The sequence below is a fragment of the Hippocampus bargibanti genome, linkage group LG14 (assembly GCF_051943395.1).
Source record: "Hippocampus bargibanti isolate YZ-2025 linkage group LG14, ASM5194339v1, whole genome shotgun sequence".
Lineage (NCBI taxonomy): Eukaryota > Metazoa > Chordata > Actinopteri > Syngnathiformes > Syngnathidae > Hippocampus > Hippocampus bargibanti.
The window spans coordinates 4,212,087-4,329,992 of record NC_142747.1 but is presented as its reverse complement, the minus strand read 5'-3'; the positions used below and the strand labels follow the sequence as shown (position 1 = coordinate 4,329,992).

The 117,906-nt window shown below is 43.9% G+C and overlaps 3 protein-coding genes and 1 pseudogene across 8 annotated transcripts in view; 2 read left to right on the top strand and 2 right to left on the bottom strand.

Annotated features, from left to right (window-relative positions):
- The first annotated feature begins 694 nt into the window (after nt 1-694).
- LOC148888044 (spartin-like) lies at nt 695-21,288 on the top strand. 5 transcript variants are annotated; one of them, XM_089013957.1, is made up of 9 exons: nt 6,796-6,996; nt 7,359-8,057; nt 8,658-8,855; nt 9,668-9,815; nt 9,933-10,127; nt 10,214-10,372; nt 13,299-13,389; nt 17,878-18,002; nt 18,076-20,275. In XM_089013957.1, the coding sequence occupies exons 2-9, from the start codon at nt 7,362-7,364 to the stop codon at nt 18,096-18,098; spliced, it is 1,635 nt and encodes a 544-aa protein (XP_088870083.1). In that variant the 5' UTR covers nt 6,796-6,996; nt 7,359-7,361; the 3' UTR covers nt 18,099-20,275. The 5 variants fall into 5 exon arrangements, with proteins under 5 accessions (XP_088870081.1, XP_088870083.1, XP_088870082.1 ...); XM_089013955.1 differs by lacking the exons at nt 6,796-6,996; nt 17,878-18,002; nt 18,076-20,275 and adding exons at nt 695-977; nt 20,326-21,288; XM_089013956.1 differs by having other exon boundaries at nt 17,878-20,276.
- Nucleotides 21,289-32,993: 11,705 nt separating this feature from the next.
- Nucleotides 32,994-39,155, bottom strand: LOC148888043 (uncharacterized; annotated as a pseudogene). Its single transcript, XR_016117213.1, has 8 exons — nt 39,032-39,155; nt 38,196-38,677; nt 37,410-37,627; nt 37,248-37,258; nt 36,869-37,192; nt 35,712-36,387; nt 35,033-35,177; nt 32,994-33,474 (listed from the first exon to the last, which is right to left on the bottom strand). The product of XR_016117213.1 is annotated as an uncharacterized LOC148888043 (transcript).
- A 264-nt stretch (nt 39,156-39,419) lies between these two features.
- Nucleotides 39,420-61,542, top strand: LOC148888042 (serine/threonine-protein kinase DCLK1-like). Its single transcript, XM_089014211.1, has 16 exons — nt 39,420-39,780; nt 45,359-45,752; nt 45,852-46,201; nt 48,855-48,954; nt 49,396-49,512; nt 49,578-49,672; nt 50,266-50,344; nt 50,432-50,598; nt 52,029-52,148; nt 52,248-52,394; nt 53,053-53,186; nt 59,366-59,443; nt 59,701-59,797; nt 59,867-59,947; nt 60,016-60,129; nt 60,214-61,542. Exons 2-16 carry the CDS (start codon nt 45,392-45,394, stop codon nt 60,442-60,444), a joined length of 2,271 nt encoding a protein of 756 aa, XP_088870337.1. The 5' UTR covers nt 39,420-39,780; nt 45,359-45,391; the 3' UTR covers nt 60,445-61,542.
- Nucleotides 61,543-97,499: 35,957 nt separating this feature from the next.
- The window catches only part of LOC148888041 (neurobeachin-like), a 59,770-nt gene continuing 39,363 nt past the window's right edge, over nt 97,500-117,906 (bottom strand). The window contains 6 exon segments of the mRNA XM_089014309.1: nt 97,500-97,553; nt 97,556-97,680; nt 102,717-102,866; nt 102,958-103,029; nt 104,961-105,174; nt 107,320-107,411. Of these exon segments, the coding sequence (XP_088870435.1) occupies nt 97,500-97,553; nt 97,556-97,680; nt 102,717-102,866; nt 102,958-103,029; nt 104,961-105,174; nt 107,320-107,411 (707 nt within the window).

Genomic DNA, 117,906 nt, shown 5'->3' with positions numbered 1-117,906 from the left:
TTGATGTTCCGATAAGTGATGATGTGGGGTGGCTTGGGGAGAGAGAGTGTGATGGGAACGTTAAATGAGACAAGGAAATGGTCCGTTACAGGTAGTTCATTTGCTGTGCAGTTGGCGGGGGTAAAACCACAGCAGCATATCAAGTCCAGGGTATGCCCTTATATATGCGTGGGAAATCAGAGAATTGATGCAAGCCAAAACTCTCCAGTGAAGAAATGAAATCTGTGGTGAGGGGATGGGTGGAATTGTCAATGTGTATGTTGAAGTCCCCCAGGATAATAATATTTGGTGACAGAGTGGAGAGGTGTGTGAGGACAGAGGAGAAGTCTTTTAAAAAGTCACGATGTGGTTTCAGGGGGACGATATACAGTGGCTATAACTGTGGGAGATGGTCCAGAAATTTGACACGCAAGGCATTCAAATGAGAAAGTTTCCGGGACTGGCACTTGAATGACTTTCCAGTTCTCGCGGTAGGGGTTTTGAAAGGTAAACAAACCCTGGTGGCGTCGTGTCGTTCAACTCAGAAAAGTCCCCCGCCGTTTGCCAGGTCTCATTCAAGAAGAAGAAATCCAACTTACAGTCACTAAGGCTGTCCTGGATAAGACAACCCTTTCCCGTAAGCGAGCGGATGTTCAGGAGGCCGAAGTTGACGCTGGTGGTGTCGTCATTTCCACGGAGCGGCTGTACCCTCTGCGTGGCCGGCGGAAAGATGACCACAGGGAGGTGATATCCTTGGAGTTGTCGAGGTGAAAGTCTCGACGTGATCCGCGGTGGATATACCTCCGGGAAGGGCAACGAGCGATTTCCGGGAATTGGAAAATCGCCTGCGGCACGCTCGTCCATCGGGAGCGGAGTTTGAGCAGCTCTGCCGCCGAATACTGCAGCCGTCCAACGGGTCGATAGAGGAGCGACATGATATCAACCAGTAACGTCCAGAGACAGTCAGCGTCCAGGTTAGCCCTCAACAGCAGGCACAGGTGGGTGGAGATGGTACGTGTTCTCGTCTGTGATCCGGATAAACGACCGTAATCACGAGACGATCCGACAGCCAAAATGGATTGGAATTCCACCATAAGTTCCTCTGGTGGCTGTCGATTACTTCCATTGGTTACAGGAATTGTAAAAACTAAAAAGAAGCCAAAATGTTTGCGGGCGAATAGCGGCAGCCAAAAGTGCGCCAGCGTACACTCGACCCGGAAGTGAAGTGAACTGAAATGTCAAACCTACTTCATAAATTTGCGCGCATGACCGGGGTCATTTTTTTTTTACTTTCCACATGGATGAGTGTGATATTTACAGCATTCTTGTGTGACACGTGTGTTCTTGAATGTGAAAATCGCAGCCTTGAGCTAAAAACATGCGAGGACGGATTGTTTCCGCTCGGCGGGCGGCACCTTGCCCTTGGGATTTATGTCGGAAATCAATAGTGACAAATGGCTTTGCTTTCCTATATCCCAATATTGGCAGGTTGTCTGGCTCAAGTCCTGAAAGGCATTGTCATATGAACATGTGTATGATGGGGCCTGCCATTTTCCCGTCTTTTAAGGCATATTTCCGCTGTCAAATTGCTCCTGGCTCATAAACTGACTTTATTTGCCCTGACGCTTCACCGTTTTTTTGATGAATTGATAAATATACAGAACATGTGCTGCCAATTGAACATTTCACCTGGTGTTTATTGTTCCCACCTGTGTTTTTATCCTTATTTTGGGCGATTTTGAACTAGATAAATTGTTCTACCGAAAAACAGTTCCGCTAAGGCTGCCATCCGCCCCATAAAATACGTAATCCACTTAAAATCTGGAATTAAATGTTGCAAGACGAGCCGGGGTTTCCAGCGTAGTTTTCTAATTGTCCACTTGACAATACTGGATGGCAATGGCGGGCTGTCAAGGCCTGCAAGACCTTCTGTGCTGGCCTAAAAATATCTGAACACAGACTAATGTGAATTATATTTTGGCCATGAATTCTTGTTAAATAATTGAAATTGTATTTCAGTTTAATTTCATTGAATTCACCCTGTTGTGCTCCTTCCAGATGTGTGTTTTCATATGTAAGCATTTAGCCAATCACGTTTCAGCCATAATTTGTTACCAGGTCAGAAATCGACCTGGATGCCTCCACAATCAGCTCTGCGGGCCCTCTCGCATTAAATCTGATGTCAATGACTCTGCTCCTTTAACCAATCAAATTTTGAGTTGGTGACGCGCAAGGCTTGCATGCAGGCCTGGGTCACATCTGAGTTTTTGCAAACTATGATTGGTTCGTCACCAGTCAATAATAGTGTATCTACCCAGGTCAAGGATGACGCTTCTTACTGATTTCACAATGTTTATTGTGAAAGACTTGGAACACCGTGAAAACTATAAAGGACATTGAAACGACAACATTACAATAAGTTCCACAAAACAATCAGTCAATAAGGAAATTAATAATGTACCGTGTGCACCTTATTAACCGAAAGTAGATAAACGTTGACGTAGACTTTAGACCAGGGGTCGGGAACCTTTTTGACTAAAAGAGCCACAAAAGTAAAATATTTAGAAACGTTTTTCAGCGAGAGCCACACGCACGCGCGCGCACACACGCGCACGTGCGGCCACTTTTCAACAAAATATCAGAATGTATTATTTAAAATAACTTTGTGATAGTACTCACCGTTAACATGGATGGTTTTCCGTTCCTCGTGTTTGGTAAAAATCCAGGAAAACGATCGGAATGAAATTCAATTTGCCGGTCCAGAGGCGAAGTTACTGCTAGCTAGCCTGTACACGGCTCATAAGCTTCCACACTTGCTATCTGCAATCTACTTCTCGCAGAAGTATGTCGATGGTAACGTTAACATGGGGCTTGTTAAAATGTCACTGACATTCGATTGTTTCATTGCAAATTAGAATCAGAAGATTTTCTCTCCTCTAATGCTCCAGTGCATTCAGGATTAAGTGCACAAGGCTTATTTAAAGGAGCGTTTACCTGTTTCAACATGACGGCCACTATCATCCAATCAACATGGCGCTTTCGGCCATTCTAGGTCAGTGTCATCCAATCAAAATTGCGCTTTCTGCCAACTGCAGCCCCAACGGGAAATGAACGACGAAAAAAAACAACAATATGTATTATAATATGTAATATTTATCGGCGAGCCATATGCAATCATCAAAAGAGCCATATATGGCTCGCGAGCCATAGGTTCCCGACCCCTGCTTTAGACTGTCGCTCTCTATCTAGCAGTTGCTCTGCTTCTGTCTCTCTCTAGCATCAGTCTCGTTCTGTCTGTCTCGCCTTACTCGCCTTTATCGAAACACATGACACAGGAGCGGAAGTGATAATGACAAAACATAAAGTATCGAAGAAAAACACACATAAAGGTTCGCATAGAAACGTTAAACACTTTTACAGAACAACAGGTCCAAATAAATTATATTTTTGTTGTCATGGCAACCAATGACAATATACCCGCCAGGTACAGATAGTATGACCAGTCACTAGTGACAATGGCATACAGTACTGGCCAGAGCTCACTCACTGTATCTGTAACGAGTTGCATAAGCAAACACATTGTTGTGTCGATTTATGTGTGGTTTTGTCAAACTACGATGGCTAAAGAAGGAGAAGAAATGGATTTGGTTGCAGATACACCGTTGACGCCATTTTCAAGACGGACTTTTCAAGAAAAAATGGACCATATTGAGAAAGGTCGGACAGCTCTGAATATGTCAGAAAATAGCAAATACTACCGTATTGAAATTTTATGATAATATGACTGCTGCTTCGCCATCCCTTTGTTCAATTATCTCTGCGCGGTGAAAGAGTGACTTATGACCCCATATCATGAATCCACACGTTCATGGTAAAAACTCAAACAGTTTAATGATAGTACAGTGATACCTCAGCTTATAAACTCAATTGGTTCCCAGAAAGTGTGTGTAAGGAGAAATGTTTGTCTTCCGTAGATTTATTTCCCATAAGAAAGCATTGAAATGAGAATAATCCGCTCCCAGGTCCCCATAAAACATAATTTTCCATGAAATAAGCCTCAAAACTACACCAAATATACCTTATTTTACGAATAATAAATGTGCTATTGTATTGCAATTAAAGAAATCAACTGTACTGTAGAATAAAGTTGGTTTATTTACCTTTGTGATGGTTGTTGTCAATGGATGACGAACTTCCAGGTTGCCTCTTGGTGATATCCGAGTGAAGTTGCTGTGAAACACTGTGACACGCAAAAATGGCCACAACTTCTGAGTAAGCCGCAGTGATACTTGCTGCTGTTCACAGAGGATAAAACATGTATGACTGTGACCATTGTTACATTATTGGTCTTTATGTCAGTTCCTCAAGAGTTGGAAGAGCATCAGGCCATTGCTATTTGTTAGTTCATTTACAGCATTTCTTTTTTACCTAAGCCTTGAAAGATAACGCCCCCTCACCTCTCTCCAAAACAAAAAGGACTGAGAGTTTAGAGGTGATCAACAAAGCTAGTGCAAAAACAAAGTTGCGCCAGGGCATATATTACTTTACAACAGACATCAGTTTTGTGCGGCCGACCTGTGTTCGCGCGCAAAGTCGTGCTGGCGTATGCGACTATGTATGCGACTATGAAGAACCAGTCTGTGACTGGTCCTTCATAGTCGCCCTTTATTTCGTGTAGTTAGCATAGCTGCGCGCAAGCATCGCAACAAGCATGGGGACAAAGTGTTTTTCCAGACTGGAAAGCCTTGTTTTATCTGGGGAAGCAGCTGTGGCTCCGCTCATAAATCACACGAGAGAAAGAAAGACAGCTTTACTGACCGGACGCTGATCATAAAAATCTCTGTTGACCGTTTATTTTACCCGAATTTCATTGTCATCATCCAGGAGAACATCGCAATGAGCTTGCACGTATGTTCATTTTAGTTTCTTTTTGTCTCGGTGATTCATTACAGGTTGATGTATCCAGTGACGGAGGAATTCAAGGTGGAGGTGGGACTCTACCAGGGGTCAGTTCTGAGCACCTTCTTATTCGCTATGGTGATGGACAGGCTGACAGACAATGTTAGAAAAGAATCTCCTTGGACCATGATGTTTGCAGAAGACATTGTGATCTGTAGCGAGAACATGGAACAGGTGGGGGAGATACTAGAGATGTGGAGGTATGCCCTGGAAAGGAGAGGAATGAAGATCAGTCGCAGCAAGACGGAATATATGTGTGTGAATGAAAGGGATCTAAGTACAAGAGTAATGCTATAGGGAGAAGATATAAAGAAGGTAGATGATTTAAAGTACTTGGGTGAACTGTCCAGAGCAATGGAGAGTGTGGAAAAGAGGCGAAGAAGCGTGTCCAGGCAGGCTGGAACGGCTGGAGAAAAAAGTCACGTGTGATGTGTGACAGAAGAGTTTCTGCTATACGATGAAAGGAAAGTTGTATACAACTGTGGTGAGACCAGCCATGATGTTTGGAATTGAGACAATGCCACTGAAGTAAAGACAGGAAGCAGAGCTGTAGGTAGCAGAGCTGAAGATGTTGAGGTTTTCTTTGGGAGTGACCAGGTTGGATAGGATCAGGAATGAATAAAGGTATATCAGAGGGGAAACACATATTAGAGGCTTTGGAGAGATAGTCAGAGAGGCCAGACTGACATGGTTTGGACATGTCCAGAGGAGAGAGAGTGATTATATCAGGAGAAGGATGCTGAGCCTAGAACTGCCAGGCAGGAGACCGAGAGGAAGGCCAAAAGGAGGTTTATGGATGTTGTCAAAGAGGACATGAAGGTAGCAGGCGTGAGAGCAGAGGATGCCAAAATCGGCTAGTTGGAGGCTACTGATTCGCTGTGGCGACCCCTGAAGGGAAAAGCATAAAGGAAAAGAAGTGGGAACGAAACTAGAACGGCATGTCTCAATGTGCAATTTGTTTTGATATACTAAGCCCCCCACAGAAAGTTGATATAGTCAAACTTTGGTTGTCGTTAACTTTTACTCATGTCAAGTTTTAAAGCAGATATGGACACATAGGAAAGTGCCCTAATAAGGGCTCCATTCACGTGGAAATTGGAGTCTCTGGAATGATAAGACAAAACCATGCTACATATTTTTTTCTGAGCTGATTGTTAAAAAACAAGCCATGGAATAAGTAAAGTGTGAGGACAAACTTGGACCCGACAAAGGAAAATTCTGCCTGTGCTTCCAAGAGCACCGTTAAAGCACGTGACATTGTTGCGCAAGAGACACCAGTGGGTCAGAGTATTTACCTCTGCGCTCGCTCGGTCTCTCTCTCTCTCTCTCTCTCTCTCTCTCTCTCTCTCTCTCTCTCTCTCTCTCTCTCTCTCTCTCTCTCTCTTCTCTCTCTCTCTCTCTCTCTCTCTCTCTCTCTCTCTCTCTCTCTCTCTCTCTCTCTCTCCCTCTCTCTCTCTCTTTCTCCCCCCCTCTCTCTCTCTCTCTCTCTCTCTCTCTCTCTCTCTCTCTCTCTCTCTCTCTCTCTCTCTCTCTCTCTCTCTCTCTCTCCCGTTTTCAATCAGGAGCGTTCCTTCGTTACCATCTTGTGGTGAAAGCTCGAAAACGGCATTGATTTTTGAATACTGTGGTCAGAAAACCGAAGGTTTCACTAAAAGTCCGTGGGCTTCCTTTGAGTAAATTTCAAATAAAAAGCTACGCTCGTTTTTCCCCTTGACCTTACTACACATTGCCAATAATATTCTACGTCACGTCTTGATATAAGAGATATGAAATTACAAGACTACGCGGAATTTAAAAGCAATCATAAAGACTTTAATTTCAGAGACACGGCGATACCGCTTCCGGTATGAAAGTAAAACTTCAAAATAATGGATACATTCAGAAGGGACGGGTTCGCGACTCACTCCATAGTTGTATCACAACAGGTCTTTGTTTAGTCGTTCTTGTCAGAGTCCAAATTTATGCAAGCGGGCATCTCAAGGAGTGTCATTTGCTGAGCGTACAATTACACGTTGGAACGTTAGCCACAGAGTTCGCTGACCGGCCGCGACCTCGGAGGTAAGTTAACTCCGTTACGTCCTAACGGGAAGCTAACGCTAACTGGCCAATAACCAAAGACAGCTGTCAGCTACTACCACGCATTTAAGTCCACAAATCGCGCATAGGAAGAATGATTGTGTTAGATTTTAAGTTTAGACGTGCTCCCGTGTAAATATAAGCAAATTCAAGACGAATAATTTGAAAGGTTTGGTGTGGATACTTCATTCAATAAAATGTCAGACTGTCAATTGAATAGCTCTTGTTTTATACTTTGTTTGCATGAATGAAAAAGAAAAACAAATGAACCAAAGCTCCACTGTTAAATATTTCTTGTGTCATCGCTATTTTCCATTAAAAAATCGCTCACTGTGTCCTGACAGGTCATGGAGAATGGGAAAGAGGATTCATTCGACTACGCCAGGCTTGATGTGATCAAAGATGGCTCCAACAAGGCCTTTGAGTGTATCAACAAAGCACTGACGGCCGACGAAGCCGGAGACAACCGTCAGGCCCTGGAGCTTTACAGGAAGGGGCAGAAGCACCTCCTCAGGGGCATCAGTGTGCCCTTGGAATTGGGTGAATGTGTGGGAAACTCTTGGGACTCGGCCCGGGAGATGCAGAGGAAGATGCAGAAAACCCTGGACAACATCACCACGCGCCTCGCCGCGCTGGAGACTGCTGCCGGCGATGAACGAGCTGTCTCCCCGCAACTTCCAGCCCAAGATGAGCAAGTTAAAACCCCGCTCGGCGGTGCTGCCGCATGTGGCGCCATGGCTCTCGGGGACCAGCCGCCGGCGTACTCCCCGCAAGCGGCCGATGGCCATGTGTCCATCTCGTACGGTACGGAATCGGGCGAGCTGTCGCTGGTCTGCAACGACTTCTACAGTCCGGCATCCAGTCCTGCAGTATCACCGCAGAACATGGGTGAGGATGCGGAGGAGCTGCTGTGTATCCCGCAAGGGGTGCAGATATTCTATGTGACCCCAGAAGGGGGTGTGAGTGCACCCTCGTACCCAGGCTACCTGCGGCTGGTCAAGTTTGTTAATGACTGTCCCGGGAGGCCACCAGCGTTTCTCCAGGTAATTTTGATGTTGAGGAGCCTTAAATGTAGATAAACCAGACATTTACGGAACACATCGTGTTAGTTACCAATGCCATTTTCACACTAACAAATGGATTTTAGTCATTATGTGTGCATTGGCTTGTGTTTTTAAGTCATGTGAGCTCCCTCTCTCAATGATATAATGAAGTAACTTAATCATTAAGACTGTGGACTTTGAAGAAACAGACATTGCAAAACCACAAAAACAGTCGTTTGCAGCCATGAGGCGCATAATTGACTCTTCAAGGGGGAATTTCCCAGGTACCCTTTGGCGGAAGATGACATCACAGTGGCGAGGCACATGAGTGAAACTAGTCGTTAGCAATTAGCAAGCGCGTCGTGATGTCCACATAATCCTGTTAGACATGCGGCAGTCCAAAGGGAGGAGGGATGTGTCTGTCCTCCAAGTAAACCCAATCGAACTTTGGTTGTCATGGCCGCTAGACCTCACTCAATTTGCCCCCACCCCCTACTTCCTCCTTACAGTGTGCCCTAAAAAGTTCTCTGTGAAAAAAATGTGCTTAAGTGGACATTAGTTCTTCACACAACTACAATTGATAGATTCTCCTCCTGGCAGGTGTGTGACTGGCTGTACCCACTCATGGCGTCAAATTCGCCGGCCCTCCTGTGCAACACCGGTGTGTTCATGTTTCCTGACATGATGGCGTCGGCGCCGGGTCATTTTGTGGGTGTGGTCCTATCATCTCAGCTGCCCGTCGCCGATCGGGAGCTGTTTCGGGATCTGCTAGCTCAAATGACGGAACTCAGAGTGCAGGTAGTCTATTGCGGTGTGTTTTTTTTTTTCAAAGTGGGACACATGGGGCAATACGTGGAGGATTCTCTTTTAAAAGCAACTTTTATTTGTTAGGTTAAATCCACAACACAATGTTAAAAAAATTATGTGGAAAAAATCGACAAAAGATTAAATTTTGTAGTAGGAGATACAGGTTGGATTGGATTTACCTTTATTTGTCTCGCAGTGGAGAAATTTACAATGATGTCTGATGTCATTTAGCATACACATTCATGAGCACGGCATGCATGCAGGCACACTCACGCGACAGAATCCTACTATTACTGTATACAATGCAAATAGTTTTGTAATTTGCCAAATGAAAAATAAATAAATAATAATATTCATACATTTTATTTTATAGTCACTGTTGTTGAAAATATATAATCACAAAAAGCTTGTTTCCTCCTTTTATTGTAAAAATCTCCCCAAATTTGTGACTCAGCAGACTTTTTGAGAGTTTCTTTTGGGTTGTGAGGCAGCCTTGCTCGCTTTTGCCTCAGCATGGTCGGGATTTGAGTATTAACACCGCACTAATGGTCTTATCAGCTGTTATCGGAGCCTTGGGCCGCCACGCAAGGTCATTTAAGATGCAACAGGTTCTTGCAGATGGAACTTCCTGCGTTACCAACGAGGCAAAGACAAAGACACAAAGAGAAGCTTTTTTTTGTGATAAACAATAGGAGTTTTGTGAGCATGTCATGAAAGGGAGCTATTATTAGGTCAGCGTTAGAAGCAGACGAGCCTCGGACCATCTTGGGTTTTTTAGGTGCGCCATGTATTTGTTCCATCAGGCTGCAGATGAGGCCATCGAGCATGTGAATCTTGGCAACAAAGTGTCCATCTCGACTCACGAGATCGAGCCACAGAGCGAGGAGGCAGTGGCAGATGACAAGAATTTGCCCGAGTGGAGCGAGAAGTTGGCCAACGGCATTCTGACAGGTGAGGTGTCCACAAAACGATGGATGCTTTCAATGTCACATAAAAGACAACAATAACGAGTCATTCAAGTCACTTCCAAGTGCACTCGGCTTATATTTGTGACAACTTCTCACATAGGCGCGTCTTGGCTGAGCTGGGGTCTGGTTAAAGGGGCCGAATTAACAGGCAAGGCGATTCACATGGGGGCCTCAAAACTGCGAGAGCACATCACGCCGGAGGACAAGCCGGCGCACGTTAGCCCCACCGTCAGCAAAGGCCTCCACGTTGCCAAGCAGGCCACGGGAGGTGCCGTCAAAGTCAGCCAGTTCCTGGGTGAGCGCATCCGCATCAACGCCGTGCTTCCCCGTCATCTTTTTTGGAGGCAGCGGGGCGATTGACCGACTGGCGTGTCACTGCAGTGGACGGCGTGTGCGTTGTGGCTGGCTGCGTGGGTCGAGAGCTGGCGCCGCATGTAAAGAAGCACGGGGGAAAACTCATTCCAGAGTCCATGCGCAAAGACAAAGACGGACGCTCCAACATTGATGGCGCCATGGTGGTGGCGGCGAGCGGAGTGCAAGGTAGTGCCGCACCCACGCGTCGTCATTTGAAAGTTGTCACGCACATTATGACATGTCATTTCAGCAACTCAAAATTACTGTTAAAGGACAATCGATGAGAAGGTTTCTTCAGCCGTCATTTGTACAAATTTGAAGGTTTCGGACGTTTCACCTCCTATCCAAGAGGCTTCGTCAGCGAACGAAAGTCTGACTGGTCGTATCGGCCCTATTTATATATCCCTAATGTCCAGCCATGGCGGCGCCGTACACAGCTATGATAGGTCCCTACTCTCAGGTTGGGGGGAGCAGAGGACCCCTCCCTGTGGCCCCACTGATTGTTCCTACATTCCTGACTAACGACTGGCCCATTCCCCCCACTCCCACCGGTATCCCCTTATCAGCATTACGAATGTTGCCTAACCTGTTTTGCCTAAGCAGGCTATTGTATGAACGATCCAAATTGAACCTCACCCCACCAGACCGGTTTAATGAAGGATTTTGTTGTTTTATAAGAATCGCTTCTTTTACCCCCTTTCAAACCATCTATGTTCTTTCGCTAAGATTTTAACCTCATTGTCGTCAAATGAGTGGTTGCTAGCTTTTAGGTGCAAATGTACTGCCGATTGAGGCCCACTTGTATTATCCCTGCGATGTTGATAGTCTTTTTTTGAGAATTTGTTGAGACTCTAAAAATTCTCAAAAAAGACTATAAACAAGAATTTGTTAGTTAGTATGTTAAAGGACAACTGACACCATTTTTCTTTGTTTCCTAACTGACATCAGAAAAACATTTTATAGCATCTAAAATACCCCAAAAAAAGCAGGCTGATATTTTTAGTCAAACGCAAAACACCAATAAAAAAGACTTTTTTTTCCCAAAACTACCACTGATGAGCTCAAAACTGAAGAGATTCAGAAAGTTCCGCCCCCAGTTTGTGACGTCTCGTCGGCATACTCCTTCACAAACTGCCTTGCTCCAGAATCAAAACAATGGCTTCAGAGAGTTCAAATTCCGCAAAAGATCCGTTCTTGTTACTCATCCAGTTATGAATATCATTCAAATAGTTCTGAAGAGGAAAGCAGAAGTGTTTGCCATCGATTAAAGAAGTCCTTCCGTATCAATTCGAGCCATGTGAGCAAAGCGACGAAACTGCTGAAGGACACGACATATGAAGCATCTATGAAACTCTGTGAATAAGCAATATAGCATCAACTTGGGTGATATGTGGCATTTAAGGACATGAATAACAAATAAGCAACAAAATGTCAACATCAATGCAGATTGTTTAATGGTTGTGCATGTAAAAAGTTGTTTAAACTTTACAAACTTTACGAATGAATGACAGCGGTTATCCATCGCTAACTCCGGTTCGCTAGCTCCTCGTTCCAGCAGCTGGATGTTTGTCCGATCGGTTTGCTCCACTATTATGACGATTGCTCTGTTTCACCACTGGAAGCCACGTACTACCCATTGTCAGGCTGAGGGGATGACAGCGGTTATCCAAGCACGGATTTGCGCACTACGGGGAGCTCCTCGTTCGCCTCCAGCTGGCGTACTGCTCTGCTGCGTTGGAAAAGGCTGGTTTGTCCGCTGGGAATTTGTGTAAACTTACACCTTCTTTGTGCATGTTACCGCAATTGGCTGCAATACAATGATTCACCATCATGTTATTTATGTAGTATTCCTTCTAATTTTGCGATCAACACGGTGTTTTCAGATGAAACAAAGTACCCAAAATGGACTGTACTTTCTCGGTCAGGGGCGTTCCCTCAGCGACGTCACTTCTGGCGTCGGCATCAACTCGAAAACAAGACTTCACGAATATTCAGCGCCAGTTTTAAAACGTAAAATATAGCAGTAGAATTTTTATAAAATCATTTGAAGTGATTTTACAAATTATGGACGCAACTTGTCCGCAGATGTCGGTTGTCCTTTAAAGGACAACCAACACCATTTTTTTGTTTCCTAACTGACATCAGAAAAAAAAGTTTTATAACATCTAAAATAACCAAAACATGCAGGCTGATATTTTTAGTCAAATGCAAAACACCAATAAAAATGAGTTAAGGTGTCCCAAAACTCTTTCAAAATGACCCCAAAAACGGCGTGTTTCAGAAGGTCCCGCCCCCTTGTTCGTGACGTAACGCTAGGACGTCTTGCCTTGCACGAGAATCAAAACAATGGCTTCAGATTCTGAGAAGATGCTTTCTTATATGAATATGATTCGAATAGTTCTGAAGAGGAAAAGCATAAATGTTTGCAATCGATTAAAGAAATCCTTCCGTCTCATTTTGAGGCGTCTGGATTCCAATGTAGCGCCCAGAAAATGCACAAGATGGCGCCCAAGCTCCGTTGGAAATGGACTGATTTGTCTGCTGGGAATTTGTGTCAACTAGTATCAAATAGTAGTCTTGGTGCAACACACTACGATTCACCGTCGCGTTATGTTTTTTCCTTCTAATTTTGCCATCAACATGAAGTTTTCAAACCAAAGTACCCAAAATGCATTGTGTCGCTTTCTCGGTCAGGGGCGTTCCAGACGTGACGTCACGTCAAGCATCGTCGTCAACTCGAAAACAAGACTTCCTGAATATTCAGCGCGAGTCTTAAAACGTAAAATATAGCTGTATGCAGTGGAATCTTTGTAAAATACGCTCAGTAGAAGTCATTTGAAGTGATTTTACAAATTATGGATGCAACTTGTCTGTAGGTGTCGCTTGTCCTTTAAAATTAAATACGTAACTACAAATTTGTAAAATTATAGCTGATATAGCTGGGATCTGAATTTGAATAAATTTCAGAAAAAGATACAAATTGAACAATTTGAGACGGGCTAAAATGACGATGCCATCTTCAAAGAAATTTGGGCCAACTCACAACAGCAGGAAATATTTTGAAAGATTGCAGTGACTGAAACTCAATTTTGCTTTTTCATTTGTTGACCAGGATTCACCACCATGTGGACAGGTTTGGAAGTGGCAGCCAAGAACATCACGACAAGCGTAGCCTCCGAGACGGTCACCACAGTCAAACACAAGTATGTCACTTTCCCTTTTTTTTTTTTTTTTTTTTTTTTTTTTTTGTTATGGTGTCCCAGCATGCTTGCTATGACATGACCATGAGTGTGTGCGGCATGTGCGTTTTGTGCTGCGCTCAACCCCCCTTCCTATTTCCTCCCCTCTCCAATTTGCTTTACAGATTTAGGGGTCTTCAAAACCTCTTTGACTCCACCTAGCAGCAACATGTGATCACCGCCCCCATGCAATTAAAGCTTTGACTAATGACGAGCATAACGCCTCAATTTCAAATCAATTGTCCTAATTAAATGTTCTTCTCACAGCATTGGCAAAAAAATCCCCTTTCCACTTTTTTTATATATTTCGTTTGACATAATGGTGGTCAAGATTAGTTAATACATTTGTGAACATAAAGGGCTATTTTTTTCCTTTGGAATGTTTAATATCTTATTCGGGCACCAAAGAGTTGTGAGCTTTTTCCTGAATCTATTCCTGTTCTGGTGCTTGATTTTTCACATTTTTGACTAAATACGACCAACCCTAAACAAGGTAATTTACCGTATTTTCCGGTGTATAAGGCGCACCCCCAATGAAGGGTGTATTTTCAAACTTTTTCCATATACAAGGCGCACCAGACTATAGGGCGCACATTCAATGAATGAAAAAAGATTTCCAAATATAATATGTAAATAGATAAAAGTTTTACAAATATAAGGCACACCATTCACACTCATTCACTGCCGGGCGATGTGCAAAAATGTGCCCACCCCAGTGCCAGCGCTTTTGTCATTTTCACTCTAATTGCAGGACCCACAGAATATTGAGTTTCAGCACTACAAAACCATTCAATACACCGTTAGAAACCTGATACTCTATTCTTTCATCAGAAAAAGTGTTAATTCCTAAATTATATGGGTCTGGAGATACAGTAAAGTCTCGTTATATCGATATCGGATATATCGATAGTCCCGGTTATATCGATACTATTTCTATGCACGCACGGAGAAAATTACATGCAAACAGGGTCGGATATATCGATAGTCCCGGTTATATCGATATTTTTTCGGACTCCCTTGAATATCGATATAACGAGACTTTACTGTATTTGAGTTTGAATTGGTGGTGGCTGGACAAAATACAATGCAATATATACATATGCCCAGTGTGCCCGTTTCTCAGTGTACGACTGTACGCCAATGGTAGGGTGGTGAAGTTGACCCTGGGATTTGATGTCTTTTTTTTTTTAATCAGAGGCAGGACGACGTCTTTGTGCAGTTCTAAAACTGCTGGGTTCCAAATAACCCATTCTGGCAAAAATATCATCACCATAAACACAATACAATCCATATTATTATTATTATTATTATTATTTGAGCAGATGTAGGCTAACCATCAAAACCATCAGCTATGCGTCTTCAGTTGACCTCATTCAAGACATCTGAAAATCTAGCTTGCATCTTATCTTGCTGGCTAGCTAGCTGTCTATTAGCTATCTATTCGCTAGGTATTAGTTATCTATTTGCTAGCTATTAGCTATGTATTTGCTAGCTATTAGCTATCTATTTGCTAGCTATCTAGCTTGCTATCTATTTGAGTTACTTCCGGGTTGAGTGAACGCTGGCGCGTGTGGCTGCCGCTGCTCACCCACAGAAAAACTTATCCTCGACTCTCAAGTAACCTTGAGAGTTTTGAAAGCCGCTTAGAAATCAAATGTATTATTATTATTATTACAGTAAAGTCTCGTTATATCGATATTCTCGGTCGGAAAAAATATCGATATAACCGGACTATCGATATATCCGATCCTAAGGCATGTAAATTTTCTCCTTGCTTTCATAGAAATAGTATCGTAATAAGCAGTACTATCGATATGTCTGTGTAAGCTCTCAGTCGTACAGGAGGGGTCCTCTGCCCCCCCAACCTGAGAATAGGGACCTATCATAGCTGTGTCCGGCGCCACCATGTCTGGACATTAGGGATATATAAATGGGGCCGACACGACCAGTCAGACTTTAGTTCGCTGACGAAGCCTCTTGGATAGGAGGCGAAACGTCCGAAACCTTCACATTTGTACAGATGACGGCTGAAGTAACCTTCTCATCGACAGTACTATCGATATAACCGATATCGATATAACGAGACTTTACTGTATTATTATTATTATTATAATATCGATTTATACAGCTCTTTAACAGCAGCTGTAACAAAGCGCTAACATGACAAAAGGCAAGTGCTGCCACCTCCGTGCAAGGGAACAAGCAATGCCAGAGGCCTGACTAGTGCTTAATCGGCACCCCCGCAAGAAAAAACTAAACCCGAACAAATTCGGGAATGCCACTCCACATCACACTTGTCAATGAGTGAAAAGGCATTACAGTAGACTACTGAGTAGAGGCTGGGGTCACGCAGTACAGTGGGACCTTGGCTTACGAACTTAATTGGTTCCCAGACAGAGTGTGTAAGGCAAAGTGTGTATCCCAAAAATTAATTTCCCATAGGAAACCATTAAAATGAGAATAATCCGTTCCCAGGTCCCCATAAAACAGGGGTCGGGAACCTATGGCTCGCGAGCCATATATTTTGATGATTGCATATGGCTCGCCGATAAAATAAAATACATATTCTCACTTTTTCGCCGTTCATTTCCTCTTGGGGCTGCAGTTGGCGGAAAGCGCAATTTTGATTGGATGACACTGACCTAGGTTGGTGGAAAGCACAATTTTTATTGGATGATACTGGCCGTCATGTTGAAACAGGTAAACACCCTTTTAAATGAGCCCAACGAGTAAAAAAAATGGTGAGTACACTCCAGCTTGAATGCACCGGAGGAGTCACAATTCTAATTTGCAATTAAACAATAAAGTCGATGAAACAGTCGAATGTCAGTAATATTTTAACAAGCCCCATGTTAACGTTAGCATCAATATACTTCTGCGAGAAGTATATTGCAGATAGCAAGTGTGGAAGCTAATGAGCCGTGTGCACTGCACAGTCACTGCGCAGGCTAGCTAGCAGTAACTTCGCCTGTGGACCCGGCAAATTGACTTTCTTTCCTATCGTTTGGCTGGATTTTTACCAATCATGAGGAAAACCATTCATGTTAAAAATATGTTAACGGTGAGTACTGTCACACTTATTTTAAATCAGAATCAGAATCAGAATACCTTTATTCGTCCCGCAATGGGGAAATTTGCAGTCCACAGCAGCAATTGAAGAGGGATGGGGTTGGGGTGGGAGTGAAAGGATAGAAAACAAGATATTCTAAGCATAACAAAATAAAAATGTCAACTGTATACTGTGCAAATGTAGATGTGCAAAAACCGTTCTATAAACAAGACTGTACATAGTGCAGAATCAAGAAATGCATTTAGATATATTGCAACAACCCATATTTACAAGTGTCCAGTTTTTTTTGTTTTTTTTTCACATGTGATCATTGGGAATTGTGAAGCCTGACAGCAGTCGGTATAATACATTCTGTCATTTTGTTGAACAGTGGCCACGCGTGCGTGCGTGTTCTCGTGTGTGCGCGTGTCGTGTGTGTGTGCGCACGCACGTTTGCGTGTGTGTGTGTGTGTGTGTGTGTGTGTGTGTGTGTGTGTGTGTGTGTGGCTCTCACTGAAAAACATTTCTAAATATTTTACTTTTATGGCTCTCTTAGTCAAAAAGGTTCCTGACCCCTGCCATAAAACATAATTTTCTACTTTCTAATTTTCTAAGTCTTAAAACTACACAAAATATACCTTATTTAATGTATAACAAATGTGCTAGAGTATTATGATTAAAGAAATAAACTGTACTGTACAATAAAGCCATTTTATTTACCTTTGTGATGGTCGTTTATGGCTTGATGGAATGGAGTTGCCGGTTTCATTAGCATTAAACACTTGATGAGGAACGTAGCCTTCTTCTTTCACCAACTTGAGGAATGATCCCTTGTAGGTGCTTTCTCTGTGATAATTGTAGTTAATCAATTGTGATCTGTCTAGCTGGGTTAATAGCTTTTTGCATCAAGTGACTTGTACGGGTTATTTGTGAAGCCTGATTGATGGGATATTTAACCTTCCAGTCTACACTCTGCTTTTGAACTATCAAAGTTGAAATGGGTCCAAATTTCACTGTTTTCTATCCATTTTCTCACCATTTTACTTGTTTATTCCCCTTTTCTTTTATTTTTTGTTTCAAGCTCTGTCCTCTCCCTTTCGTGTGTGTGTGTTTTCTCTCTCTCTCTCTCTGCCTGTCTCTTTAAAGGACAACCGACGTCTTCGGACAAATTGTGTCCATAATTTGTAAAATGGCTTCAAATGACTTCTACTGAGCGTATTTGAATAAGATTCCACCGCATATAGCTATATTCTACGTTTTAAGACTTGCGCTGAATATTCAGGAAGTCTTGTTTTTGATGATGAGTCCGTACGTGACGTCACGAAAGGAACGCCACTGCCCGAAAAAAGACGCATTGTAGCGGTCCTTCCATCACGTCAATGTATTTTGCTGTACTTGTTTAGTCTTTGGACCTCGTGTTGCACCCAAATGCCACCAGAAGAGGGTGTCCAAGCTCCATATAAGGAATTTATCAGCCTGTGGAAGTGGAGGTGGCCACAGGCGGTCGCCATTTTGTGCCTCTTTTTCGGTGAGACAATGTTGCTTCATAATGGCACAGAATAAATTATTTAATCGATTGCTATGTATGCTTTCCTCTTCAGAACTATTTGAATCATATTCATAACTGGATGTGTAACAAGAAAGCATATTCTCCAAATCTGAAGCCATTGTGTTGATTCTCCAGCAATGCAAGACATCTTGGCGTGACGTCACGAACTGGGGGCGGGACTTTCTGAAAATGCCCAATTCGCAGCTCAATTTTTTTGCAGATTTTGGACACTTTAAGTCATTTTTATTATTATTTTATTATTAGTTTTGCATTTGAATAAAAATATCATACTGCTTGTTTTGGGTATTTTAAATGCTATAAAACGTTTTTCTGATGTCAGTTAAGAAACAAAAAAGTGACGTCGGTTGTCCTTTAAGTAATTTTTATTGGTGTTTTGCATTTGAATAAAAATATCATACTGCGTGTTTTGGGTAAACGTTCTGATGTCAATTAAGAAACGTTTTCTGAATTTATTGTATCTCTTCCTGGTTCTGGTTCGACGAAGCTTTACGATAAAATACCAGCGGGGACCATAAATGGTGAACAGAAAAAAACAACTTTATTCTTGTAAACAATAGGAGAACATGTCTAATCGGAGCGGGGAGCCAAGAGAGAGAGGCCCGCCCCTTTCACCTCGTTTTATCACACAGCAGCGATGACCTCGTCCTATCAGCAACAGGAAGGGGGTTGGGAGAACATTCGACTGGAAATGAATACTTGTTGCATCTTACTGATGCAACAAGTTATCTAATAAGCTACATACATCCATATAGGCTAAACTAAACATGAAATAACATAGGATGTTTACGGATGTGTATAAAAACACTATCACTGGGGGCGGGACTTTCTGAAAATGCCCAATTCGCAGCTCATTTTTTTGCAGATTTTGGACACTTTAAGTCATTTTTATTGGTGTTTTGCATTTGAATAAAAATATCATACTGCGTGTTTTGGGTAAACGTTCTGATGTCAATTAAGAAACAACGTTTTCTGAATTTATTGTATCTCTTCCTGGTTCTGGTTCGACGAAGCTTTACGATAAAATACCAGCGGGGACCATAAATGGTGAACAGAAAAAAACAACTTTATTCTTGTAAACAATAGGAGAACATGTCTAATCGGAGCGGGGAGCCAAGAGAGAGAGGCCCGCCCCTTTCACCTAGTTTTATCACACAGGAGCGATGACATCGTCCTATCAGCAACAGGAAGGGGGTTGGGAGAACATTCGACTGGAAATGAATACTTGTTGCATCTTACTGATGCAACAAGTTATCTAATAAGCTACATACATCCATATAGGCTAAACTAAACATGAAATAACATAGGATGTTTACGGATGTGTATAAAAACACTATCACTGGGGGCGGGACTTTCTGAAAATGCCCAATTCGCAGCTCATTTTTTTGCAGATTTTGGACACTTTAAGTCATTTTTATTGGTGTTTTGCATTTGAATAAAAATATCATACTGTGTGTTTTGGGTATTTTAGATGCTATAAAACGTTTTTCTGATGTCAGTTAAGAAACAAAAAAGTGACGTCGGTTGTCCTTTAATGTTCAACCCCGCCCCCCCCTCCCATGCTGCTGGGTTCTTGAGCAATCACGTGGCTTTAACCGAAGATGCCATTTTGTTTTTTGGAGACCGGCCTCACTCTCTCTATGTCTGTAACCCCATCCTCCACTGCTGCGTTCTTGACCAATCACGTGGCTTTAAACGACGACGGGGCGGGGAATAGAGGACAATAGAGGTCTGCTGCCATTTCATTGTTTGGAGAACGGGCTCATTCACGAACGACACATCACTTGTGGCAGCTCCGTGTGTATCCCGAAAAATAGTTTGTATGCCAAGGTAAAATTTTCATAAATATAATGTTCGTGAACCGAAAAGTTCGTAAGCCAAGGAGTTCGTAAAACCGAGGTCCCGCTGTACTTCTACAGTGGAAAATGGAGTCGGTAGCTGCAGACAAGAGTTACGAAACCTGTTATGGCTCAATATTTTTTCACATATAAGGCACATCTGCGAAAAAGTTGCTGGGTCATCTTTTGAAGAAAATGGAGGCTTTTGGGTGCACCTTATGCACCTGAAAATACCGTCTCTCGAGCCATTGCCAAACGCGGTTTTCATTACAGAAATGTAATGACAAAAAGGGGCAGAGGTCAAGGCCCACAACGTGCGCCAACTGACAGAATTCAAAAGTCAGCAAGTGCTAATCAAGTTCCCCAATCACTCTCAGCATGGCAACTTTGCATAATCATTCCTCTCTGTTTCCGTCACCCCCCCCCCCCCCCCCCCCAATCAAAAGGTACGGCGCGGCAGCCGGGCAGGCCACAAACAACGCGGTCAACTCAGCCATTAACGTGGGTGTGGCCGCCTTCAATATTGACAACCTCGGGGTCAAAGCAGTGGCGAAGCGGACCGGCAAGCAAACAGCGCAGGCCATCCTGGAGGACTACAAGCTCCAGGACCAAACGGGCGCGCCAAACCAAGTGGAGAAATCCAGCAAATAGCCCTGGCCCCCCCTAACCCTTGTTGTTGTCCGCTCCCTTGCCTTATAATTCTCGATGAATTAATATTTGTGCTTTGACAGTACGCGGTATATATTTACAAGACTTGCTTTCCAAACTAAACCGACTTTATGTAGAGATTTAATTCTGTGAAATTAATATATGCGTAATATAAATTGTACAGTACACGTTTTCTATAATCCAACGAAAAGACAGATTTGACATTGCTTTTCATTGCACCACATTCATCCTTACAGTCTCTCACAGGATGATTTGGGTTTTTTTTTTCTTTTCCGAATGTGGGTTTCTACACTTTGACTGCATTTCTTTTGTGGAGTTACACCACTGATGAATGCCTATAATTATTGTTTTGAAGCAATCTAAAATTAATTTAAGACAATGATGAAAGCATGTTCATCTTCTCTCAATATTCATGTTCAATTGCATTATGGGTAATTTCAAATTTAAATAACTGTGTATGGTGTCTTAACGTTGAATACGTTTGTGTAACTCTATAACTGCAGTTATAGAGTTTGGACAGTCGTAGAGACATGTCTCTACGACTATCCAAAAGAAATGCAGAATACCTCAGTTGTTCATTGGCTTGGTCCCTCCGGCAATGTATGTATTTATTTTTTAATGCAACAAGAATACACTTTTCCCTGAGGCACAATCCATCTTTCCCTGTGGGGGAAAGATGGATTGTGCCTTTCCCAACTAACTCGCAATGTGCAATGAAATAAAAATAATAGCTGCCATGTGACAAAGATGCTGGTAAAACATTTTAATGACTAAAACTACATTTTATTATATATATATATATATATATATATATATATATATATATATATATATATATATATATATATATATATATATATATATATATATTGAACATGCACCTTTCTCTTTTTCTTTTAATCCAAAACACATCAGTAGTAAATAAATAATTATAAATATAACAAAATTTATTGGCTGGTAAGATCACGTTTACCCAGGAAGAAAAAAAAAATCCCAGAACAGTGCCAAGGTCAATGTTAAATTGACACAATCTTACCAGATATTTTAAAAATACATCTTAGTTATCCTGCAACCACAATAGGTTGCCATCTGTTATCTACGGAGCCCCTAAGCGCTCCGTAGATAGGGGCTCCGTAGCCTTAGGGCCTAAATGTTAATAGTTATTATGTTATATATATGTAGTTATGTGTGTTGTGCAATATTGGCTTATTCAGTTATGCAGGTACATCAACATACATTGTACATACAAAGAATCCTTAAAACATTTGAAAATAATTATCTCATCTCTCATCTCATTTTCCGTACCGCTTATTCCTCATTAGGGTCGCGGGGGTTGCTGGAGCCTATCTCAGCTGTCTTTGGGCACGAGGCGGGGGACACTCTGAATTGGTTGCCAGCCAATCGCAGGGCACACAATGACATACAACAGTCACTCTCACACTCACACCTAGGGACAATTTGGAGTGGTCAATCTGCCTGCCATGCATGTTTTTGGAGTGTGGGAGGAAACCGGAGGACCCGGAGAAAACCCACGCGGGTCCGGGGAAAACATGCAAACTCCACACAGGGAGGCCGGACCGGGACGCGAACCGGCGACCTCTGCACTGTGAAGCCGGTGTGCTAACGCCTCGACTACCGGGCCGCCCCTGAAAATAATTATGTTTTGCATTTTTGTTGTGGGTAGATCATTTTGACTCGGTTGTTTTTATAAGTAGCTCGTATGCTGAAAAAGTATGAGATGACTTTGCGAGATCTTGCAAAGAATACGAGATCTCGCAATCTTTAAAAAAAAGTATGTGTACATGTACTTCCGGTTCATAGTCAGTGTAACCGAAAACAACAAATATGGAGCCTTTTCACCCGTTCGTTCCTTTAATCCAGTTTTACTTTAAAATCGGCTTGAAATACAAAATACAAAAAATGCGTTCTTGAGATTAAAACGGTTTACTAATAAGTGAAAGATGTTGCGCTCTCCGCTATGGTAAGGGAGATACTGTGTTGTGGGATTATTGTCACTAAACACAGTGAAGAATGGTGCATAGTACAAATAATCACGAAACTTGTCTGTGATCGCCCACTTAAGCGCCAAAAATTCCAACTTGCCCAAGTGTAAGTTATAATTCTTCTCAGCTGCAGTTAAAGTCCGAGCCATAGGCTATCACGCGAAGTTTTCCATTTTTTCTTTGGTACAACACAGCACCTAAACCCCGGTTGGAGGCATCTGTATGCAAAATGAAAGGATGCGCGAAGTCAGGAAAACCTAAGACTGGTGGTTGAACTAAACAGTCTATTAGCTTCTCTAACACTGACTGATGCTCATCACTCCACTCAATACGTGTGTTGGAAGACACACTGTTATGTCTCACTTTCCATTTTTCCCTTTGGTGCTGCTGAGTCTCAACATTCAGAGGGGCTTTAAGCAAATCATACAAGGGACTAGCAATACTAGAGAAAACTTTGATGTATTGCCTATAATAGCGTAATAGTCCCAAAATGGCTCGAAGCTCACCGACAGTGCCTGGCTGCTTGTTTTTCAGGGCACACACTGCTGCTGTATCTGCCGGAGACAATCCTGCCGAGGTACCTCACTTCCGGCTTGAAGAGGTCACACTTTCGGGATTTGAGTTTTATTCCATTTTCCCTGAGACGTCGCAACACTCGCCTGACGTCCTCAACGTGGTTGTCAAATGTCCCGCTGAAAACAAGAATGTCATCAAGATAGGGGACACATATTTCGTCCCGTAACCCCTCCAGACATTGTTCCATACACCGCTGGAACGCTGCTGGTGCATTCATGAGACCAAAAGGGATTCGAATCCATTCATAAAGGCCCCAAGGGGTCACGAAGGCGGTCAGGTGTTGGCTCCCTTTGGACATGAACCCCTGGTGGCATGCTTTGCCTTGGGCCAACAGCGAGAAGATGGTGTTACCCCCCAAGGCTGTCCACCACGTCCTGTACCCGTGGGATGGGGTGCCGGTCCCACTGCTCACTGAGAGGGATGGTGGTATCCTGGACATGGACCTCATTCACAACCGCTGAAGGAAGGTCTCTTTTAAATATGTTAGATGGGTAGACAGACCCTACTGACTGCACTGTACCAATAATAGTCTTTACTGGAAACCTAATGTCATGGTTAGTAGGGTTCTGGACACTAACAACTATCCTAGGGATAGAACCTGCCTTTACTGAGACCAAGTTCGTTTGTTTCCATAACTCATCTACAGCACACACCTGGGACCCGTCCCAGAGTGCTTCAACCCTTTTGTTACCCAAAAAGCACAGAATAAGACATTTCTTTCCCACTAACTCCCTGACCGAAGGTAATTTGCCACACTGTTTCTTATCTGTACGCTCGACAAATGACTGCTTATGTCTCTTCTGAACGGGGCCACATGTGTGGGGCTTACATTCCATTTTCATAGCACCACTGTAACACTGGCACCTATCTGTCTCTGTGGTCACACCATGTCCCACTGGGGTAACCCTTACTAGTTTAAAGCATGGTTCCTGGCTGAGTTCTGTGCTTTGCAGCCTGCTCTGAAATGTTCACTACTTCCACATTTAAAACAGTGCTGACAATATTCTTTACCTGTCTGAATACAAGAATAACACCTGGGCTGAGGGTGACGGGGCATGTAGTACTGTTGAGGGGCGAACCACTGCTGGAACTGTGCTGCCCCCCTCATCGGCCTGGGACCTGGTGCTGGGTGGTACTGATATGGTGAAGGTGGAGTGGAGACGATCTGTTCAGGGTAGTGGTCAGGTAGGCGTTCAGGTCCTCCGCTGGTGGGCTGAGAAGTGGCTGTTGGTTTCTGAATAGTCTCTTTGATCTGGGACACTTCTGCCCGCAGCTCCTTTAAAAGCATCATCTCTGACCTCATCTCTTTGATCTCTGAAAGGAGTTCATTCGGCACAGTAACATTATTCTGCTTTAAGACTGTCTTCTTCCCAATCGGGGCCGGTGTGTCATCGAACTGGACAGTGTTCACCGTTGTCACCCGTGCAGCAGCATTTTTCTTTTTTTCTTGTCGTTCCTTTTCATTTGCACATGCTATGTTTAATTTTTCTAGCAGTACCTCATCTGATGTGGTGGTTAGCAGGAGGAAAGGTTGCATGTCACTCTGTAACCCTGTCAGAACTGTGTGGAGGAATAAACTCTGGACCAATGTAGGGTCATACTTCAAACCTGATTCGGCCTCTTGAGATGCAAAAAGAATCCTTTGACGGAGATCCATTGCACGGAGTAGAAAGTTCTGCGGGGTCTCTTTATTAGTCTGCACTTCCGATAGTGAGATCGGTGAATCCTTCGTAAAGAAGGTAGGGTGAGGTTTTCTTTCCCTTCGACGTAGCTTCTCAACTGCAGACCTGGTGTTATTGCACGAACCACTGCAGCAATGATCTCATCGCCCTGGTAGCCTTTACTGAGCCCATTTTCTATCTGTCTGATCAAATTAGGAAATGTGAGTTTATCTTTTTGTCCGAACTCACCTATTTGTTCAGATATCTTGAAGTCTTTGCACCAGGGGGCAGTGTCTGGGGGCACTATGCTTCTCTTTCGCACTGCATTTCACCTTTTTCACTTGGTTTGGCTATTCCTAGTTCAATTTTTTATACTTTCAATCAAGTCCTTTACATGTAGCAAATCTGACATTCCTCCATCTTCTAGCTCTAATTCAGCTCTTTCAATGTAGTTTGACACAATATTAATTAGTTGGCCTCGAGTCTTTCCTGTAAGCTGCTCTCTTTTCAGTCCAGATATTTGGATTTCAGCACATAACTCTGACAACTGTTGAAAATTCAGTCCAAATAACTTGCCTTTGATGTCCAACTGTAATTCCTCTAACTCCATTTTCGAGAGGGTACACGCAGTTCAACTGGCCGGATTCACTTCATGGTCTTCCAGTGCCCTCTAGTGGTGGATGTATGCACAGAGATGCAACGAGAGCACATGTAGAGAAAAAAAACAGCAAACTGCGACGCCACCCCGACTGGGTTGATTGGGGATATTCGGCGCGAGCTTCTACCCACGGCGAGTAGACAACACTCGAACGCAAATATCCCAGCGGTTCCTCCAAAATGTTGCGCTCTCCACTATGGTAAGGGAGATACGGTGTTGTGGGATCCAGAAAAAAAACACAAGACAAACAGTGCGATACGTCTCGACTCAACAGTGGTTTACTTCGAATGCCCAGATGTAATGCAAACGTATGCGCACAACAATTTCCTGTCCAACGATCTAAATCGGTCCGACACGAAACACTAACCGAAGCAGACGTTCCTTGTTTAAATAAACATTTTCGATATATATCATTTGTAAACCAATAGAACTACGCGAATGTAACCAAAATATGAAATAAGATACTTTACAACCTGTCACAAAAGACATTTGAAGCGAGTGGTGAACAAAAGTGGACTATTTCGTTGAAAAACGTTCGATTACTTGGGCGTCTTGGTTGACTTTATTCACAACCAGGTGCAGCATTCCGGACAACTACACGGTTACAGGTGGATGTACAGTAAGTGCAGAGAACATGGGCTTCTTGTCAGGAAAGAGGATGTTCGTCTGGTTCTGAAAGAGTTGGATCCGTGATGAGTGTCTTTAAGTCAAGCAAGACGTCTGAGACGACGAAACTACTTCTTGAAAGGGACGGATTTTATTTGGCATATGGATTCATATGACAAACTGAAACCGTTTGGAATTTGCATCAATGGAGCTATTGATGGTTTTTCAAGGAAAATGATGTGGCTCAATGCCTACGTCTGTGTAAGCTCTCAGTCGTACAGGAAGGTTTCTTCAGCCGTCATCTGTACAAATTTGAAGATGTCGGACGTTTCGCCTCATATCCAAGAGGCTTCGTCAGCGAACTAAAGTCTGACTGGTCGTATCGGCTCTATTTATATATCCCTAATGTCCAGACATGGCGGCGCCGGACACAGCTATGATAGGTCCCTACTCTCAGGTTGGGGGGAGCAGAGGACCACTCCCTGTGGCCCCACTGATTGTTCCTACATTCCTGACTAACGACTGGCCCATTTCGAGCACTCCCACCGGTATCACATCATCAGCATTACGAATGTTGCCTAACCTGTTTTGTCTCAGCAGGCTATTGTATGAACGATCCAAATTGAACCTCACCCCACCAGACCGGTTTAATGAAGGATTTTGTTGTTTTATAAGACTCGCTTCTTTTACCCCCCTTTCAAACCATCTATGTTCTTTCGCTAAGATTTTAACCTCATTGTCGTCAAATGAGTGGTTGCTAGCTTTTAGGTGCAAATGTACTGCCGATTGAGGCCCACTTGTATTATCCCTGCGATGTTGATAAAGTCTTTTTTTGAGAATTTGTTGAGTTTCCCCAATGTACTGCTCTTTACAATTTTCATTCTTACAATGTATGGAATAAACTACATTACTTTGTTTTTCATTTGGTAGCCTATCTTTTGGATGCACTAATTTTTGCCTTAACGTGTTTATCGGTTTGAAATAAGGAGGAATTTTGTGTTGCCAAAGGACTCTTTGTAATTTTTCAGAAACTCCTGCAATGTAAGGTACTGCTACTCCTCTCCTTTTTGTATCTTGAGAATTATTGGTTACATTACCTATTCTTTCTTTCTGACATTTGTTGAATGACCACTACCTACACAACAAGTAGTGACCCGAAGTTAATTGGAGGCTACTACATTGAAGTTGTGCACCGTTTGGGAGGTTGTCCTCGAATCGTTCGAGCTGATTTGGGGACTGAAAATGGTCATGTTAAAGGCTTCCAGTGTTTCCTTAAAGGCTTCCAGTGTTTCGTGGTGCCCATACCGCCAGGCAGCACCCTTGACAGTTACTTGGATGGAGCCAGCACCGCCAATCAAAGAATTGAATATTGGTGGGGGTTTCTTAGCAGCCAATGCATGGAATTCTGGTTATCACTCTTCAAAGACCTCAGAGACAATGGCTTCTTTGATGGTGGATTTCTGGACAAAAGCATCCTGCAATTTTGTTGCATGGGACTTATTCAGGTGAATTCATATATTCTGTAGCTCCATTTATGAAATCTGTATTTTTGTATTTGAGAGGGTGTTGATGGGACACAAAAGAAGGTAAATAATCGGATCGTGGAAAGAATCAGAATCAGAATCAGAATCATCTTTATTGCCAAGTATGTAGGACACACAAGGAATTTGTTTCCGGTAGAACACGCTGCACTAGTATCGTTGTCAAAAAAACTGCTAAGTGGCACTATACAGTTCCATTTTGGCTACTGTTGAAAGAGTTCAAAGAGTTAATGGCTTGGGGGAAGAAGCTGTTTAAATGTCTGCTGGATTTGGTGCGCATGGATCGGTAGCGCCTGCCTGAGGGGAGTAGCTGGAAAAGGTGGTGGGCAGGGTGCGGAGGGTCCAGTAGGATTTTCCGCGCCCTAGTTTGGATTCTTGCAGTGTGCAAGTCCTCGAGAGTGGGTAGGGCGGTGCCAATGATTTTTTCCGCCGTCCTAACTGTCCGTTGAAGTCGGATTTTGTCCATTTTTGTGGCGGCCCCGAACCAAACGGTGATGATGGTGGTCTGTGTGTGTGGGGACATAGGATGAAGGTGAAATGATCAAGGTAAACAAAGATGAAGTGCAGCGTGTTCGACCGGAAACAAATTCCTTGTGTGTTCTACATACTTGGCAATAAAGATTATTCTAATTCTAATGAAGGAAAAGTGGGGATGTGCAGAGTGGTGAACATGAGAGTGACGAGTGTAAGGCAGAAAGGAGGGAGCAGGGAGAGAAAAGGAGTCTCATTCTATAATTTCTTGCTAATAAGAGCTGCTATGACTGTGCAACTCTTCCTAAATCTGTCTGTATATGTATGCGTACCAAATCCAGCAGACATTTAAACAGCTTCTTCCCTCAAGCCATTAACTCTCTAAAAAGTAACCCAAATAGAACTGTATAGTGCCTCCATTTTTCTCCATTTTTTGATGAGACTAGTGCAGCGTGTTCTACAGGAGACAAATTCCTTGTGTGTTCTACATACTTGGCAAAAAATATGATTCTGATATTACTCCCAACAGGATGAGTTGGATGATACTGCCCGTGTTTGGAACAGCCATCTCATCAGGCCCTCAAAGAACATAAATGTCCCCAGTGGTCAGCCCAACGTGATGTATTCTTTACCTGAACTTTATGGCACAAGGGACTTCCTCTCCACAGCTGACAATGAACAAGTTCAACATGCAAAAGCCAGTGTGTCTTCCGTTTAACTATGCCTTGTGATCCGGATGTATTTGCATTGTGTGCTTCCTTAATGGCCCAGTCTGGTCTGATGCAACCAAAAGTGCCGTATCAGGCTGTGAACTTGTACTTGCACCTCAGAGAGGCCTTTACTGCAACTCTAAATTAGAAGCATGATGTTTTCAGGGGTCAGAGACATTAACCTTTGGTGAAAGCATTTTTGTTTCCATATACCAGTCATACTGGAATTATATTACATTAAAATTTAAACATGAATTACTCACAGCAATAACCATATATTTTTGGGTGTGCGTTTGGGTGAAACCATTATATGGCTCCTCAACTGGTTCGAAGTAACATTTATTGAAGGCTGAATCTGGCGACCATTGCCATTTTTCAACCCTTTGTTCATCATTTCTCTTATCACTTCACTTTAAATGGATAATTGGGATACATTTGAGGACTAATAATACATAGCAATCACAATTTAAATCATTTTTGTCTGCAGTTTTTCTTACTGTATAAGGAAAGCATATTTGATCAATATGAAATGTTCATTTGTCAAATCATTCTTGGTGTCAATAAATATACTGTCTTGGTTGCTGATTTTAACCACAAATACTTAACCAATGTGGATCCTGAATAGTATTCCTGCATCCCAGTACACAATCACCTGCCTGTAAATGATAACATAATTGTCACTCTTCAATTTCGTCAGCAGGTGGTGTCTTGTGTTTAAAAAAAACATGAATTATTTGGAACAAATTTTATTAACATTGACATTCGTATGAAGAGCAAACGCAAACATATAAATGGAATACAATATCAAGTACAAAAATAACTGCTTTTGTTTGAACAGTGCAAATATTTGCAACATTACATGACATATCAACTTCAAACCTTTGGGTCAAACTGAAAATGGCACCATACCCGAAAACATTAGGAGAATAAGTGATATTGAAAATGGAATGAATGGATAATAACCATGAAATCAATTGTAGACACAAATGGGAAATACAACTGTAGACTGCCCTACGCAAGGTTGACCATGACAGATGTTTTACATCTCAAACTACAAATAATGAAATGCTCCTAAACTTATGTGTGTGCATGTGTGTGTAGACATAAGAGAGTTAAGAAGCATTTCTAGTCTTTTTATGTATAATTAGTACCGTTTAGTACGATACCCGGTTATTACGATAATCCGGTTATTTCGGTGCTCCTTTTCATCCCCCGTCGGCCATTTTTGTTGTTTATATCGATATATCTGTCGCGCCATTGGTCGACTTGGTCACGTGAGCCGCCATCGGTCGCGCTATTGGTTGACTTGGCCATGTGACTTTGTCACGTGACACGCCATCGGTCGCGCCATTGGTCGACTTGGTCACATGTCTTGGTCACGTGACCAGCTCTTGCTAGCAGACGCCATTTTCAGACAGCAGCTCGTGTGTATCAGACGGCAGCTTGTGTGTCTTCAACATATACGGACAACATATACAACGCTGACGAAACTGGTTTGTTTTACAAGCTGCAGCCAGAGAAATCCTACGTCTACAAGGATGAGGATTACCGCGGGGGTAAACGTTCAAAAGAAAGACTTACAATCATGCCGTGCGCTAACATGACGGGTACCGATAAATTACAATTTACATATTGTTATCGGGAAATCAAAAAAACCAAGGTGCCGACATTGCATCGTATGTTGCAGTCGACAAAGACATTGCGACATTCCCAAGCTCATCAGATGCGGATATCGCAGCAGAGGTCAAAGCGATTCCCGTGATGATGACGATGAAGAAGTAAAGAGTTTGATGGTTCTCTTTATTTGTAAGTAGGTTCGTTGTCAGATCTCCCAGGCAGGTGACGGGCAGAGCTTGATCGTGGCGTGGAGTCGAGCAAGTCGTGCCGTGATGTCCGTCCGACGCCCGGCGTTAGCCGGGCGTGAGTCCGAGATGAGTCTGCCCCGTGGTTCGCCCAATCTCTCTGTCCCGCGAAAGCTCCTTTTATACAATTTTCAAGTGTGTGCTATGCGTCAGGGTGAGACGCACATCAAGGAGATCAAGGAATTGAAAGACATGAAAGGGTTGAAAAGCGCACTTCAAAATCATACACACGTGTGACGCAACAGGGCTCCCCTCCTGGATCCGAAGTCGGTGAAAGCGATGAAGGGCGCAGAGCTTGATCGTGGCGTGGAGTCGAGCAAGTCGAGCCGCGATGTCCGTCTGACGCCCGGCGCGAGCCGGGCGCCTGAGCGGGTCTGTGCAAGTCTCTTTGGGTCTGTGAGTCCGAGATGATTCTGCCCCGTGGTTCGCCCAATCTCTCTGTCCCGCGACCGCTCCTTTTATACAATTTGCAAGCGTGTGCTATGCGTCAGGGTGATACGCACATCAAGGAGATCAAGGAATTGAAAGACATGAAAGTGTTGAAAGGCGCACTTCAAAATCATACACTCGTGTGACGCAACAGGGCTCGTGTCGGCCATGAAGCGTCTTCCCGAAGTCCGATCGTGGACATAAGCGATGTCCGACGATGTGCGATCGTGGACATATACGATGCGGGTAGTTGCAGAGTCGCCAGGCGAATTGGACGATGTCGGCCATCAGGGTGCGGCAGGTTTCACGGTGGGGTCGGGGCGCCCACGGGTGGTGGCGGCCCATCGGGAGCTCGGCTTGAGGGGTCTTGCTGTGAAGATGCCGGATTCACGGGCGGCTGGGAAATCTGGTTCTTTCCATTTGGAGAGTTGATTGGGCTGAGGAGGAGGGGAAAAATGCTCCTGGCTGGCTCGCCAATAAAGAGTTTGATGGTTCTCTTTATTTGTAAGTAGGTTCGTTGTCAGATCTCCCAGGCAGGTGACGGGCAGAGCTTGATCGTGGCGTGGAGTCGAGCAAGTCGTGCCGTGATGTCCGTCCGACGCCCGGCGTGAGCCGGGCGTGAGTCCGAGATGAGTCTGCCCCGTGGTTCGCCCAATCTCTCTGTCCCGCGAAAGCTCCTTTTATACAATTTTCAAGCGTGTGCTATGCGTCAGGGTGAGACGCACATCAAGGAGATCAAGGAATTGAAAGACACGAAAGGGTTGAAAAGCGCACTTCAAAATCATGCACACGTGTGACGCAACAGAAGAACCGACTGAATGCACGCCTTTTGCAACATCGACAAAAGTGTTGTTTATATTAAAATATAAAAATGGGAAGCAGAAGATTGATGACTTTTTTAAATAGCATACATACATACTAATTGCAGTGTTATGTACATGTACTGTTATATGAATGCAAGCGTTTTTTGCAACAATGTTTGTTGTTTTGTCTGCTGAAGCGTGATGATTTTGAAAATGACTCTACATTCCATACTGTGCATTAAAGGTTAACCAACATCACTTTTTGTGTTTCTTAACTGACAGAAAAAGGTTTTATAGCATCTACAATACCCAAAACACGCAGTATAATAAAACATGACTTCATGTCACGCCAAGACGTCAGACGTCTTGCATTGCTGGAGAATTCAAATAATGGCTTCAGATTCGGAGAATATGCTTTCTTGTTACACATCCATTCATGGATATGATTCAAATACAGAAGAGAAATAGTAAAGCATACATGTTTGCAATCGATTAAAGATTTACTGTATACTGTATCCTATGGAGCCTGGGGGCCCTCTACTGGCGGCTTCAGGATGCAACACGGTTCTCAGACAAAAAGCTGTTGTTACGTCACAGCTGCGCGCCGGCATTCTATTCAGGCACTCTCGAACTGTCACGTAAGTTATGTAAACGTTTTGGTTTTTCATCCATGTACAGTATTTAATTGTGTTGCATCCAGTTATCTTTATTGCTTGCAACAATCACTGTTTTTCATATGATTGTACATGCTGGCTTTCGTGGCTTCGTGTGAATAGAACTTGACGATTTAGCATTGGTTGGTTGCATTTTTGAAAGGAAATAGTCATGAAAAAGTGTCAAGACGTTTTTATTTTATGCACAACTTTATTTTTCACTTCACTACTGTACAAAAAAACATGTAAGATACGCAATCCATGAACCCAATGATGAAATTACATGCCATAACAAAGATTCTCCATTTACGCATCCCCCCCAGGATCGGTTATAACGATATCTTTTTCCGACTCCCGAGAATATCGATATAACGAGACTTTACTATATATATATATATATATATATATATATATATATATATATATATATATATATATATATATATTTTTTACACACACCTGTATTTTTATTTTATTTTTTAATAAGGGAGTAATATAACCTGAGCCCTGCTCAGGAGAGTTTTTAGGTTTAAAGGATGTCCATTTCTAAGTAATTACTGTACAAGATATTGTCAAACTCTGTGCGGAATTCAGGGTAAGAGCTATATGTGCATGGTACTTCGAGTGTAACTCCACAGGTATGAGCAACAGGCCTTCTTTTGAGTCCACTTTCACTATTGAAGCTCACTAGAATTTTGTCAACACAGATCACAGAGGAACCAGTCAAGAAACGCAGGATTTTTTCAGCTTTTGTTTGATCAGCATTTTTCACATAACGCTAGTTATAAGATAGTTATAGGTTGCTTGCTCCGCCTGAGAAAATCCCATCTTTGTTGTTTCAATCAATTGCAACACTCTTTTGCCTGTTGCCTTCTTTGAATCATATAGGGACAACACACTTTCTTTATCCGGTAATGTGTGGCGTCACACGTGTGTATGATTTTGAAGTGCGCCTTTCAACCCTTTCATGTCTTTCAATTCCTTGATCTCCTTGATGTGCGTCTCACCCTGACGCATAGCACACGCTTGAAAATGGTATAAAAGGAGCTGTCGCGGGACAGAGAGATTGGGCGAACCACGGGGCAGAATCATCTCAGACTCATCTCAGACTCATCTCGGACTCACAGACTCAAAGAGACTTGCAAAGATCCGCTCAGGCGCCCGGCGTTAGCGGACGGACATAACGGCACGACTTGCTCGACTCCACGCCGCGATCAAGCTCTGCGCGTCACCTGCCTGGGAGATCTGACAACGAACCTACTTACAAATAAAGATAACCATCAAACTCTTTATTGGCGAGCCAGCCAGGAGGATTTTTTCCCTCCTCCTCAGCCCAATCAACTCACCAAATGGAAATAACCAGATTTCCCAGCCGCCTGTGAACCCGGCATCTTCACAGCAAGACCCCTCGAGCCGAGCTCCCGATGGGCCGCCACCACCCATGGGCGCCCCGACCCCACCGTGAAACCTGCCGCACCCTGATGGCCAACATCGTCCAATTCGCCTGGCGACTCTGCAACTAGCTGCATCGTATGTCCACGATCGGACATCGCTTATGTCCACGATCGGACCTCGTATATGTCCACGATCAGACATCGTTGGACATCGCTTATGTCCACGATCGGACTTCGGGAAGACGCTTCATGGCCGACTCGGCCGCCGACGTCAGCGTTCTTCCTCAGCGTCCTGCAGAGCGCCATGGCAGCGCGATCATCGTCACCGTCGCCGATGACCGGCCTGTCCGTGCCCGGCAGCATGGCCAACCCCACGCACCTTCGTCCTCACAATCCCTCATCGATTCTCCGACTTGACCGATCCCAGCCAAACAACTCACGGTGAGAAGACCTTCCGGCATCGACGCGACGGCCGCAAGGAAAGTTTCCATCGATCGACTCAAATTGGCAGTCGTAGAGCACTCTTTGCCGTGCTCCCGTACAACAACTTCAGGCACCACGAAACCTCCTCGGCAACCTCCCCACCGACGCCTGCCACGCCCGGTGCCCGTCATCTTGCCTGGCCTCACCATGTCGCAGAATGACTTTTGTTTTTATTTCTTTTTCCTTCATCGCTTTCACCGACTTCGGATCCAGGAGGGGAGCCCTGTGGCGTCACACGTGTGTATGATTTTGAAGTGCGCCTTTCAACCCTTTCATGTCTTTCAATTCCTTGATCTCCTTGATGTGCGTCTCACCCTGACGCATAGCACACGCTTGAAAATGGTATAAAAGGAGCTGTCGCGGGACAGAGAGATTGGGCGAACCACGAGGCAGAATCATCTCAGAATCATCTCAGACTCATCTCAGACTCATCTCGGACTCACAGACTCAAAGAGACTTGCAAAGACCCGCTCAGGCGCCCGGCTAACGCCGGGCGTCGGACGGACATAACGGCACGACTTGCTCGACTCCACGCCGCGATCAAGCTCTGCGCCTCACCTGCCTGGGAGATCTGACAACGAACCTACTTACAAATAAAGAGAACCATCAAACTCTTTAAATGTGTATAGCAAACCTCCCAATATTGCTGCAAAACAATCTAGTACGTATTTTGGCTCTTGGAGAAGGGCTTTATGAGCCATTGTTTCAATGGAAGGCTGTAAGATGTTCTTTGGCGGGAGGTGATGGGAACCCATCCTTGTAAAAACATCAAGTAAGTCCTGTTCATCGTTGTACTAAATTCATCCTGTTTACTTGATAACTAATGTTAAGCAGATTCCTTACTTACAGACAGTGTATTGTAGGTGTTCAAATACCTGACATGTTTCGGCGACTACTTCCGCCTTCGTCAGAGTGTCACGGATGTTGCTGTGACGCGCCATTTTCAGCTAGCACAAAAGAGAAAACCACATCATGGACTGGGAGAAGGCCAGAGTCATCCGCACCGAAGACAACAAACATCAGCGCTGGATCAGGGAGGCCATTGAAATCCGAAAGCGAGGACCAAGGACCATCAACAGGGATGAGGGAGCTTACATGCTCTCTACTACCTGGAGCAGCATCCTGGAGGGACGAGCGGGGGGCGTGGCTTGCCTGTCAGTTCTGACAGGTAGGTCACGCCCTCATAGCAACACCAGCTGAAAATGGCGCGTCACAGCAACATCCGTGACACTCTGACGAAGGCGGAAGTAGTCGCCGAAACATGTCAGGTATTTGAACACCTACAATACACTGTCTGTAAGTAAGGAATCTGCTTAACATTAGTCCTCTTCATCGCTTTCCTCCATTGTGCCCTGGAGGCCCTTCTCAACTGCCGACCTCTCAATAGGGGGAAGGTAGTTAAGGGATGACGAAATTAGGATATCGGTGTCAACTGCGTCTATGCCATGGATGCAGGCTAATATGAAAGCCTTTGACAGCCTCACTGGCATGACTCCATGGTCTGACAATCCTTTCATCCAGATTCGCCCAACCGCTTGCCATTCAGCCTCACTAAAATCTGGCCTCAGCCTTGGAACCCGCTCCATTTCCCCTTCACATTGTTCAAGAAACTGCTCCCAAAATGCAGTATAACCCTCCATTAAGACACCAGCGTCATCAATAGCATTTTCATTGACAAACTTTAGCTTTAAATTAAATTCCATTATAATGCTGTCCATAAACACAGACAAAAGATCATCAACAACTTTTACCCAACGAATGGAGGTATGCCACGTTGTCCTCTGAGCTCCTTAATTGCTTGGTGAGGTTGAAGGGGATTGCTGACGTGAAATTGAGAGAAAGTCTTCCGGTAAACAACATGCTCCGTTTTCCTGTGAATATTCAAAAAATATTAAAAAGGTGGCAGAGCTGAAATATGAAATGAACTCCACCATATTTGTGCGAAGAGCAGAATGATACCGCATCTTTTTAACATTCCCGCATTCAAGACTCAGAGAATGTACACTAAACGTGCATAATAATAATAATAATAATAATAATAATAATAATAATAATAATAATAATAATAATAATAATACATTTCATTTCCAAGCGTCTTTCAAAACTCTCAAGGACACTTTACAGTCACAACATATTTTTTCTGCGGGGGAGCAGCGGCAGCCACACGCGCCAGCGTTCACTCAACCTGGAAGTAACATAAAGTCATGACAAAAGACTCTTCCTATATAACTTAACACTTGTGTAAAATCATGAAGTAGTTGAGAGAAATCAGTTACTTCACAATGAGACCTTCCCTCTAAAATCTGAGCTCCCTCCTCTTGTAGGGATTGTACAAGAGGAGAGAAATGTCAAAACGGAAACAACCAACAATATTTCAGAAACAGACAAGTACAACTATATACTGATATTAATTAGCTGAATATTTCACTCTTTCAAATATGTATCTCAACACCAGAGTTATTATTTTTACCTTACCCAAATGATTACTGCAGACTCATCCTGATCTCTTCTAAGGCTGTCATCTGGACACCATACAACGGTATCTTCTTCTTCACAGACCGCATGAGAGATGCACCCCAGCTCCGTTTGAGGCTGGGCATCAGGAACTGGTCTGTCCAGGTCAATGATTTCTAAGCAACCATCAGAGAAATCTGTGGAATTTGGGAGGTCAATCCAAATGCCATCCTGTTCATTTGTGTTGGTGTCCTGCCCTTTGCCAATGTCAATGTCATTATTTGCTGTTGGAGTTGAATGAGACGGTTGGGCTTCTCCTGCCCCTTCTGCAGTCATTCGTCTTTGTCATGTAATGGTAAACATTATGTATTGATTTGGTGTTGTACAAACAATACATTTTAGGATTCTACTTCAGAAACACTATTAGATTGTTGTGAATTATCCCTCAAATGCATATTCATAGCTAGGACACAGGTTTTCAGTTTTTTAAAGGGCAAAACTACTTCACTGCTGTTTTACTTTAATCCAATATAAAAATATCACCAAGTGGTACAAACCTGTTCTCCCGTGTCACTTTCAGACGAGTGTCCATCATTTGCCTCATGATGAGATCCACCTTCAATCAGTTGCACACTTTCTCCCACCATGTTGGTGACAGATGAATGAGCTTCACTGCATTCATCCAAATGAGATGTTGAAGTATTTTCTTTTGTGCCAATGTAAAATCTTAACAGTTTCAATTTGTTTTTTTCATAGAGTCTGCCAATTGTTTCATCTAAAGCAATGTGAGAAGGTTTCTTCAGCCGTCATCTGTACTTTTCGAAGGTGTCGGACGTTTCGCCTCCTATCCAGGAGGCTTCGTCAGCGAACTAAAGTCCACTCCCTGTGGCCCCACTGATTGTTCCTACATTCCTGACTAACGACTGGCCTATTGGCCGTTCTGGTGGGGTGAGGTTCAATTTGGATCGTTCATACAATAGCCTGCTTAGGCAAAACAGGTTAGGCAACATTCGTAATGCTGATGAGGTGATAGCGGTGAGAGTGGGGCAAATAGGCCAGTCGTTAGTCAGGAATGTAGGAACAATCAGTGGGGCCACAGGGAGTGGTCCTCTGCTCCCCCCAATCTGAGAGTAGGGACCTATCGTAGCTGTGTCCGGCGCCGCCATGTCTGGACATTAGGGATATATAAATAGGGCCGATACGACCAGTTAGACTTTAGTTCGCTGATGAAGCCTCTTGGATAGGAGGCGAAACGTCCGACACCTTCCAAAAAGTACAGATGACGGTTGAAGAAACCTTCTCATCGATGGACTACTCCTGTACGACTGAGAGCTTACACAGACCTAAAGCAATGTGGTTTCTTTTGAAATCACAGACCTCAAAAGTAAAGTCTTCAACAGGTCCTGGTTGAGCTTCCACCTGGGAAAAATAGCCCTTTTCCCAGCTTCAAAATCTGAGCGACAGTTGCTGTTTTTTCCATGATGGTATGCCTTGTTCCCCCACCTTTGCTTGTCCTCACTTGATGGTAATCGTTGCCATAAAAATGGAGCCACCCAATTTCTATCTTCCTTTGAGTCTTTTATGCAGAAACATTGTTATGTCTTGCCATCCCATCAACATGGTTTTGGAGTACTCCCAAAGTCTCACCCAGTACACCTTTTTTCCTTGATCTTATTTTGCCTCTTAATTTTTGGAGGAGCAGTTCATTATCACCACTGGACATTTTCTGATGACAAAAGCAAAGGACAGCTATTCGATCACCATAAGAAGTGATATATTTACCCATTTGCTCTTCGGTCATCATATCAATTACTGCCATATCAACCTGCAAAGATAAATTGAGAATAAATACTTGACATTTTTATTTAATTATCTATAACTTTTAATAAATTTAACATATTCACATGAGTGATGGGAAACTACAGTCATCATTTGTATTCAATATTACACGAGAATAGTACATTAGGTAGCGCTAGTACATTTAGTAACTGTAATATCGATTTTAAATTGTGTTAATAACCTCATTATTAAAATACAATTAACATTACAGGTAGAGTAGATAGAAATGTTGGCTTCACTTTCACTTTATTGACCTTCTACTACCAATACTATTTCGAAAAAAATGTCCATGTTTCTCTTGTTTTGCTTATTATATCAGACTGTGTAGCTGTATGCCCACCTTGTCGCTTTTCATACGTGTAATGTCCATGTGAGGGACATTTCTTGACTGCAAGAAGTGTTCCAAGTCTTCCTCCATGATGCGCCGAGTTGTTGCCTTCTCTCAATAAGCAGCGCACGCGAGCGACTACCTGAGGCAAGCTGACCCGGAAGTACATGAAATGTAATATTTATTCTACACATTTTTACAGCATTGGAAAACGTTAAGAATGTTTGTGTCATGTTTGTCCTCCTACAGAAACCATATTAATACAAAAATATATTTCCATCCCCCATCTTTTTCCATTTTCAAACATTTTTAAAAAAGCTCCAGGAAGCCACTAGGGAGCGCTAAAGAGCTGCATGCGGCTCGAGAGAACGGGTTGCCGACCCGCGCCTTAGGCTTAGGGGCTCCGGAGTCATCTCTTGGCATGATATTGCGCATGCGCGCTTCGTCCTGGACGGTCGCCGATCGCCACCGCAGTGCAAATACCGAAGAGGAGGAAGAAAAATGATGACGAGCAGTTGGTAGCAGGTGGAAGAGGGGGGAGCTCAGCGGGGTGGAGGACACCGGCTTTAGCCCCGCAGCCTCCTCCTCCTCCTCCTCCTCTTCCTCCTCCACGCGCGTGCTTGCGAGCAAGCACAGGGCAGGCGGGCGTGCACACGCAGCAACAAAGGGTACCTCGCCACGTCTGTGACATCAAACGAATGCATCGAAAGGCAACGTTCAAGCTGTTCTTTTTTTGACACGCTTCTTCTCACACCTCAAAGGTAGGACGGAACCTAACCTTGATTTTTTTCCCTACCTTACAAGACATGTCGTTGTCCCTGCAGCTTTTATAACATTTGAATATTCTGCATTCTTTGTGTGTTATCTATTTTTAAAATGATTAAATGTCCTGATTGTGGAAAGGTGTCACAACAAGCAGTATGGGATGGGTGTGACCTACTCCTTATATGTCTGAGCAGCGCCAGGGTTCGAGGGGGTGCGGTGGGGGGGTCTTCTGACGTTCCAACACGAGTGGATTTTTGCAGATTTTACCTCAATATACAATTTAAAACAAGTTCCCAAATGTCTTCAGAACATGCCCAGTGTGTTTTTAGCTGGGCATGGACTACTGGAAAGTTCGAAATCTTTTATGCATCATACCATGTTTTATCTGGATGCCCTGGAAAAAGGGGGCAAGCCACGTGGTTTCATGCACTCTCACTCAGTTATTGAATGCTACAAGCAGCTTATCATACAATTAGAAAAAACGAAATCACAAAATAATAATAAACAAAATACAGTGAGACCTCAACTTACAAACACCTTAATTTACAAACTTTTCGTCTTACAAACGTCAAATTTATGAAAATTAAACCTTATAATAAGCACTATTTTCATAATACACACCCACCACGGCTGGCGGAGTGATTTTCGGTGGAAGCACACGACCGAACAGCACCAGAGGTTAAGTTACCAACAGTCCTTATGTCTGTGTAAGCTCTCAGTCGTACAGGAGTGGTCCATCGATGAGAAGGTTTCTTCAGCCGTCATCTGTACAAAAGTGAAGGTTTTGGACGTTTCGCCTCCTATCCAAGAGGCTTCGTCAGCGAACTAAAGTCTGACTGGTCGTATCGGCCCCATTTATATATCCCTAATGTCCAGACATGGTGGCGCCGAACACAGCTATGATAGGTCCCTACTCTCAGGTTGGGGGGGGGGGGGGGCAGGGGACCCCTCCCTGTGGCCCCACTGATTGTTCCTACATTCCTGACTAACGACTGGCCTATTACCCCCACTCCCCCCGGTATCACCTCATCAGCATAACGACCCTCATCAGCATTGCGAAAGTTGCCTAACCTGTTTTGCCTAAGCAGGCTATTGTATGAACGATCCAAATTGAACCTCACCCCACCAGACCGGTTTAATGATGGATTTTGTTGTTTTATAAGAATCGCTTCTTTTTAAAGAGCAGTACATTGGGGAGACTCAACAAATTCTCAAAAAAAGACTTTATCAACATCGCAGGGATAATACTAGTGGGCCTCAATCGGCAGTACATTTGCACCTAAAAGCTAGCAACCACTCATTTGACGACAATGAGGTTAAAATCTTAGCGAAAGAACATAGATGGTTTGAAAGGGGGGTAAAAGAAGCAATTCTTATAAAACAACAAAATCCTTCATTAAACCGGTCTGGTGGGGTGAGGTTCAATTTGGATCGTTCATACAATAGCCTGCTTAGGCAAAACAGGTTAGGCAACTTTCGCAATGCTGATGAGGGTCGTTATGCTGATGAGGTGATACCGGGGGCAGTGGGGGTAATAGGCCAATCGTTAGTCAGGAATGTAGGAACAATCAGTGGGGCCACAGGGAGGGGTCCCCCGCCCCTCCCAACCTGAGAGTAGGGACCTATCATAGCTGTGTCCGGCGCCACCATGTCTGGACATTAGGGATATATAAATGGGGCCGATACGACCAGTCAGACTTTAGTTCGCTGACGAAGCCTCTTGGATAGGAGGCGAAACGTCCGAAACCTTCACTTTTGTACAGATGACGGCTGAAGAAACCTTCTCATCAACAGTCCTTATGGAAGGTGACTCTCCTTCCATAAGCCATCAACGACCATCAAAAGGTAAATAAAGCATTATTTTACAGCACAGTTTATTTCTTTAATTACAGTCCTCATGTAATGCGCCTCTCTTTCCAAACAGCAATTCCCTTTACATTCGACCTCCAACGCCATTCCATCAAGCCATAAATGACCATCACAAATGTAAATAAAGTGACTTTATGATACAATTCAGTGTATTTCTTTCATTACAATACAGTAGCACATTTAGTATACATAGAATAAGGTATGCTGTGTGTAGTTTTGAGGCTTATTTAGTTGAAAAGTATATTTGATGGAAACCCGGGAACGGATTATTCCCATTTTAATGGTTTCCTATGGGATTTTTTTTTGAGATACACACTTTTCGCCTTACACACTCTGTCTGGGAACCAATTAAGTTCGTAAGTTGAGGTCTCACTGTATATGGTTGATGCAAAGGAGGCTGCAGTCAGGGTTGCTAACATCATCCTCATTAGGCTCCACCCCCTTTGTCGGCAGTACGCTACGTGTGTTTGTGTGTGTGCGTGTATGTGTTTGTGTGTGTTCGTGTGTGTGTGCGCGTGTGTGTGTGTGTGTGTGTGTGTGTGTGTGTGTGTGTGTGTGTGTTCGTGTGTGTGTCTGCGTGTGATTACGGTACACGGGTTAATACATACATATGTACAGCAGTGGTGGGCCATTGTGCTGATTCCAGATGTGTATTTTTAACATTTAACCAATCACATTTCAGCCATCATTTGTTCCCAGGGTCCGAAATCTACCTGTATACCTTCGCAATAAGTCCTGCAGGCCCTGAAGCATAAAAATCAATGTTGATAAAACTGTTGCTTTAACCAATCAAAGTTCGGGTTGGCAACCCAAGGCCTGCTAGAAGGTGCTCGAAACGCCAGAGTTTTCGCAAACTATGATTGGCCAGTCATATGATTGGCGAGTCACGAGCCAATCATAGTGTCACGAGCCGGTTTTGTCAACCCACAATAGCTGAAGGAGGATAATAAATGGATTTTGTTGCAGATATACTGTTAAAGCCATTTTCAAGAAAGATTGTTCAAGAATAGATGGACATCATTTAGGTTAGACAGCTTCGAAGCTAGCAAAAATAGCAAATAATATTGCAATTTTATGAGGTTATCATGAATCCACAGAGTAAAAATGTGATGTCTAATGACAGTATTTCTCGAGTTTCTTTAAGTCACAAGTTATTTCCTGGCCAATGACATCCTCTAGTAGACGTGTAGTAATATCATACCTGTCACGTTTTGCAAGGTGGTGATGGCGGGTGCGGATCCCAAAAAGCAGGCAGGAGGGAGCAGGAGGTTGTTTGACAAATTGTATTAAAATAAAGGTCAGCAGGAATAAAATGTAAAACATTAAAATCATCTGAACAGAAAAAATACAAAGTATCAAAAGAAGACCAAAAGTAAAAGTCCGCCAAGGTTAGACAAACACATGCACAGCATACACAATGCATGCAACAAACATGCAGCAAACAATGAACCGACACCGGATGGTCGTGCCGGGTGTCCTTTTATGTGTCAGTGATTAAAACGACCAGCACCTGCGAGGCTGCAGGCAGGGCTGACGTCGCTACCCGTTGGTCGCCAATCTTATCGGGACGACCAGCACCTGTGCAGGTGCAGGCGGGGCTGACAGCGCCCCCAGTTAGTCGCCAACCAGATCATGACAGTACCCCCCCTTCAAGGGGTTGCCTCCAGAAGTCCCAACAGTCTCCCAAAAGGTTCACTCGCCAGGGAACAATGGTGGAGACAGCAACCGCTGCCTCTCCAGCATACGATGGGCGGCGGCCTGATGGGAACGGGACTCGGCCTGGGGTGCACAAAGATGCGGCACGGATCGTCGTGGGCGTGAGTGCGATCCCTCTTGCACGTTCACGCGACGGTGCATGGCTCAACGTGGACGTCGAACTGCCAGGCGCAGAATGGCACCCCGTACGGCCGTATGGGACCAGGTCTCGGCCGGACGCCGACGTGGGCGTGAACTGCCCGGCACCGGGGAAACGAGACCAGTCTTGAGCCGCTCCGGGATTCAGCGGTGAGTGGGGTCTCGGACTGACGTTGACGCGGACGTTGCACGGCTCGTCGTGGATGAGACTCAATTCGTCATGCACGACGACAGCGTGGCTGGACGTGGGCGTGCACTGCCAGACACACAGTGTTACCCTGGACGGCCACCCGGAAGGAGGTCTCGGCCGGACGTTTACGTGGACGTTACGGCTCGTAGAGTGACGCAATTCAAACTCGACGAGGCTTGGGCTAACGTGGACGTAGCATTGCCAGGCACAGGGTGGAAATGAGACGGGTCCGATGTACCTGTGGGATCCGCACCCGCCATCACCACCTTGCAAACCGTGACAATACCACACTCACAGCTGATTGATTCAGACGTAAAGGGCTAGGAGTGACAGGCACAGCCCGCCTTTGATGTATAGTACAGTGATACCTCGACTTACAAATGCCTTGGCTAATGAACTTTTCGGCTTAAGAACATTAAATTGACAAGAATTTAATCTTGGCATACAAACTGGTTTTCGGGATAGACACGGAGCGCCATAATGAGTGATGTGTTGTTTGTGAACGAACCCGTTCTCCTAACAAGGAAATGCCAGATGACTTTTTTTGTCCTCTATTCCCCATCCCCAGTCTTCGGTTAAAGCCACAAGTGATTGGTCAGGAATGCAGCAGTGGGGTGCGGGGTTACAGAAACACAGAGCTGCAAATAAAAATAGATGCAGCTGACTTTTTTCGTTCTCTATTCCCCGCCCTCAGTCTTCGGTTAAAGCCACACGTGATTGGTCAAGAACACAGCAGTGAGGGGGAGAGGGGTTACATAAACACAGGGCTGCAAATAAAAATAGATAGGCAGGCGACAGAGAGAGAGGGAGAAAATGGATAGAAAACAGTGAAATTTGGACTCGTTTCAACTTTATTGATAGTTCAAAGGCAGAGTGTAGACTGCAAGGTTAAAATATCCCATCAATCAGGCTCCACAAATAACCCACACAAGCCATCTGTACACTTGATGCAAAAAGCTATCAACCAAGCTAAATAGAACACAATTGATGAGGAACCAGGTAAAATCTTCGCAGAGAAAGCACAGCACCTTCATCGTCGTCAAGAGGCAACCTGGAAGTTTGTCATCCATTGATGATTTCAAGGCTAGCCACAGATAGTTCAAGAACGTTAAATGTCATACAGGGATTCATAGTGTCATTCGACATGGTGAGGCAGCCAGTTCTGACGATAAAGCTGCCAAAGCTTACAAGGAATCATTCCTCAAGATGGTGGAAGAAGAAGGCTATGTTCCTCAATTGTTTAATGCTGATGAAACCATCCACTCCATTCCATCAAGCCATCAACGACCATCACAAAGGTAAATAAAACGACTTTATTATAAAGTACAGTTTATTTATTTAATTACAATACCATAGCACATCTCTTATACATAAAATAAGGTATATTTTGTGTAATTTTAAGGCTTAGAAAATTAGAAAGTAGAAAATTGTGTTTTTTGTTGACCTGGGAATGGATTATTCTCATTGTAATGGTTTCCTATGGGAAATTAATGTTTGGGATACACACTTTTCGCCTTACACACTCTGTTGGGAACCAATTAAGGTCGTAAGCCAAGGTATCCCTGTATATGTGGCAATCCTCACCTATGCTATTTGCAATGGAAATAATGAATTTCACAAGTCAAATTGCCGCCATAGGATCCCTTTTTCTTTTTGTTTAGTTTTTTTTGGAGGGCGTAAAAGCAGCGGAAAACATGGAGTTGGAGCACTTTGATGAGCGGGACAAGGCACAGCGCTACGCCCGCAGAGGCTCCAGGGGCAATGGGCTCCCCAGCCCTACCCGCAGTGCCCACTGCAGTCTGTACCGAACCCGGACGCTGCAGGCGCTGAGCTCGGAAAAGAAGGCCAAGAAGGTTCGCTTCTACCGCAACGGGGACCGTTACTTCCAAGGGATCGTCTACGCTATTTCTCAGGAGAGGTTCCGCTCACTGGACGCGCTCCTGGCCGATCTCACGCGAGCGCTCTCGGACAACGTCAATCTGCCGCAGGGGGTTCGCACCATATACTCGGTGGATGGCACGACGAGGATCACAAACATGGAGCAGCTGGTCGAAGGTGCGCTGTTGTCTCAAATTTCTTTTGGGCTCGCATTATCTTCATACTTTCCTCACACGCGGGCAAAATAATCCAACGCATGTCCACATGCTTTGATAGGCGAAAACTACGTGTGCGCCTCCTTCGAGCCGTACAAAAAGGTGGACTACATCAAGAACATCAATCCCAACTGGTCTGCTGCCGCCAGGACGGATGTGACGTCCTCCCGCGACCCCCCGTCCCTCGGGAGCGGCCGAGCCGGCTCACCAGAGACCCGTCAGAGCAAGGACTTCATCAGGCCCAAGCTGGTCACCATCGTGCGCAGTGGCGTCAAGCCACGCAAGGCTGTGCGCGTTCTGCTCAACAAGAAGACGGCGCACTCCTTCGAGCAGGTCATGACGGACATCACCGACGCCATCAAGCTGGACAGCGGCGCTGTCAAAAGGCTCTTCACAGTGGACGGAAAGCCCGTATGTACCCTCTAGTTCTTTTCGTCTCGTTTTTAAATGAACTCTGACCCATCGAGATTGATATTTTCCGGCAGATGCCATTTCCAATGTTTGGTAGTGGGAAAAAAAATGATAAGCGATCAACCAATAAATATTTTTAAAAAAATATCATGAATGAAGTAAAATATATATTGGTCGCGGACAACAATACAGATATGAATTGTAGGTAAAACATTTGGCTGCAAAGTTGATATTGGAAATCCAGTGGGAATGGGAAATTCGATTTCCGGCCTCTGTTTAATGTACTTCTATGGAAGGGGAGTTAGACGGATGCACTCGATAACACAACAGCAAATGAACAAACAAACACACAGCTCGCAAGCTCGTGATCTCGCTCGATGGATTGAGACACTGAAAAAAAAAGGACATTGAATGTACTCTGTTTTATCGTGTCAAGTGGCTGCATGAAAAGAAACATATAGATTTAGATGCATTTTGACTTAGGAAAATGTTTCTGCTGCCAACTAATTTTTATTTCGTGCAACCATTTGACAAAATAAGATGTATGTTCTTTTAATGTAGACCAGAGACAGGATATTATTTTTTGCAAGAACATATTTTTAACATTTTTTTTTGTATGCCAGTAATCACGTAACACAGGTGTCAAAGTCAAGGGGGACAAATCTGGCTCGCCACATCATTTTGTTTTTATTGTTAAGTGGCTGTACAAAGTAGAATAAATTGGATTTAGATACTTTTTTTATTTTATTTCACAGAACCACTTGACAAATTAAATTTATGTTTTTTTTCTCAACGTAGAAAGGCAGGAGAAAGACCGCTCAGCTCTCGAACTAAGATTGTTCCTGATGTCCCTGTTCTCGAACATATTACAAATATCTGATGACTTTCATCGCCTCTCCCGTCCTGTCCAATGGTGTGTATGGTTTCCATGGCGATGTGATTTCCCCGAGCTGGTTGCTAAGGAACTGCTGCAGAACGGTTCATCGGGCGCCAATGTCAGTGGAGGAGCCTGCTAGAGAGGCTTGTGGGATCCGATGGCACATGGCACCTCGTCCCACAACCGTGTAACTAAAAAGATGTAATTATCCATGATTGACTTTGGTCTGGAAAGGAGGGTGGAGGCTTAAAACGTACCTGGGAATTTTTTTTGGGAGACATCTGGCAATTTGGATCAGAAGAGTGAAAAAGTACCCCACCCCCCGGCCTCTTTGTCGATTAAGTAGTGTAACCAGGGCAGAGGTGATTGTGCTGCTTTTGATTGATTTCGTGCGCCTGCTGGCTCGGTGACACAGCAGCTGCATCAGGCCTCCCCGACCCCACCCCTACCTCGATTCCCCCATCCCTCTCTTATCTTACACTCTCATTGTTGTTGTTCCGGAGCGGCCTGTATTGATCAAGTAACTGGCTTTCAATCAGCCGGTCGGCAGAATAATGGCCGATGGATAGTGTTTGCGTTTCCGAGAAGGACATCGTCAATTTGTCGGGATGACTGAACAGCCGGCGCATTTTTCGAGAACTGTTTTTCTTTGATCACGGTCAGCCGGCACGATCGAGATGACTGTTTGCTCTATGGCAACACTTTTTACATTTGTTCTCACACAAATTGCAGTCCTTATCCAACAGCGTCTATATTTAGTTCCTCAAACAAACAAAAAAAATATTTTCGAGCACTGCCACGATTTTTTTATCTACAATACAATTTCTGGACTCTTTAGAAAGGATAAAAGCACATTGCTTGCTTGAAACAGTATGACATTGCAACTAATATTCCGCCTTGTTAGTCTGTCTGTGGCGTTGCAGACTAAGACAGGGTTTAAAAGTAGGGTTAGTGTTTCAGAGCAGGGTTTCAGTATCGAATTTGGATTAGAGTCTCAAAGCAAGATGAGAAACTTAAGAGAAACGGTCAGAGGAGGTTTTGCTTTTTAGCACTTTGCTCTCTGGCCTGAAGAGCCGCTGTGACCTTCTTATCACCTTTCCCCCAATAACCCCCCATGCACCATTCCATCCCCATCTCCTTGGCAACCTCCCTCCTTGCAGCTCTCCTCCCACTGGGACTTGGCACGCGTTTTGGAGGAGTGGCGGACCCAAACAGGCTCCATCAGAGTGGGTGGGCATGTCTGCTGAGACCAATTGGGCCCGGTGCTCATTGTTTGACCATTTTGCCTGGATCAAGATGCAAAAAAAAAAAAAAAAAAAACACATCAGACGTAACACTTTGAATACTATTTTCCAGTCAGTAAGATATCAAGCAGGAACGGTTTGAGTTAAGCTGGCAGCGTTGAGGCTCCTCCCAGTAAACGGAAATGGGCTTCAGTTAAGTGTATCAATAGGGAGAAGGCCATGAGCGTCTTTTGATTTATTTATGACCGCTGAGTTGGCGTCATTCTGATGAGAGCACCGACTGCATCTACTAAGACATTTGTTTACCTATTTGCAAGCTGTTATGATTTTGGTAAGGGATGCTCCTCGTGTAACCGCCATTTGTACGCAGGCTCTGTCTTGTGCCCCACAAAAGGATTGTTGCTTCATGCAATTTGCTTGTCCAAAGTATTTATATCCGAGACTTTGGCATTGCATTGTTTTTTTTTTCAAACCTAACCACTGATATGGGTTTGGTTGTAAAAAATATAAACAAGGTGTTCATGTTTTGCAGGTCATGTGCCTTCAGGACTTCTTTGGCGATGATGACATCTTCTTTGCATGCGGGCCTGAAAAATATCGCTACCAGGATGACTTCAGTTTGGATGAAAGTGGTAAGCAAAAAAGAAAACAAAATTCTGGCCAGGTAGCACCAGAATTTGAGCAGATTGGGTGAACCAAAATTGCAATAATTTTTCCCAGCAGACTGGACTGAAGATCCAAAGCTGGCTGGTCTAAAACCTGTGACATTTCAGCAGACCCTGACAAGGGGGAAATCACTTCAATGTCTCACAAAATGTGTTTAATAAAATTTGTTTGAACCACAGCAGATTCACTGACGGTGTCGTAGTGCACTCGCCAGCATGTAAATGGTTCTTTGTGCTTTGTGACTCACTGGCGACCAATTCAGGGTGTCCTCTGTCATCGTTTTTGGATGCCGTCAACAATAAATGGACCCGTCACGGTTGATATTTGCCTGAACTTGTTTCCAACCGCTCCGCTGGTTTAGTTTTCCACACTTGGTTCTCACCTCGACTTGTTTGTCTCCTCTCCAGAATGCAGAGTGGCCAAGTCGTCCTCGTATGGTCGCCTTCCGTCGGTGCACGGTCGCTGCTCTCCAAAAAGTGGCGGAATGTCTCGCAGAAGCAAGTCGCCCTCATCGACTGGCTCAGGTGAGGCCTCGCAAAGGCGCTGTCGCTCACGGAACGAGTGACAGCTCTCGGGTCCTTTCTGCTAGCCAATGGGACTGCGGGGAGTCAGCTGTCCACGCCTCAATCGAGGAAATCTTCTTGCCCCTCTCCCACCAGTTCGGGCAGCCTCAGGAGACACCAGGTAGGGGAAAACAAAGCAACTTTTTTATCTCTCAAACAACAAATCAATCAACAAAATTTTTCTCACAGAGCAGGTGGAGTTGTGGTTGCACAATTTTCATTTGAGGTCTGGCCGGCAGCCACGGTGGCACTGTTCGACAGTGTGGTTTGGTGTTCATCCGCTGAAAATTAGTCCGCCAGCCACCGTGGCCCTGTGTGGTTTGGTTCGTTTGCCAAAAACTAGTTCGTATGCCAAGATTATATTCTCGCGAATTCAATGTTCATAAGGCGAAAAGTTCGTAAAATAAAGTTTAAAATATGAGACAACCCTCCAAAATCTGAGACGCAAAATATCTGAAACATGCACTTGTGCAAAAACATAAATATCAATCTGAGTTGGCTAACCGTTTCGGTGGTTGCAGCCTTCACCAGAGCTGTCAATGCTTCATGGTGATGTGTATCATTCTTTTTCTTCAAAACTGATGAAAAACATACACACGTTCCTGCAAAACATGACAAAAATAACATAAAAGTGTGACTGAAAATGGCAAAATAATGTCGATAAAATGTTAAAATGATGACGATTGTGCTTTTTTCCCCCCTCTGGGATCCCAGCACAGCGGCTCATCTATGTCGTTGGCCTCCACCAAGATCTGCAGCTCAATGGACGAAGGCGACGCCCCCACCAGCGAAGGTGAGATCGACCGCAAACCCCTCTTGGAGGAACGAGCAAGATCATTTTATTCTGGCATCCCCCCGCCCCCTTACAAAATCTCCGCAGCCGAGCCCATGGACGAGTCCACCATCCCCGCCTCCATCGCCGACCGCTATAAAGTGGGCCGAACTTTAGGCAGCGGCAATTTTGCTGTGGTGCGAGAGTGTATAGAAAGATCTACGGGGAGAGAGTACGCCCTGAAAATCATGAGCAAGGACAAATGCAGAGGAAAGGTGCTTTTTGTTGTTGTTTTGGTGTTTTTATTAGATTAGATTAGATTAGATTAGCCTTTATTAGTCTCACACTGGAGAAATTTTCATTTCACAGCATGAAAGTGATGAAAAGGAGGAGGGAAGGAGAAGAAGAAGTCGACAAACAAAATACAGGAGCTGCTGGAAATGCAGCCGCGCAAACACACAAACACACAAAGAGAAAGACAGTCATTCAATCCTAAACACTTTCTGCACCCTCTTTGTCATATAAAGCAGTTCTAGCTGTAAAAGCAGAGGATCAAAGTGTCCATTTCACCAGTGAATCAGGGACGTCATGGAGAAATATGCATGTCTGCTGCAAGCTAAGTTTTCAAAGCAAATACGAAGCTGTAGCATCCATTGATGAAAAGAGATTGTCTCACATTTCTGTCCCACGTAAATCCGCTTCAATTCCAAGCCGCGACAGTTCCACATACTTATCGGAGCTCTGCGCTGACGCTCCTTTCTTCTCATTGCGGGATCCAACAGTGCCAGCCTTTCCGCTGAACAAAGCGGGGCTGTGAAAATGCTGCCCATTACAGGTGCAAAAAAGCACAAGCACAACAGCAAAAAAAATGCTAGGCTTGTGAGAGCAGGAGCAGACAACTACCTATTTGGGGGCCATCTTGGACTTCTTATATTAATAATGACCATAATACATTTCATTTCTAAGCGCCTTTCAGAACTTTCAAGGTCACTTTACAGTCACAGGATAATTTTTTTCTCTGGGTGAGCAGCGGCAGCCACATGCGTTCACTCAACCCCTAAGTAACTCAAATGCATAGAAAGCTAGCTAGCTAAGATATAGCTAAGAGATAAATAATAATAATAACAATAATCATCATCATCATCATAGCCTTAATCATAGCCATAATCATAATAATCATAATACATTTCATTTACAAGCGTTCTTCAAAACTCTCTTTACATCAAAGTGATGAAATGATCGCAAAATGATCATCATGATTTAAGAAAAGTATATTTCAATTTTTTTTCAAGTTTCTGATATTATCTACCCTTTAGCAGACCCGTTGTCATTCAGGTGGTGTTTTTTTGGGGAGGAATGGAGGGGTCTTGCATACTGGTCAATCTGCTTCTGCCAGTTTATATATTCACTGGTTTTCCCCCCTTATATTTTTAAATACGATGGGAGGTAGTCGATGGTAGGTAGTCCCGTTGCCATCTGGTGGCAGCTGTGGGCATTTACAAACGTTGGTGTGCCAATGAATTATTCGCAACACTCAGCTAATTTGAAATAATTACATATAATTACATATAATGATGACCTATCTCTAAAAATAAATATGGAACTTTGCTGCTGTGAAATGTAAATTTCTCCACTGCAAGACTAATAAAGGCAAATCCAATCCAATCCAATACTTAGCTGTGTACCTCCTTGCTGTGGCGTTCAGGAGCATATGATCCAGAGCGAAGTGTCCATCCTTCGACGGGTCAAACATCCCAACATCGTGCTGCTGATTGAAGAGATGGACACCGGCAATGAGATTTATCTTGTCATGGAGTTAGTCAAGGTACGTTAAGCATTCAGGAAAGCCATCTCCAGCACTGCTTCTGTTTTGAAATTTATTGTGGAATCCCACGAGTCTGCTTATCGCGTGCAATTAACCAAGGGGGGCGACCTGTTTGACGCCATCACCTCGTCCAACAAGTACATGGAGCGAGATGCCGGCTGCATGCTCTTCAACTTGGCCAGCGCCGTCAAGTATCTGCACAGCCTCAACATCGTCCACAGAGACATCAAACCTGAAAATCTACTGGTATGGAAATAATTCTCAAGATCAGATATTATTTATTTCCTTCATATTTTGCTATCTTATGTAAACACACAAACACAAAAATGATACGAAAGTTAAACCTTCAAATTCCTATTCTTCAATTAGGAGGGGTGGGACAAATCCCGACAATTTTTGGGGGAAAAATTCACTATTGGCTGATTAAAAAAAAAAAACTATTGGCACTACAGTAATCACTTGCTACTTCGCGGTTCGATTATTGCAGCCCTTCATGCATCGTGGATTTTTTTTCCAACCGAAAAAAAATAAAATAAATACAAAATAAGGGCCGCAGCGAACGTCAGTACAGTGCTGTGAAACAATCACGGATCACAGAGAGCAGCATACAGCATTCATTAGATTTACTGTTGTTATTTTCTAATTTATTCATGTATTTTGAGGCATTACTGTGCTGTAAATGCACAAAACCGGACATTAGTTCAGTAACCAAAAACATTGGTTTCATTTGGCCACACCTGACAATGAGTAGATGATTAATGTAAACAAAATTTTCATCACTTGGCTTACTGTACATTAATACTCTTGACTTTTCCTGTTGTATTTGTTTAAGCCACATGTTAAAATGTGCCTCATGAAATGTTGTTCCTAATAATAAATTATGTGTGGTGTGTATGTTACGCAGGTTTATCAGCACCACGACGGCAGCAAGTCCCTAAAGCTTGGCGACTTTGGCCTGGCCACGGTCGTCAACGGTTACCTATACACGGTGTGCGGCACGCCCACCTATGTGGCACCAGAGATCGTCTCCGAGAAGGGGTGCGTCTGGCCGTTTCTCTTTCTCCAGGAGCAACTTGGGTGGAAGTTCCTAGAAATTTCTGTATAGGAGCAGATCGTGACGACATTGTAATAATAATAATAATAACAATAATAATAATAATGATAATAATGATAATAATAATATTTCATTTATAAGAACCTTTCAAAACTCTCAAGGTCACTTTACAGTCAGTTTTCTCTGTGGGTGAGCAGCGGCAGCCACATGCGTCAGCGTTCACTCAACCCGGAGGTCACTCAAATACTGGAGATAGAAAGCTAGCTAGCTATCTAATAGATAGCTACATAGCTAATAGCTAGCTAGCTAATTAATAATAATAATAATAATAATAATACATTTAATTTATAAGCGCTCTCAAGGTGTTCACTCAAATCGGAATAACTCAAATAGATAGAAAGTTAGCAAGCTAGTTAATATATATCTAATAGCTCGATGCTACTACTACTGCTACTACTACTACTACTAATAATAATAATCAGAATAATAATAATAAGAAGAAGAAGAAAGAATTGTTGCGCTAGTCATTCTGGCAGCAGTCTTAGCGTTTTAACAATAACCACAATTGTAACTTTTCGTAGCGATTGAAAGTACTTACGAGAGAAATGATGCACAGCAGTGACAATCATTGGTCTGGGAACTCTTCAAACATTTTATTCTGTGCATGCGCTGAAAAAGGCTTCACAATTTCCGGGTATCACATGATCAGCTCATTTCGCAGGTGATATCAATCATGAAATTTCCTCAATCGTGTCTTTGCCTCACACACACATTGACGCACGCACGCTCAACACTCCCACTTAAAGACATGTTCACAAATTCATGCAGCAAACAAAAAGAAAAACACGAAAAACATCGGAACAAGGAATACATTGCTGTAAAAATAAAAATATCCTACATATTTGCAACACTCCGCAAGCTTAAAAATATTCACATTTCTCCAAACAAATATCTCTTGAATCTTTCAAGTTTCACTTGTTACCGTCTTAGTAAAAACATCTGCAACCATGTTTTCTCTCAGACAATATTTTATAGATATTTTCCCCTCTGTGCGCAGATCGTACAAAGTGATATTTAATATCTACGTGTTTACTTATTTGCCTACACACTGGGTTTTTGGACAAGGCTATTGCTCCCTGATTGTCCTCATATATTTTTACTGGTATGTGGCGGTTACTGCTGTCTATCCCTTTTAATAATTGGACAAGGTACATGATTTCTTGAGTGTACTCGTGCCCAGTTGTACTAACTACAGAGGAATAAAGGTGATGAGCCATACAATGAAACTCTGGGAAAGAGTAGTTGAAGCAAGACTAAGAGCAGTAGTGAGCATTTATGATCAGCTTCATGCCAAAAAAAAGAGTACGACGGATGCAGTGTTTGCTTTAAGAATGCTGATAGAGAAGTACAGAGAAGGTCAGAAGGAATTGCATTATGTCTTTGTAGATCTGGAGAAAGCGTACGACAGGGTGCCCACAGAAGAGCTGTGGTATTGCATGAGAAAGTCTGGAGTAACAGAAACGTATGTCAGAGCGGTGCATGACATGTATCATGAATGTAAGACAGTTGTGAGGTGTGCTGTCGGTGTGACGGAGGAATTCAAGGTGGAGGTGGGACTCCACCAGGGGTCAGCTCTAAGCCCCTTCTTATTTGCTATGGTGATGGACAGGCTGACAGACGATGTTAGGCAAGAATCTCCTTGGACCATGATGTTTGCGGATGACATTGTGATCTGTAGCGAGAACGGGGAACAGGTGGCGGGGAAACTAGAGATGTGGAGATATGCCCTGGAAAGGAGAGGAATGAAGATCAGTCGCAGCAAGACGGAATACATGTGTGTGAATGAGAGGGATCCAAGTGCAAGAGTGATGCTACAAGGAGAAAAATGTCAGGTGTGATGTGTGATGTGTGATGTGTGATGTGTGATGTGTGATGTGTGATAGGAGGGTTTCCGCTAGGATTAAAGGGAAAGTGTATAAAACAGTGGTGAGACCAGCCATGATGTTTGGACTGGAGTGCCACTGAAGAAAAGACAGGAAGCAGAGCTGGAGGTAGCAGAGCTGAAGATGTTGAGGTTTTCTTTGGGCGTGACCAGGTTGGATAGGATCAGGAATAGAGGATAGAGAATAGATAGATAATAGGATAGAGGCTTTGGAGAGAAAGTCAGAGAGGCCAGACTGAGATGGTTTGGACATGTCCAGAGGAGAGAGAGTGACTATATCGGGAGAAGGATGCTGAGGCTTGAACTGCCAGGCAGGAGACCGAGAGGAAGACCGAAGAGGAGGGTTATGGATGTGGTCAAAGAGGACATGAAGGTAGCTGGTGTGAGAGAAGAGGATGCACAAAGCCGGGATAGATGGAGGACATTGATTTGCTGTGGCGACCCCTGAGGGGAAAAGCTGAGAGGAAAACAAGAAGACATGCTTTCTTGAGTCGTGACCGCCAGTGCCATATACTCAGCTTCACAGGTTGATAATGCCACAGTTGGCTGTTTTCTACTTTTCCATGACATAGCTTGACCTTCCTTAGATAGGCTAAAACAATATCCGGTTGTGCTCCTCCTGTCATGTATATCGGCAGCCCAATCAGCGTCACTATATCCTTCTAGTCTTAACTTCCCTTCAAATTTTCGGAAATTAAGCTCTTGATCTGTAGTACTTTTTAAATATTTTAGTAAATGTTTAACTGCAGTACAATGCTGCTGTTTTGGTTCAGCTAGGTGTTGTGAGAGTTTAACAACCCATCTTAAATCAGGTCTGGTACATGTCATTATGTATATTGGGCTGCCCACTATCTCTCTGTACCCTGATGAGTTGACAATTTCACCCTCACTGTTAAAGTCCAATTTCTGTTCACCAGGGGTGCTTCTTACTTTGCAGTCAGCCATTCCAAATTTTCTCAACATTCTCTCAATGTGTTTCTTTTGAGTTATTTTGATCTCTCCTTTACTTTGTTTAAAATCAATACATAGGAAGTGTCTAAGTGGACCCATATATTTCATTTTAAACCTTCTTTTTAGCATTTCTTTTACTTCACTGAGTCGGGTATCGTTATTCGCCGTGATGATTAAGTTATCCACCCATACTAACAAAATGACCTTTTCATTTTCGGATTCTCTGCAGTAAACACAATGATCAGCATCATTTTGTATAAAACCATTCTTGATGAGGTGATTGTTTAGTAACATGTTCCAGTTACGCCCTGACTGCTTTAAGCCATACAGTGATTTGTTGAGCTTACATACCAAACGTTCTCGTGTTTGTGACGTGATCTCAAAACCTTCAGGTTGCTCCACATATAATTCACAGTCCATTGGGGCATGGAGATATGCAGTCTTCACGTCCATTTGGTGTAGGGTGAGATCTTCTTGCACAGCCACCTGCATCAGTGCTCGAATGGAAGTCATGTTAGCTGTTGGCGAAAATGTCTCTCTGTAGTCTATTCCTTTCACTTGACCAAATCCTTTTGCCACAAATCTGGCTTTACAAGTCTCAGATCCATCTGGGTTTTCTTTCACCGTATATAGCCAGCGACGTCCCACTGCTTGTTTGCCCTTTGGTAGTGGTGTCAGAGTGAAAGTCTTATTTTCTTTTAGGGATTCCATCTCTTCTTCCATTACAGTAGCCCACATTTTTGACTTTTCAGATTGCATAGCCTCTTTAAAAGTCCTAGGTACACTATATGTTACTTTGTAGAAATAGTCAATATTTTCGGCTTTGTCATCATCACACTTAGTTTTACATATGTACTCCTTAAGGACAACTGACGTCCCCGGACAAGTTGTGTCCATAATTTGTAAAATGGCTTCAAGTGACTTCTACTGAGCGTATTTTAATAAGATTCCACCGCATATAGCTATATTTTACGTTTTAAGACTCGCGCTGAATGTTCAGGAAGTCTTGTTTTTGAGTTGGTGATGAGTCCATATGTGACGTCACTAAAGGAACGCCCCTGAGCGAAAAAAAGACACATTGTAGCAGTCCTTCCATCACGTCAATGTATTTTGCTGTACTTGTTTGGCCTGAAAACCTCGGGTTGCACCCAAAAGCCACCAGAAGAGGGCGTCCAAACTCCATATAAGTATAAGTATAAGTATAAGTATAAGTATAAGTAAGTATAAGTATATATAGTATAGTATATAGTGTTTTGTTTCGTCATATTGTCTTTGTGCTGTCATATTATTTATTTATTTATTTTTTGTTCTATTGAATTCAAGACGGCGCCGCGAGAGTGGCTGCCTTTCCAGCAGCTCATGTATTTTGTTTTTCTACTTTCATTCCTTTCATCACTTTGCTGCTGTGAAATGTAAATTTCTCCACTGTGAGACTAATAAAGGCAAATCCAATCCAAATCCAATCGAATACGGAATTTATCAGCCTGTGGAAACAGAGGTGGCCACAGGAGGTCGCCATTTTGTGCTTCTCGGACGCTACATTGCAGTCCAGATGCCTCAAAATGACACGGAATAAAATCTTTAATCGATTGCAAACATGTATGCTTTCCTCTTCAGAACTATTTGAATCATATTCATAACTGGGTGTGTAACAAGAAAGCATATTCTCCGAATCTGAAGCCATTGTTTTGATTCTCCAGCAATGCAAGACATCGGCTATGAATTTTTCTGTAGCCTTTGTCGTGTCAGCCTTTGCCTTAATAAAATATGGAAAAATCATCCCACCGTGGTCATCAGTGAATGCTATTGAGCACCTGTAGCCATTTTTATCTGTCGGTTCTATAGGACCGCACAGGTCTGTGTGCGCTAGCTGTAGCACAGTTGCAGCTTTAGCATCTGCATGTCTGTTCCTGCTCTGTGTCAGCTTGCCCTATGTGCATATTTCACAGTTTTGATTATTCTCATGTTTGCCTCTAATAGACATCCCTTTAACCACTTTTTCTAATTTAGCAACATCTTCGAAGTTACAATGACCCAGTATTTTGTGCCAAGTTTGGATATCATAACAACTATATGCTTCCGTCTGTGTAAGCTCTCAGTCGTACAGGAGTGGTCCATCGACGAAAAAGTTTCTTCAGCCTTCATCAGTACTTCTTGGAAGGTGTCGGACGTTTCGCTTCTTATCCAAGAAACTTCGTCAGCAAACTATATGCTTCATCGACATTTTTTATTGTGTTTAAGTAATACATTCTACCAAACACCTCCATTTTGAATTGTGTCCCATCCCTGTGGACTAACCAGTCATCACCGTCTTTGAAGCGGACCTCTGCTCCACTTGTCGGATGGTCATTTAGATTGAAGAAGAATGTGTGCTTTGACTCGATCTCGTCAGTAGCTCCCTTCAGGACGTCACGGCCCCGTCCTCGACCGCGTGGTCACCTTTTCCACTGTGGTCACCTTTTCCATACTTTTTGGTATTCTCAAAACTTCTTGGTTTAGTTTTGAATTTGCCGAAAGTCATTTTGTCATTAGATTGGGTGACGTACACAACGAACGTTTGTAAGAGTCAGGAAGCCCTTTTAGCACCATGGCTATCTGAAGCCCGTCTCTAATGTGCTCTTCTGCTCTTCTTAATGAGGTGAATATAACCTGTTGCGCTGGTCATTCTGGCAGCAGTCTTAGCGTTTTAACAGTAACCAAAATGGTAACTTTTCATAGCGATTGAAAGTACTAGAAGTAATAATAATAATAATAATAATAATAATAATTCATTTATAAGCGCCTTTCAAAACTCTCAAGGCAGCCACACGCACCAGCATTCACTCAACCCTGAAATATTGTCCACAGAAAGCTAGCTCGCTAATAGATAGCTACATAGCTAATAGCTAGCTATCTAATTAATAATAATAATAATAACAATAATAATACATTTCATTTATAAGCGCCTTTCAAAACTCTCAAGGCAGCCACACGCACCAGCATTCACTCAACCCTGAAATATTGTCCACAGAAAGCTAGCTCGCTAATAGATAGCTACATAGCTAATAGCTAGCTATCTAATTAATAATAATAATAACAACAATAATAATACATTTCATTTATAAGCGCCTTTCAAAACTCTCAAGGCATTCACTCAACCCGGAATAACTCAAATAGATAGAAAGTTAGCTATCTAGCTAATATATAGCGCATAGATAGCTAGCTAACTGACATTGTGTCCCTAATATTGTGTTTTTTTTAACATTACGCTACCTTTCTGTCCAATTCCAGGTATGGCCTCAAAGTGGACATTTGGGCTGCGGGGGTCATCACTTACATCTTGCTCTGCGGCTTCCCGCCCTTTAATTGGTGCGTGCTGCCTGTCATAATTCTTGCTTTCATCGACCGTAACTGTCGAAATCAGGGACGGGCTCACTACATCTAGTCTGTATTTTGGAAAGTTTCGTTTTTTTCCCAGATTTTCCCACCATTTACGACCCATGAAATACAGAGCTTGTGACCATGGTTTCCCAATCCCCAAATAGCCTCCTATTTTATGAATCAAAGAAACGACTTGTCCTATTTCACTTCTGAATTTTGGCAAATGTGTTGGTGTGTTTGCACAGCGACGGCAAGAACCAAGACGTCCTGTTCCAAGAGATCCTGAAGGCCCGACTGGAGTTCCCGTCTCCGCACTGGGACAGCGTGTCGGACTCGGCCAAGGTGGGGGCCGCGCTGGTAAACGGAGCGCCATCGCGGCCGCCTGCTCTTAACATATGCTTTTCTCCTCAGGCTCTCATCGGTGGCATGCTGCAGGTGGACGTGGACCAAAGGCTGTCAGCCGGGCAGGTGCTGGAGCATCCCTGGGTCAACGTAAGAAGACGGCGACTGTGTCACTGCTTCCCGTGTGCTGAGAACGTCACAAATATTTGATTTGGCAGGACGACGGCGCAGCCGAGAACCAACATCAGTTGCCCGTGGTTGTCAAGATTAAGAAAAACTTCAACACAGGAGACAAAGAGAGCAGCGCGACGGCCGGCGTCATGGTCATCACGGTAGCGGGGGGGGGGGGGGGGGGGTGAGGGAGGAGTGACCTCCAAAAATGGTTGCCGATTTTCATTGTTTCTTCCCTCTGTCAGAACACGCCGATGGACAAGGAGAAGCACGTTTTCCGTCAAAGACAACAGAACCCTGACACTACGCCGGCGGCCAACTTTCCGCATGGCGCGCGCTCTTCTATCTGCTCCGCGTCCGCCCGAGGAGCCTACAACCCGGCGCTCGCGTCGCCCGCCGACTTCACATCGGGGTCAGATGACTACTCTCCGTCTGGTTCAGCCGACACAGTCCGCTCACCTGTGTCTCCGTTCTAAGCGTGTATAAGGATGCCTGCCGCCTGCTCATGACTCGAGTCATCAATACTTCACAAGCCACGATTGTATTTGAGCTTTCAGCCTCATCGTTAGCCTCAGCGCATATTCATATTTTCGGGGAGAAAAATTGCAGATTCACTGGGGGGCAAATTTTGCTTTCAGGATAGCTGTGTGATTTGGCACTAAATTCTTCCTGTTCGACTTCTCCATTTGTCCACGGGGTCAAAGCATTCCAACATGTTCATTTCATTCGTAAAATGTGGGTAATTTCTTCCAAAAATTTTCAGTTCAGTCAGCTCTTCAGTATTGTTCGACTTCTCCATTTGTCCACGGGCTCAAAGCATTCATTTCATTCGTAAAATTTGGGGAATTTCTTCCAAAAATTTGCAGTTCAGTCAGCTCTTCAGTATGCACAGGCGATTTGTACAGAAACGACTTGCTGTTTACGGTTTATAGGTTCCCCAATCAAGCCACTCAACTTTGCTCCCACAGTTGGCAGCGCTCTGCCGCCCGCTGGTGATCAAGATTGTTTACTTCAGCAAGGACAGCCTGCTTCAAGGAAATTTGAAGAGCGTGATCATCGCGGCATAGTCTCGCGTGACTTTCAGCAAACTATCGCTGCACTATCGAAGGTACTGGTGCAACATGTATGAAGCGAAGCCTTCCTTGAAATGAAGCCAATAAGTTGCTGCTATCATGATACGACATGTGTTATCTGTGCTATGCTATTTTTTTACATTTAATAATGCGAATAATTGCGTGGTTGCTGATGGTTCGAAAAAGTGACAACGTAAGAGTCCATGACTGAAAGTGCAATTAGAGGCACCAAAAAGCACAGTGTTAAATGTGATTGAATGAAGAGACAAACGAATGAAACGAATCTTCAGAAATTAAACGGAAACTACATGATGTACTGGATGTAGCACGGTGCTTCCATTCTAATGACATTTTATCTATGTATTATTATTTATTATTTATTCAAATGCCTTTTTTTAGGGAAGGGGTGTAATGTGCATGTGCTTCACTTATTTTTCCCAAGGGCTGCGACAATGTTTGACTGATCGACACAGAAACAAATACAGTTGTACAAAACTGCAAGACTCTCTTTTTGGGGGGCGGGGGAGGGGGTATTACCTTGTAGTTTCGCTCGTATAAAATTATACTCAAATGACAGAAAACGGCAGTATAGCATTACAACATGCATTCGCGTATTATCGAGCGCCAATAGAGCTTCATCAGGATATTAATGCGAAAATTAATTAGCTTCTTTCAAATGAGGAATATGGACTTTCCACTTTTTAATAGCTTGTATACAATTTGTGTGGTCTCTGGAGTGCCTGCTCGCCCATCAAGTGTACAATTAAACAACCGAATCAATCGTTGGTTAGTGGTCAACACCGTGCTTTAGACTCTACAGCAGGGGTGGCCAACCAGTCAGAGACTAAGAGCCACATTTTTTACCATGTTACTGCAAAGAGCCACATCAAGATGGCGGTGCGTGAACACACAGACCTCTGCTCAGACAGATTTATTATAAGTATCACCTTTTAAATACAAAATTGACTCCGAGAGTACTAAAACCACAGGCAACAAAGAACACTGTCTTTCCACACACAAACTCAGTAAAACCAAGTCCACAAACAAAAATGTAATAATTGACAATAGTTTGCATGTTGCTTAGTGGGACTTTTGGCATTCTTTGTATTGAACAATCCTCATTAAATCTGGCTTGCATTCTGTTGTTGCCACTCGAAGCAATTCTTTTAAGTGAGTGTCAGTCAGAACCGATCGATGCTTTGATTTCACATGTTTCAGGGTAGAAAACACAGACTCGCAGGCGTATGTTGACCCAAACATTGACAGTATCTTCAGCGCAGCCGGTTTGACATTGGGGTATTTTTTCCGTTTCCAGAACTCAATGGTCCCTTCCCTTAAGCAGGTTTCAATTGATCTTCCTCACAAAGATTGAACTCAGCCGCAGCTTCATCTGTGACTAGCGGGGCTTTCAAACAGTCCGTCTCCGCATTAAACGGGTCGACAAGGAACGTAATCTGCGGCCTTTTCAGTTGTAGATCACGGAATCGGGTCACAAAGTTTTCGTGCAAGTTTTCAACCAGTGTTGCATATCTGGCTCTTTTCTTATCCAGGGCATCGGTGGTGACTTGCCCGCTGGCTTTTAGCAGAGTGGAAAAATGTGTTAAATCTCCCTTTTGAATATGTGCCCTGAACAGCTTCAGTTTGTTGACAAACGCAAACACACTTTGCAAGTCAGGCAGAATTTTTGACTTACCCTGCAGGGTAAGGTTCAGTCTGTCCAAGTGACACAGCATGTCGACCAAAAAAGCCAGATCCATAATCCACTCGTTTTAAAATATTATCTGCTTTTCAGTCTGAGTTTTTAAAGTTACCAACTTGTGCTTGCGAAGTTCAGTCCCTTTGGGGATTTCTTGGTCGATGTTCGCGTGGAGTGAGCTGAAGTGGCACTGAAGATTTGACACTTTGAAATGCGCCAATGACGCCTGACATATAAGGCAGAATGGCTTGCCCTTACGCTCAACAAAAAAATATAAACTCTCCCACTCTGTTAAAAACGTCCTGTGTTCGTCTTCATATTTTCGTTTTGCTGTGCATTTTTTCCCTGCAATTTTGAGAGTGAACTTGACGCAAATGAATTGTTTACGTCGTAAACAATTTGTGTCGAGTCTCTGATTGGTTGGCCACCCGTGGTTTACGACATAAATGATTGATTTTCATCACACGCACATGCGTGTTAACGTCACATGGTCAGCTTGATACCGTAATTTCACGACTATCAGGTGCACTTAAAAGTCTTCACGACTCTCAGGTGCCCTTAAAAGTCTTAAATTTTCTCCAAGATGTGCAGCGCGCGCTATGGTCACGAAATTACGGTACATAGAGGATGAATGGCCGCGCCAGCGCGAAACTTTTTTTACGCTTGTCATGTGGACGCCCCTTACGAGTCGGCCCCTTTAGGCTAAAGTCGGCATGAAATCAGCCAAAGAGTCGCATGCGGCTTGGGAGCCGCGGGTTGGCCGGGCCTGCTCTCCAGCATAGTGATACCTCGGCTTATGACACTTTAGCCAACAAACGTTTTGCCTTACGAACATTAAATTCGCGAAAATATAATCTTGGCATACGAACTAGTTTTCGGCGGACGCACCAAACCACACAGCGGACTAGTTTTCGGCGGAAGAACACAAAAACAGGAAATGAACAGCGAAAAAGCGAGAATATGTATTTAGTTTTATGTCCGAGCCAGATGCAATCATCAAAAGAGCCATATATGGCTCGGGAGCCATAGGTTCCCGACCCCTGATACACGCGCTTCATATTTGAGACCCAGTTGACTGTTTTGCTGGCGAGATGAGCCAAGCAAGCCGCCGTATGGCAAACGCAGGCAGGAACGGCAACGTTTCCATGGCGAGATGCAAGCTCGACTGTTACAAATGCACCAGTTGGTGTGATCCAGCATACACTTGCTGGCAAGATGACCACCGTGTGCCGGCCACATGACATGGATGACTAGATGCAGAAAATAATAGTTGGAAGGCCTGCCCTCTCACGCCCACTGTTGAGCATCCGCCAAGTGAGAGCCAGCTGGATGTCACGCATCCATTTGCCTGCGAAATGAGATTGCAAAGGAAAAAAGTCTTGACAAGGTTTTTTTTTTCCAAAAGTTTTTTTTATTCTTGTTTTATCTCATTAAAATGCCAAAAACTGAGGTGTGGACTTAAAATTGATTAACAAAATAAGCAGATAATGGTCGACAGGTACACCCTCCCACTTGAAGACCAAGTTAACAGATGCCATAATTTTGACCTCAACGCATCATTGGGAGGGGACAAGACAGAAAAAAAATCATCCCCCATAAATGTCACCTTAACCACGGTTGTGACTCATATTCCCCCAACAGCATCCTCCACCGCTCCACCAGGATGGAAACTCTTCATGGTTATGTACCGCACAATTCTCTGGATATGTATTTAATAAAAGTCTGTTATTTGGATAAAAGTCTAGTCTTTGAAGTTGCATTTGACATAAGTTCCAAAAAAGGCACCCACTCAATTGAGGTCTTTCATGACGATTGTACCTAATTAGGCATATTATAGAATTTTCTATATTATTGGAAAATAATAAAAAATGAAGCTACTAGTATGTTATTATATCCATCAATGACCGTAAAAAACTGAACAGTATAAAATAATTCAGGCAATAAAGGGTTAAAATTGGCATACATTAACATATTCCTGCTGTAAAGTAAGTTGACTGGCTACGGGCCACGCACCTCCGATGTTAAAGACACCTCCGCACAAGTTGCATCTATAATTTGAAACATCACTTCAAATGACTTCTACTGAGCGCATTTTACAAAGATTCCATTGATTATAGCTATATTTTACATTTTAAAACTCGCGTTGAATATTCATGAAGTCTTGTTTTTGAGTTGAGACCGATGCCAGAAGTGATGTCGCTGAGGGAACGCCCCTGACCGAGAAAGCAACACAGTGCATTTTGGGTACTTTGTTTCATCTGAAAACACCGTGTTGATTGCGAATTTAGAAGGAAAACCACATAAATAACGCGAAGGGGAATCGTTGTGTGGCAGCCAATTGCGGTAACGCGCATAAAGAAGGAGTAAGTTTACACAAATTCCCAGTGGACAAACCAACCATTTCCAACGGACCAGAGCAGTATAGCGCCAGCCGAGGAGATTTCTGGAGTGCGCAAATCCCCGCTTGGATAACCGCTGTCATCCTCTCAGCCTGACAATGGGTAGAAAGTTGCTTCCAGTGGTGAAAGAGAGCAATCGTCATAATTGTGGAGCAAACCGATAGGACAAACATTCAGTTGCTGGAGCGAGGAGCTAACCGGCGTTAGCGATGGATAACCGCTGTCATTAATACGTAAATTCGCAACTCTTCATCTTGAAAGTTTAAGTAACATTTTGCATGCAAAACCGATAAACAATCTGCATTGATGTTAACATCTAAAAGTGTATAAAACAGTGGTCAGACCAGCCATGATGTTTGGACTGGAGACAGTGCCACTGAAGAAAAGACAGGAAGCAGAGCTGGAGGTAGCAGAGTTGAAGATGTGTAGGTTTTCTTTGGAAGTGACCAGGTTGGATAGGATCGGGAATGAGTACATTAGAGGGACAACTCATATTAGAGGTGTTGGAGAGAAAGTCAGAGAGGTCAGACTGAGATGGTTTGGACATGTCGTGAGGAGAGAGAGCGACGATATCGGGAAAAGGATGCTGAGCCTTGAACTGCCAGGCAGGAGACCGAGAGGAAGACCGAAGAGGAGGTTTATGGATGTGGTCAAAGAGGACATGAAGGTAGCTGGTGTGAGGGAAGAGGATGCACAAAACCGGGATAGATGGAGGACATTGATTCGCTGTGGCGACCCCTGAGGGGAAAAGCCGAAAGGAAAAGAAGAACATTGATGTTAACATCTTGTAGCTTGTTATTTGTTATTTATGTCCATATATGCCACATATCACCCAAGTTGATGCTATATTGCTTATTCACGGAGCTTCATATATGCTTCATATGTCGTGTGCTTCCCAGTTTCATCGCTTTGCTTACACGGCTCGAATTGATACGGAAGGACTTCTTTAATCGATCACAAACACTTCTGCTTTCCTCTTCGGAACTATTTGAATCATATTTATAACTGGATGAGTAACAAGAAATGATCTTTTTTTCCAAATCTTAACTCTCTGAAGCCATTGTTTTGATTCTGGAACAAGGCAGTTTGTGAAGGAGTATCCTGACACGACGTCACGAATCGGGGGCGGGACTTTCTGAATCTCTCCAGTTTTGAGGTCATTAGTGGCAGTTTTGGGCAAGTTTAAGTCATTTTTATTGGTGTTTGGCGTTTGACTGAAAATATCAGCCTGCGTTTTGGGTATTTTAGATCCTATAAAACGTTTTTCTGATGTCAGCAAACCAAAAAATGGTGTTGGTTGTCCTTTAAGGGCGCTTGTGTGCTGGGTCGAAGTCAAACTGACAAGTGTGACACAAACATGCACCATGTGGCTTTTTCCTCAGGCTGCGTGTTATTTAGAAGTCAACAAGATTATTTATTGCAACATTACATCTTTACCCGTGTCGTCCACCCACATTGTTCGAAATGCAACGTCCTTTGGGGATTAACATAAAGACATAAAAATGACAAGGTGGCATCGTTTGGCATCGTTTGGCATCATGCGTTCTGACCTTTGATCATGTGATAGGTCCATGGCTCTGATGGTGGCGTAGCAGGCCGGGTACACGTAAAGCGGCTTGAGGTGCAAACCTACCACACTTGGACCACGCCGTTGTCACCACCCGTGGCCAGATTGTGCCCATCGTTGCGCAGCACCATGGCCTGCTCCGGGGGTGGGTGGGGGCAAAAGCTCAAGCTCACTTTTTGATTGCAACAGTTTGCACAGTTTCAATTGTGGATTCTTGACTCATTTATGTAGAAGAAAAAGTAGAACAGAAAAGAACATTGAGTTAAAAAAAACAATCTTAATAAGTGCATTAACTCATTCACTGCCAGACATGCAAAATGTGTCCACTCCAGTGCCAGGGTTTTTGTCATTTTCACTCAAATTCCAGTATCCACAGAATACAGTGATACCTCAGTTTACGAACACTTAAGATGAACATGAAATTCGCGAGAATATAATCTTGGCATACAAACTAGTTTTCGGGAAACGCACAGAGCACCACAATGGACTCGTATTTTCGGCGGAAGAACACCAAATCACACGGCCGAACATCGCCACCGTGGCTTTTCCACACCCAATTTATTTGAGTGCACTCGGTGGAGACGTGGATTGTTATGGAGTGGATACTTTCGCTTTTTTGGGACCGGAAAAGACCCCACCACAGGCGTGTTAAGCCAAAGAGGACACAAAAAAATTACGGTCGAGCAGAAGAAGGAGATTATCAAAAAACATGAATGAGGTGTGCGTTTGTGTGACTTAGTTTCCCAGTACCAGTATGCTAAGTCGACCATTGCTACGTGTGGCTAAAGGTGTTTCTGTGTTGTCTAAGCAACGGTCTCAGGCAATAGAAGAGGTTGAAAAACGTATGTTGATTTGGATTAACAAAAAGTACCTAGCAGGGGACAGTGTGATGGAGGGTATTATCGCCGAAAAAGCAAGGCGACTTCACTTGGATATCATCAAGAGGTAACTACATCAATGACCATCACAAAGGTAAATAAAACGACTTTATTAGATAGTACAATTTATTTCTTTAATAACAATACAATAGCACATTTATTATACATAAAATAAGGTATATTGTGTAGTTTTAGGACTTATTTAGAAAATTATGTTTTATAGGGACCTGGAAACAGATTATTCTAATTTTTAATGGATTCTTATGGGAAATTAAGATTTGCAAGACACACTTTTCGCCTTACACACACTTTCTGGTAACCAATTAAGTTCGTAAGCTGAGGTATCACTGTATTGAGTTTTAGGATTTCAGAAACATTCAATACAGCGTAAGAAACCTTAGACTCTTCTTTCATCAGAAAAAAAAGAGTTAATTCCGTTATATCCGTCTGCAGTAATATGAGGTGCAAGTGGGGGCGACTATACAACAGGCAATAGCTGCCCCCTTGTGTAATGGAAAAACATTGACCAGCTTTACTGGCAAACCCCTGCAAGTAAAGGCAAAACCCGAACAAATTCGAGAATGGTACTCCATGTCATATTTTCGAGAAAAAAGTTTAAGGAAAAAGTTGAAGGAAAAAAAAAGAACATTAAAACCACTTGGATAGTAAATGCATGAAATCAATTAAAGGGGGAAAAAATGAAAACAAAAAGACTGTGAACACCACAAAAACATAAAAAAAAAAAAAAAAATTAACGAGGAAACCTGAATTGGTTGCCAGCCACTCGCAGGGCATACAGGGACAAACAAACATCTGCGCTCACACATACACCTAGTGACAATTTGGATACGCTGATGCATATGTGGAACTGTCGCGGCTTGGAATTGAAGCGGATTTACGTGGGACAGGAGATGTGAGACAATCTCTTTTCGTCAATGGATCCTACTGTTGCGTGTTTGCTTTCAACATTTAGCTTGTAGTAGATGTGTACATTCCACCATGACGTCCATGATCAACTGCTGAAAAGGACACTTTGATCCTCTCCCCGTTCATCTAGAACTGCTTCATGTCACAAAGAGGGTACAGCAAGTGCTGAAGAATGAATGAGTCTCTGTGGCTTTGTGTTGTCATATTATTTTTTATTTAGTTTTTTTGTGTTCTTTTGACTTCTAGATGGCGCCGTGAGTGTGGCTGCCTTTACAGCAGCTCCTGTATTTTGTTTTTCTACTTCTTTCTTTCCTTTCATAACTTTGATGCTGTGCAATGTACATTTCTCCACTGTTAGACAGATAAAGGTACATCCAATGCAATCAGCCTGCCATGCATATTTTTGAAATGTTGGAGGAAACCGAAGGACCCCGAGAAAACCCACGTGGCCCCGGGAAGAACATGCAACTCCACACAGGGAGGCCGGACGGGGTCTTGAACTCACGACCAAAATAATAAATTGAAAAGAAAAATAAAAATAATACTAAAAAAACTACAATAAATGAACTTGTTCAATTAAAAAAAAGACTACATAGCTAAAAATAATATATGACAAATAAAAAAAAAAAAAGTTCCTGGGAGTGCACATATCCGAAGACCTGTCCTGGAGCCACAACACGGCATCAATGGCCAAGAGATCCCACCAGCGCCTGTACTTCCTCCGCAAGCTCAAAAGAGTTGGAGCCCCGACCCCCATCACGACCTCCTTCTACCGCGGTACCATAGAGAGCATCCTGACCAGCTGTATCACCGTGTGGTACGGCGCCTGCACCGTGTCCTGCCGTAAGACTCTGCAGCGCATCGTGAGGACAGCTGAGAAGATCATCGGTGTCTCTCTCCCCCCCCTTCAGGACATCTACAACACCCGCCTCACCCGCAGAGCCATCCGGATCGCTGGCGATCCCACCCACCCCTCCCACAGCCTCTTCAGCCTGCTGCCATCGGGTCGGAGACTGCGGAGTCTCCGAGCCAAGACCAGCAGGCTCAAGGACAGTTTCTGCCACCAGGCAGTCCGGAGACTCAACTCCCTCCCAGCCCTGCCCAGCCTGCCCCTTCCCACTGCCACACTCACCGAACTCTGAGTACACGCTACATGCTGTACGATCATCCTGAACTCTATTTTTTGTTATTTCTCACCTCACTTCAACCCTTTCTAGTTGTTTGTTTTTGCAATTACGACATTACGTCACTTTATGTACGTCACTTCCTCACTTTACATATGTCACTACCTCACTTTACATACGTCACTACCTCACTTTCCATACGACACTACCTCACTTTACATACAGAAATTACATGTATTGTCTGTTGTCAATTGTATGTCTTTTTTAGCCACGTTATAAGTGCCTTGCATGTCTTGCACGCTGGGTCCGAGAGGACATTAATTTCATCTGTGCTGTATGTCATGCATATTAGCATATTTGACAATAAAGCTGACTTTGACTTTGACTTTGACTTTGACTTGAAATATGACAAACTGCAAAAGGCACCTGGAAAAAAGACAACATTCAATAAAAGTATGTGAAAATAAAACGTGTCAAGAAGGGCATTTGGCATCATTGAATAATAGCAAAGCAGATTTTTCCCATTTTGCAGCCCTTTTTATACAAGGCCTCCTGACCCTGGTGCTGTCACAGAGCTCCATGTGGGCAAGCAGCTTGCCATTGATGCTGAAATTGCAAAAGCACCCGCGCTTGTAGGACACGATGCAGTGGCCTTTGTTGGACACAGAGATGAGCCGCGGTCGCCGGCAGCTCTCGGGACTCTCCAGCGCCCGCAGAAGGTCTCCGGTGATGGTGTGCACCAGGCATGGGCCATCTATGAGCCAACATACACACACACATTTTCCACTTTGAACACTGAGATCTTCGCTCATCTGTACGGCGCTAATATCGGACGCTCTTTGCACAGGAAAAATCATATATTTTGGTGTTAAATTGTGGACTTGGTGCCACTGGACTGTTTGGGTTGAATACGCGGCTTAAAGGGTGTCATTACCATTACGTTGTAACGTAAAGTTAGCACTCAGCGAGTGGATTGAGTGAAATGATATGCTGTACGGCTGTTTTAAAAACAAAATATTTAATATTTGCTGAATGATGCTTAGTTTTATGGTCAACTCCAGATGGCAGAAGTGATACAAATCTTAAAGGACAACCGACACCATTTTTTTGTTTCCTAACTGGCATCAGAAAAATGTTTTATTGCATCTAATATACCCAAAAGACGCAGGCTGATATTTTTAGTCAAATGCAAAACACCAATAAAAATGACTTAAAGTGTCCCAAAACTCCTTCAAAATTACCCCGAAATTGGCGCGTTTCAGAAGGTCCCGCCCCCTTGTTTGTGACGTAATGCTAGGATGTCTTGGCTTGCTCTAAAATCAAAACAATGGCTTCAGATTCGGAGAAGATGCTTTCTTGTTACTCATCCAGTTATGAATATGATTCAAATAGTTCAGAAGAGGAAAGCATAAATGTTTGCAATCGATTAAAGAAGTGCTTCATATCAATTCGAGCCGTCTGGACTCCAATGTAGCGCCCAGAAATTACACACGATGGCGCACAGGCTCTGTTGGAAATGGGCTGATTTGTCCGCTGGGAATTTTTGTAAACTTACATCTTCTCTATGCGTGATACCGCAATTGGCTGCGACACACAACGATTCACCATCGTGTTATTTAACTCATTCCTCCCGGCAAACAACTACAGTCGTGTTTTTACTTCCGCGTATCCCGAGTCACGCCTCCAGTCGGGCTGAAGCGATAGCAAATAATGCCGGATTCCGACTACGGGCGGGCTGTGAATAGATGTTAACCCTTTACGGACGATTGTGCTTCTAGGTGGAGAAAATGAAAGGTAGCAGTTCAAGTGCCGATTGAAACTGATGCGGCACAAGTTACATGTCCCTTGAAAACAGATTATATGCAGCTTTGCCCTTAAGAGCGTCAGTGACATCATCTCCTTCATGCAACACAACTTGCTCTCCTCCTTCTATTTTTCGTCATGGATGAAATACCACGTAAGTATATGTTGTAACTATTTTATGAGCTATTCATCAGAGGTTTACCTTGATACTGAAATGCTAACGCTAACTTGTTTATTTACGGAGAAATATTAAAAATAAGGAGTGTCCCGAATTCGGAACATTCTAACGCTAACGCTATTTTCATGATGATATTGTTGATCCTGACTTGGTAGCGATGCGAATAATTGTAAGTGAATGGTGCGTTTTCCACTAATAGCAGTACCTCATAGCTTTGCATTCTCAATATGATTATTGAAATGGAGGTCCATGTTATTTTTCTAAAATACACATGTGCTGTATATCTTTCCAGATCCTGATGAGAATGAAATAGATGACCATGTTCTTCTTCTTCTTTTCCTTTCGGCTTTTCCCTTCAAGGGGTCGCCACAGCAAATCAGTGTCCTCCATCTTGAGAGGTTTGATCCGCATGTTTGTTTTGGCCAAGCTTTTACGTCGGATGCCCTTCCTGACTCAAGCCTCTGTATTTATCCCGGCTTGGGACCGGCACAAGAAGACATATGTCCCTTTGTGGCTACAGAACAAGCAACTCGCTTAGTAAAAGGCTCCCAAACACAAAATGGTAATCAGCACAGCAACATTCAAAAAAGCATGTTGATGAACACATTTTGGCACCTGACACAGTCGTGACTGTTGCACTGATGAACTTCTATCACCATTCAAATACTTTCAGGCTGATCAACTACGTGATTCATACGCTATCTCCAGGAAATCACTCAAATGGTGGAAATACCTGTTCTGGTTTCTAGTGTATATTTGTATTTGCAATGGATTTATACTGATGAAACTCTCTCCAAACCATCAAGTGAAAATAAGAACAGGTCGCCTCCCAAAAAGGACTCTGTTAGAATTCAGGACAAACTTAGCTCATCAGTTGTTTGGCAATTACAGAAGGAAAAGAAAAAGAGAATGCATGAAGGAGAATGACACTGTTGCCCTCTTTCATTGGCCAGTAGAATTGGATAAAAAGAGAACATGTAAAGAGTGTGCAAAAAAGTTTTTTTTTTTTTTGTCGCGAGCCAAGAACAGGTTGTGAGCAATGCAAGGTGAACCTATGCATTCCATGTTTTAAACCATACCACAAATAAAACATCCTGAATTATTTTAAATGTATTCTAGGTTTATTTCATGCATATGTGACTTGTTGTGAATGCATTTTGTTGTAATTTGCAGGTTTTGGGAAAACATTGCAATAATTTTCTAAAACTTCAATCAATTTCACAAAAAAACTTTGTTATCTTATTCTATTATATGTTATGAAAGACTGTGTAAGCTCTCAGTCCTACAGGAGTGGTCCATCAATGAGAAGGTTTCTTCAGCCGTCATCTGTACTTTTTGAAGGTGTCGGATGTTTCGCTTCTTATCCAAGATGCTTCTTCAGCGAACTAAACCTCCTCTTCGGTCTTCCTCTCGGTCTCCTGCCTGGCAGTTCAAGACTCAGCATCCTTCTCCCGATATAGTCACTCTCCCTCCTCTGGACATGTCCAAACCGTCTCAGTCTGGCCTCTCTGACTTTCTCTCCAAAGCCTCTAATATGAGTTGTCCCTCTAATGTACTCATTCCTGATCCTATCCCACCTGGTCACTCCCAAAGAAAACCTTAACATCTTCAGCTCTGCTACCTCCAGCTCTGCTTCCTGTCTTTTCTTCAGTGGCACTGTCTCCAGTCCAAACATCATGGCATGTCTCACCACGGTTTTATACACTTTTCCTTTCATCCTAGCTGAAACCCTTCTATCACACATCACACCTGACATTTTTCTCCAGCCGCTCCAGCCTGCCTGGACACGCTTCTTCACCTCTTTTCCACACTGTCCATTGCTCTGGACAGTTGACCCCAAGTACTTAAAATCCTCCACCTTCTTTATCTCTTCTCCCTGTAGCATCACTCTTGCACTTGGATCCCTCTTATTCACACACATTTTTCCGTCTTGCTGCGACTGATCTTCATTCCTCTCCTTTCCAGGGCATATCTCCACAGCTCTAGTTTCTCCGCCACCTGTTCCCTGTTCTCGCTACAGATCACAATGTCATCTGCAAACATCATGGTCCAAGGAGATTCTTGTCTAATATCGTCTGTCAGCCTGTCCATCACCATAGCAAACAAGAAGGGGCTCAGAGCTGACCCCTGGTGGAGTCCCACCTCCACCTTGAATTCCTCAGTCATACCGACAGCGCACCTCACAACTGTCTTACAGTCATGATACATGTCTTGCACCGCTCTGACATACTTTTCCGTCACTCCAGACTTCCTCATACAATGCCACAGCTCTTCTCTGGGCACCCTGTCATACGCTTTCTCCAGATCTAGAAAGACACATTGCAATTCCTTCTGACCTTCTCTGTACTTCTCTATCAGCATTCTTAAAGCAAACATTGCATCTGTTGTACTCTTTTTTGGCATGAAGCCATACTGCTGCTCACAAATGTTCATTTCTGCTCTTAGTCTCACTTCAACTACTCTGTACCAGAGTTTCATTGTATGGCTCATCAACTTTATTCGTCTGTAATTAGTACAACTCTGCACGTCTCCTTTGTTCTTAAAAATGGGCAGGAGGACACTTCGTCTCCATTCTTCAGGCATCTGTTCACCATCTAAGATCTTGTTGAATAACCCAGTCAGGAACACCACCGCCACCTCTCCAAGACACTTCCATACCTCGATTAGTAAATCATCTCGGGCCTGATGATTTACCAATGCCTTCACCCTCCTCACTTCATCCTTGCTAATGCTTGCTACGTCTTGGTCCACAACAGTCACATCTTCTACTCCTCCTTCTACTTCCTTCTCATTTTCCTCATTCATCAATTCTTCAAAGTACTCTTTCCATCTTGCCATCACACTACTGGCACCTGTTAATACATTGCCATCTCTATCCTTAATCACTCCTTACCATCTTTGTATCTCTGTCTCGCCAGCCTGTAAAGATCAGTCTCACCTTCCTTGCTGTCCAGCCGAGCATACAAGTCATCGTAGGCCTCTTGTTTGGCCTTTGCCACCTTTACTTTAACCGTGCGCTGCATCTCCTTGTACTGCTGTCTACTCTCGTCCGTCCTCTCAGTGTCCCACTTCTCGGCCCTATATATATCCCTAATGTCCAGACATGGCGGCGCCGGACACAGCTATGATAGGTCCCTATTCTCAGGTTGGGGGGAGCAGAGGACCACTCCCTGCGGCCCCACCGAATGTTCCTACATTCCTGACTAACAACTGACCTGTTTGCCCCACTCCCTCGGGTATCACATCCTCAGCATTACCAATGTTGCCTAACCTGTTCAAGCAGGCTATTGTATGAACGATCCAAATTGAACCTCACCCCACCAGACCGGTTTAATGAAGGATTTTGTTGTTTCATAAGAATCGCTTCTTTTACCCCCCTTTCAAACCATCTATGTTCTTTCGCTAAGATTTTAACCTCATTGTCGACAAATGAGTGGTTGCTAGCTTTTAGGTGCAAATGTACTGCCGATTGAGGCCCACTTGTATTATCCCTGCGATGTTGATAAAGTCTTTTTTTGAGAATTTGTTGAGTTTCCCCAATGTACTGCTCTTTACAATTTTCATTCTTACAATGTATGGAATAAACTACATTACTTTGTTTTTCATTTGGTAGCCTATCTTTTGGATGCACTAATTTTTGCCTTAACGTGTTTATCGGTTTGAAATAAGGAGGAATTTTGTGTTGCCAAAGGACTCTTTGTAATTTTTCAGAAACTCCTGCAATGTAAGGTACTGCTACTCCTCTCCTTTTTGTATCTTGAGAATTATTGGTTTCATTACCTATTCTTTCTTTCTGACATTTGTTGAATGACCACTGCCTACACAACAAGTAGTGACCCGAAGTTAATTGGAGGCTACTACATTGAAGTTGTGCACCGTTTGGGAGGTTGTCCTCGAATCGTTCGAGCTGATTTGGGGACTGAAAATGGTCATGTTAAAGGCTTCCAGTGTTTCCTGGTGCCCATACCGCCAGGCAGCACCCTTGACAGTTACTTGGATGGAGCCAGCACCGCCAATCAAAGAATTGAATATTGGTGGGGGTTTCTTCGCAGCCAATGCATGGAATTCTGGTTATCACTCTTCAAAGACCTCAGAGACAATGGCTTCTTTGATGGTGGATTTCTGGACAAAAGCATCCTGCAATTTTGTTGCATGAGACTTATTCAGGTGAGTTCATATAACAATATTAGGGAGCACACGACAAAGCTAGGCTGCAGGCTCTGTAGGCTGTGGCAAAATGCCTGCTCGGGAGGAAAGAGTTAATGTAGTTTTCCTTCTAATTCGCGATCAACACAGTGTTTTCAGACAAAAAAATGTACCCAAAATGCATTGTGTGTCGCTTTCTCGGTCACGGGCGTTCCCTCCGTGACATCACTTAGGGGATCGGCATCAACTCAAAAACAAGACTTCCGGAATATTCAGCGTGAGTCTTAAAACGTAAAATATAGCTATATGCCGTGGAATCTTTGTAAAATACGCTCAGTAGAAGTCATTTGAAGTGATTTCGCAAATTATGGACACAACTTGTGCAGTGGCGTCGGTTGTCCTTTAAGGCAGTGTTTTTCAACCTTTTTCAAGCCAAGGCACATTTCTTCTGTTGAAATTATCTCGGGGCACACCCCTAGCTGAAAATTTGGGCAAAAAAGTATTAACTGTTAATGTATGCTTTTTTTCACATTTTTTTATTTTATTATTAATAATTAACAATATACCAGACACAGCATACACAAAACACATAATGTGCAACACAATATGACAGGTCATAAAATATTGTTAATAACAATTAAATTAAAAAAAAATATATAACAATATGTTATATTGGTAATATAAGCTTTTTTTAAACATTGAAGAATGATGTTATATTATAACATAACTAAACACAAAGAAAAAAGTATTTTATAATCTTTACTCAGTGTGAAACCTGGGCCTGTTTGGACGAACAGAGAGCTGATATCTTGGATGGATGAAAGACACACACGAAGCTCTTCCTCCACAGCTCTCAGTCTTTCTCTGTCTTTTGTTTTTACTGCAGTCAGGCTTGAAAAGCTCACCTCACACAGATATGTTGTGGAAAATGGGAGCAATGTCAAAATAGCTTTGTTAGCCAGCATGGAGAACTCCTTGGCAGCTGCCAACCAAAAACTGTCCAAAGGTAGATTAGCAAAGGTTAGCTTGAGGCCACGATCTTGTCTCAGTTCAGTTAGAAGCATTATTGACTCAGTAGTTTCATTATTAACTCACACAGTGCAGTAGTATTGACATCTTGCCGTTTATTGGTGAGTGGGAACATTTTAAGATTGCCCCTTTCCACATGTTGCTGCCAGAGGTGCACCTTTGAACGAAAACCATTTATTTTATCTGAACTTGTAAGCAGATTTTCATTTCGACCTTGCATTCGTGTGTTCAGTTCATTGAGATGATGAAAAATATCTGCCAGGTATGCCAGCCTTTCACACCACTCATCACTTGCAAGCAGCTTTGCGTAATCGGACCCCTCCATCATCACAAACACTTTAAGTTCCTGTAGGGGGTTAGAAACGACCTCTGTTATTGTATGTTAGTCGATTAGACTACCAAGTCAGGAGAGGGCGCTATGCGCCTGTGAATATAACAGAGGAAGGCGATGTAGGCTCAGCTCACGCATGTGCAGTTGTCATAAATGCCGTTGTGTGAAGCTGATTAACACGGTTCTCTCGTGTCGTCTTTCCTCGTCGTTCACAGGTATTCAAAATAATAAGTGTTAGACATTCTCAAGATGTTAAAGTAATTGGGGACTTATATATATGAAACCTTGTTTTGTGGCTTTGATGAATATTTTGTGGCTTTGATGAATTTGGATTTTTGGATGTCAATTGTAGTTCCCAGTACAACACACACGAGCGGGCAGACGTGCATGTGCGAATGTGGAGCATATATACATTGTATAGATGTTGAATGTATAGATCTACACATGAATGTATTCTGATATTGAAATTGCTGAATTGATGTTTTGATGAGTAAATGGTCATAAATGCCGTTGTGTGAAGCTGATTAACACGGTTGTCTCGTGTCGTCTTTCCTCGTCGTTCACAGTGCTACCTGCCTGTGTCACCGGAAGAAAATCCTCACCATCAGAGATGAGTTCACAACACCGCTGCACGCCAAAGGAAAGTCACCAAGTTAGGCCAGCTTCCCTCTGGTAACCCTGTTCAGTGGGGCCCCGAACACAGTGCTGTGGTCTCCCGCCTGGTAGTGTATTGACTGGTCCACCTATTTTAGCCTACCCAGACTTTAATCTGCCCTTTGTGTTAAATACGGACGCATCCAATGAAGGTCTGGGGGCTGTGCTTTATCAGCAGCAGGGAGATAAACTTCGCGTTGTTGCTTATGGATCCAGAACACTCTCACCTTCAGAGAAAAATTATCATCTCCATTCTGGAAAGCTTGAGTTTCTGGCGTTGAAGTGGGCAATCTGCGACAAATTTCGAGATTATCTCTACTATGCACCCACATTCACTGTGTACACGGACAATAACCCTCTCGCGTACGTCCTAAGCACGGCCAAACTCAATGCTGCCGGACATCGCTGGGTGGGTGAATTGGCGGATTTCCACTTCACAATAAAGTACAGGCCAGGCAAGGCGAATGCTGATGCCGACACACTGTCGCGTTATCCAGTTAAGCTGGAGGGACACACAGAGGAGTACACTGAAACTTTGCCCCCAGACGTGGTTTCCACCATATGGCAGGGGGACAAGGCTGTGGCTGAGGAGGATGTGCCATGGATGGCGGTGTTGCAACTCACCTCTGATGGTGAGGATTTTCTTCCGGTGACAGTCCCCGTTATCACTCCAGATGATATCAGAGCTGCTCAGGAAGAGGATGCGTCAATCTCTGAGGTAATGACACTGAAGAGGAGGGGATGGAACCCCAATGACAAAGATAAAAGACAAATGGGACCAGAGGCAAGGAGACTAGTACACAAATGGAATAGACTGAAACTGGACAAGGGGATTTTATACAGACAGGCGGGGAAATGGAAACAGCTCGTTCTCCCTAGTAAGCTGAAGTCGACGGTGCTTAAACACCTGCATGATGACATGGGTCATGTTGGAGCTGACAAGGTGATCAACCTTGCAAGGCAGAGGTTCTATTGGCCATTCATGCGGCACGAAATAGAAAACTACGTCATTCGCCAGTGTTCCTGCATTAAACAGAAACGACCCACCATTCCGGAAAAAGCACCCATGGGCAACATCACTACTAGTACCCCATTTGAGCTCATTTCTATTGATTATCTCCATCTGGAGCCAAGTAAAGGAGGCTATGAGTATACTCTAGTCCTGGTAGACCACTTTACTCGTTTTGCACAAGCCTACCCGACTAAGAATAAGTCAGGCAAGGTTGCTGCTGAGAAAATCTTGAGTGATTTTATTCCACGGTTCGTTTATCCAGAGAGACTACATCATGATCAAGGTCGGGAGTTTGAAAACAGTCTATTCCAGCGGCTTCAACAGTTGTCTGGCATTGCGCATTCCCGAACCACCCCATACCATCCGCAGAGCAACCTTGTAGAACGTCTGAATAGAACATTGTTACAGATGCTACGCACTCTCCAAGAAGAAAGGAAAGCTGAGTGGAAAGACTATTTGCCTCATGTAGTTCATGCGTACAACTGTACAAGACATGAGTCCACTGGCTATTCACCGTTCTTCCTCCTCTATGGAAGGTCTCCCCGGTTGCCCATCGATTTAGTTTTTGGTCTGACAGCGGATGAAGAAGTAAAAAGCCGACAGGAATATGCACGTAAGTGGGCCTGTCGAATGCAAGATGCTTACAGAATTGCCTCCGAGAACAGTCAAAAGAGCTCTGAAAAAAGGAAGAAATACTATGACCGTGGTGTTAAAGGCATTGCACTCCGGCCAGGGGATCGTGTACTTGTCATGAACCTATCTGAGAGGGGTGGACCTGGCAATCTCCGGGCTTACTGGGAGGAAAAAGTCCACAGGGTCACTGAAAGAATGGGAGATGGACCAGTGTACAAGGTTCAGGCAGAAAACGGAGACAAAACTACCCGTTTGTTGCACCATAATCTCCTAATGTCTGTCAATGATTTGCCAGTTGAACAGCCAAATAAACAGAAAAAAACAGCTAGACAGACAGGCAAATAAGCAGAAAAAACAGCTAGACAAACAGGCTTATAGCAGGGAAGCAGTTGGGCAGGAGTCTGGATATTCAGATGAAGAGGAGGGATGTTTATACAATCTCCGACGGTTACCTGTGTATACAAGGAAGACAGGCAGTCATCAGGTGTCTCAACCTGAACCGCACAATTCAAGAGCTGTGGCATCAGAATTCCACCCCCAGGCACAAACTACGGAACCAGAGGATGGGCAGCAGCTAGAGGAAGCGTTTCCATTGGTCGTACCAGCATCATTACCAAAACCAACACCAGCTGACAGCTTGCCTGCTGAGGAAAGCCCGGAACAACTTGTAATGGATGATAATGAGGGTGATGCAGGAGCGCCGGCGGAGTTGGTGGATTCGGACACCGCGTCACAAAGTGGAATGGAATCGCTGCCACGAAGGTCTACTCGTACTCTAAGACCCAGAGGGATATTCACATATGAACACTTGGGTCATCCATCCTACCAGGCCTGGAGACCTGGGGCAAATGTGTTTTATACTTGCATACCCGACGGTATGGACTTGAATGTAGTTGCATTTGAATGTGATTGACACCACCCGACGGAGACCAGACAGATGACTGTGCTTCTACTGGTACTGGACTACTTGTTGGTATAGTCAAGATGTCGGGGGACATCTTTTGAAACAGGGGAGAGTGTGGGGGGTTAGAAACGACCTCTGTTATTGTATGTTAGTCGATTAGACTACCAAGTCAGGAGAGGGCGCTACGCGCCTGTGAATGGAACAGAGGAAGGCGATGTAGACTCAGCTCACGCATGCGCAGTTGTCATAAATGCCGTTGTGTGAAGCTGATTAACACGGTTGTCTCGTGTCGTCTTTCCTCGTCGTTCACAGGTATTCAAAATAATAAGTGTTAGACATTCTCAAGATGTTAAAGTAATTGGGGACTTATTGGGCGATGCTATATATGAAACCTTGTTTTGTGGCTTTGATGAATATTTTGTGGCTTTGATGAATTTGGATTTTTGGATGTCAATTGTAGTTCCCAGTACAACACACACGAGCGGGCAGACGTGCATAAGCATGTGCGAATGTGGAGGATATATACAATGTATAGATGTTGAATGTATAGATCTACACATGAATGTATTCTGATATTGAAATTGCTGAAATTTCTGAATTGATGTTTTGATGAGTAAATGGTAATAAATGCCGTTGTGTGAAGCTGATTAACACGGTTGTCTCGTGTCGTCTTTCCTCGTCGTTCACAGTGCTACCTGCCTGTGACGCGTTTGGACCGACCCAGGTATCCCCTAGGCCTGAGGCCGGTTACATTCCTCTCGCAGCTCATACACACGGGCCAGCACCTTGCCTGTTTCCCTGTTTGTTCACGCAGGCGAACAAAGTATTCCACATTGTTATTTTGGACTGAGGGGTGTTTCGTTTGGAGATGGCGTTTAAGCTTACTTGGGACCGTAGCGCTTTTGGAGAGCTTTTCACCACAGACCAAGCACAATGGAGTCGGTGCCGCTGCATCTCCGGTAAAAGTAAATCCAAATGAGACATAGCTTTCGTTGCATTGCCTGAAACTTTGCTCAACGTCATTGTCTTTGCTTTTTTTTAACCTCCATCCATACTAGGGCTTTCATTTGGGTCCGGGTTTTTTCCAGGGTCCACTTCTGAGTCAGCATTTTTCCTCTTCAAAAACCTCTCCATCGCTTTCACCGTCGTCCCGCGAGCCACAATCTGCACTTGCCGCGCTATCTCTGCGTCACTCATTCGCTTGTCTCAAAGCGAATGAGTGACGCGCAACTACCCGCTGTTGCCACCTGCTGGTATGGAAGAGTACTACATGATTACTCTGCCAGGCGCTAGACTGCAGAGGCACACAAATCGGATAATTTCCCGCGGCACACCTGACAATATCTCGTGGCACAGTGGTGTCCCGCGGCACACTGGTTGAAAAACACTGCTTTAAGGTACCATTGTACTGGAAACTGTATTATTTTTGTTTTTTTGTTTGACATATAAATTGGCTGACCTTTGCCCCCACTGATGACCAGCCCCAGCTCTGCACAGACAGCCACGCACGCCACTTTCTGGTTGTGGCCTGTCAGGACAGCTCGCGGCGCTGGGTAGTCACCTGCAACGGGCCACATAGCACTTAAAGGACAACCGACGTCCCCGGACAAGTTGTGTCCATAATTTGTAAAATCACTTCAAACGACTTCTCCTGAGCGTATTTTAATAAGATTCCACCGCATATAGCTATATTTTACGTTTTAAGACTCGCGCTGAACATTCAGGAAGTCTTGTTTTTGAGTTGGTGACGAGTCCTCACGTGATGTCAGAAAAGGACCGCCTGCTGACCATGAAAAGGACGCATTGTCGCATTGTCGGCGTTCGGATGACGGCGGATTCCTGTTCCCCCACGTGTTCCTTCGCCAGCTACCGGCCTCTGTGCGCGCCGTGCTAGCCAACTCGACGTGCCTAGCCACCGGCGACTACCGAGGTTTGGCTGAAGAAGCGGACCGGGTGCTTCTGGTGACACGGAGGTTCGCCGTGCAAGGCGTGACGGCCGAACCCCTCGGCGGAGCGGCAGCGAACATCGACCCGACCCTAGTGGTCGGAGTGGTCACGCGGAAGCGACACGAGAAAGCCCTCTGTTTTTTCCACCAGCGGTTTGGCGCCAAGGCCCAACGCTGCACACCACCCTGCACCTACGAGGCTCCGGGAAACGCCAGCGCCGGCACCCAATAGCGGCCGTGGGTGCCGGCAACGAAAGCGAGCTGCTTTTTATCACAGACTCCTCGTCAGGTAGACGTTTTCTGATGGACAGCGGGGCACAAGTAAGCCTGCTGACGCCCACGGCCTCAGACAAGACGGCAGGTGGATGTGGGCCTCCCCTGCGCACAGCTAACGGCCAGCTTTGGCACCAGGTCGGTAACTGTGTTTCCACGAACGAAAATTCGAGTGGGACTTTATTGTGGCCTCGATTACAGTTCCGATAATCGGCGCGGATTTTTTATGCGCTCATGGACTGCTTGTGGACATTGCTAACCGTCGTTTGATCGACGCCATCTCTTTCGCCACTTTCCCATGTGAGGCTGGAGGGCTTGGAGCGTTGACGCACGCAAATTATTTAACGTCAGGTAACGTTTATGAACGCCTGCTTACCGATTATCCGTCGTTAACCACACCAGCCTTTTCCAATGCCGATACAAAACACGGGGTACAACATTTCATTCCCACGGTTGGTCCGCCAGTTTTTGCCCGCGCTCGTCGCCTCGACGCGGCAAAATTGGCAATGGCGAAAGGGGAGTTCGCGACAATGGAGCGTTTGGGCATCGTGAGGCGTTCCAACAGCCCGTGGGCCTCACCATTACACATGGTGCCCAAAAGTGACGGTTCTTGGCGGCCGTACGGTGATTTTCGTCGGCTTAATAATGTAACCACACACGACCGTTACCCAATTCCGCACATCCAGGACTTTTCCGCACATTTGGCCGGAGCCGTGATCTTTTCCAAAGTTGATCTCGTTCGCGGTTATCACCAGGTTCTGGTACGGGCAGAAGATGTGCCAAAAACTGCAGTAATAACCCCTTTTGGCCTCTGTGAATTCCTCCGTATGCCTTTTGGCCTGAAGGGGGCGGCACAGACCTTTCAGAGACTGATGGACTCTTGCGACGAACACAAAATCTAGGCCTCTTGCGAGGCCTAGATTTTGTGTTCGTCTACCTCGACGACATTCTTGTGGCCAGCCCTTCACCAGAGGAACACCTGTCGCACTTAAGGATGGTTTTCAAGCGTCTTGATGCGCATGGCCTTATCGTCAACCCTGTGAAGTGCCAATTTGGTTTGCCCAAGATCGATTTCTTGGGGCACCGCATTTCTCCACAGAGTGCCATCCCCTTACCCGCCAAAGTGCAGGCTGTGGTGAATTTCCCCCGCCCAGCCACAGTTAAAGCTTTGCAGGAGTTTTTGGGCATGATACATTTTTACAACCGTTTTCTTCCTCACGCAGCCGACCTCCTACAACCCCTCTACGGCGCCTTGAGAAAAAAGAAGGTTAATGAACCCGTCGAGTGGGCCCTGCAACGAGTGCAGTCCTTTGAATGAGCCAAGGAAGCTCTTGCGGGTGCAACTCTTCTGGTCCACCCGATCTCAACCGCACAGGTGGCCTTGACTACCGACGCGTCTGATGTTGCCGTAGGGGCGGTGGTTGAGCAGCTTGTGGAGAACGAATGGCAGCCCCTTGCATTTTTCAGTCGGAAGCTGCAAGATAACGAACGCAAGTATAGTGTTTTCGACAGAGAGTTGTTAGCACTCTATCTTGCAACGCGCCATTTTCGTTTCCTCCTCGATGGGCGCCGGTTCACCGCCTACGTAGATCATAAACCCCTTACATTCGCCATGTCCAAGGTGACCGAACCGTGGTCGGCCCGACAGCAACGGCATCTAGCGGCTATTTCCGAATTCACAACAGACATTCGGCATGTGGCCGGCAAATGTAACCCTGTGGCCGATTGCCTGTCACGCACGATCGTGTGTCCAGTCCAGCTCGGGGTGGATTTTTCAGATATGGCCACGGCCCAATCTGAGGAGCCGGACATCCACGAACTCAAGGCAGCAGGCACGGCCCTGAAACTGGAGGAGGTGGCAGTGTGTGAAGGGGGTCCCGCTCTCCTCTGCGATGTGTCTACGGGTCGCACTCGTCCCGTGGTTCCGCAGGAGTGGCGTCGGCGAATTTTTGATTCAATTCATTCCCTTTCACACCCTGGCATCTGGGCGTCAGTCAAACTATTTGGGGCCAAGTTTGTCTGGCCTGGGTTAAGAAAGGACGTCAGGAAGTGGGCAGCTGCATGCGTGGCATGTCAGCGCGCCAAAGTCCACAGGCACACCCGGGCGAACCTAGAAACTTTTCCGATTCCGGCCAGGAGATTTGACCACGTCCATGTGGACCTGGTCGGGCCCCTCCCTCCTTCGCAGGGTTGCACACATCTCCTCACTATGGTCGATCGGACCACTAGGTGGCCGGAAGCTGTCCCCCTGTCCTCCACAACCTCGACAGACATTGCCCGTGCATTTCTGTCATCCTGGGTCGTACGTTTCGGCACGCTGTCCGATATCACTTCGGACAGAGGCCCCCAGTTTGTGTCCGAGCTCTGGTCGGCCATGGCGCAGTCCTTGGGTGTGCAGGTACACCGCACTATGGCCTACCACCCACAGGCTAACGGGATGTGTGAACGTTTCCACCGGTCACTTAAAGCCGCGCAACGGGCCGCACTATCGGACGGTAACTGGGTTGACCGGCTTCCGTGGGTCCTGCTCGGGTTACGTTCAGCTCCTAAAGAAGACCTTAACGCCGCTCCGGCAGAGTTAGTACTCGGTCAGCCACTCCGCATCCCTGGTGAATTTCTGCCTGAAGCTTCGGGTGCACCCTCTTTCCCCCTTTTGCCAGGGGAGCCCCTGGCTCCAGCACCATTTCACCACGGCGTCCCCAAAATATTCGTTCCGTCTGCTCTTAGGTCAGCCCGTTTCGTCTTCGTGAGTCATGATGCTCACCGCTCTCCCCTCCGGCCGCCGTATGATGGCCCGTTTAGAGTGCTCGAACACGGGGAAAAGAGTTTTGTGCTCGATATGGGTGGGAGAAGGGAGGGCATTTCAATAGACAGACTCAAGCCGGCTCACATAATTGCAGGCGAGGACGTTTCGCCGGCCCAGGTCCCACGTCGCGGACGCCCTCCAAAACCTCCAGCCTCTCCGCGGCATGCCAGGGTTGAGTGTCGTTCCCCCACTCTGTTCTCACCCGGATCACCTGCCCGAGCAATTTCACCTTCACCACCGAACGACGGACTGCATAGTCGTTGTGGCAGGCTGGTCAAGCCCCCTGCAAGATTTTCGCCTTGACTGTCCTTCTGGGTGTTCGGGGGGGGGGGGGGGGGGGGGGGGGCTGTGTGGCGGGCACTAGGACCAGACATCTCACCCAGAAGGTGTACTGGAGGGAGCGGGTTTATATCACATATATTTCACTGCAGTTTCCGTTTTGTCTCTCTTTCTACTTGTTAGCAGTTGGAATAAAGACGTACTCCAATCGACCGTGTGTTCTCATTCCTCAACTGCTACAACGTCCATGTATTTTGCTGTAGTTGTTTGGTCTGGGGACCTCGTGTTGCACCCAATAGCCGCCAGAGGGCGTCCAAGCGCCATTTTAGAATTTATCAGCCTGTGGAAACGGAGGTGGCCACAGGATGTCGCCATTTTGTGCCTCTTTTTTTTGTGAGAGATTTTCCCCCAATGTTGCCTCAAAATGGCCCAAATACAATCTTTAATCATGTATGCTTTTCTCTTCAGAGCTATTTGAATCATATTCATAACTGGATGTGTAACAAGAAAGCATATTCTCCGAATCTGAAGCCATTGTTTTGATTCACAAGCAATGCAAGACGTCTTGCCGTGATGTCACAAAATGGGGGCGGGACTTTCTGAAAATGCCCGATTCGCAGCTCATTTTTTTTGCAGATTTTGGACACTTTAAGTCATTTTTATTGTTCTTTTGCCTTTGACTAAAAATATCATACTGCATGTTTTGGGTATTTTAGATGCTATAAAACGTTTTTCTGGTGTCAGTTAAAAAACAAAAAAGTGACGTCGGTTGTCCTTTAAATTCATGTGACTGTAAAGTGACCTTGAAGTGCTTTGAAAGGTGCTTATAAATTAAATGTATTATTATTATTATTATTATTATTATTATTATTATTATTATTATTATTATTATTATTATTACGTATTTCTTTCATCACTTTGCTGCTGTGAAATGTAAATTTCTCTACTGCAAGACTAATAAAGGCAAATCCAATCCTATGCATCCAATTATTATTATTGTATCTATTAGCTAGCTAGCTAGCTTTCTATCTATTTGAGTTACTTCTGGGTTGAGTGAACGCTGGCGCGTGTGGCTGCCGTTGATCACCCAGAGAAAAACTTATTGTGTGACTGTAAAGTGACCTTGAGAGTTTTGAAAGGTGCTTGTAAATGAAATACATTATTATTATTTAATTAAGACTCGGTACAAGAAAGGAAGCCGTGATTCCGTCAGCCTCAATCAGTCATTACGGTGGACAAGGAGCAAGTTTTCCACTAGTGGCGTACTGTGGTACAATGCGGTGTTTCATCAATAGTTATCAAGCATAGGCCCATCTGACATGAGAAGAACAAGTGAGGGAGGCCATGCTTGTGTAGCTACAGGAGTCAATTTTCTATAAACCTTCAAACGATGAAAACGTTTCTTCAGCAGTCATCTGGACTTCTTTGAAGGTAGAGGACATTTTGCTTCTTATCCAAGAGGCTACGTCACCGAACAAAAAATTGCTGGTAGCTCTGGCCCTATATATGTATATATCCCTACTGTTCAGGGATGGCAGTGCCAGACCTCTGCTAGGATAGGTCCCTCCACTAAGGTTGGGGGGAGCAGAGGACAATTCCCTGGGGCTACACTGATTACTTCTATTGTCCTGACTGATTATAGTCTACTAATGGCCTGATTGCCCCATTTGCAATGGTATCACCTCATCAGCATGACTAAGCCTATGTGGTAACGGTCTCAGAAGTCTGTTGTAAACACGATCGAAATTAAACCTCATACCACCATGGCGATTTAGTGAAGGGTTTTGCTGTTTCATCAAAATAGCTTCTTTTACTCCCCTTTCAAACCATCTGTTTTATTTCGCTAAGATTTTAACCTCACTGTCATGAAATAAATGTTTCCTAGCTTTTAGGTATCTATGAGAAGGTTTCTTCAGCCGTCATCTGTACTTTTTGAAGGTGTCGGACGTTTCGCCTCCTATCCAAGAGCGAACTAAAGTCTGACTGGTCGTATCGGCCCTATTTATATATCCCTAATGTCCGGACACAGCTATGATAGGTCCCTACTCTCAGGTTGGGGGAGCAGAGGACCACTCCGTGTGGCCCCACTGATTGTTCCTACATTCCTAACTAACGACTGGCCCATTTCCCCCACTCCCACCAGTATCACCTCATCAGCATTACGAATGTTGCCTAACCTGTTTTGCCTAAGCAGGCTATTGTATGAACGATCCAAATTGAACCGCACCCCACCAGACCGGTTTAATGAAGGATTTTGTTGTTTTATAAGAATCGCTTCTTTTACCCCCCTTTCAAACCATCTATGTTCTTTCGCTAAGATTTTAAACTCATTGTCGTCAAAGGAGTGGTTGCTAGCTTTTAGGTGCAAATGTACTGCCGATTGAGGCCCACTAGTATTATCCCTGTGATGTTAAAGTGATGATAAAGTCTTTTTTTGAGAATTTATTGAATCTCCCCAATGTACTGCTCTTTACAATTTTCATTTTTACAATGTATTGAATAAACTACATTACTTGGTTTTTCATTTGGTAGCCTATCTTTTGGATGCACTCATTTTTGCCTTAACGTGTTTATCGGTTTGAAATAAGTCAGAATAACAAATGTCAGAAAGAAAGAATAGGGGATGAAACCAAAAATTCTGAAGATACAAAAAGGACAGGAGTAGCAGTACCTTACATTGCAGGGGTTTCTGAAAAACTACAAAGAGTACTTTGGCAACACAAAATTCCTACTTATTTCCAACCGATAAACACTTTATGGCAAAAATTAGTGCATCCAAAAGATAGGCTGCCAAATGAAAAACAAAGTAATGTATTTATCAGAATCATCTTTATTGCCAAGTATGTAGAACACACAAGGAATTTGTTTCCGGTAGTACACGCTGCACTAGTATCGTTGTCAAAAAAAAAACTGCTAATTTTGGCTACTGTTGAAAGAGTTCAAAGAGTTAATGGCTTGGGGGAAGAAGCTGTTTAAATGTCTGCTGGATTTGGTGCGCATGGATCGGTAGCGCCTGCCAAAGGGGAGTAGCTGGAAAAGGTGGTGGGCAGGGTGCGGAGGGTCCAGTAGGATTTTCCGCGCCCTAGTTTAGATTCTTGCAGTGTGCAAGTCCTCGAGAGTGGGTAGGGCGGTGTCAATGATTTTTTCCGCCGTCCTAACTGTCCGTTGAAGTCGGATTTTGTCCATTTTTGTGGCGGCCCCGAACCAAACGGTGATGGAAGAACACAGGATGGATTCGATGACAGCCGTGTAGAAATGTTGCAGCACCTCCTGTGGCAGGCCATGCTTCTTTAGCAGCCTCAGGAAGTACATTCTCTGTTGGGCCTTTTTCAGGATAGAGTTGGTGTTGACCTCCCACTTCATGTCCTGGGAGACTGTGATTCCCAGGAACTTGAAGGTCTCAACGGTTGACACCAGGCAGTTGGATAGTGTGAGGGGTAGCTGTGGTGATGGATGTTTCCTGAAGTCCACGATCATCTCAACTGTCTTGAGCGTGTTCAGCTCCAGGTTGTGACGGCTGCACCAGAGCTCCAGCTGCTCCACTTGTTGTCGGTACGCAGACTCGTCGCCGTCTTTGATGAGACCGATGACCGTGGTGTCGTCTGCGAACTTTATGAATTTGACAGTTGGGTGCGTTGAGGTGCAGTCGTTCGTGTAGAGAGAGAAGAGCAATGGAGAGAGGACGCATCCCTGCGGGGCTCCAGTGCTCGTGGTTCGTGTTGTGGATGATATATTTCCCAGTCTGACCTGTTGTGTCCGTCCTGTCAGGAAGCTGAGGGTCCACTGGCAGATCGTGGGGGACACACCAAGCTGGAGAAGTTTGGGGATGAGGAGTTCTGGGATGATGGTATTGAACGCAGAGCTGTAGTCCACAAACAGGATCCTTGCGTAGGTTCCTGTGTTGTCAAGGTGGTCGAGGATGTGATGCAGTCCAATGTTGACTGCATCCTCCACAGACCTGTTTGCCCGGTAGGCAAACTGAAGAGGATCTAGTAGAGGTCCGGTGATGTTCTTTAGGTGGTTCAGCACGAGGCGTTCAAAGGACTTCATGACCACAGACGTCAGAGCGACAGGTCTATAGTCGTTCAATCCCGAGGGTGCTGGTTTCTTTGGAACTGGGACGATAGTAGACTGTTTGAAGCAGGATGGGACTTCACACTGCTCCAGGGATCTGTGGAAGATTTGTGTGAAGACCGGAGCCAGCTGGTCAGCGCAGACTCTCAGGCAGGAGGGGGACACTCTGTCAGGTCCTGCAGCTTTCTTGATCTTCTGCTGCTTGAAGAGCCGTCTAACGTCCAGTTCGTGGATCTGTAGGGCAGAAGGCGGAGATACGGTAGTTTCTGGTAATGGTGGGCAGACCGGGGAAATGGGGGTGTCCTTTTCAAATCGGCAAAAGTATGTATTTAACTCATCAGCCATACCATTGTTGTACACTGCTTGGGGGGAAGGTAAACGATAATTTGTTATTGCTTTCAGGCCATTCCACACCGATGCAGAGTCGTTAGCGGAGAACTAATTGTTAAGCCTCTCCGCATAACGTTTCTTTGCGATGTTAATTTCCTTCGTCAGCCTGTTTCGGGCGAGTTTGTAAACTGCTCATTCAATACATTGTACGAATGAAAATTGTAAAGAGGAACACATTGGGGAGACTAAACAAATTCTAAAAAAAAAGACTTTATCAACATCAGAATCAGAATCATCTTTATTGCCAAGTATGTAGTACACACAAGGAATTTGTTTCCGGTAGAACACGCTGCACTAGTATCGTCGTCAAAAAAAAAAAAAAAAAAAAAAACTGCTAAGTGGCACTATACAGTTCCATTTTGGCTACTGTTGAAAGAGTTCAAAGAGTTAATGGCTTGGGGGAAGAAGCTGTTTAAATGTCTGCTGGATTTGGTGCGCATGGATCGGTAGCGCCTGCCTGAGGGGAGTAGCTGGAAAAGGTGGTGGGCAGGGTGCGGAGGGTCCAGTAGGAGTGTGCAAGTCCTTGAGAGTGGGTAGGGCGGTGCCAATGATTTTTTCCGCCGTCCTAACCGTCCGTTGAAGTTGGATTTTTGTGGCGGCCCCGAACCAAACGGTGATGGAAGAACACAGGATGGATTCGATGACAGCCGTGTAGAAATGTTGCAGCACCTCCATATGCACCTAAAAGCTAGCAACCAGTCATTTGATGACAATGAGGTTAAAGTCTTAGCAAAATAACATACATGGTTTGAAAGGGGAATAAAATAAGCAATGTTCATAAAAAAAGCTAAATCCTTCATTAAACCGATATGGTGGGGTGAGGTTCAATTTGGATCGTTCGTACAATAACCTGCTTAGGCAACATAGGTTAGGCAACATTAGTAATGCTGATGAGGTATCACCTCATCAGCATGGAGGGAGTGGGGCAATCAGGCCAGTCGTTAGTCAGGAATGTAGGAACAATCGGTGGGGCTGCAGGGAGTGGTCCTCTGCTCCCCCTAACCTGAGAGTAGGGACCTATCATAGCAATGTCCGGCGCCACCATGTCTAGACATTAGGGATATATATATATATATATATATATATAGTGATGTCACGAGAGGCTGTGTCCTGGAGGGCAAATACATCACTAACAAGACCCCCCACCTGTCCAGTGACGGTGAATCAACAGGATGTTGAAGCCCTGCTGGACTCCGGAAGCCTGGTCACCTTGGTGCGCCAAACGCTGGTGGATCCAACCAGTTTGTCTCCAGAGAAAACCCTTCCAGTCTCCTGCGTCCACGGAGACACCAGAGAGTACCACACTACTGAACTCACCATGACCACATCCAAGGGAATCATCCGCACGTTAGCCGGTGTGGTTGACTCTCTCCCTGTCCCCCTCCTGATTGGACGCGACTGCCCGGCCTTTCACCCACTGTGGAGAGAAACACAGGAAAGACTGGCCCGACTACCTCGGAAGGCGAGAGGTAAGACGCGTGCAGTGAATACCCAAGCCTACCCCTCTGATTCACTCTCCCCAGCCTTTGCCCTCCAGGACACAGGCTCTCGTGACATCACACAATATATATATATATATATATATATATATATATATATATATACGAGGGTTCGAATCCCACTTGTGGCAGAGAAAATGAGCACAATGACATCATCCAGTGTGGGTCCTTGGGCAAGACCCTTCACGCTAATGCCTACCTCATACAATGATGAGAGACAATAAATGGAATGACATGCCGGCTCAGACGTCGCCCGGCCAAACAAGGTCTGCGTCAGGTGCTGGGGAACCAGAGCACCCTGATGAAAAATGGGCTACTGGAACAAAGCGGAGATGGACGAGATGCGATAACATGGCTCTGTTGGAATGCTACTACTCAAGCAACCCTAGTCAGAGGGGTTACATGCGGAGAATGGGGGCTGAATGGTTACTTCAAAACCCACAGTCACGGTTGACCACGAAACAACTAGTAGCTCAGTGTTCCAATATCCACAAACGGCAATTGCTATCACAACTTGAGATTGATGAGGTACAACACAAATTCCGAGGTGAAGGGCCCCAGGCTGCCACATCACAGGAAGAGGTTCAACCAGAGATTGGGAGGCAAGCCCCAATGAATAATGAGATTGGGAAGCCAGCCCCAATAAATGAAATGCTGAGCGAGGCAGCAAATGACCTGAGAGATAAGATCATGGCAAGAATGAAAACTGGGCAACGAAGGCACCGATTACAACGGCTATGTGAAGTACCACCTGAAAGTCTCATGGAAACTGTGAATGCAGCACTGAGAACGATCCCGACCGGAACGATCACGGAAACCAATGAGCTGATATACACCTCAGCATCAGTGATCCTAGACATGCTTGGCTACAAGAGCAACCATGAGAGCCACGAGATTCATTACCCACCATGGAAAAGACGGTTGGAGGCCAAGATCAAGGCGGCTCGGAAAGATGTGAGTCAATTGACGGAGACCCAGAGAGGATTTTTTTTAATATATATATATATATATATATATAAAATCCTCGTCTCACCCACCATGGGTGGTGTCTGTCCCCATTTCAGCTCGGGTCCTCTACCAGAGGCCAGGAAGCTTGAGGGTTCTGCGCAGTGTCCGTGCTGTTCCCAGCACTGCGCTTTTCTGGACCGAGATATCCGATGTTGTTCCCGGGATCTGTTGCAACCACTCGTCGAGTTTGGGGGTCACTGCCCCAAGTGCTCCGACCACCACAGGCACGACTGTCACCTTTACCTTCCAGGCTCTCTCCAGCTCCTCTCTGAGCCCTTGGTATTTCTCGATTTTCTCATGTTCCTTCTTTCTGATGTTCCCATCACTCGGGACCGCTACATCCACGACAACGGCTTTCCTTTCCCCTTTATCTATGACCACGATATCTGGTTGGTTGGCCATTACATATATATATATATATATATATATATATATATATATATATATATATATATATATATATATATAGCCTCTCATGATATCATATATATATATATATATATATATATATATATATATATATATATATATATATATATATATATATATATATATATATGTGATATCATGAGAGGCTAGCTCTCATCTGGACAGGACAAGAAGTGCAATGGACGACAGGTTTGGATACAAACAAAAGGTTTTAATCAAGGGTTCCAGGGGGAATTCACAAGCAACAAAGGTTTGAATAGTGTCTCTTCCAATACTTATCAAAATAAAGTCTCTTCTGATACTTAAATCCAAATAAAGTCTCTTCTGAGGTAAAACTGAAGACGGAGTTCTTTTCCAAGAGTCTCTAGGCCTCACCCCTCTTGACGTCCTCCTCATGTAGCCTAGCCACCTTAGATAGGTTCAAATCCAGTGTCCAGTCGTGTGGTCCCAACTGGCAATGAGTTCCACGCAGCAATCAACTTCTTCACAGAGCACAGCAATCGAGCTTGTCTTTCCCCAAGCTCCACACTCAGAGGCTCTCTGCCTTAAGAGCCTTGCTTGCCAATCAAGCCCTGATCAGCTGCAGGTGTGTGGTTTTAATTGCTGCCTTCCACCAGATGGGGGCAAGACTCTCTCTGGGTGGAGCCATCTTAGGGGGATGTATTTGCCCTCCAGGACACAGCCTATATATATATATATATATATATATATATATATAGGGCCGATACTACCAGTAAGACTTTAGTTCGCCGAAGAAGCATCTTGGATAAGAAGCGAAACGTCCGACACCTTCAAAAAAGTACAGATGACGGCTGAAGAAACCTTTTCATCGATGGACCACTCCTGTACGACTGAGAGCTTACACAGACGTTTTGAAGTAAATATGAATTTTGTGTTTCCAAAGGACCCTTTGTACAAAAGGGTCCTTTGGCAACACAAAAATTAGTGCGTCCAAAAGATAGACTGCCAAATGAAAAACAAAGTAATGTAGTCTATTCGATACATTGTAAAAATGAAGATTGCAAAGAGCAATATATTGGGGAGACTAAACATAATATACAGACATAAACCTTCAATGATTAGCTGAATGATCAAAAATGGCTGCCGCCGGTTCTCACGAGAAGAGAAAAATGGCGGCTTTTAAATGAGTTACGCTAAACAAAGCTGTAATAAAAAAAAACGATGATAAATTAAAATAGTGTCGCTCGTTGTCAATGAATTTGATAGACTGTTAGTTGTACATTCATATTCGACACCTCAACTCATCCTGCTACACAGGCACGCTAGGCTCAGCCCGCATGGACCAGTTTTACAAAATTCGCCAATTAAAACCATGTCCCTAAAGACCACAAAATTGGGCATATTGAGTGACAGCTGGGATTTCTTTGTGTCACGGTTTGCAAGGTGGTGATGGCAGTTGTGGATCCCAAAAAGCAGGCAGGAGGGAGCAGCAGGTTGTATTTGAGAAATTGTGTTAAAATAAAGTGACATAGATTAGAGAATAAGAAGTTATCATATTTAAAAATTTCATGCGTCAATTCTTATGACGCAATACACAAGTGTGGCATGGGCAACCTGGGGTCAATCGGCTCAACGGACACATCAATGTAAACGGCCTGCCTCACAGGAGTCATTTACGACCTGGGAAAGTCTTTTATCACAGGGGTAATTTAGGACTTCAAATTCCTTTTCACACAGGGAGGTCTTTAGCCAGGATACAAACTTATCAGTTCATGGGAAACACAATGTGTAATTGCTTACATCTGTTGTTGCTCAGACGCCCAGAGGCGTGGTATGCTAATCAACAAAACTATGTTTTACTAATGTATCACTTTAATTTGCATGTATTCTTAATAAATAGCTTGGTAGAGGGGCGCAGAATTCAGACGTATGTCATTGATGACTGCGTTTCCTGCCGGCATTTCTGGTTCCGCGTTTCTGTCCAGGGTGTCTGACTGTCATATCTCTGACATTTAGTCAACAGGAACAAATCTAAAACATCAAAGTCATTCAAACAGAAAAATACAAAGCATACAATTGCATACAATGCATACAAAGCATACAATGCATACAAAGCATACAATGACCCGACACCGAATGGTCGTGCCGGGAGTCCTTTTAACTGTCACTAATTGGGAACAACCAGCACCTGGGAGGCAGCAGGCAGGGCTGACAGCGCTACCTGTTGGTCGCCAATCCGAACGTGGCAGTCCGCCACTGATCGGGACGACCAGCACCTGTGCAGGAGCAGGCGGGGCTCACAGCGCCACCCATTGGTCGCCAACCTGATCATAACACTTTTCAGATTTTTCTCAAAATCAATTCATGGGTTATCTGATAAAGCACATAAAGACAAGCTAATGCTACAATTTGGAGCTAATCCCTTCAGTCAGGCATCTGAGTGACAATGGCGACCGTCGTGGACTCCCAACAAACGCCTGCCTCCCCCCGCAATGCTGGACCCGTACTGTGATGGATGTGGTCCCGCAGAGACCACACGGGACACTGAGCCGCGCAGTCAGTGCCAGCAGCTGCTCTGAGAATGATGTGGGGGCTACTTGTCAGGGGTGGGGTGCTTGCTTTGAAGGAGGACAAGTGTCACAGCAAGCCTCTGGGGAGGTAACAAGGGAGCTGGAGCCGCTCACCTGTCCGACAAAAGATTGAATCTCAGTCGACTTCACCGTGGGGGACGGGCGCAATCGGAGCATCCGCCCGCTTGGTGCTGGCGTCGAGTGGAGGGATAGATTGAGCCAGTCCGAGTATTTTAATTATTTGTCACACACAGACATCCTTTTGACTGACATGGCAACAGCTCAGCAAGCCACAAATGATGACCACGATTCGAAACATGTAAAGCTGAAAGAAACACGCAAATCAACACCTGAGCAAAATGTCTTGTAATTCCCCATATAAACCACAAGATGGCGGCAAACTCTGTTTTCAGCTATTTGCTTTACTAAAACCTCCCGCCAGATGACGGTAAAGCTTACCAACTACATCAGACATGACTGACAAACTTGTGAAAGCCGAAACACAATTATGCCGCAAATATTTTGAACTGAAACTAAAACAAACAAATTGGGGAATAAAAAATCAAACTACTTTAAGGTAACTATTTATACTGTACATTTCATACACAAGACAACTCACTGTGCTTCACATAATTAAAAATGACAAAATGGGAAAGCTGTTTCCTTGCCATAAGTGTCTTTTGTGCAAGACAAGGTACGAATCAAAAGGGTTTTTTTCAATGAATTACACGTAACCAGGTGAAATTACATTTTCATGTGGGATCTCTTATTTGATAGCAGCTTCACGATGCTTGTATCTAATATTTACATATCCTCTGCTTAAATGTATTTGTAAAATAATATCTTGAGGCATAATTTGGAGCATGATGTAAATTTATCATGTAAAGTCTAAATCAATGCCGCTGTGCCAGTGACTATTTTGTGTTTGGGAGCCTTTTTCTGAGCATCTTTATTAAGTTGATAGAGTTGCTTGTTCTGTAGCCACAAGGGGACATAAGCCAGTGTCTTATTGTGCCGGTCCCAAGCCCGGATAAATACTGAGGATTGTGTCAGGAAGGGCATCCGACTTAAAAGCCTGGCCAAAACAAACATGCGAATCAAACCTCTGAGATGCAGGACACTGATTCGCTGTGGTGACCCCTTGAAGGGAAAAGCCGAAATGAAAAGAAGAAGAAGAAGAAGAAGAAGAAAGCTATTTAAAAGCACCAAATAAAAAGTATTTTACCAAGGGAACAAAATGTGTTATTAAAACTGCTTTGCGAAACCAAAAACAGACACGGTTTAAAGATGAAATGATTTGCATACCTGTTAACCTTGGCTATCAGCTGCACTTATAAATGATTACAATTCCCGTATAAAAGTTGTGGTATGCCATACATTATTTGAAATAATAAATAAATGCTAACACAAACGGAAATACAGACAGTTTACAGATTGCGCACGTTATGCTCTTATCAATCCCACCATACGCAGCGATTAAAAAAAAGGAAATACGATTGAGGATAACTTTTGCTGGTTTGCTGTGACAATAGTAGCGATCGGCGGCAGCATTGTCGTTGGCTACCAGCAGTTAAGATGAACTGGATTTGAGCAAAAATGGTCTTTGTAATATTTGTTCACATTTTTTTTACGTATAAAAGTTGTAGTACGCTGTACATTATTTGAAATGATAACAGGTATGGATTTGGAAAATGGACCCCCGTAGTACATTTTTACATTTCATTATTGAACAAGATATTCGTACGATTGTTGAAAATGCATCAGGGGAATTCCGTTTCCCCGATGGGACCAACAAAAAAAATGTCTCCCCAGCTAATTGGACTCAGCCAAGCTGAAATTGTTAATTAACCGTCACCGCTTTTGTCAACTTCATCAAATGAGACACAAAGGGAAAAGAACAAAACAAAACAAAACAAGCCTCCTCCCTCCCCCCCCAAAAAAGTCACTTACTGTTGGCCAGGTTCTCGCCAATGATGTGGTGCTTGCCACTCCAGTATACCACAGAAGAAGAGTAGCATCTCGGGAGCCCGACACGATATAGCAGTCGCCCCCAATGTACGACTCGGAGCGCGCCAAGCACGTCACCACATCCCAGTGGCCGAACACAACCTGGGTCAGCTTTCCTGCTCGACACACAAAGTAATGGGCGGGTTAAGAACCCCCCAGAAGGGTGATTGAGAGCCCCGCAAAAATGAACATGGTCATAATCGGCTTTTATTTTGTTGTTTTGATTACATTTCGGAGGGCGGCCCGGTAGTCGAGTGGTTAGCACACCGGCTTCGCAGTGCAGAGGTCGCCGGTTCGCGTCCCGGTCCGGCCTCCCTGTGTGGAGTTTGCAGGTTCTCCCCGGACCCGCGTGGGTTTTCTCCGGGTCCTCCGGTTTCCTCCCACACTCCAAAAACGTGCATGGCAGGCAGATTGACCACTCCAAATTGTCCCTAGGTGTGAGTGTGAGATTGACTGTTGTATGTCTTTGTGTGCCCTGCGATTGGCTGGCAACCAATTCAGGGTGTCCCCCGCCTCGTGCCCGAAGACAGCTGCGATAGGCTCCAGCAACCCCCGCAACCCTAATGAGGAATAAGCGGTACGGAAAATGAGATGAGATGAGATTACATTTCGGATCATTTTGTGTCTTTTGCATGTTTTGCTCGTTAGGTTTTTTGTGACTGGAAATCTTGTGATGCACTTTGTCGTGAGTCTGCTGATTGAAATGTAGCGGCCATTTTTTCTTCAATAGTCACGAATGGTCTGTGTAACCTCTCGATCATACAGGAGTGGTCCATCGATGAAAAGGTTTCTTCAGCCGTCATCTGTACTTCTTTGAAAGTGTTGGACGTTTCGCTTCCAAGAGGCTTTGTCAGCAAACTGAAATTTGTAGTTAGCTTTGGCCCTATATATATATATATATATATATATATATATATATATATATATATATATATATATATATATATATATATATATATATATATATATATATATATATATATATATTGGATTGGATTGGATTTGCCTTTATTAGTCTCGCAGTGGAGAAATTTACATTTCACAGCAGCAAAGTTATGAAAGAAATGAAAGTAGAAAAGCAAAACATAGGAGCTGCTGGAAAGGCAGCCACTCTCGCGGCGCCGTCTTGAAGTCAAAAGAACAAAAAAAACTAAATAACAAATAACATGACAACACAAAGACACAGAGAGACATTCATTCTTAAGCACTTTCTGTGCCCTCTTTGTTACATAAAGCACTTCCAGATGAAAGAGGAGAGGATCAAAGCGTCTCTTCACCAGTGGATCAGGGACATCATGGTGGAACGTGCACGTCGACTACAAGCTAAATGTTGAAAGCAAACACGCAGCTGTAGCATCCATTGACGAAAAGAGATCGTCTCACATCTCCTGTCCCCCATAAATCAGCTTCAATTCCATCCCGCGACAGTTGCATGTACGCATCGGCGCTCTGCGCTGACACTCCTTCCTTCTTATCGCGGGCTCCTCAAGCCATGTATCCATCCAGCCGCAGACTGTTCAACAGCACCGACCTTCCACTGAACAAAGCGGGGCTGTAAAGATGCTGCCCATTACTGGCGCAAAAAAACACAATGGCCCCAGAGCTGTCCAGCGATGACAGTCGAATGGCACCGACATTCCTCCCTTTCAAAAACAGTACTGGCATATCCATGCTGCCGAACAGGCGCAACTGTTCAGCACAGTCTCCTCCTTGATGAATGTCGTGGTCAAAAATGCTGAAAAACAATCCGTATCCGTTCCACACGACGCACAACAACACAAAGTGACAAAAGAAAACACAAAAACAAGACAAAAACAACAAAAAAGCAAGGCTCATCAGAGCACTTGCTGACGGCTGCCTACTCGGGCGCCATCTTGGACTCCTTATATATATATATATATATATATATATATATATATATATATATATATATATATATATATATATATATATATATATATATATATATATATATATATATTATATCAGAATCATCTTTATTGCCAAGTATGTAGGACACACACAAGGAATTTGTTTCCGGTAGAACATGCTGCACTAGTATCGTCGTCAAAAAAACTAAGTGGCACTATACAGTTCCATTTTGGCTACTGTTGAAAGAGTTCAAAGAGTTAATGGCTTGGGGGAAGAAGCTGTTTAAATGTCTGCTGGATTTGGTGCGCATGGATCGGTAGCGCCTGCCTGAGGGGAGTAGCTGGAAAAGGTGGTGGGCAGGGTGCGGAGGGTCCAGTAGGATTTTCCGCGCCCTAGTTTGGATTCTTGCAGTGTGCAAGTCCTCGAGAGTGGGTAGGGCGGTGCCAATGATTTTTTTTCTGCCATCCTAACTGTCCGTTGAAGTCGGATTTTGTCCATTTTTGTGGCGGCCTCGAACCAAATGGTGATGGAAGAACACAGGATCTGTTGGGCCTTTTTCAGGATAGAGTTGGCGTTGACCTCCCACTTCATGTCCTGGAAGACTGTGATTCCCAGGAACTTGAAGGTCTCAACGGTTGACACAAGGCAGTTGGATAGTGTGAGGGGTAGCTGTGGTGATGGATGTTTCCTGAAGTCCACGATCATCTCAACTGTCTTGAGCGTGTTCAGCTCCAGGTTGTGACGGCTGCACCAGAGCTGTAGTCCACAAACAGGATCCTTGCGTAGGTTCCTGTGTTGTCAAGGTGGTCGAGGATGTGGTGTAGTCCGATGTTGACTGCATCCTCCACAGACCTGTTTGCCCGGTCGGCAAACTGAAGAGGATCTAGCAGAGGTCCGGTGATGTTCTTTAGGTGGTTCAGCACGAGGCGTTCAAAGGACTTCATGACCAGACGTCAGAGCAACAGGTCTATAGTCGTTCAATCCCGAGGGTGATGGTTTCTTTGGAACTGGGACGATAGTAGACTGTTTGAAGCAGGATGGGACTTCACACTGCTCCAGGGATCTGTGGAAGATTTGTGTGAAGACCGGAGCCAGCTGGTCAGCGCAGACTTTCAGGCAGGAGGGGGACACTCTGTCAGGTCCCACAGCTTTCTTGATCTTCTGCTGCTTGAAGAGCCGTCTAACGTCCAGTTCGTGGATCTGTAGGGCAGAGGGCGGAGATACGGTAGTTTCTGGTAATGGTGGGCAGACCAGGGAAATGGGGGTGTCCTTTTCAAATCGGCAAAAGTATGTATTTAACTGATCAGCCATACCATTGTTGTACACTGCTTGGGGGGAATGGTAAACAATAATTTGTTATTGCTTTCAGGTAATTCCACACTGATGCAGTGTCGTTAGCGGAGAACTGTTTGTTAAACCTATCCGCATAACTTTTCTTTGCGATGTTAATTTCCTTCGTCAGCCTGTTTCGGGCGAGTTTGAAACTGCTCGATCGCCGCTTTTAAATGCGGACTCTTTCTCTTTCCTAAGCTGCCTGAGTTTGGGAGTGAACCATGGCTTGTTGTTGTTGAATGAGCGGAAGGACTTTGTTGGTACACACATGTCCTCACAGAAACTGATGTATGATATTACAGTGTCTGTGTATTCATCCAATGTGCCCGTTGAAGTTTCAAAGACGCTCCAATCAGTGCAGTCTAAGCATTCTTGTAGCGATAACTTTGCTTCATCTGTCCATTTTTTAACTGTCTTGACTACCGGTTTTAGACATTTGAGTATCCGTTTGTATGGGAATTAAGTGGATTAAATAGTGGTCAGAAAGACCCAATGCTGCATGCGCAACAGACCGGTATGCGCCTTTGAGTGCTGTGTAACAATGATCTAGAATGTTTTCTCCTCTGGTGAAACAGTCAATATGCTGCTTATATTTGGGAAGTTCACGGTTTAAACGTGTTTGATTGATCGCCCGAACTCACGTAATTTATATATATACAGTAAAGTCTCGTTATATCGATATCGGATATATCGATAGTCCCGGTTATATAGATACTATTTCTATGCACGCACGGAGAAAATTACATGCAAACAGGGTCGGATATATCGATAGTCTCGGTTATATCGATATTTTTCCGGACTCCCTTGAATATCGATATAACGAGACTTTACTGTATATATATATATATATATAATCCTCATCTCACCCACCACGGGTGGTGTCTGTCCCCCATTTCAGCTCGGGTCCTCTACCAGAGGCCAGGAAGCTTGAGGGTTCTGCGCAGTATCCGTGCTGTTCCCAGCACTGCGCTTTTCTGGACCGAGATATCCGATGTTGTTCCCGGGATCTGTTGCAACCACTCGTCGAGTTTGGGGGTCACTGCCCCGAGTGCTCCGACCACCACAGGCACAACTGTCACCTTTACCTTCCAGGCTCTCTCCAGCTCCTCTCTGAGCCCTTGGTATTTCTCCATTTTCTCATGTTCCTTCTTTCTGATGTTTCCATCAATAGCAGAGGACTATTCCCTGAGGCTACACTGATTACTTCTATTATCCTAACTGATTACTTCTATTGTCCTGCCTGATTATGGGTTCTGTGACTGGCCTGATTGCGCCATTTGCCCATCAAAGTCAAAGTCAAAAGTCAAAGTCAGCTTTATTGTCAAATATGCTAATATGCATGACATATTCACCTCATCAGCATAACTAAGTCTATGTGGTCAAAGAAGTCTGTTGTAAGACCGATCCAAATTAAACCTCACCCCACCACGGCGATTTAGTGAAGGGTTTTGCTGTTTTATAAAAATAGCTTATTTTACTCCTCTTTCAAATCATCTATTTTCTTTCGATAAGATTTTAACCTCACTGTCGTCAAATGTGTGGTTGCTAGCTTTTAGGTGCATATGTACTGCAGATTGAGGTCTACTAGTATTATCCCTGCAATGTTGATAAAGTTTTTTTTGAGAATATGTTTAGTCTCCCCAATCTATTGCTCTTTACAATTTTCATTTTTACAAAGTATCGAATAAACTACATTACTTTCTTTTTCATTTGGCAGCCTATCTTTTGGATGCATCCAGTAAATGTTAGTTTGCTGACGAAGCCTCTTGGATAAGAAGCGTAACATCCGACACCTTCAAAGAAGTACAGATGATTGCTGAAGAAACCTTTTCGTCAATAGTCACGATTGGTTTACCTTTTGGCAAAAAAAGGGCATTGAGTAGAGAACGGGACACCCGTGTATGGACGTCGTCATCCACGCCTCAGCGCGTCCACCTTTTGTGCCCACCTGTCTCAGAGGAGTACAAGCTCTTGTCCCAGAAGCCACACACCAGGATGTAGCGGTTGTCAGCTGTCACCACGAAGCACTGCGTGCTGATCTGGATGCTCTGGTCCACTAAGTCTGTGATGTGACGCTTGTTACTTGCAGCGCCGTTAGCTGTGGCGACAAAAGAGGACACGCGTCGACACGAGACATTACAAACATTTGAGAAGCTGCGGGCACGGGCGGAGTCATGGGGAAAACGTACCAATCAGAGGGTCCATCTCGATTGGGAGATGATGAGCCTGCTCCAGCGAGTATCCGGGTGCTCCACGGAGGCCTGAGGGGAAAAAAAGACACAATTGGTCCACTTTTTGTGCCAGAAGTAAACAAAATACAGTGATACCTTGGCTTATGAACTTAAGTGGTTCCCAGAAAGTGTATGTAAGGCAAAAAGTGTGTATTCCAAACATTTATTTCCCATAAGAAACCATTAAAAATGAGAATAATCTGTTTCCAGGTCCCCATAAAACATAATTTTCTCCCAAATAAGACCTAAAATTACACACAATATGCCTTATTTTATGTATAATCAATGTGCTAGGGTATTATAATTAAAGAAATACACTGTACTGTAAAATAAAGTTGTTTTATTTACCTTTGTCATGGTCGTTGATGGCTTGATGGAATGCATAGCTTTTCGCATTAAGTGTCTCAAGGAGCTCTGCCGCCTGTTACCTGCTGCATGTGTCCACGGATCTTGACCAATCACGTGTAGCTTTAACCGAAGACTGGGGGTGGGGAATAGAGGGGAAAAAAAGCAGGCTGCCATTTTCAGCGCCTTGTTAGGAGCTCCAAGAATCGGCTCGTTCGCAAACGACACATCACTCATTGTGGCGTTCCATGTGTTTCCGGGAAAATAGTTTGTATGCCAAGATTATATTCTCGTCTACGTTTGTAAGGCGAAATTTTCATTAGCTAAAGCGTTCGTAACTCGAGGTATCACTGTACATTGTTCCTGTACTCCAGTTTCTGGGCATTCAAACGATTATTTTGCTTTGACATGAGAGCAAACATTTGAGATGAGAGCGCTTCATGACTCAACTGGCTCACAACAAGCAGCGGTTCTACAGATGTTTGGGAATGCAGCAAAATAAAAAACGAAGCTTACTCTCAGTTTCATTTCTAACGCAACACAATGCGAATGATAACATACAACACAATTACCCTCAGACAAGCCGATTCACTGAATCAGTGATGTGGTGTTTATAACCCTTTCACAGCACATGTACTCACATACTGTCACAATTGTCAATGGCACATGTTCTTTATCCACGCAAAAAATAACTTGCTTGACAATGGCCAGCTGAGTATGTTTCGAGTGCTTGGCTCTTTACATTTTACTCTGTGTCTTTGTGTTGTCATATTATTTGTTATTTATTCTTTTTTAGTTTTTTATTTTCATTTTATTTTATTTTTATTCAAGATGGCGCCGCTAGAATGGCTGCCTTTTCCAGCAGCTCCTGTATTTTTTTTCTACTTCTTTCCCTCCTTTCCTCTTCCTTTCATAACTTTGCTGCTGTGTTACTTTCGGGTAGAGTGAACCCTGGCACGAATGGCTGGCGCTGCTCACCCGCACAAAAAAAAAGTTCTTATCCCATGACTGTAAAGTGCCCTTGAGAGTTTTGAAAGGCGCTTATAATTTAAATGTGTTATTATTATTTTACATATCTGTTCATTTCAATGTGTACGAATTAAGCTGAAAGCGCCTTTTTTTACTTTTGCAAATAGCTGAACTTGATTCGCTCTCGAAATAATTTTGAAATTGTTTGAGTCATGTATACATAAAACAAATGCTGATCAAATATAAAGACCATCAGAGATCTGCAGATGAGTTTTACCTGCAGGAGGGAGGTATGGAAGAACACATTATGGATGAAAGGCCACTGTATCGGATATTCGGGCGGCAGCAAAATCAATGGGTGTTGTCGTCAGAGCCAAACCGGATTTCATCTCAGTTCCAAACTGGCCACCTGCGGTCTGCAACTGCCCTCATTAGATTCCCTCCCAATGTGTTTTCCACTCTGACAGCTGGGAATTGTGAGGCGAATGGGCGTGCGATGTTCCGGAGCGGCTTTGGCCCCCTGACCCGGAGGTGACGGCCGCGTTCTCAGCTTGAGGGGTTAACGCGGTTCACACGCCGGCGAAAAGCAACATGCGGAGGTACCGGCCAGCCCAGGTGAGGCTTTTCTGGGCGCACCCGCCACTCACCGAAAGTGTTGTGCCATCGATTGACGGCGAAGAGGCGGCTGCATGTGACGGTGACCACGGCGGGCACAGCGTGGTGTGGCAGCGTGTTGGTCGCCACGTGTGTCGCCGGCGAGTTAGACGGGAACTTCAGCACCATGATGAGATCCTGCTGCAGCTGGTCCTTGAACATCAAAGTGCAGAAGACAAAATGCAGGAAGACGGGGGGAACGTGCCACTTTTTTTGGGGAAACTATTTCAAACAGATCCATTGGCATAGCAACATCGCTATGACAACCAGGGCACCGTGAGAGCATTCAGGTGAGACAAGTGCTCCAATTTTACTCATTGAGGATTTTTCAACTTTTGCAACCAATCTGGTGATTATTAACTCATTCACTGCCAGACGATGTGCAAAAATGTACCCATTCCAGTGCCAGGGTTTTTGTCATTTTCACTAAAAGTGAGGGACCTATGAAATATTAAGTCTTAGGACTACATTGGATTGGATTGGACTGGATGTACCTTTATTTGTCTCGCAGTGGGGACATTTACATTTGACAGCAGCAAAGTTATGAAAGGAAGAGGAAAGGAAAGAAAGAAGTAGAAAACAAAATACAGTTGTATTTAATTGTATAAAATACATGAACATTCAATTCAGAGTAAGAAGCCTTAGACTCTCTTCTTTCATCAGAAGAAAAATAGTTATATGGGTCTGAAGCTATCTGAGCTTGAAATGGGGACAGATGTACAAAATACAATACAATTCATACGTATTAATGTGTATAGTGCTTTAACAACAGCTGAAGCTGTAACAAAGTACCAACATGGACAAAAGGCAAATGCTGCCCCGTTGTGGTAGGGAAAAAACATTGCCAGAGGTCAGACCAGCGCTTTGTCGGCACCCCCCACAAAAAAAAAAAAAAAACAAAAGCCGAACACATTCAGGAATGGCGCTCCATGTCACACTTTTCAATTCCCGATTAATGGCAGCGAATGAGTTAAAAAATGAGGGGTGTAATGATCCGTCATTACAATCAACATATCCGCTGTATGAAATGATATCGCCCAAATAGAGCAATATATCTTTGGTCAAAAAATTGGTCTGATATGAATAATGTCGATCAGAAAGTGTAGAATGGGCCCTTCCTGGTCTTTTTAAATTATGTTGCTCACTTACTTGAGCTATCTAGCTGGCTATCGAGCTAGTGATCTAGCTAGGTACCTGGCTAGCTATCTATTTGCTATCTATTAGCTAGCTAGCTGGCTAACTAGCTAGCTATATATTTGCTATCTATAATCTATAGGCTAGCTATCTATATAGGCTAGCTAGCTAGTTAGCTATCTATTAGTTATCTATTAGCTAGCTATTTTTCTATCTACTGTTTTGAGAGGCACTTATAAATGAATTTTATTATTATTATTATTATTATTATTATTATTATTATTACAAATTAAAAAGGTACAGACAAAAAATCTGGCAACTTCTCTGGTCTGATAAAGGTGCGTCACAACATCAGTGATACTCTGATGCTGGTGGAAGTACATGCTGAAACATGTCAGGAAATTAAACAACCTACAACACTGTTAGGGTAATTCGCCATACAAACATCTCTAAACATCGCTCTGTAATCTTTGTTTACATTTTGAACTTCCTCGTATGTCATATCCTGCCTTCCTTTACACGATGTCGCACTTTTATTACGTCACATCCTGTCGCGTCATTGCTATGCACCGCATAAATACTCCTGCAGCCCGTTCGTCTCTCTCTCTCTCGCCATGCGCTCCCTCCTCCGCGACACTACAATGCCCGTGCTCTCCAAATTAAATCAACTTTCTGTTCAAGTCCTGGCTCCCTGATGATTTAACCATCGATCTCCATCAACACCCGTCGAAGCAATGAACCAAGGGCGAACGATAAAAAATAACCCAACAAACACTACTGTCTGTAATAAAAAAAATCTGTTCAAAGTAAAAAAAAACATCTCTGGGCCTTATTGGAGAAGGCTGGAGACGTCCACAATAGCCTTTGTGCATTGATGTTTTCTCGTTGCATATTTACACTCCGTGCACACGTGAACGATATCTGTACATGTGGGTTCCGTGCAGGACACAATTGGCCATTATGAGTATTGTTGTACCTCAAATTTAACATCGAAACTGAGCAATGTTTTATTTGCCAGGTGGTCATTTTTTTTTACTTTGCTGATGGGAAGTGCATATCATTCTTCATCCGTGGGGGCTGGGGGGTGACAAAAGTGTGTCACAGACGTTATTCAATTATTTAAATGGTGATTATCTATCGGTGACTTAATCAAAACAATTCTTTGAAATTGTTCACCAATGTTTTTCCCCTCCCTCCCAGCATGCTCGCTGCTTTCACCAGGTGCATGGTGGAGCTGCGTGGAGGATGTGGCTCGATGAGCAAGTGAGATGGCGTCTGTCCAACAGTCTGGATCTGCACCTTCGTGGCCTGCGGGTGGGAAAGCAAGAGGAATGGAGAGAGAGAGAGAGAGAGAGAGAGAGAGAGAGAGAGAGAGAGAGGGGGGGCTGTCACAGTGGATATGCGTCAAAGTGATGGGTCAATGCGCTACTTGACAATGTGCGCAAATCCCAACTCAGCCAAGTCTCATGAGGCTGTGGGGGGAGGTGAGGTAGCAGTGTGGTCGGCAGCGGGCATGCGGCTGCACTCCCGGGACCGCCTCTTCCCTTCCTCATCCTCATCCGCCTCACCCTGCAGAGTCATCCAAGTGTTAGCATGGAAGAGACAGGCCTTTTCCTATTAACATGCTTGGCTTAACCATTCCCATTTGCAGGCGCGAGGGCCCCCCCGCTTGCGCAAACGCTAACCTGGAGTGACATCGCAGCCGGCCCGCGCCAGGCAGCTACCCTGTTTCATGCGATTGTGGGGGGATGACAAAGGCGAAGGCGCGCACGCGCGCAGACAAACAGCACTTGAACACAAATTCAGGAAAAAGGACTCGAGGCGCTTTCCAAATGAGGTTGCTTCACACGCAATGAAATATTTGTCTGCTTTCAAGAATGCGTGCACACGGACATACACACGCACACACAGACAACCTGAACGGCAATCATGAAATCTTCAAGACTGATTGACACTAAAGTAAGCACCTAAAAAGTTAAGCGCTCCCTTCATCTTGAAGCTAAAAACATCAAGGGCAAAAAAACCAGAGCCTGGATTTTTATTTTTGGGGAAGCTCCGGTTTTTACGTTGATATAACATGAAACCAAGGAGCTGCCTTGTGACAGTGAGTAAACCCTGTAAATATTCATCATATAAAATCAAAGAGCTGCAGTGTTCCAACAATGAGAAGCCATTAAGCTATGCTATCACTTTTTCAGACCCTGACAGTGGACGTCTTATTTCACAATTAATAAATTGACATATTCTTTCTTTGGAAACTTGTCTCAGCGAGTTACTTTAAACTTTCTCATTCACAAAATCCCTGTGTTATTTTCACATCTTTCTTAATCTTTCTTAAATGCCACAAGATGGCGAAAAAACATTGGCTTGTGGCGGGCACTAGGACCAGGCATCTCACCTAGCAGGTGCAGGGGAGGGGGCAGTTCATGTTGCATGTATTGCACTGCTTTTGCTGTTCAGTTCAGATCCACTTGTTAGCCGTTGGAATAAACACGTCTCCACATATTCATCGTGTGTGCTCATTCCTCAACGGCTACACTGGTGACCCCGACAATGGAAATGTTCATGGCAACGGACGAAGATGTTTCTTCTACGGCCATGTCGCCACGACCGGCGCCCAAACTCGCAGCTGCCGCCTACACCGCGAAGTTGCCCGAGTTCTGGCACAGCGACCCGGCTTCGTGGTTCCAGCATGTGGAAGCACTTTTCCACCTACAAGGCGTCACGACAGATGACCTAAAATATTACATGGTCGTGGCGTCCCTCGACCAACCGACAACGCATCGCATGATGCAACTTCTGCGCGCGCCTCCACGATGCAGGAAGTACGACTCGCTCAAACAATGGCTGCTCCGACGGTTCACGCTGTCGGCCTCCGAGAGAGCAGACAGACTTCTTTCGCTTCCCGGACTCAGCGACGGAACAGCAGTGGATCTAATGGACAAAATGCTGTCGCTGTTAAATGCGGGTGATGGCGGATTCCTTTTCCCCCACTGAGGTATCGCCCGAATCACCTACACCACCTAATGACGGACTGCGTAGTCGTTGGGGCAGGCTGGTTAAGCCCCCTGCAAAATTTTCACCTTGACCTTCCTTCTGGGTGTTCTGGGGGGGGCTGTGTGGCGGGCACTAGGACCAGGCATCTCACCCAGCAGGTGCAGGGGAGGGGGCAGTTCATGTTGCATGTATTGCACTGCTTTTGCTGTTCAGTTCAGATCCACTTGTTCGCCGTTGGAATAAACACGTCTCCACATATTCATCGTGTGTGCTCATTCCTCAACGGCTACAGGCTTACCATTGTAAAAGTTGTCAAGGAAATCGTGAACAGCACCACGTTTTCATGGCCAGACATTCACAAATTCACCAAGTCACAGATTATTATTATTTTGGTGAGGGGGCTGAGAAGAGGCTGAAAACTCACTTAACTAATTCACTGCCAGAGATGTGCAAAAATGTGTCCACTCCAGTGCCAGGGTTTTTGTCATTGTCACTTGAATTCCAGGACCCACAGAATATTGTGTGTTAGGACTACATAAACATTCTATGCTGCATTAGAAACCTAAGCCTCTCTTCACTGTAAACCCGAACAGTACTACTGACTCAAAGTCATTGAGGTCAGTCAACTCAAAAGCCGATTTTTTGTTTCAAAAACTCAAACGTTTTGAGTTTTTGAATGAGTCCTGCGTTTTTAATTTGCAGTAGATCAATACTTTTGAGTTCATGGCAATCGTTTACTGAAACATTTTGAGTTCATGGCAGGAAGCTGCGTGATGACGTCACTGCGTGCTCTCATTGGACGCCATTTGAATTCTCAACGGCTGAATCTGGCAGAGACCGACGGATTATTTATTTTAAATTAGGGTGGAAAGACAAACAATTGTATTTAATATACTATATATGTATATTACAAGGACCCAGTGTGTCAATGCTGTAGTCGCTCCACAGGAAAGGAATATTTTGAAAAGTCCGTTTGGGGCTCTTGCCGCCTTTGTTGCGAGCAAAGATGCTAGTTTGTGGTGCTTGCGACTGACGACATCATCCACCGCTCGAGCCAAGGACTTCTCCTAATGTTACGAGCTCTTCTATGGTAAGTAGTAATTTTTCTTAAACGTCTCTTGTTTGTAGAAAGACACAGCAGTATTATTAAGAGAATTGTACCGCGCAGGTTTGTTTGGGCAGTGGTGGAGTAACAACTATCACGAGGTGATAAAAAGTTACGTTTGTGTCGGCGAAGGTCTGAAAATAATCATCAAATGGGTGTTAAATTAAGTTTTATATGAACTTCAAAAGTTATAAGGGTCATCCGAAATCCGCCACACAGATGCTCCAACGCCAGCAGGTTGGTGCTTTGAGTTAACGTTGCATAAGCATAAGTCATGCTAATTCAACGTGCAACAGTTGTGCTGCCAACAGTTGTGCTGTCGTTTTAGTAAAGTAAATATAATGCTAGCTGCACTCGATAAGTAATTTCATAGTTTTACTGTGCTTTGTATACCTAATCATTGATGTACTGTTTGTGACTGATTTTCTATTCATAATTTGATGTGTAAACCTGGATTTCACCAAAATGTCTTTTTTCATTTCATGAATACTGTTTGTTTTTAGTAAGTTTTACTTTGATTTGCACCTTATAACGAGTACATTGAAATGTATTCTCTTGTATTTATTCAAGTATATGCTTGTCAGAGAATTTATTTTTTAGCAGAACAGCAGAGTATAATTTGTTGTTTTTTCTGTTTTGTTTTGTTGTGTTCATTTCACATCTTTATCACGATGTTGTGTTAATTACTAAAGCGCTAACATGGGGAAAAAAAAGGAAATGCTGCCCCATTGTGGAAGGGAAAAACATTGCCAGAGGTCTGGTCAGTGCTTTATCGGTACCCAAGTAAGAAAAACAAAACAAAACCAAAACTAACTCGGGAATGACACTCTGTCTCTGTCTCACTCTGTTTTCAATTCCTGAATACATTCGTGAATGGGAATGAATGAGTTAAGTAGGTTTTGATTGAGCTCCAAGACATCCGACCATAGCCGTGTCTAAAAGACAAAGAGGCTCTATCACAATGTTTTCGTTTGTTTTTCGAGCTCACTTAACAAACGAGCTATAAAAACAAAGTAAAAGCATTAAAAACAAATCTAACCAAAAATAAATTGTTTCATCTTGTTATGTTTGGTTGATACTTGGTTGTTGTTTTAGATTTTGTTTCTTCCTGACTTTATTTAATAAAATCTGTCAATTACACTCTGCCCTGCCTTGCCATGCCTGGTTTTTGGGAATCCACAACCATCCACCACCTCACGAACCGTGACAGTGTGACCCGACCTCCCAACGGATCCCTCAGGTACAACGGAGTGATCTCATTTTCACCCTGATCCTGGCAGTGCCACGTCCACGTCGAACCATGCTCGTCCACTCCCATGTCAGGTGGAGATCTGTTCCCATGTGGCCGTCCAGAGTACCACTCGGTGCCTGGCAGTGCACGTCCACATCCAGCCACGCTTTGTCGTGTGTTTTTTGAATCGAGTCACATTCACATCAATGACGAGCTGTGCCACGTCCACGTCAGGCTCAGACCCGACTCACTGCTAGATCCCGCAGGTGCAAAGGACTGGTCTCCTGCCTTCTTTTTTTGGGATCCACAACTGTCCACCACCTTGCAAACTGTGACACTATTCTGAGGTTTAAGTTGACTTTAAAGTTTCTATTTCTGTAGGCGAAATAAAACATTCTTGACGGAGGGAACGTGCAACAAGGCAAATCAACGATTCGCATGTTTGTCGTTGTCATTGACGGGCATCACTGGCGCCGGTTCCTCCATCACAAAAACGTGCGTCAACGTCAGTCACGGGGCGCCAAGCACTATTTTAGGACAGGGGGCTGTACATACCGCTTAAAATCACACACGGCCAATGGGCAGCACATGCCAGGACTGCCCACTGCACGGGACGTTCCGAGGTGATTCTAGATGAGGACAGGCCACCTGCAAGCCCCCCACCCCACCCCCCCACACACACACCTCCCACCACCACGACTACTGCCTTGTACTCTTCACCACCCACCAAAACCACGATTTCTCGCCCCACAGTCACTTCCAATCCGGCACGACACTGCTGTCAAAGCTTGCAGATTGTTGACATTTGTCTACAGTTAGCCAATCAGGATGGATTGTTAAAAAAAAAAATCCCACCCATACAAAAATGGAATTCACATTTTCAGAAAATGTTTTACAACATCAGTGTTAAGTGTTTATTTTTTCACATTTTATTCAAATCCTGACATCATTAAGTCATTCACTGCCAGACATATGCAAAAATATGTCCACTTCAGTGCCAGGGTTTTTGTCATTTCCATTCAAATTGCAGGACCCACAGAAAATTGAATTTTAGGACTACATAAACATTCAATGCAGCTTAAGAGACCTTACACTCTCTTCTTTCATCAGAAAAAGTTTTTTTCTAGCTTATTTGATTCTGGAGTATTATGAGGTGCAAATGGCGGCGGCTGTACAAAAGGCAAATGCTACCCCCAGGTGGAAAGGGAAAAAACATTGTCAGAAGTCTAACCAGCACTTTATCGACACCTCCAGCAAGAAAAACCAAAGCCGAACAAATTCGGGAATGGCACTGATTGTCATAGTTTCAATTCCCGAATAAATTTGGAAATGGCAGTGAATGAGTTAAAAGGAATTCATTTTTTCAAACAGATTTAATCAGGGCACACCTGCGCCACTCAGCATAAAAAATGAGTCGAAAAAGAGCCATTTGTACACTTCAGGAGTGGCCGCGGACGGGCGCCTCGGAGAGCGCCCTTGCATGCAATGCCGTAACACAACAACATCAAGTGTGTCAGACAGGAGGACGCACCCTCTTCTTGACCCGCTAAGCAGCGTGGGATCGCCATGCGTCATGACACCCGAAGCCAACAACACGCCAGCAAGAATGATGGCGAAGACACAGACGCGCTCACACCCACCCACAAATACTGTTGAAGCCGAGTACTCTCCTGAGTTTTAGCACCAATAACAGTAAACATCTGTCATTGTGAAAACGTATTTTCGGTCGAACTGAACACATTTTAGCACAAAAAGAAATGTGTAAACTTGTACACAAGAGACCTTTACAGACTCGCATAGCGGTAGCCAGCTGGTATAAATGCACACGGATGAAATGAAACCTCCATCAAAATAAAAGCCTTTTGGACTATATACGGTGAAGATAAAGCACTTTCTGAGTGACATCAATTTACTATTTCAATCATGAATAAGAACAACAACAATAATAATAATAATAATAATAATAATAATAATAATAATAATAATAATAATAATAATAATAATAATAATAATAATAATAATAATAAGTAGTACAGTGGTTAGCACACCGGCTTCACAGTGCAGAGGTCGCCGGTTCGCGTCCCGGTCCGGCCTCCCTGTGTGGAGTCTGCATGTTCTCCCCGGACCCGCGTGGGTTTTCTCCGGGTCCTCCGGTTTCCTCCCACACTCCAAAAACATGCATGGCAGGCAGATTGACCACTCCAAATTGTCCCTAGGTGTGAGTGTGAGAGTGACTGTTGTATGTCTTTGTGTGCCCTGCGATTGGCTGGCAACCAATTCAGGGTGTCCCCCGCCTCGTGCCCGAAGACAGCTGATATAGGCTCCAGCAACCCCCGCGACCCTAATGAAGAATAAGCGGTACGGAAAATGAGATGAGAGAGATGAGAGATAATAATGATAATAATAATAATAATAATAATAATAATAATAATAATAATAATAATAATAATAATAATAATACATTTCATTTATAAGCACCTTTCCAAACTTTACATTGGACAAGGACACTTTACATTCACAGGATAAGCTTTTTTTCTGTGAGTGAGCAGCGGCAGCCAAACACACCAGCGTTCACTCAACCTGAAAGTAACTCAAATAGATAGCAAGCTAGCTAGCTAGCGAATAGAAAGCCAATAGCTAGTGAATAGATAGCTAATAGCTAGCAAATAGATAGCTAATAGCTAGCAGATAGATAGGTAATAGCTAGCTATATAGCTAATAGATACAGTAGCTAGCTAAATAGCTAGATAGCCAGCGAGATAACAAGATAGCCAGCTAATAAATTTTCAAGTCTTCTTGAATGAGGTCAACTGAAGACGCATAGCTGATGGATTGCCTACATCTGCTCAATTAATATTAATAATAAAAATAATAATACATTTTATTTTCAAGCACCTTTCAAAGCTCTCAAGGACACTTTACAGTCACAGACAAGCATCGAAAAAAACAGATACGATAATAAATAAAATACAATTATAAATAGAAACAAGAGATAAAGCTACACAGAAAATGCGATTTTAAATAGGTTGTCCCCCCCCAAAATGCAAGCAGCTTTTGTTGTATTATTAAAGCGGGTATTCTGTGCGGGTCCGAGCTCTGATTTTAGGAGTTTTAGGTAGTAAAGCTTGGCCTATGATTACTTTGTCTGCCCCGTCCAGAGTGATGTCATGTGGTCAGAAAGCAAAGGGGAGAGGTCATCATTTTTTTGTCATAGGGGGTAGCTGTCAGGACCAGTCATGCCCCAACCAGGGGTGTCCCGCCTGACATTGTGGGCTGCAGTTAAATCAATCAGGCCTTTGAAGACATCGCGGCAGGTCCTCACGCATCGTTTTGGGGGGCTCGATTCAACGCATTGCATAACTCCTGAAATTTACTGGAAAACTGTTTTGTGCATCGGGTCAAATGCATCTGGGAAAACAAGGGGGCCAAATTCTAAAATTGATGGCCCGGTTTAACTAGATTGCCGAAGTATACAAAACTGATGAAAATAAACCAAAATAAATTCATTGGTGCATGAATTTTTTTAATTGCAAATGAAAGATCATTATTTGAGTAAAATGTTTCTAATATATCAACAATTTTACTTCAGGTCAAAAAATTATTTATACATAAAATAAACAAACATTTTCAATTTTCTTTTGTTACCACACTGTTAAGGCAATTTGCTATACGAACATTTTTAAACATACAGTAAAGTCTCGTTATATCGATATCGGATATATCGATAGTCCCGGTTATATCGATATTTTTTCGGATTCCCTTGAATATCGATATAACGAGACTTTACTGTATTTTCTATTTCCTTTTGCATCATTTTGTTTTTCTTGGACTTCCTGACATGTCACATCCTGCCCACCTTTACATGACGTCTCATCCTACATCCTATCCGTCTTTATAAAAGCTCACCCAACACGGCCTATCTCTCTCTCTCTCTCTCTCTCTCTGTGGCCCTCCTCAACCGATCTCACAATATCTCTGCCACCTAAATTAAAATAATATTTGTTGCTGTTCAACACCTTGGTTCCTTCTGATTTTACTACCATCTTCTAACACCGTGAAGAGCCATGAACCAGAGGGAAATTCATTTTTAACCCATCACACACAATCAATCCTGTGCTATTTTGATATCCTACGGTATTACAGAGAAGACAAAGAGAAGAGACTTAGCACAATATTCCTTTGTAGTGTGTACTTAACTCATTCCTCCCGGCAAACGACGACAGTCATTTTGTTTTTACTTCCGTGTATCCCGAGTCACGCTTCCAGTCGGGCTGAAGCGATAGCAAATAATGCCGGATGCCGACTATAGGCGGGCCGTGAATAGATGTTAACCTATTCAGAAGTGGTTTACCTTGATACTGAAATGCATAAACGCTAACTTGTTTATTTACCGAGAAATATTAAAAATAAGGAGTGTCCCGAATTCGGAACATTCTAACGCTAACGCTATTTTCATGATGATATTGTTGATCCTGACTTGGTACCAGATGCAAATAATTGTAAGTGAATGGTGCGTTTTCCACTAATAGCTGTACCTCATAGCTTTGCATTCTCAATATGATTATTGAAACGGAGATCCATATGTTTTTTTTTCTGAAATATCTGTCTACTGTATCTTTCCAGATCCTGATGAGAATGAAATAGATGACCATGTTGATGAAGACATTTTTGCATCCGACACAGTCATGACTTTTGCATTGATGAACTTCTATCACCATTCAAATACTTTTGGGCTGATCAACTACGTGCTTCATACGCTATCTCCAGGAAATCACTCAAATGGTGGAAATACCTGTTCTGGTTTCTAGTGGATATTTGTATTTGCAATGGATTTATACTGATGAAACTCTCTCCAAACCATCAATTGAAAACCAGAACAGGTCGCCTCCCAAAAAGGACTCTGTTAGAATTCAGGACAAACTTAGCTCATCAGTTGTTTGGCAATTACAGAAGGAAAAGAAAAGGAGAATGCATGAAGGAGAATGACACCGTTGCCCTCTTTCATTGGTCAGTAGAATTGGATTAAAAAGAGAATATGTAAAGAGTGTGCAAAGAAGAAAATTTGTCGCGAGCCAAGAACAGGTTGTGAGCAATGCAAGGTGAACCTACTGTCACATCCTCGTCTGCTCCAGGAGCGTGCCCCTCCCCTCCTGTCTCATCCTCCTCTGTGTCTGGAGCGGGCCACTCCCCTCCCTACTCTCCAGACTCACTCACCTGTTTCTCATTCCGTTAATTGTGCCGTCTGGCTATAAAAGCCACCCATACCGTTCGGTCTGTGCCGGTGTATTTCCTGATGTCCCCCGTCACCCAGCCGCACGCAGGTCTGTCTCATTAGCTCGCCTCCATTGCATCATTCCTGTTATGCCTTTTGTGTCTCAGTAAAGACTCTTATTGAATCCGTGTCTCCACTGTGTATTTCGGATCCGACGCTTACTACTTCCCCTCGTCCCTAGAGTACTGTCATCACTCCTCGAGCGGACGTGACACCTATGCATTCCATGTTTTAAACCATACCACAAATAAAAACATCCTGAATTATTTTAAATGCATTCTAGGTTTATTTCATTTATATGTGACTTGTTCTGAATGCATTTTGTTGTAATTTGCAGGTTTTGGAAAAAAATCTTCATTAACATTGCAATAATTTTCTAAAACTTTTTTTTTCAATTAATTTAACAAAAAACTTGGTTATCTTATTCTATTAGATGTTATGAAATTGTACTGAAAGTTTCATAAAGATTGTAACAACAAATAAAGAAGTTATAACAGTTAATTTGAACACACATGTTAGTTATGAATTTCCTGCTGTAGCTACTCAGGGAGCACACTACAAAGCTAGGCTGCAGGCTGTGTAGGCTGTGGGGGAAGAAATGCAAAATGCCTTCTAGGGAGGAAAGAGTTAAACCAGGGGTGTCAAAGTCATTTTTTGCCGCTTTTTGTGATAGTTGTAGTTATGGTTTCCTCTCGAGGGCCGTTATGAATTTGGGGAAGCCATTAGAATGTTTAATCCCCTCCATATAATACATATAGACCACACAACAAATTAATGAATAACTAGTTTTCAAATCTGAAGTCAAGAATAATGACTGTTATTGTGGTTTACATCCAAAAATATGAAATTTAGGTTAGGATTTTAGCAAGCATCATGTAATTTCACAACTTTGATTTGCTTTTGCGGGCCGAAAGAAATTCATTTGCTTTGAAGATTTCCAAATTGCTGCGAAAGTTCTGAAATGATTCCCTAAATTCAAATCATTAACAGCAGTTTGCTGCAACCAATTGTCACTGCCCTCCGCAGATTGTTTGTTAAAAAAATGTTTGCTGCCCGTTTCTAAATGATTTTTAGAGTTTTACTCATGTTCTACTGCTCTATATTGGAAACAACCACCATGGGTAAATCTCATCTCATCTAATTTTCCGTACCCCTTATTCCTCATTAGGGTTGCGGGGGTTGCTGGAGCCTATCTCAGCT

What these genes read in the sequence shown, in the direction of transcription:
- LOC148888044 (XM_089013955.1), top strand. Translation starts at nt 7,362, where the DNA reads ATGGAGAATGGGAAAGAGGATTCATTCGACTACGCCAGGCTTGATGTG. An exon ending in GGCCACCAGCGTTTCTCCAG is followed by an intron (nt 8,058 to 8,657) that starts GTAATTTTGATG and finishes TCCTCCTGGCAG; the next exon opens with GTGTGTGACTGGCTGTACCC. An exon ending in GGCGGCGAGCGGAGTGCAAG is followed by an intron (nt 10,373 to 13,298) that starts GTAGTGCCGCAC and finishes TTTGTTGACCAG; the next exon opens with GATTCACCACCATGTGGACA.
- LOC148888042 (XM_089014211.1), top strand. Translation starts at nt 45,392, where the DNA reads ATGGAGTTGGAGCACTTTGATGAGCGGGACAAGGCACAGCGCTACGCC. An exon ending in CTTCAGTTTGGATGAAAGTG is followed by an intron (nt 48,955 to 49,395) that starts GTAAGCAAAAAA and finishes TCTCCTCTCCAG; the next exon opens with AATGCAGAGTGGCCAAGTCG. An exon ending in GAGATCGTCTCCGAGAAGGG is followed by an intron (nt 53,187 to 59,365) that starts GTGCGTCTGGCC and finishes GTCCAATTCCAG; the next exon opens with GTATGGCCTCAAAGTGGACA.